The sequence below is a fragment of the Oncorhynchus mykiss genome, chromosome 25 (assembly GCF_057628025.1).
Source record: "Oncorhynchus mykiss isolate SJ-2025 chromosome 25, ASM5762802v1, whole genome shotgun sequence".
NCBI classification, from domain to species: Eukaryota; Metazoa; Chordata; class Actinopteri; order Salmoniformes; family Salmonidae; genus Oncorhynchus; species Oncorhynchus mykiss.
The window spans coordinates 12,511,005-12,655,183 of NC_143046.1; the positions used below are offsets into that span (position 1 = coordinate 12,511,005).

Below are 144,179 nucleotides of genomic sequence, written 5' to 3' on the forward strand. Positions count from 1 at the left end.
AGCAGGTAGAATGTCTGTCTGTCTGAGTACTGAGCAGGTGGAATGTCTGTCTGTCTGAGTACTGAGCAGGTAGAATGTCTGTCTGTCTCACCTGTCTGTCTGAGTGCTGAGCAGGTAGAATGTCTGTCTGTCTAAGTACTGAGCAGGTAGAATGTCTATCTGTCTGAGTACTGAGCAGGTAGAATGTCTGTCTGTCTCACCTGTCTGTCTGAGTACTGAGCAGGTATAATGTCTGTCTGTCTGAGTACTGAGCAGGTAGAATGTATGTCTGTCTGAGTACTGAGCAGGTAGAATGTCTGTCTGTCTGTCTGTCTGTCTGTCTGTCTGTCTGTCTGTCTGTCTGTCTGTCTGTCTGTCTGTCTGTCTGTCTGTCTGTCTGTCTGAGTACTGAGCTGGTAGAATGTCTGTCTGTCTGAGTACTGAGCAGGTAGAATATCTGTCTGTCTGAGTACTGAGCTGGTAGAATGTCTGTCTGTCTCACCTGTCTGTCTGAGTACTGAGCAGGTAGACAGGTAGAATGTCTGAGTACTGAGCAGGTAGAATGTCTGTCTGTCTGAGTACTGAGCTGTAGACAGGTAGAATGTCTGTCTGTCTCACCTGTCTGTCTGAGTACTGAGCAGGTAGACAGGTAGAATGTCTGTCTGTCTCACCTGTCTGTCTGAGTACTGAGCTGTAGACAGGTAGAATGTCTGTCTGTCTCACCTGTCTGTCTGAGTACTGAGCAGGTAGACAGGTAGAATGTCTGTCTGTCTCACCTGTCTGTCTGAGTACTGAGCTGTAGACAGGTAGAATGTCTGTCTGTCTCACCTGTCTGTCTGAGTATTAAGCTGTAGACAGGTAGAATGTCTGTCTGTCTCACCTGTCTGTCTGAGTACTGAGCTGTAGACAGGTAGAATGTCTGTCTGTCTCACCTGTCTGTCTGAGTATTAAGCTGTAGACAGGTAGAATGTCTGTCTGTCTCACCTGTCTGTCTGAGTACTGAGCTGTAGACAGGTAGAATGTCTGTCTGTCTCACCTGTCTGTCTGAATACTGAGCTGTAGACAGGTAGAATGTCTGTCTGTCTCACCTGTCTGTCTGAGTACTGAGCAGGTAGACAGTTAGAATGTCTGTCTGTCTCACCTGTCTGTCTGATTGGACCAACACCTGTCATTTGATTCCTTGACTAAAATGACAAAAATCACAACTTTATATGACAGATTCAACATGTCTTTCATTTGGTTCAGCTGTAAAGTAATTAACATTCACAATGAACCAAATGTGTTTTTTATAGCTTTGTTTAATCTCCATATGTTGAGAAAAGCACAGCCAACCATTCCCTTGTTTTAACTAAGAATACTGCACTAACAGGGAGGCCATCAAACTGCTGTCAGCTTTCAGTTCACATTCTGAAGTGTTTAGCAGGGGGAGAATGTTGTACACTAGAGAGAAATAACCACTAGATGTCTACGTTTATAGGACTATGTTTTGTTCTTTTAAAGTTAGAATTTTGAGTGCATAAAATCTCTCATATTAATTATTTTTCAAAAGAAAGTGCCAACTTGTGCAATGTGATATATCGTTGTATCTCCAATACTCACAATGTGATATAAAACAATTATTAGAGTTATATTATAGTTTTATGTCATTTTGTTTGCCTTATAGGCCCTATATGAATTAATTATTAAAAAATGGTGTGTAATTTATGTTTTTATTTCAGTAAAAAAAAGTGAATAAAAGGATGATGTGATTTCTGGTATCTCTAGAAAGTGTTCCTAGAATAATTGCTTTAGATCAGTGGTGTCCAACCCTCCTCCTGGAGAGATTCCCTCCTCCTAGAGAGATACCTTCCTCCTGGAGAGATACCTTCCTCCTGGAGAGATACCCTCCTCCTAGAGAGATACCCTGCTGCAGGATTTTATTCCAACCCTGCTCCTACACACCAGACTACTAACCAGCTGGTCCCCAACACCTTGATTATCTTGAATCAGGTGTGTTAGAGCAGGGCTGGAACAAAAGCCTGCAGGAGGTTTTACTACTTTACCAGCCAGGTTGCCAGATTGCTTTGTACTCCGTCTGCTATTATAACACAGAGGGGTTAGCTGAAACAGAACAGATCTGGCAACATGGCTAGTCGATAACCTCATGTCCAACAGAAAATATCCCTCCCCTCCCCCAGTCCAGCCCCACCAGAGCCCTAATGCACAGTAGTAGATTTACCATATGTTACATAGACGATGATACAGTACTTGGAAAAGCCAAGAATCCATCGTACTAGTAAATGTTGGGTAAGATATCTTCACATAGCCCCGAGCCAGTTTCCACTGTAGAATCAGAAACAGTGACAGACATCTAACTGTGCCCTAACAAAGATGCTTTCTAAGGATGCATCCCAAATGGCACCGTATACCCTATAGAGTACACTACTTTTGACCAGTCCCCTAGGGCTCTGTTCAAAAGTAGGGAATAGGGTGCCATGCCAAAATTGCTATATAACAGAGATGCTATCTAACCGAGATGCTATCTAACAGAGATGCTATCTAACAGAAATGCTATCTAACAGTGATGCCCTAACAGAGATACTATCTAACAGAGATGCTATCTAACAGAGATGCCCTAACAGAGATGCTATCTAACAGAGATGCCCTAACAGAGATGCTATCTAGCAGAGATGCTATCTAGCAGAGATGCCTAACAGAGATGCTATCTACGAGATATGCTATCTAACAGAGATGCTATCTAACAGAGATGCTATCTAACAGAGATGCTATCTAACAGTGATGTCCTAACAGAGATGCCCTAACAGAGATACTATCAAACAGAGATGCCAAACAGAGATGCTATCTAACAGAGATGCTATCTAACAGAGATGCTATCTAACAGAGATGCCCTAACAGAGATACTATCAAACAGAGATGCCCAAAAAGAGATGCTATCTAACAGAGATGCTATCTAACAGAGATGCTATCTAACAGAGATGCTATCTAACAGTGATGCTATCTAACAGAGATGCTATCTAACAGAGATGCCCTAACATAGATGCTATCTAACAGAGATGTCCTAACATAGATGCTATCTAACAGAGATGCACTAACAGAGATGCCCTAACATAGATGCTATCTGACAGAGATGCCCTAACAGAGATGCCCTAACATAGATGCTATCTAACAGAGATGCTATCTAACAGAGATGCCCTAACAGAGATGCCCTAACAGAGATGCTATCTAACAGAGATGCTATCTAACAGAGATGCCCTAACAGTGATGCTATCTAACAGAGATGCTATCTAACAGAGATGCTATCTAACAGAGATGCCCTAACAGAGATGCTATCTAATAGAGATGCTATCTAACATAGATGCTATCTAACAGAGATGCTATCTAACAGAGATGCCCTAACATAGATGCTATCTAACAGAGATGCTATCTAACAGAGATGCCCTAACATAGATGCTATCTAACAGAGATGTCCTAACAGAGATGCTATCTAACAGAGATGCCCTAACAGAGATGCTATCTAACAGAGATGCCCTAACATAGATGCTATCTAACAGAGATGCTATCTAACAGAGATGCTCTAACAGAGATGCTATCTAACAGAGATGCCCTAACAGGAATGCTATCTAATAGAGATGCTATCTAACAGAGATGCTATCTAACAGAGATGCCCTAACATAGATGCTATCTAACAGAGATGCTATCTAACAGAGATGCCCTAACATAGATGCTATCTAACAGAGATGCTATCTAACAGAGATGTCCTAACAGAGATGCTATCTAACAGAGATGCTATCTAACAGAGATGCTATCTAACAGAGATGCCCTAACATAGATGCTATCTAACAGAGATGCTATCTAACAGAGATCTCCTAACATAGATGCTATCTAACAGAGATGCTAGCTAACAGAGATGCCCTAACATAGATGCTATCTAACAGAGATGCTATCTAACAGAGATGTCCTAACAGAGATGCTATCTAACAGAGATGCCCTAACAGTGTCTTCCAGCGTCCCACTAGTCTCATGCAGCAGTGATGAATCAGGCATGTATTCTCTTTCCTCCTCCAGTGTGTGACTTCTCATCTCTCTGGGCCCATCCCAAATGGCACCCAATTCCCTATAGGGCTCTGGTCAAAAGTAGCGCACTATATAGGGATTAGGATACCATTGGGGATGCAGACTCTTTGCCTGTGAGTGGGGATTCCCAGTGTTAGAGAAACCGGCAAGACAGAAACATGACGGGCGGTAGCCTGGGAGCCAAACTGAATATTGTTCTGAATATTGCTCTGAATATCACTGTGAATATCACTGTGAATATCACTGTGAATATCACTGTGAACATCACTCTAAATATCACTGTGAATATCACTCTAAATATCACTGTGAATATCACTCTAAATATCACTGAATATCACTGAATATCATTGAATATCACTGAATATCACTGAATATCACTGAATATCACTTTGAATATCACTGTGAATATCACTGTGAATATCACTCTGAATATCACTCTGAATATCACTCTGAATATCACTGAATATCACTTTGAATATCACTGAATATCACTTTGAATATCACTGTGAATATCACTGTGAATATCACTGAATATCACTTTGAATATCACTGTGAATATCACTGAATATCACTGAATATCACTTTGAATATCACTGTGAATATCACTGAATATCACTGTGAATATCACTGAATATCACTGTGAATATCACTGAATAGCACTGTGAATATCACTGAATATCACTGTGAATATCACTGAATATCACTTTGAATATCACTGTGAATATCACTGTGAATATCACTGTGAATATCACTGAATATCACTGTGAATATCACTGAATATCACTGTGAATATCACTGAATATCACTGTGAATATCACTGAATATCACTGAATATCACTTTGAATATCACTGTGAATATCACTTTGAATATCACTGTGAATATCACTGAATATCACTGTGAATATCACTGAATATCACTGTGAATATCACTGAATATCACTGTGAATATCACTGAATATCACTGTGAATATCACTGAATATCACTGTGAATATCACTGAATATCACTGTGAATATCACTGAATATCACTGTGAATATCACTGAATATCACTTTGAATATCACTGTGAATATCACTGTGAATATCACTGAATATCACTTTGAATATCACTGTGAATATCACTGAATATCACTGAATATCACTTTGAATATCACTGTGAATATCACTGTGAATATCACTGAATATCACTCTGAATATCACTCTGAATATCACTGAATATCACTGAATATCACTGAATATCACTTTGAATATCACTGTGAATATCACTGTGAATATCACTCTGATTATCACTCTGAATATCACTGAATATCACTCTGAATATCACTGAATATCACTGAATATTACTGTGAATATCACTGTGAATATCACAGGGAAACAGAGATATATATCCAGTGTATTTTCCAGGCTGTTATTGTAATACCACACCATTGCACTGGGGATGTGGATCTGTTGAATGTGAGGGACATTTCACTGTTATTGTCTGACAAACTCTAAGATTATTTACATAACATTTAGATGAAATAATTTCATTTAGATTTGAATCAGTTGTTCTATTGATGTCCTGCGTGTGTTATTGAAAGACGTAGAGGGTTTGACAGAACGACATCATGGTGGGAGAAGACTGTATAGTTAGTCAGCATTTGGTTTATTTACATTTATTTTCCAATTCAACATCCACAGTTTTGAGAAGATAATTGACATAAAATGGTGAGGAAACAGACAGAACAGTCAAACTACCTGTGACTAGCAGCTAGCTACATGAAATGGTGAGGAAACAGACAGAACAGTCATACTACCTGTGACTAGCAGCTAGCTACATGTGCATACTGTATAAACAACAGATCATATATGATATTACAATATTGGTATTTTGCGTTGGAGACAGCCAACAGTGTTGTTTCAGTTTTAGGTTTGCATCTCAAATGGCACCCTATTCCCTATATAGTGCACTACTTTGACCAGTGCTCCATGGGTCCTGTTCAAAAGTAGGGCACTATAAAGGTAATAGGGTGCCATTTGAGATCCAGTTCCAGCCTCAGTACCAGAGACCCAGTTCTATCCTCAGTACCAGAGACCCAGTTATATCCTCAATACCAGAGACCCAGTTCTATCCTCAGTACCAGAGACCCAGTTCTATCCTCAGTACCAGAGACCCAGTTCTATCCCCAGTACCAGAGACCCAGTTCTATCCTCAGTACCAGAGACCCAGTTCTATCCTCAGTACCAGAGACCCAGTTCTAGCCTCAGTACCAGAGACCCAGTTCTATCCTCAGTACCAGAGACCCAGTTCTAGCCTCAGTACCAGAGACCCAGTTCTAGCCTCGGTACCAGAGACCCAGTTCTAGCCTCAGTACCAGAGACCCAGTTCTATCCCCAGTACCAGAGACCCAGTTCTATCCCCAGTACCAGAGACCCAGTTCTAGCCTCAGTACCAGAGACCCAGTTCTATCCTCAGTACCAGAGACCCAGTTCTAGCCTCGGTACCAGAGACCCAGTTCTAGCCTCAGTACCAGAGACCCAGTTCTATCCCCAGTACCAGAGACCCAGTTCTATCCTCAGTACCAGAGACCCAGTTCTATCCCCAGTACCAGAGACCCAGTTCTATCCTCAGTACCAGAGACCCAGTTCTATCCTCAGTTCCAGAGACCCAGTTCTATCCCCAGTACCAGAGACCCAGTTCTATCCCCAGTACCAGAGACCCAGTTCTATCCCCAGTACCAGAGACCCAGTTCTATCCCCAGTACCAGAGACCCAGTTCTATCCTCAGTACCAGAGACCCAGTTCTATCCTCAGTACCAGAGACCCAGTTCTATCCTCAGTACCAGAGACCCAGTTCTATCCTCAGTACCAGAGACCCAGTTCTATCCTCAGTACCAGAGACCCAGTTCTATCCTCAGTACCAGAGACCCAGTTCTAGTCTCAGTACCAGAGACCCAGTTCTATCCTCAGTACCAGAGACCCAGTTCTATCCTCAGTACCAGAGACCCAGTTCTATCCTCAGTACCAGAGACCCAGTTCTAGCCTCAGTACCAGAGACCCAGTTCTAGCATCAGTACCAGAGACCCAGTTCTATCCTCAGTACCAGAGACTCAGTTCTATCCTCAGTACCAGAGACCCAGTTCTATCCTCAGTACCAGAGACCCAGTTCTATCCTCAGTACCAGAGACCCAGTTCTAGCCTCGGTACCAGAGACCCAGTTCTATCCTCAGTACCAGAGACCCAGTTCTATCCCCAGTACCAGAGACCCAGTTCTATCCTCAGTACCAGAGACCCAGTTCTAGCCTCGGTACCAGAGACCCAGTTCTAGCCTCAGTACCAGAGACCCAGTTCTATCCTCAGTACCAGAGACCCAGTTCTATCCTCAGTACCAGAGACCCAGTTCTATCCTCAGTACCAGAGACCCAGTTCTATCCTCAGTACCAGAGACCCAGTTCTATCCTCAGTACCAGAGACCCAGTTCTAGCCTCAGTACCAGAGACCCAGTTCTATCCTCAGTACCAGAGACCCAGTTCTATCCTCAGTACCAGAGACCCAGTTCTATCCTCAGTACCAGAGACCCAGTTCTATCCTCAGTACCAGAGACCCAGTTCTAGTCTCAGTACCAGATGCATGGTGTTTTATGGCATCCAGAGTTCTGCATGACACATGAGATGAACTCTTTGAAAGTTTTGTTTTCTCTTTTAACAACCAACCTGCTTGTCATTATTTTACAACCTTCCACTGTTTCATTCCATGTAATGATATGATATGAGAAATCTGTAGCAGACATTATACATACTGTGCACTGGTTTTGTCCCAAATGGCATCCTATTCTCTAGTATAGTCCCTATAGGCCCTGATCAAAAGGAGTACACTATGCGGGGAATAGGTTGCCACTGGGATGTACACACAGTCATCATTACAAATCCTTGTTGCTTTTCTCTAGTTGGTTTCAGAACAGTCAGGGTACTAATGTATGGACACTGAAACAGATAACAAGACAAGTAACAAGTTTAGTTGGAGCTACTAGGCTGTTCACTGTACATTCACATTGCCATCTAGAATGGGGGGAGGGTTGGACTCTGGTATGACTTCTATTTTATCTGTCAGTCTGAAATGTCATCACCATGTTTGTACAGTACAAATAGCAGGAACATATGTTTTCTCTCTGACCTTAGATTGTTTGTTTTGATTGGTTGTGGGAAAAGCCAACTCTGAAACTGTGAAGGGGGAGGGGCCGTTGAAAAGTCTATATGTTTTGATGTAATCAAAGAGCACTGGGAATTATTACGTTGTATTTCTCTGTAAAAACCAAACCACTTCTGATATAACTGTACTTCTGTTGAAATTAAAAACTCTATATACTGAACTGTGTCGTAAGGTCAATGGGGACGTTAGACAGGATATGATCATCCTGCAATGTGATGTCATATCCTGTGTGTGTACAAATTATTCTGTTAAAATAAGGCAATGTCTTCTTCCTGTTTGTTTGCTGCTCCTCTGACTGACTGGGTTTAAACAAGTTTTTTTTATTTGGGTATTTGGTATTTTATTAGGGTCCCCATTAGCTGTTGCAAAAGCAGCAGCCAGTCTTCCTGGGGTTCCACACAAAACATGAAACATGACATGATACAGAACATTAATAGACAAGAACAGCTCAAGGACAGAACTACATCCATTTTTTAAAAAGGCACACGTAGCCTACATATGAATACATACACGCAAACTATCTGGATCAAGTAGGGGACAGGCGTTGTGCCGTTGCTTATTTGTTTTTTGAAACCAGGTTTGAACTTGGGATTGAATAATTGGGTTTGAACCTGGGTCTTTCTCAATCCACAAGACTATGTCATTGAGCTAAAGCCTCAGAATTAACTCAGGGAACTTACTTCAGTCTTCAGCAAGGTCACTCATAATGTGAGAGAGATTCCACAAATTACATTTTTTTTTTTTAGCTTGACTAAAGATTACTTTCAAACGGTGAGCAGTGATTTCAGAGACGGAGAATACATTTACTGTGGTAGTGTGACACCTAGTGGTTACTTATGGCTTTACACTTACAAAATGTTTCTCCTGAAGCTCTGTGCACTTATATAACTGTCCAGAAGAGGGCAGTGTCTTCACCATGGTTTCAGTAGACTTCAACCAATTTCCAATGATTACATTTACGCACGATGTGCTGAATTCAATCACAGAGATTAAGTTAAGTAAATGTGTTTCTTCTAATTAAACCTCTACAACTATTCAAAGGCAAACTTGGCATAATTATTATTCACACTTCCAATAAAAACAGAACAAAACTGGGCTTTGCAGCCCATGACGCACTCAGTAGAGACAGTAGAAGACAGTATGAAATTATCACACTTTTTGTTTACATTTTGCAGAAATCCTCCTCCATATTGCTTTCACCTACAATGTGTTTTCAGAACAGTGGAGATGAAGCAGAGGAATCCCATATTGAGACACAGCCATATAGGGTATCCATTTGTGACATCGTCTTCATCATACAGAGTTCAGAGGTCAGGAGATAAAGGTCAGGGGAGATGTTTCAGGTAGTTCCTCAGTATCTGGGGAATGTCCAAGCAGTCTATGGACGTCATTTTATTAACCACGGGGAGGTAGCTCCGTATCGCGAGCCGTGTCAGTGACATCAGAGTATTGGGATAAACTGGAAACAAAACACAGGGGATGTTCTAGTTAATTCAGGGGAGGTTCTAGTTAATTCAGGGGAGGTTCTAGTTAATTCAGTGGAGGTTCTAGTTAATTCAGGGGAGGTTCTAGTTAATTCAGGGGAGGTTCTAGTTAATTCAGGGGATGTTCTAGTTAATTCAGTGGAGGTTCTAGTTAATTCAGGGGAGGTTCTAGTTAATTCAGGGGATGTTCTAGTTAATTCAGGGGAGGTTCTAGTTAATTCAGTGGAGGTTCTAGTTAATTCAGGGGAGGTTCTAGTTAATTCAGGGGAGGTTCTAGTTCATTCAGGGAAGGTTCTAGTTAATTCAGGGGAGGTTCTAGTTAATTCAGGGGAGGTTCTAGTTAATTCAGGGGAGGTTCTAGTTAATTCAGGGGAGGTTCTAGTTAATTCAGGGGATGTTCTAGTTAATTCAGGGGAGGTTCTAGTTAATTCAGTGGAGGTTCTAGTTAATTCAGGGGAGGTTCTAGTTAATTCAGGGGAGGTTCTAGTTAATTCAGGGGAGGTTCTAGTTAATTCAGGGGAGGTTCTAGTTAATTCAGGGGATGTTCTAGTTAATTCAGGGGAGGTTCTAGTTAATTCAGTGGAGGTTCTAGTTAATTCAGGGGAGGTTCTAGTTAATTCAGGGGAGGTTCTAGTTCATTCAGGGGAGGTTCTAGTTAATTCAGGGGAGGTTCTAGTTAATTCAGGGGAGGTTCTAGTTAATTCAGGGGAGGTTCTAGTTAATTCAGGGGAGGTTCTAGTTAATTCAGGGGAGGTTCTAGTTAATTCAGTGGAGGTTCTAGTTAATTCAGGGGAGGTTCTAGTTAATTCAGGGGATGTTCTAGTTAATTCAGTGGAGGTTCTAGTTAATTCAGGGGAGGTTCTAGTTAATTCAGTTGAGGTTCTAGTTAATTCAGGGGATGTTCTAGTTAATTCAGGGGAGGTTCTAGTTAATTCAGGGGAGGTTCTAGTTAATTCAGTGGAGGTTCTAGTTAATTCAGTGGAGGTTCTAGTTAATTCAGGGGAGGTTCTAGTTAATTCAGGGGAGGTTCTAGTTAATTCAGGGGAGGTTCTAGTTAATTCAGTGGAGGTTCTAGTTAATTCAGGGGATGTTCTAGTTAATTCAGGGGATGTTCTAGTTAATTCAGGGGAGGTTCTAGTTAATTCAGGGGAGGTTCTAGTTAATTCAGGGGAGGTTCTAGTTAATTCAGTGGAGGTTCTAGTTAATTCAGGGGATGTTCTAGTTAATTCAGGGGAGGTTCTAGTTAATTCAGGGGAGGTTCTAGTTAATTCAGGGGAGGTTCTAGTTAATTCAGTGAAAATCGAGAAAGTCTCCAGTGTTCTCATCATTAACAACCGTCAATCAGTTAGAGATACAGAACAGACTAAATGTGTGAAGGTCAAATATGTAACAAATGTAACGAATCTGTAATAACTGTTTAACAAGTGTGTGTGATGTTCTCACCTCTCTCCTTGAGCAGCAGCGCCACCGCCTCGTTCTGCTTGGTGGTCTTGTCAATAATCAACGTGGGCAGATACACAACTGCCCCAAAGTCTATGAGCAGCTGTATGTATTCCACTCCACAGTCATACCTCAGACACATCTCCAGCACTGTCTTGTGCTGCTTGATCCTGGCCAGCATCTTCTCTGACTTACAGTTATAGTTAGGATTAGCCCCGTGGAGCAGCAGCAGCTTAAAACAGTCCAGGTGTCCATATACAGCGGATATGTACAGGGGTCCCCTGCAGGCTGTGGCGTTGGAGGCCCACTCAGGGACTTTGGGCCAGACGTCGACCTCGGCTCCGAACTGAAGCAGCTCCCTGAGGACCTCCACGTCTCCCTCGCGGGCGGCGGTCAGCACCGGGGAACAGTTGTTGTACGGGCTGCCGTTGGGGTCGGCTCCAGCCTTCAGTAACACCACAACACAGTCCAGGTGTTTACCACTGACCGCTGTAAACAGAGGGGTCTGGGCCTTCACATCTAGACTGTCCACCTGTAAAACCAATCAATCACCAAACAATAATTAATCAATAGGTTAAAACACATTTATTTAGAAAGCCCTTTTTTTTACGTCAGCAGTTGTCACAACGGGCTTTTACAGTAACATAGAGTAAAGGACCGTTGTTTGAATCAACCGTATAATAAACCATGTCAGCAGTTGTCACAACGTGCTTTTACAGTAACATAGAGTAAAGGACCGTTGTTTGAATCAACCGTATAATAAACCATGTCAGCAGTTGTCACAACGTGCTTTTACAGTAACATAGAGTAAAGGACCGTTGTTTGAATCAACCATATAATAAACCATGTCAGCAGTTGTCACAACGTGCTTTTACAGTAACATAGAGTAATGGACCGTTGTTTGAATCAACCCTATAATAAACCATGTCAGGTGTCTGGGTTGGAGAAGCTAGCCCAAAGAATTTTATCGGTATATCTCACCTCCGCTCCGTGCTCCAGCAGGAGTTCCAGACACCTCAGGTTTCCGTGTGCTGCGGAGGTCCGTAGAGGGGTAACAGGGATCCCCCAGCCGCTTCTGCTGTTGATAGACTTTCTGTAGCTCTCCTGGGACAACAGCTCAGCTAACACCTCCACGTCATCACTGCTCACTGCCTGGTTCAGAGCCTGGGGAACAGAGCAGTATTATACCTCCACTTACCATACACACTGTGTTATTGGGTTGCACTGCTGGGTGGTATTCACTACACTCAAAACAAAACAATGCTATCTGAACTTGTTCAATAAGATATTTTTTATTTAACTAGGCATGTCAGTTAGGAACAAATTCTTATTGTCAATGACAGGCTAGGAACAGTGCCTTGTTAATGGGCAGAATAACAGATTGTTACTTTATCAACTCAGGGATTCGATCTTGTTGGACTAGCAACCTTTTGGTTACTAGTCCAACACTCTAACCACTAGGCTACCTGCCGCCCCATCAATAAGATATGTTGGTTGACATTTTCTGTTGGACATAATTTTGAAACTCTTTGCTACGGAGTCTCCAAATGAATACGACCCTAGTTAGGTCACACCCATGTCGACTTGGGAAGTCACCCCAGTGGGTCTGATGCTGTGTAAGTCTACCGATGCTGTCCCAGTGATAGGTTGCTAAGTTACAAAGCACTGCAAGCTCATTGGTTGTACCTGGCCATGCTCATTGTCCTCCTCATCCTCTTCCTTGGGCTGAAGCAGAGAGAAGATCTTGGAGACATCCATTAGACTCATCTTGAGAGGGTTGGTGGCTGTGTTGATACTGTCTAGGACCATACTGTTACTATAGATATAACAGTTGCAACTCATCCATCTGATGAGAGAGAGAGAGAGAGAGAGAGAGAGAGAGAGGCAAAAAGAAAGAGAACGAGAGAGAACGGTTGAAAGAGTGAGAGACAAAAAGAAAGAGAACGAGAGAGACAAAAAGAAAGAATGAGAGAGAATGGTAGAGAGAGAGACAAAAAGAAAGAGAACGAGAGAGACAAAAAGAAAGAGAACGAGAGAATGGTAGAGAGAGAGACAAAAAGAAAGAGAGAGAGAGAGAGGGGAGGGGAATATAAATAATTGAATGAATAAACTTTATAGATCCTCGTAGGGAAGATTGGTATTGTCACCAGCATTAGAAACAGAGAATACAGACACATAGCTAAACTGACTGGGTTTGTACCAGCTCTCTTTTTTTTACCATTTAACTAGGCAAGTCAGTTAAGAACAAATTCTTATTTTCAATGACGGCCTAGGAACAGTGGGTTAACTGCCTTGTTCAGGGGTAGAATAACAGATTTGTACCTTGTCAGCTTGGAGGGTTGCAAACTTGCAACCTTCCGGTTACTAGTCCAACACTCTAACCTCTAGGCTACCCTGCCACCCCTCATCTGTGCTTCAGGACAGGAATAGATCAAAGATAATAGACCGGGAATAGATTGAGACAGGGAATAGATAATAGACAGGAAATAGATAATAGACAGGAAATAGATAGAGACAGGAATATACAGAGACGGAATAGATCATAGACAGGGAATAGATAGAGACAGGGATAGAGAATAAACAGGAATAGATAGAGACAGGGAATAGATAGAGACAGGGATAGAGAATAAACAGGAATAGATAGAGACAGGGATAGATAGAGACAGGGATAGAGAATAAACAGGAATAGAGAGAGACAGTGATAGATAGAGACAGGAATAGAGAATAAACAGGGATAGATAGAGACAGGGATAGAGAATAAACAGGAATAGATAGAGACAGCGATAGATAGAGACAGGGATAGAGAATAAACAGGAATAGATAGAGACAGGGATAGATAGAGACAGGGATAGAGAATAAACAGGAATAGATAGAGACAGGGATAGAGATTAAACAGGAATAGATAGAGACAGGGATAGAGAATAAACAGGAATAGATAGAGACAGGGATAGATAGAGACAGGGATAGATAGAGACAGGGATAGGGAATAAACAGGAATAGATAGAGACAGGGATAGATAGAGACAGGGATAGGGAATAAACAGGAATAGGTAGAGACAGGGATAGATAGAGACAGGGATAGGGAATAAACAGGAATAGATAGAGACAGTGATAGATAGAGACAGGGATAGAGAATAAACAGGGATAGATAGAGACAGTGATAGATAGAGACAGGGATAGAGAATAAACAGGGATAGATAGAGACAGGGATAGATAGAGACAGGGATAGATAGAGACAGGGATAGGGAATAAACAGGAATAGATAGAGACAGGGATAGATAGAGACAGGGATAGGGAATAAACAGGAATAGATAGAGACAGGGATAGATAGAGACAGGGATAGAGATTAAACAGGAATAGATAGAGACAGGGATAGAGAATAAACAGGAATATATAGAGACAGGGATAGATAGAGACAGGGATAGAGAATAAACAGGAATAGAAAGAGACAGGGATAGATAAAGACAGGGATAGAGAATAAACAAGAATAGATAGAGACAGGGATAGAGAATAAACAGGAATAGATAGAGACAGGGATAGATAGAGACAGGGATAGAGAATAAACAGGAATAGATAGAGACAGGGATAGAGAATAAACAGGAATAGATAGAGACAGGGATAGATAGAGACAGGGATAGAGAATAAACAGGAATAGATAGAGACAGGGATAGATAGAGACAGGGATAGATAGAGACAGGGATAGAGAATAAACAGGAATAGATAGAGACAGGGATAGATAGAGACAGGGATAGAGAATAAACAGGAATAGATAGAGACAGGGATAGATAGAGACAGGGATAGATAGAGAACACATAGAACTCAATGCACAGTATTACATTATAAACCTTTTTTCTAATTCAGTTCATTTAGTCTCAGACATCGGCAAATGTTTTTTTAGGAGCCAAGTGGGATGAACACTTGTTGAAATAGACATTTCTATAAAAGGGTTAAATTAGTGAAAGTCTTCATCTTATGAGTTTGCACTAGTTTTCAGAAAGGGCATAATGTTGAGATTGATTGAGAAAATGAAATGTTTCTGAATATTTTTCTCTATTTGCGTAAACAACTGTTAAAACCATCCATCCCAGACACAATCCCATTCCCCATTTAACTCCTGCTATAGCTACCATGATCCAAAGACCCCAGAGCCACACAGCAAATGGTGGTTAACAATGCTTTCCACTTACCTCACCCACAGGGTCACCAACCAGTGATCTCTCTGCCAACAATGTTACTCAGGACGTTGGTAGTAAAAGTTTCCTCTCTTTAATAACTCCATGGTCCATCGCTCACGTGGAAGAAGAGGAGAAGACGCCAAGAGGAATGTGTTGCTGTATCCACACAGGGACTGGGGTCTGAGAGCTGAGACGGGTGTGTTACTTTCTAACACAGCAGACCAGAGAGGGGGTCTGGCTGGCTGGGTGTTGCTGGGGGGGCTAATTTTAGGCCCACGGATAGACCTACCTAAACTTCCATTCTTGGAGAACTGTGAGAGTTATAATTAGATGGATGATAAGACTGGTGACACTGACACTCAGGCTGTGAGTTGGATTGGTGGGCAGGGGCCTTGGTACTCCCTGGTGTTTCACTGTCCTGAGTAAAGATCACATGATATGGCAGCACTTCTGTAACAGCAGTAGAAATACATGGCTAGACTACTGTAACTTTAACTCTTTAGGTTTCTCAGATCTTTAATAAAGTGTCAGTGTGTATTTGAATCCTATAAGAGAATCATGATCAGCTGTTCACCCAGCCCTGCCCTCAGAATCATGATCAGCTGTTCACCCAGCCCTGCCCTCAGAATCATGATCAGCTGTTCACCCAGCCCTGCCCTCAGAATCATGATCAGCTGTTCACCCAGCCCTGCCCTGCCTTCAGAACCATGATCAGCTGTTCACACAGCCCTGCCCTGCCCTCAGAACCATGATCAGCTGTTCACACAGCCCTGCCCTGCCTTCAGAACCATGATCAGCTGTTCACCCAGCCCTGCCCTCAGAATCATGATCAGCTGTTCACCCAGCCCTGCCCTCAGAATCATGATCAGCTGTTCACCAGCCCTGCCCTGCCTTCAGAACCATGATCAGCTGTTCACACAGCCCTGCCCTGCCCTCAGAACCATGATCAGCTGTTCACACAGCCCTGCCCTCAGAATCATGATCAGCTGTTCACCCAGCCCTGCCCTCAGAATCATGATCAGCTGTTCACACAGCCCTGCCCTGCCTTCAGAACCATGATCAGCTGTTCACCCAGCCCTGCCCTCAGAATCATGATCAGCTGTTCACCCAGCCCTGCCCTCAGAATCATGATCAGCTGTTCACACAGCCCTGCCCTGCCTTCAGAACCATGATCAGCTGTTCACACAGCCCTGCCCTGCCCTCAGAACCATGATCAGCTGTTCACACAGCCCTGCCCTACCCTCAGAACCATGATCAGCTGTTCACACAGCCCTGCCCTCAGAACCATGATCAGCTGTTCACACAGCCCTGCCCTGCCCTCAGGACCATGATCAGCTGTTCACACAGCCCTGCCCTGCCCTCAGAACCATGATCAGCTGTTCACACAGCCCTGCCCTGCCCTCAGAACCATGATCAGCTGTTCACACAGCCCTGCCCTGCCCTCAGAACCATGATCAGCTGTTCACACAGCCCTGCCTAGCTAGCATCAATCCGACTTTTGTCACCGCCTCTTGTTAAGTCATTCAGTTGTACGTCAGTCGATCAGAAAATCCTGAAAGTAATATCACATAGTGGCCACTGTTTTTGATATGAGGTCGGTTTGTTCAACCTTTGAAAGCCAAATGTACGTTAAAGAACTCGTACTGTTAAACAAATGTGGCGCCATGTTGCCGGAAGTTGTGTTCGCTAGACTAGAAGTGGCATTTCCGGCGACGTGAAAAGGGTATTTTTCTTGGCCCTAGGCACGGAGGAGAACTAGGCACAGGAGATCTACTGCAGGAGAATGACACAGGTCAACAATCAACTGAACCCAGAAACTGGAGGAGAGAGAGGCAGGGGGAGAGCAGCCCTCAGGGGAGAGCAGCCCTCAGGGGGAGAGCAGCCCTCAGGGGAGAGCAGCCCTCAGGGGGAGAGCAGCCCTCAGTGGGAGAGCAGCCCTCAGTGGGAGAGCAGTCCTCAGGGGAGAGCAGCCCTCAGGGGGAGAGCAGCCCTCAGGGGGAGAGCAGCCCTCAGTGGGAGAGCAGTCCTCAGGGGAGAGCAGCCCTCAGGGGGAGAGCAGCCCTCAGGGGGAGAGCAGCCCTCAGTTGGAGAGCAGCCCTCGGGGGGAGAGCAGCCCTCAGGGGGAGAGCAGCCCTCAGGGGGAGGCCGGAGGTAGAAGGAAAAGAGGGAGTGTGAGGACCTTGCAAGAGAGTCCCAGCCTGCAGCCCAGCCCCAAATTCAACCAGAGCATGTCAGTTTACAGCTCACTTCTGCCCTGAAGATGAATACTTTCACAGAGGAGATGAGACACGTGAGACAGACACTTTGTCTGGGTATAGGAACTATATATGTTCTGTTGGGTCTACTCTGGCTTAGTCTCCTTGTATTTATCAGCTGTATCGCTCTATGGGGCTCTAGGTACAACACACACCTCTACAACAGGGTACAACACACACCAATACAACAGGAAACAACACACAGCTCTACAACAGGGTACAACACAACACACACCTCTACAACAGGGTACAACACAACACACACCTCTACAACAGGGTACAACACACACCTCTGCAACAGGGTACAACACACACCTCTACAACAGGGTACAACACACACCTCTGCAACAGGGTACAACACACACCTCTACAACAGGGTACAACACACACCTCTGCAACAGGGTACAACACACACACACCCCTCTGCAACAGAGTACAACACACACACACACACCTCTACAACAGGGTATAACACACACACATACACACACACCTCTACAACAGGGTACAACACACCTCCATAGCAGGGTATAACACAACACCTCTATAACAGGGTACAACACAACACACACCTCTACAACAGGGTACAACACAACACACACCTCTACAACAGGGTACAACACACCTCTACAACAGGGTACAACACCTCTACAACAGGATACAACACAACACACACCTCTACAACAGGGTACAACACACCTCTTCAACAGGGTACAACACACCTCTACAACAGGGTACAACACACCTCTACAACAGGGTACAACACACCTCTACAACAGGGTACAACACACCTCTACAACAGGGTACAACACACCTCTTCAACAGGGTACAACACACCTCTACAACAGGGTACAACACACCTCTACAACAGGGTACAACACACCTCTTCAACAGGGTACAACACAACACCTCTACAACAGGGTACAACACAACACACACCTCTACAACAGAGTACAACACCACACCTCTACAACAGGATACAACACACCTCTACAACAGGGTACAACACACCTCTACAACAGGGTACAACACACCTCTACAACAGGGTACAACACACCTCTACAACAGGGTACAACACCTCTACAACAGGGTACAACACACCTCTACAACAGGGTACAACACACCTCTACAACAGGGTACAACACACCTCTACAACAGGGTACAACACACCTCTACAACAGGGTACAACACACCTCTACAACAGGGTACAACACACCTCTACAACAGGGTACAACACACCTCTTCAACAGGGTACAACACAACACCTCTACAACAGGGTACAACACACCTCTACAACAGGGTACAACACACCTCTACAACAGGGTACAACACACCTCTACAACAGGGTACAACACACCTCTTCAACAGGGTACAACACAACACCTCTACAACAGAGTACAACACCACACCTCTACAACAGGATACAACACACCTCTACAACAGGGTACAACACACCTCTACAACAGGGTACAACACACCTCTACAACAGGGTACAACACACCTCTACAACAGGGTACCACACCTCTACAACAGGGTACAACACACCTCTACAACAGGGTACAACAGAGGAAGACAGACTGCACATAGAGTAAAGGCTCTTCATATTCAATTTTCCTTCATGCTTCTGTCTTGTCAATTCATTCCCATCTTAGCTATGTTATTATTTTCAGTTTCTACCGTTTCAGGACAATCTAAACTACCAGCAGTCCCTGAAAAAAAATATGGTTTGAAGTAACCTGTGTTCTCATGTGTTGTCAAACGCTGTGTGTCTGTTCAGAGAGTTGCTAAAGGGCCTCCCCAAGCCCTCTGACGCTCCAAGTAGGATATGGTAACAACTGCATGCCAGGGGGAGAGCACAAAGCAACCCGGGGTTACCTTGGCAACAAAACAGGAATCTGGGGTTACCCTGACGACAGTACAATAACTGAGCTAAAGGTACCCTCATGCTTGTCGTGTGACTGAGCATATCAGAAATAGCACCCACGTGTAATGAACTTGGTTTGCATCGAGACAGCCCGATGAGGAAGTGGATTGCAACCTGTGACCTACAGTGAGTGTCACTGATCATCTGTATTATAATGAGATTCATCTTCGTCTAGAAGAAAATACAATTCCAACTACAGTACAAAACAGACATTTATTTTTCAATTCTTGTATTAAAGTTTCACATTACAACACTGTTAAAAGCAAATAAGCGTCATGGTTTTCTCAGTCCGTGACCGTCCCTTATGTGTTCAGTAAACATTAGAACAACTTCCTGGGTTATACACTGCAACAATAAAACCCACTTTCATATCATCACAAACAGTTACAACACAGTCATTATAGCTCAGCCATGGAAAGTGTTCATGCAATGTAAACATACTAAATACAGAGTAACAAGTACATTCAGTCAGTTTTACATGTATAATGCCTGAACCAATCACAACATGGGTACAGCTACAGCACGGCTATTTTTAGATCTCTCCAGAGATGTTCGATTGGGTTCAAGTCCGGGCCACTCAAGGACATTCAGAGACTCCTGTTTTGTCCTGGCTGTATGCTTAGGATCGTTGTCCTGTTGGAAGGTGTACCTTCACCCCAATCTGAGGTCCTGACTGCTCTGGAGCAGGTGTTCATTAAGGATCTCTCTGTACTTTGCTCTCTTCATCTTTCCCTCGATCCTGACTAGTCTCCCAGTTCCTTCCGCTGAAAACATCCCCACAGCATGATGCAGCCACCACCATGGTGCCAGGTTCCCTCCAGACATGATGCTTGGCATTCAGGCCAAAGAGTTCTATCTTGGTTTCATCAGACCAGAGAATCTTGTTTCTCATGGCCTGAGAGTCCTTTAGGTGCCTTTCGGAAAACTCAAAGTGGGCTGTCATATGCCTTTTACTGAGGAGTGGCATCCATCTAGCCACTCTACCATAAAGGCTTGATTGGTGGAGTGCTGCAGAGATGGTTGTCCTTCTGGAAGGTGTTATGGGATTTTTATGAATAATGACTAAATGATGTATACATTTAACGTAGAACTATAACTAAACAGAATACTACCCTGTCACTGTATGGATGAATGAATCGTATTATAATCAAAACACTGAATATAATGTGTGTAGTTTTAGTCAAGAATTAGAACAAGGACTTTCTGTTCCTTGTTAGAAACGAATGGAGCTATCGTCAGACCGGCTGGAATACTGTGTTCCTTACAGGACATTCTGTCCCCACCCAGGGAGGGGCTAGTAGTAGGTTGTTTAACAGGTGGCAGACAATGTGAGAAGGCTTGTGAACTATATTGCCATTGTATCTGAGAGGAGGAGGGACATTTATGATGTAATGTGAGGTATATAAACCAATGTACATGGTATTATGAGCAGAGCTCTCGAGAATAAATGCTATTGGTTATTGTTGATAACTGGTCTCTGTCTATTTTATGTAAATGAGAACCTTACAAATTCTTAGTGTTTTAATTGAATTGGTTAATGAACACATAGGAAATCAATTCCTCTAATAATTGGTCCTTCGAGCAGGATCTAAATATCTGTCCCTGACGTCTGAAGGTAACAAGCCGAGAACCGTGCACGGGCGGGCCGTGGTCCCGTAAAATAAAGCCCTGTCCCCTGACATTGGGGCTCTATAACAGGCCCCATACACCCCAGGTTGACAGGAACGGTGACTAGATCCAACCGACATTGCTTTTCCCAGTCTGCGAGACCAGGTCAGTAGTCTTTATTCTCGAATTTGGGGGGATGATTTAAGATATCTTTGCTTTGATGTTCTAAGTTTTAGAATTTATCAATAATAGGAACTTAACTTTTTATGGCTGCAGGGGCAGTATTGATTAGCTTGGATGAAAGGTGCCCATTTCAAACGGCCTGCTCCTCAGTCATAGTTGCTAATATTTGCATATTATTAGTAGTATTGGATAGAAAACACTCTGACGTTTCTAAAACTGTTTGAATGATGTCTGTGAGTATAACAGAACTCATATTGGCAGGCAAAATCCTGAGTTGAAATCAAAACAGGAAGTCAGAAATCTGAGCTTGTATGTATTCACCAGAGTCCCCAATGAAATCCCCTTGAGATATGAATGATGTTGCACTGCCTAGGGGTTCCACTAGATGTCAACCATCAATAGAAATTATAATGAGGCTTCTATGTTGTTGTGGGAGTGAATGAGAGCCGAATATATCAGATGTCCATCAAGCAGCCATTTTGTTATCGCGCTTTTTCCTCATGGTAGTCACTTGCGTTCCATTGCTCACGAAGACAAGAATGAATACTCCGGTTGGAACTTTATTGAAGCTATATGTTAAAAACATCCTAATGATTGATTCTGTACTTAGTTTGAAATGTTTCTTCAACCGGTAAAATCACTTTTTGAAGTTTTTGTCCGCTGACCAGAATTAGCATTTGGATATGTATACCAAACGCTCTAACAAAAGAAGGTATTTGTACATAAATAACGGACATTTTCGAACAAAACAAACATTTATTGTGGACCTGGGATTCCTGGAGTGCTTTCTGATGTAGATCATCAAAGGTAAGGGAATATTTATCATGTAATTTATTGTTTATGTTGACGCCATCTTTGCGGCTCTGGTGTTTTTACTTTTGAGCGCCTGCGTTTCTTTTTCCGTAAAGTTTTTTTGAAATCTGACACAGCGGTTGCATTAAGGAGAGGTATATCTATAATTCCATGTGTATAACTTGCATTATCATCTACATTTATGATGAGTATTTCTGTTGAATGATGTCGCTATGCAAAATCACTTGATGTTTTTGGAACTAGTGAATCTAACACGCCAATGTAAACTCAGATTTTTTTAATATAAATATGAACTTTATCAAACAAAACATACATGTATTGTGTAACATGAAGTCCTATGAGTGTCATCTGATGAATATAATTCAAGGTTAGTGATTAATTTGATCTTTATTTTGCTGGAAAATGGCTGTGCTTATTGTGGTTTGGTGGAGACCTAACATAATCGTTTGTAGTGCTTTCGCTGAAAAGCCTATTTGAAATCGGACACTTTGGTGGGATTAACAACGAGAATAGCTTTAAAATTATATAAGACACATGTATGTTTTGGGAATTGTAATTATGAGATTTCTGTGGTTTGAATTTGGCGCCCTCTATTTTCACTGGTAGTTGTCATATCGATCCCGGTATCGGAACATAACAGGTTACCGGTATTCCAAACAGATTCATGCGACGTTTTGTAAACCATAAATACACCGGGTTTTACCAATATCGATAACGCGGCAGGTCCGAAATGACCTGAGTTAAGGTGCACTACCATAAATAAAAAATATCTTAATAGTGCCTTTGGAGGCCAACGGGGTTATTAAGGCGGGATATAGTAGGTGTTGTTAGATAGGGCGGTAGTTTGGAACAAATAGGATAACTTATGGTTAATTAACATGCGCTAAATTAGCCATAGTCCAAATTCAAAAGACATACCTAAATAAAGTCTTACGTCCTGTCTATCTGTATAAAACAGGTGTGGATATGAACTAGGCTTGGTGAGAAAGGAAGGTAATTCTATGCGAACAGGATAACGCACCTATTCAATACTGAAAGAAAGTGATGTCCACAAAAGGAGGAGAGGGAAGCCTAATGTAGCGGAGAGAGATACGAGATATTGGTGTACTTTAAAAGCCCTCCGACACAACCTGAAATAAGGTTAACTAGGGATTTTCGACCCCTGGGTAATAGTTTATAGTTGTATAGGTAAGACCGATTGACAGTCAACGCTATAGATAAAGTTTCCATAAAGGAGAAATACACATCAAACACGACATATACATAAATTGGGAGCATTAACTTCTTCGGGATAGGGGGCAGCATATTCACTTTTGGATAAATAGCGTGCCCAATTTCAACTTCCTGCTACTCATCCCCAGAATATAAGATATGCATACTATTATTGATTTGGATAGAAAACACTCTGACGTTTCTAAAACCGTTTGAATCATGTCTGTGAGTATAACAGAACTTATGTAGCAGGCAAAACCACGAGGACAAATCATTCAGATTTTTTTTTTTTAGGTCACTGTCTATTTAATGAGGTTTCATTGGGAAACTAGATTTCTAAGGGACTTGTTTGCTGTTCCTACCGCTTCCACTGGATGTCACCAGTCTTTAGAAATTGGTTGAGGTTATTCCTTTGTGTAATGAAGAAGTACGGCCATCTTGAATGAAAGTTGTATTACAAAAGTAGTTTGAAATGTTTTAGCAAAGTTTACAGGTAACTTTTGAGATATTTTGTAGTGACGTTGCGCAAGTTGGAAGCTGTGTTTTTCTGGATCAAACGCACCAAATAAATGGACATTTTGGATATATATCGACTGAATTAATCGAACAAAAGGACCATTTGTGATGTTTATGGGAAATATTGGAGTGCCAACAAAAGAAGCTCGTCAAAGGTAAGTCATGATTTATATTTTATTTCTGCGTTTTGTATAGCGCCTGCAGGTTGGAATTCTCTCTTTGTTTACTGTTGTGCTATCATCAGATAATAGCATCTTATGCTTTCGCCGAAAGTTGGCTGGATTCACAACGAGTGTAGATTTAATTTGGTATCTTACATGTGCGATTTAATGAAAGTACGATTTTATAGTATTTTATTTGAATTTGGCCCTCTACATTTTCCCTGGCTATTGGCCAAGAGAGACGCAAGCATCCCCCCTATCCCAGAGAGGTTAAAGAAACACACGCATAGTTAGACAGGAGAGCAACTATATTAACTAGGTAACGGTAAAGAGCACATACATAGATCATAGAAATATATACACCTAGATTGTGAGAATATACTGTAAAGCACATACACATAGAAGAAGATGAGACGAGAAGATGAGAAGATGAAAAAGGATTGAGTGGCTGTAAAAGGAAAAGGGGAACCCCAGGACAGGGGGCAGCGGTGGTTTTACAGTGGGCTGTAGATGGAGAGGAGAGCAGAGAGATAGAGAGGAGAGCAGAGAGATAGAGAGAGAGCAGAGAGAGAGAGAGAGAAATCAAATAATTATAGCTACTCTAGGGAAATTCAGGAAAGCTTTAACCGAACTAGGACAGGATTTAGCAAACTTATTGAGAAAGGGAATAGTGGTAGAGAAAGGGAGAAAGTCAAGAGAAGTGTATAGAGACAGTCAAAAGAAAGATGTAGATAGTCAAGGGAAACAGCAGGTCAAGGGTTAAATACCAGGTTACAAGATAAGGGGACATACAGAGAAAACGAGAGAGAGAGAGTAAGGAGAATCCTCGCTGGGGAAAAGATTGGACCTTTAAATTAGGGCTATTTTCAGGGAATTGCCTCGGTGCCGGAGTTTAAGACTTCAGACAATTATAATAATAGGGTTACTGGTGCGAAGGCTCTATCATTCCAATAGTGATGGTGGTCGAGGGGTGGCACTCTTACCTACACCGCGAGAGACTCAGGTTCGTATCTCAGCCTTGGCACTGATAGACTAAAATGTACGGCTATTTAGTGTTTGTTTAGGATTTTATTTATTTTATTTATTTATTTATTTCACCTTTATTTAACCAGGTAGGCAAGTTGAGAACAAGTTCTCATTTACAATTGTGACCTGGCCAAGATAAAGCAAAGCAGTTCGACACATACAACGACACAGAGTTACACATGGAGTAAAACAGACATACAGTCAATAGTACAGTATAAACAAGTCTATGTACGATGTGAGCAAATGAGGTGAGATAAGGGAGGTAAAGGCAAAAAGGCCATGGTGGCAAAGTAAATACAATATAGCAAGTAAAACACTGGAATGGTAGATTTGCAATGGGAGAATGTGCAAAGTAGAAATAAAAATAATGGGGTGCAAAGGAGCAAAATAAATAAATAAATAAAATACAGTAGGGAAAGAGGTAGTTGTTTGGGCTAAATTATAGGTGGGCTATGTACAGGTGCAGTAATCTGTGAGCTGCTCTGACAGTTGGTGCTTAAAGCTAGTGAGGGAGATAAGTGTTTCCAGTTTCAGAGATTTTTGTAGTTTGTTCCAGTCATTGGCAGCAGAGAACTGGAAGGAGAGGCGGCCAAAGAAATAATTGGTTTTGGGGGTGACTAGAGAGATATACCTGCTGGAACGTGTGCTACAGGTGGGAGATGCAATGGTGACCAGCGAGCTGAGATAAGGGGGGACTTTACCTAGCAGGGTTTTTCTTGTAGATGACATGGAGCCAGTGGGTTTGGCGACGAGTATGAAGCGAGGGCCAGCCAACGAGAGCGTACAGGTCGCAATGGTGGGTAGTATATGGGGCTTTGGTGACAAAACGGATTGCACTGTGATAGACTGCATCCAATTTGTTGAGTAGAGTATTGGAGGCTATTTTGTAAATGACATCGCCAAAGTCGAGGATTGGTAGGATGGTCAGTTTTACAAGGGTATGTTTGGCAGCATGAGTAGGATAGAAACTGAATGTTTTAATAGCTTGTTTAGGTTCAATTGAAAGACCAATCCATTCTAAATAATAGCGGGGTGATGACGTTGGAATACGCTGTCTTGCCTAAATAGCCCCCCTAGAATAACGTATTGGGAATGGAGTCATATTCAAAATGCTGAATCATAGAAGAAACAGTTACCTAAATCTAATGAATTCTAAATAATAACGAAGAGATAATTACGATAGGAGTTGCGCCCATCTAAATGTTATTATTCTTATGGATTGACTGACATGCGTTATAAATTTAGCGAAGTACATGGTACGTTTAAATTTTGGAGTAGAGAAAGTTGGAACGTTTGATTTTACTTTTACGATAGAATTAAAGCAGAACTCAATCCGAGTAGAGGGTATATCTTTGCCTAGAGGTAGGTTGAATTGTTGCGTGATAATGTAAAACTGCGTCATTACGTTGAATACACAATAACGTTTCTCAAATTGATTTGACAGTTGTTCAGGTACACTCTTTTCTGTACTTTTGGCAGTACAATTTTGATTGAGAGAAGTTGACTGATGTAAGTTATGTTCAAGATCAAACGTTTGTGATTAATTGGGTTTGGCTTGTCGAACCCATACTACTGCTGCTGCAGTCAGCCAATGATTTGCAGTTCGCTGAAGTTGCTGCTGCCTGGGCACGGGCTGAGTGACGGCACTCACAATGCACTTTTGCAGCCAGGCAATGATGTGGTGACTGAGGGTGACAGAGACAATTGTTTTTGTCATTTAGAGAGAAAATGCGTTCATTATAGCTTTGAGTCACTAATCAAAAAGTTGTTAAAAGTTCCAAATATGATTATTTTTAAAGTAGCTAAATTCGTCATGGTAGTCTGAAAAGATGCTAAAACTAGCAACCAAATTGCTAGGTGGGCATCACTGGTTGGTGGAGCTCACTGGGCTGCATTTGGCTATAAGAGAGGGAGGTCTGAATAGTTGAATTGTAGAAGTTTTATGAATAGCGAATAGTTCCCGGTTATTGATTTTTGGTTTGATTGTTTAGGTAACACCAGTGAAATTTAACAGGAATTTAAGGTATACTAACACTATAATCTGTTTCCATTATGTGGAACCATGACAGGTCAGCAAAGTGGATTGCAGGTTGAGTTAATTTTATTTTAAAGGGACAGTGCACGTTTATCACAGTTGTGTGTCTAATGGCAGGGTATTCCTATCAAGCATTTGGGGGAGACTATTTGAAGAGAGACTGAATGGTTTTTAGATATAACCATTGAGGAAATGTAAAACTAATGATTTGAGGGAGTACAATAGAATTATCATTATTATTAGGTTTTATTTGTTGTAAACATTAGGGATTAGGGAGATTTTCCATTTTCCTAGAGACACGATATCTTAAAGGGGTACACACATAGAATATTAGAGGTTTTGTTTTCTGAGTTTTAATTAAACACGTGAATTCTTTAGATAAAGGGTTCTTTAATATGTCTAATATAGAATGGAACACGGCTGTAAAAGGGTGGTATGACCTTTGACCTCTATCATGGCATTCCCTTGTGGTCTGATCAGCCTCAGGGGAGGGCCATTTGGATAATGAATGTGTGGTCATTTGTGATACTGATTTTAAGGTAAATTAATTATGACGGACTTTATAGCTCTTTGACATAAGTGTAATTCGAACCAATGAAAATAAAGAAATGGCATAGCCCTGGATTAATGGTAGACTTCTGTTAAGTATTTAGAACCTAATCAAGGCCAACAGGACAGGAATATATGACATCTGCGGTGATTCCGGATTATTGATAGGATCGAGATAACCTTAATTAACCTACGTAAGGACTTTAGAAATCACCACCATAGACATGTTTTTTTTCAAGAAATCCGTGAGTTCAGATAAAGCCAAACAGTGAGACACTTAGTTCATATTTGGAAACAACACATAGTTGTTACAGACTGTTATGAGAGAGAGCGACAGACAGAGAGGAGGAAGGGCAGATGGAGGAGTCCTCCCCGCACTGCTGAGACCTTGAGGGATTGAGAGCAGAGAGGAGGAAGGGCAGATGGAGGAGTCCTCCTCGCACTGCTGAGACCTTGAGGGATTGAGAGCAGAGAGGAGGAAGGGCAGATGGAGGAGCTCTCCCCGCACTGCTGAGACCTTGAGGGTTTGAGAGCAGTGAAATTTAACAGGAGGAAGGGCAGATGGAGGAGCCCTCCCCGCACTGCTGAGACCTTGAGGGTTTGAGAGCAGAGAGGAGGAAGGGCAGATGGAGGAGCCCTCCCCGCACTGCTGAGACCTTGAGGGTTTGAGAGCAGATAGGAGGAAGGGCAGATGGAGGAGCCCCTCCCCGCACTGCTAAGACCTTGAGGGTTTGAGAGCAGAGAGGAGAAGGTGGAGAAGGGTGGTCAGGAAATGAGCAAGATAGGAGTGACACAGAATGGGTAGATAACAGTTACTGAGTGGAGTAAAACTTAGTTGGTTTCAGGAACTAAGGTGTTAACACGGAAACATTTCCCAGAAATTATTCTGCACAATCAGGTCGAAATAGTAGCATTGACTAGTGTCTGTGAAATAAGAAAGGAGAGAAAGATTACTGTTTAAATAGACAAGAACATATATAGTGGGGAGAACAAGTATTTGATACACTGCCGATTTTGCAGGTTTTCCTACTTACAAAGCATGTAGAGGTCTGTAATTTTTATCATAGGTACACTTCAACTGTGAGAGACGGAATCTAAAAATTCAGGAAAATCACATTGTATGATTTTTAAGTAATTCATTTGCATATTATTGCATGACATAAGTATTTTATCACCTACCAACCAGTAATAATTCCAGCTCTCACGGACCTGAATGGCCTGTATGGTAAAGCTGTTCATGAGGGCAGGGAAGCCAGACAGTGACAGTTGCATTGATCTGCATTATCTATTTCCCCATATGCCCATTACATTCAGACTTCCCCCTTCCACAGTTACAGGAGGACATTATTATTGTATGGCTCGCTACATCACACACGGATGGGACGTAAGGGAAGTAAGAACATGCAATAGGACAGAGAATGTTACAACCGACAAGACAATAAGGGACTTGACTGACAGATGAAAGGCATGGAGTGGATGTCTGGTAGTTTGTGGAGGTGTGAGACTGTGACCTAACCTGCCTACCAATTGGACCGGTAGTTGTGCACTAGTGCAGCTAGGCCTGCTCTTCACCCTTACCCAGAGCCAGGTAGGAGAGAGAAGGAGTGCTCGGTTAGGATCTTTTGACCCTAGAGTTTACATTGATAGCATTGGAGTTACAAGGGGTTTACCTGATGGGTTCTGGATTGGAATCAAGCATCTTATGGTGATAACGGCTGTAACTAGGTTGATGGGATGTCAGAATAGAAAAGCCTTGGACATGTTAATGGTTGAAAAGGCTGGGGGTGTATGAGATTCAGAGCAGAATGTTGTACTTTCATCCCAAAATGACACAGCTCCTGACGGAGCAGTGACCAAGGCTCTGGCAGAGAACTCGGTGGTAGATAATGCTCTAACAAATTGGTTTGATAGTGTGTTTGGGAAATGAATAAATGTCATGATCACTGTGTTGTGGGCAACCTTCACCTGTGTGACTGTGTTAGTTTTGTGTGGATGTGCGTGAAAGGTCTCATTTCCAGGACTCTGGAGAAATCGATGAGACAACAGAAGGTGAGATAGGGACCGATTCCGAGCTCTGACCAGTAGAATGATGAATACATGACTCCAGATCTAGTAGATGGACCCGGCTCATTCACATACGAGGAGCCTATGTTGGAGGAGACCATTTTTGATGTTTAGACTGTTTCTTTGATGAAGATTATAAAGAAAATCCTGATAAGAAGAGTTATGATTCTGATGTAGGCCTAGAACAGTCAATGTAAATACATATATTGGTCTTTGTTGGTTGAATTTGGATAACTAGAGATATATCTAATAAAAATAGGTGTGATTTTTAATTTTTAGTCAAAGTGTGGATTGTTATCTAATAAAAATAGATGTGATTTTTAATTTTTAGTCAAAGTGTGGATTGTTATCTAATAAAAATAGATGTGTGCTTGAGTGTATAATATTTAGTCAAAGTGTGGATTGTTATGGGATTTTTATGAATAATGACTAAATGATGTATACATTTAAAGTAGAACTATAACTAAACAGAATACTACCCTGTCACTGTATGAATGAATGAATCGTATTATAATCAAAACACTGAATATAATGTGTGTAGTTTTAGTCAAGAATTAGAACAAGGACTTTCTGTTCCTTGTTAGAAACGAATGGAGCTATCGTCAGACCGGCTGGAATACTGTGTTCCTTACAGGACATTCTGTCCCCACCCAGGGAGGGCATTGTAGTAGGTTGTTGTTTAACAGGTGGCAGACAATGTGAGAAGGCTTGTGAACTATATTGCCATTGTATCTGAGAGGAGGAGGGACATTTATGATGTAATGTGAGGTATATAAACCAATGTACATGGTATTATGAGCAGAGCTCTCGAGAATAAACACTATTGGTTAATGTTGATGACTGGTCTCTGTCTATTTTATGTAAATAAGAACCTTACAAATTCTTATAAACGGACAGAGTGTTTTAATTGAATTGGTTAATGAACACATAGGAACTAAATTCCTCTAACAAAGGTTCTCCCATCTCCACAGGGAAACTCTGGAGCTCTGTCAGAGTGACCATTGGGTTCTTGGTCACCTCCCTGACCAAGGCCCTTCTCCCCCGATTTCTCAGTTTGGCTGTGAGGCTAGCTCTAGGAAGAGTCTTGGTGGTTCCAAATGTGATCTTGTTTTTGCACAGTCAACTGTGGGACCTTATATAGACAGGTGTGTGTGTCTTTCCAAATCATGTCCACTCAATTGAATTTGCCACAGGTGGACTCCAATCAAGTTGTAGAAACATCTCAAGGATGATCAATGGAAACAGGATACACCTGAGCTCAATTTCAAGTCTCATAGCAAAGGGTCTGAATACTTACTGTTATTATTTTTTAAATACATTTAGCAACATTTTTGAAAAACCTGTTTTCGCTTTGTCACTATGGGGTATTGTGTGTAGATTGATGAGGGGGAAATCTTTCCCTCTACAGGAGAAAGACCTGCAGAGGGAAGCCCCCCAACCCTGAAGGACAGAGGGAGACACAGAAGAAAGCCCTGCAGAGGGAAGCCCCCCAACTTTGAAGGACAGAGAGAGACACAGGAGAAAGACCTGCAGAGGGAAGCCCCGCAACCCTAAACGACAGAGGGAGAGACAGGAGAAAGCCCTGCAGAGGGGCTTTCTCCCCAACCCTGAAGGACAGAGGGAGAGACAGGAGAAAGCCCTGCAGAGGGAAGCCACCCAACCCTAAATTGACAGCGGGAGAGACAGGAGAAAGCCCTGCAGAGGGAAGCCCCCCAACCCTAAAGGACAGAGGGAGAGACAGGAGAAAGACCTGCAGAGGGAAGCCCCCCAACCCTGAAGGACAGAGGGAGACACAGAAGAAAGCCCTGCAGAGGGAAGCCCCCCAACCTTGAAGGACAGAGAGAGACACAGGAGAAAGACCTGCAGAGGGAAGCCCCGCAACCCTGAAGGACAGAGGGAGAGACAGGAGAAAGCCCTGCAGAGGGAAGCCACCCAACCCTAAAGGACAGAGGGAGAGACAGGAGAAAGCCCTGCAGAGGGAAAACCCCCCAACCCTAAAGGACAGAGGGAGAGACAGGAGAAAGACCTGCAGAGGGAAGCCCCCCAACCCTGAAGGACAGGGGGAGACACAGGAGAAAGACCTGCAGAGGGAAGCCCCCAACCCTAAAGGACAGAGGGAGAGACAGGAGAAAGCCCTGCAGAGGGAAGCCCCCCAACCCTGAAGGACAGAGGGAGAGACATGAGAAAGCCTTGCAGAGGGAAGCCCCCCAACCCTGAAGGACAGAGGGAGAGACAGGAGAAAGCCCTGCAGAGGGAAGCCCCCCAACCCTGAAGGACAGAGGGAGACACAGGAGAAAGACCTGCAGAGGGAAGCCCCCCAAACCTAAAGGACAGAGGGAGAGACAGGAGAAAGCCCTGCAGAGGGAAGCCCCCCAACCCTGAAGGACAGAGGGATAGACAGGAGAAAGCCCTGCATAGGGAAGCCCCCCAACCCTAAAGGACAGAGGGAGACACAGGAGAAAGACCTGCAGAAGAGTATGCAGTGTAGACTGAGAAAGTCTTTGGACCCTGCAAGAGCGAGGACAGAACCAACCCAGCTGGTCCCCCTACAGCTCATCTCTGCCCTGAAGCTCCAGACTGGGCCCAGCTGGTCCCCCTACAGCTCATCTCTGCACTGAAGCTCCAGACTGGGACCCAGCTGGTCCCCCTACAGCTCATCTCTGCCCTGAAGCCCCAGACTGGGACCCAGCTGGTCCACCTACAGCTCATCTCTGCCCTGAAGCCCCCGACTGGGACCCAGCTGGTCCCCCTACAGCTCATCTCTGTCCTGAAGCCCCAGACATTCACAGAGGAGATGAGACAGGTAAAATAATCTTTCTCGTCACATGACTGTCTCTTATCTTTTGAGCTGCATGTCTCTACTGGCTGAGTAATTTACTGACACATGCTCTGTGTGTGTGTGTGTGTGTGTGTGTGTAGCAGCAGGCAGCCCTGAACATCTTCATCAGGAAGAAGGCTACTCAACTGGACGTTAACACACTGGAGGATAAACTACACACCTCTACAACAGGGTACAACACACACCTCTACAACAGGGTACAACACCACATCTCTACAACAGGGTACAACACTACACACACCTCTACAACAGGGTACAACACACCTCTGCAACAGGGTACAACACACCTCTACAACAGGGTACAACACACCTCTACAACAGGGTACAACACACCTCTACAACAGGATACAACACACCTCTACAACAGGATACAACACACCTCTACAACAGGATACAACACACCTCTACAACAGGGTACAACACACCTCTACAACAGGGTACAACACACCTCTACAACAGGGTACAACACACCTCTACAACAGGGTACAACACACCTCTACAACAGGGTACAACACACCTCTACAACAGGGTACAACACACCTCTGCAACAGGGTACAACACACCTCTACAACAGGATACAACACACCTATACAACAAGGTACAACACCACACCTCTACAACAGGGTACAACACCACACCTCTACAACAGGGTACAACACAACACACACCTCTACAACAGGGTACAACACACCTCTGCAACAGGGTACAACACACCTCTGCAACAGGGTACAACACACCTCTACAACAGGGTACAACACACCTCTACAACAGGGTACAACACACCTCTACAACAGGATACAACACACCTCTACAACAGGATACAACACACCTCTACAACAGGATACAACACACCTCTACAACAGGGTACAACACACCTCTACAACAGGGTACAACACACCTCTACAACAGGGTACAACACACCTCTACAACAGGGTACAACACACCTCTACAACAGGGTACAACACACCTCTACAACAGGGTACAACACACCTCTGCAACAGGGTACAACACACCTCTACAACAGGATACAACACACCTATACAACAAGGTACAACACCACACCTCTACAACAGGGTACAACACCACACCTCTACAACAGGGTACAACACAACACACACCTCTACAACAGGGTACAACACACCTCTGCAACAGGGTACAACACACCTCTGCAACAGGGTACAACACACCTCTACAACAGGGTACAACACACCTCTACAACAGGGTACAACACACCTCTACAACAGGGTACAACACACCTCTACAACAGGATACAACACACCTCTACAACAGGGTACAACACACCTCTACAACAGGGTACAACACACCTCTACAACAGGGTACAACACACCTCTACAACAGGGTACAACACACCTCTGCAACAGGGTACAACACACCTCTGCAACAGGATACAACACACCTATACAACAAGGTACAACACCACACCTCTACAACAGGGTACAACACCACACCTCTACAACAGGGTACAACACAACACACACCTCTACAACAGGGTACAACACACCTCTGCAACAGGGTACAACACACCTCTGCAACAGGGTACAACACACCTCTACAACAGGGTACAACACACCTCTACAACAGGGTACAACACACCTCTACAACAGGATACAACACACCTCTACAACAGGATACAACACACCTCTACAACAGGATACAACACACCTCTACAACAGGGTACAACACACCTCTACAACAGGGTACAACACACCTCTACAACAGGGTACAACACACCTCTACAACAGGGTACAACACACCTCTACAACAGGGTACAACACACCTCTACAACAGGGTACAACACACCTCTGCAACAGGGTACAACACACCTCTACAACAGGATACAACACACCTATACAACAAGGTACAACACCACACCTCTACAACAGGGTACAACACCACACCTCTACAACAGGGTACAACACAACACACACCTCTACAACAGGGTACAACACACCTCTGCAACAGGGTACAACACACCTCTGCAACAGGGTACAACACACCTCTACAACAGGGTACAACACACCTCTACAACAGGGTACAACACACCTCTACAACAGGGTACAACACACCTCTACAACAGGATACAACACACCTCTACAACAGGGTACAACACACCTCTACAACAGGGTACAACACACCTCTACAACAGGGTACAACACACCTCTACAACAGGGTACAACACACCTCTGCAACAGGGTACAACACACCTCTGCAACAGGATACAACACACCTATACAACAAGGTACAACACCACACCTCTACAACAGGGTACAACACCACACCTCTACAACAGGGTACAACACCACACCTCTACAACAGGGTACAACACCACACCTCTACCACAGGGTACAACACCACACCTCTACAACTGGGTACAACTCCACACCTCTACAACAGGGTACAACACACCTCTACAACAGGGTACAACACACCTCTACAACAGGGTACAACACACCTCTACAACAGGGTACAACACCACACCTCTACAACAGGGTACAACAAACCTCTGCAACAGGGTACAACACACCTCTACAACAGGGTACAACACCACACCTCTCCAACAGGATACAACACACACCTCTCCAACAGGACACACACCTCTACAACAGGGTACAACACCACACCTCTACAACAGGGTACAACACCACACCTCTACCACAGGGTACAACACCACACCTCCACAACAGGGTACAACTCCACACCTCTACAACAGGGTACAACACACCTCTACAACAGGGTACAACACACCTCTACAACAGGATACAACACACACCTCTACAACAGGGTACAACACCACACCTCTACAACAGGGTACAACACCACACCTCTACAACAGGGTACAACACCACACCTCTACAACAGGGTACAACACCACACCTCTACAACAGGGTACAACACACCTCTACAACAGGATACAACACACCTCTACAACAGGGTACAACACCACAGCTCTACAACAGGGTACAACACCACACCTCTACAACAGGGTACAACACCACACCTCTACAACAGGATACAACACCACACCTCTACAACAGGGTACAACACACACGGTACCGTCCAGACTGCTCATAGTGTTTGTGTTCTTTTCTGTTTTGGTTCTGTAGCTGCTGCCATGTTCAGTGGACTGCAAACAATCCCAAGAAGCAGAAGCCCTGTGGGAACAGAATGTCCCTCATTTAGGTAAATCAATCTGTGTTCTGGTGTTGGGAGGACGCCGTGGGAGAATCTCATTTACATACTCCTCACGTCCTCTCTACTTCTCTAAACCGATTGGAGGAGGTCAGAGGGGATGGACCTCTGGCTTTCTCATCCAATGGGCTTTGAGGAGGCAAGGAGAGAGGATGCCAGGAGTATGTAAATGAGATTCTCCCAGTGTGCAATTTGGGTGAGCTGCTGAGGAGCCTCCACAAGACCTCTGACCCCCAGCAGGCCATAGGGAGTCACAGCAACCTGGGGTTACCTTGGAGACGGAACAGGAATCTGGATGTAACCTGCCAACAGAATGTCAATAAAGAATTACCCTGAAGGCCCAGAATGTTAACCTGACGACTTCTTGACGACAGTACAAGAATTGAGCTGAAGGTACCTTCATACTGGCACTATCACCATGCGGACCTATCTGAAATATTCCCCATATAGTGCACTACTTCTGATCAGAGCCCTGTGTGTGACCCTGTATTATAATGAGATTCATCTTCGTCTAGAAGAAAATACAATTCCAACTACAGTACAAAACAGACATTTATTTTTCAATTCTTGTATTAAAGTTTCACATTACAACACTGTTAAAAGCAAATAAGCGTCATGGTTTTCTCAGTCCGTGACCGTCCCTTATGTGTTCAGTAAACATTAGAACAACTTCCTGGGTTATACACTGCAACAATAAAACCCACTTTCATATCATCACAAACAGTTACAACACAGTCATTATAGCTCAGCCATGGAAAGTGTTCATGCAATGTAAACATACTAAATACAGAGTAACAAGTACATTCAGTCAGTTTTACATGTATAATGCCTGAACCAATCACAACATGGGTACAGCTACAGTATAATGGTTTGTATTATTGCATATAACATGGTTACGGTCTATTAAACCTTAACCAATTACATTTCAACACTTTAGCACCATTAAAAAACACTTAGGATAATGAAGTTAATACTAAATGCAGGTTCCATGGCATGGAGAAGGTTATGAAGATATGTTTGTGTGTGTGTGTCTACTGTGTGTCTACTCGTCAGGCTTCCTCTTGGGTTTCTTGGGGTTGCGGGAGCGACTCTTGGCCTTACACAGTGGACAGATGGGAGCGTTACGATGGATCTGCTGGTGGCATGACAGACAGGCCTGGAGAGAGGACAGAGATGTTATAGTGTGTCATTACTATGTCCATACAGAAGTCAGTACAGTGTCGTCATTGTGTAGGTACAGATGGGGGAGGAGGTTGTGTACCTACATAGGAGGGTGTGTACCTTCATAGGAGGGTGTGTACCTTCATAGGAGGGTGTGTACCTTCATAGGAGGGTGTGTACCTTCATAGGAGGGTGTGTACCTTCATAGGAGGGTGTGTACCTTCATAGGAGGGTGTGTACCTTCATAGGAGGGTGTGTACCTACATAGGAGGGTGTGTACCTACATAGGAGGGTGTGTACCTTCATAAGAGGGTGTGTACCTTCATAGGGGGGTGTGTACCTTCATAGGAGGGTGTGTACTGTGGACCTTCATAGGAGGGTGTGTACCTTCATAGGAGGGTGTGTACCTTCATAGGGGGGTATGTACCTTCATAGGGGGGTGTGTACCTTCATAGGAGGGTGTGTACTATGGACCTTCATAGGAGGGTGTGTATTGTGTACCTTCATGGGAGGGTGTGTATTGTGTACCTTCATGGGAGGGTGTGTATTGTGTACCTTCATGGGAGGGTGTGTATTGTGTACCTTCATGGGAGGGTGTGTATTGTGTACCTTCATGGGAGGGGGCTGTTGTCTGAAAGTGGCAGTCTGGCGGGCGTCTTGTTTCCGGGAGACCTGGAGTTGTTGGGCTGCAGCAGCCGCTGCTGCAAGGGATTCTGGGATTGTGGGCTCATGAGGCTCCTTCTGCCACTCAGCCTTCTGTTTCTCAAAGTAACTATGGCAACAGATAGAAGATAGCACAGAGAACAAGTTGATGTGTGTGTGAGGGCCTGTGCCACCGTGTGTGTGTGTATAGTATGTGTACTGACTCCAGGGAGAGTTTCTCCTCCTCTTCGTTGAGGTTGGGCAGTCTGTGAAGGCCCAGGGTCATCCTCAGTGCGTCTACATGTTCCTTCAGGGGTTTGTAGTCATCATGGAGCCTCCGCGTCGTCTCCAGCAGCTTGTTCAGGTCGTTCTCTGACTGCTTTATAGTGCTCTCCATCTGGGGAGGAGAAGGAGAGAGGTGGAAGGGGAGAAGAGAAGGAGATAATGGGAGAGAGAATGAAGAAGAGGAGGAGACGGAGGGAGGAGAAAGAACCTTAAATAGTTTGTTATTTTTCTGTAAATCTCAACCCCATTTCAGCCTTTGCCCAATCCCTTCACATTTTCCAAAAATGCTTTCAGGTGAGAAGTTGTGGGTGAGGGAGTTGTTCATGAATATTAATTTTGGGATTGGGTAAATGTAGTTGTACCTGATCCCAACACTTTCTCACTAAAGTGTAATTGCCAGAAGTCCACTGAAGCAATCTGAGAATAAAATGTTGTGCATTGTGAGCAAACACAACTCTGGACAGTTATCTAACAGTGTTGAGGTGCAGAGTTACTGACATCTATTACCAAACACAACTCTGGACAGTTATCTGACAGTGTTGAGGTGCAGAGTTGCTGACATCTATTACCAAACACAACTCTGGACAGTTATCTGACAGTGTTGAGGTGCAGAGTTGCTGACATATATTACCAAACACAACTCTGGACAGTTATCTGACAGTGTTGAGGTGCAGAGTTACTGACATCTATTACCAAACACAACTCTGGACAGTTATCTGACAGTGTTGAGGTGCAGAGTTACTGACATATATTACCAAACACAACTCTGGACAGTTATCTGACAGTGTTGAGGTGCAGAGTTACTGACATCTATTACCAAACACAACTCTGGACAGTTATCTGACAGTGTTGAGGTGCAGAGTTACTGACATCTATTACCAAACACAACTCTGGACAGTTATCTAACAGTGTTGAGGTGCAGAGTTACTGACATCTATTACCAAACACAACTCTGGACAGTTATCTAACAGTGTTGAGGTGCAGAGTTCCTGACATCTATTACCAAACACAACTCTGGACAGTTATCTAACAGTGTTGAGGTGCAGAGTTACTGACATCTATTACCAAACACAACTCTGGACAGTTATCTGACAGTGTTGAGGTGCAGAGTTACTGACATCTATTACCAAACACAACTCTGGACAGTTATCTGACAGTGTTGAGGTGCAGAGTTACTGACATCTATTACCACTTGCAGTGTAAATTTGAATTCCCCATTGGGTGAAAAATAAGTAATTGAAATGTGGACTCACATGTATTGTGGTGTTGGGGAGAAAAGTGCATCATCTTGAAAATGAAGATTAGAGGCTCAATTCAATCAAACCCGTATTGCGGTATTTACCCATTAGCGCTTTTTCCAATGGTCAAATGAACTCACAAATTGGTTTTGAGTACTGTATAAAATCCAAAAACTACTACCAGGGTGACCCCTCTCACAGGTAGGCTTTCATTTTTCAGAATTGGAAGTGTGTGGGCATGGGATGACTATTGTAAATAACAACAAATCTGCCCCATGTGAGATTACTGCTCACACCATTGAACTATGAGCCACCTGTTTTAGCAGACTGCAACGCCAATCAGCCGTAGCAGTTGGGGAAAAACACAATGAGTTGATTTGACCATCATTGTCATCTATTTCTTGTTACGATGGCTGTAGCTACGAATATTAACGTGATTTTCAGAACTTACAGTGGCAAGAGAAAGTTTGTGAACCCTTTGGAAATACCTGAATTTCTGCATAAATTGGTAATAAAATTGTATCTGATCTTTATCTAAGTCACAACAACAGACAAACACAGTCTGCTTCAACTAATAACACAAACAATTATATGTTTTCATGTTTTTTCTGAACACAATGTGTACAAGTACAGGGTGGAAAAACTATGTGCACCTTTTGATTGAATAACTGGTTTGGCAGCAATAACCTCAAACAAATGTTTTCTGTCGTTGTGGATCAGACCTGCACAACGGTCAGGAGGAATTTTGGACCATTCCTCCTGTCTTGTCTTTACTATCATTAACTGAAGACTTATAGTTTTTAATAAGGAGATTCGCTGTAATTAGTTATTACGCGATCAACTGATTAATCGCGTAACTAATTAACTAGGAAGTGGGGGGAACCAAGGAAAAATATTCAGATTACAAAGTTATCATTTCCTAAAACAACTTTTCAGATATTTTATCTGATCAATTAGTCTTCGAATGAATGAATTATTTACTTTACCTCACGTTAGTCTCATTCCAAACGTCGTAAATAGTTGGCTATCTGCACAAACCCAGTCTTCACTATGTTGAGAGAAACATGGTCTGCAACCTTTAGCCATCTCGTAATTGAGGTAAGCCCGGTCTGCTGATCGAAAACCCGAGTGGGGTTTTATTCGGAAGGGCCGAAGAGGGCTGTCCCAGGATGTCTGACCCTAACTGGGCTCAGGGGCGGTCCAGGATGTCTGACCCTAACTGGGCTCAGGGGCGGTCCAGGATGTCTGACCCTAACTGGGCTCAGGGCCGGTCCAGGATGTCTGGCCCTAACTGGGCTCAGGGCCGGTCCAGGATGTCTGACCCTAACTGGGCTCAGGGGCTGTCCCAGGATGTCTGGCCCTAACTGGGCTCAGGGGCTGTCCCAGGATGTCTGACCCTAACTGGGCTCAGGGGCGGTCCCAGGATGTCTGGCCCTAACTGGGCTCATGGGCTGTCCCAGGATGTCTGGCCCTAACTGGGCTCAGGGGCTGTCCCAGGATGTCTGGCCCTAACTGGGCTCAGGGGCTGTCCCAGGATGTCTGACCCTAACTGGGCTCAGGGGCTGTCCCAGGATGTCTGACCCTAACTGGGCTCAGGGGCGGTCCAGGATGTCTGACCCTAACTGGGCTCAGGGGCGGTCCCAGGATGTCTGGCCCTAACTGGGCTCAGGGGCGGTCCAGGATGTCTGGCCCTAACTGGGCTCAGGGGCTGTCCCAGGATGTCTGGCCCTAACTGGGCTCAGGGGCTGTCCCAGGATGTCTGACCCTAACTGGGCTCAGGGGCGGTCCAGGATGTCTGACCCTAACTGGGCTCAGGGGCGGTCCAGGATGTCTGACCCTAACTGGGCTCAGGGGCGGTCCAGGATGTCTGACCCTAACTGGGCTCAGGGGCGGTCCAGGATGTCTGACCCTAACTGGGCTCAGGGGCGGTCCAGGATGTCTGACCCTAACTGGGCTCAGGGGCGGTCCAGGATGTCTGACCCTAACTGGGCTCAGGGGCGGTCCAGGATGTCTGACCCTAACTGGGCTCAGGGGCGGTCCAGGATGTCTGACCCTAACTGGGCTCAGAGGCAGTCCCAGGATGTCTGGCCCTAACTGGGCTCAGGGGCGGTCCAGGAGGCCTGACCCTAACTGGGCTCATGGGCTGTCCCAGGATGTCTGACCCTAACTGGGCTCAGGGGCGGTCCAGGATGTCTGACCCTAACTGGGCTCAGGGGTGGTCCCAGGATGTCTGGCCCTAACTGGCCTCAGGGGCGGTCCAGGATGTCTGGCCCTAACTGGGCTCAGGGGCTGTCCCAGGATGTCTGACCCTAACTGGGCTCAGGGGCGGTCCAGGATGTCTGACCCTAACTGGGCTCAGGGGCGGTCCAGGATGTCTGACCCTAACTGGGCTCAGGGGCGGTCCAGGATGTCTGGCCCTAACTGGGCTCTGGGCTGTCCCAGGATGTCTGACCCTAACTGGGCTCAGGGCCGGTCCAGGATGTCTGACCCTAACTGGGCTCAGGGGCGGTCCAGGATGTCTGACCCTAACTGGGCTCAGGGCCGGTCCAGGATGTCTGACCCTAACTGGGCTCAGGGCCGGTCCAGGAGGCCTGACCCTAACTGGGCTCAGGGCCGGTCCAGGATGTCTGACCCTAACTGGGCTCAGGGGCGGTCCAGGATGTCTGACCCTAACTGGGCTCAGGGCCGGTCCAGGATGTCTGACCCTAACTGGGCTCAGGGCCGGTCCAGGAGGCCTGACCCTAACTGGGCTCAGGGCCGGTCCAGGATGTCTGACCCTAACTGGGCTCAGGGGCTGTCCAGGATGTCTGACCCTAACTGGGCTCAGGGGCTGTCCCAGGATGTCTGACCCTAACTGGGCTCAGGGGCGGTCCAGGATGTCTGACCCTAACTGGGCTCTGGGCGGTCCAGGATGTCTGACCCTAACTGGGCTCAGGGGCGGTCCAGGATGTCTGACCCTAACTGGGCTCAGGGCCGGTCCAGGAGGCCTGACCCTAACTGGGCAAAGGGGCGGTCCAGGATGTCTGACCCTAACTGGGCTCAGGGGCTGTCCAGGATGTCTGACCCTAACTGGGCTCAGGGGCTGTCCCAGGATGTCTGACCCTAACTGGGCTCAGGGGCTGTCCCAGGATGTCTGACCCTAACTGGGCTCAGGGGCGGTCCAGGATGTCTGACCCTAACTGGGCTCTGGGCGGTCCAGGATGTCTGACCCTAACTGGGCTCAGGGGCGGTCCAGGATGTCTGACCCTAACTGGGCTCAGGGGCGGTCCAGGATGTCTGACCCTAACTGGGCAAAGGGGCGGTCCAGGATGTCTGACCCTAACTGGGCTCAGGGGCGGTCCAGGATGTCTGACCCTAACTGGGCTCAGGGGCGGTCCAGGATGTCTGACCCTAACTGGGCTCAGGGGCGGTCCCAGGATGTCTGGCCCTAACTGGGCTCAGGGGCGGTCCAGGATGTCTGACCCTAACTGGGCTCAGGGGCGGTCCAGGATGTCTGACCCTAACTGGGCTCAGGGGCGGTCCAGGATGTCTGACCCTAACTGGGCTCAGGGGCGGTCCAGGATGTCTGACCCTAACTGGGCTCAGGGGCGGTCCAGGATGTCTGACCCTAACTGGGCTCAGGGGCGGTCCAGGATGTCTGACCCTAACTGGGCTCAGGGGCGGTCCCAGGATGTCTGGCCCTAACTGGGCTCAGGGGCGGTCCAGGAGGCCTGACCCTAACTGGGCTCATGGGCTGTCCCAGGATGTCTGACCCTAACTGGGCTCAGGGGCGGTCCAGGATGTCTGACCCTAACTGGGCTCAGGGGTGGTCCCAGGATGTCTGGCCCTAACTGGGCTCAGGGGCGGTCCAGGAGGCCTGACCCTAACTGGGCTCAGGGGCGGTCCAGGATGTCTGACCCTAACTGGGCTCAGGGGTGGTCCCAGGATGTCTGGCCCTAACTGGGCTCAGGGGCGGTCCAGGATGTCTGGCCCTAACTGGGCTCAGGGGCGGTCCAGGATGTCTGGCCCTAACTGGGCTCAGGGGCTGTCCCAGGATGTCTGACCCTAACTGGGCTCAGGGGCTGTCCCAGGATGTCTGACCCTAACTGGGCTCAGGGGCGGTCCAGGATGTCTGGCCCTAACTGGGCTCAGGGGCTGTCCCAGGATGTCTGACCCTAACTGGGCTCAGGGCCGGTCCAGGATGTCTGACCCTAACTGGGCTCAGGGGCGGTCCAGGATGTCTGACCCTAACTGGGCTCAGGGCCGGTCCAGGATGTCTGACCCTAACTGGGCTCAGGGCCGGTCCAGGAGGCCTGACCCTAACTGGGCTCAGGGCCGGTCCAGGATGTCTGACCCTAACTGGGCTCAGGGGCGGTCCAGGATGTCTGACCCTAACTGGGCTCAGGGGCTGTCCCAGGATGTCTGACCCTAACTGGGCTCAGGGGCTGTCCCAGGATGTCTGACCCTAACTGGGCTCAGGGGCGGTCCAGGATGTCTGACCCTAACTGGGCTCTGGGCGGTCCAGGATGTCTGACCCTAACTGGGCTCAGGGCCGGTCCAGGATGTCTGACCCTAACTGGGCTCAGGGCCGGTCCAGGAGGCCTGACCCTAACTGGGCTCAGGGCCGGTCCAGGATGTCTGACCCTAACTGGGCTCAGGGGCGGTCCAGGATGTCTGACCCTAACTGGGCTCAGGGGCGGTCCAGGATGTCTGACCCTAACTGTGCTCAGGGGCGGTCCCAGGATGTCTGACCCTAACTGGGCTCTGGGCGGTCCAGGATGTCTGACCCTAACTGGGCTCAGGGGCGGTCCAGGATGTCTGACCCTAACTGGGCTCAGGGCCGGTCCAGGAGGCCTGACCCTAACTGGGCAAAGGGGCGGTCCAGGATGTCTGACCCTAACTGGGCTCAGGGGCTGTCCAGGATGTCTGACCCTAACTGGGCTCAGGGGCTGTCCCAGGATGTCTGACCCTAACTGGGCTCAGGGGCTGTCCCAGGATGTCTGACCCTAACTGGGCTCAGGGGCGGTCCAGGATGTCTGACCCTAACTGGGCTCTGGGCGGTCCAGGATGTCTGACCCTAACTGGGCTCAGGGGCGGTCCAGGATGTCTGACCCTAACTGGGCTCAGGGGCGGTCCAGGATGTCTGACCCTAACTGGGCAAAGGGGCGGTCCAGGATGTCTGACCCTAACTGGGCTCAGGGGCGGTCCAGGATGTCTGACCCTAACTGGGCTCAGGGGCGGTCCAGGATGTCTGACCCTAACTGGGCTCAGGGGCGGTCCCAGGATGTCTGGCCCTAACTGGGCTCAGGGGCGGTCCAGGATGTCTGACCCTAACTGGGCTCAGGGGCGGTCCAGGATGTCTGACCCTAACTGGGCTCAGGGGCGGTCCAGGATGTGTGACCCTAACTGGGCTCAGGGGCGGTCCAGGATGTCTGACCCTAACTGGGCTCAGGGGCGGTCCAGGATGTCTGACCCTAACTGGGCTCAGGGGCGGTCCAGGATGTCTGACCCTAACTGGGCTCAGGGGCGGTCCCAGGATGTCTGGCCCTAACTGGGCTCAGGGGCGGTCCAGGAGGCCTGACCCTAACTGGGCTCATGGGCTGTCCCAGGATGTCTGACCCTAACTGGGCTCAGGGGCGGTCCAGGATGTCTGACCCTAACTGGGCTCAGGGGTGGTCCCAGGATGTCTGGCCCTAACTGGGCTCAGGGGCGGTCCAGGATGTCTGGCCCTAACTGGGCTCAGGGGCGGTCCAGGATGTCTGGCCCTAACTGGGCTCAGGGGCTGTCCCAGGATGTCTGACCCTAACTGGGCTCAGGGGCTGTCCCAGGATGTCTGACCCTAACTGGGCTCAGGGGCGGTCCAGGATGTCTGGCCCTAACTGGGCTCAGGGGCTGTCCCAGGATGTCTGACCCTAACTGGGCTCAGGGCCGGTCCAGGATGTCTGACCCTAACTGGGCTCAGGGGCGGTCCAGGATGTCTGACCCTAACTGGGCTCAGGGCCGGTCCAGGATGTCTGACCCTAACTGGGCTCAGGGCCGGTCCAGGAGGCCTGACCCTAACTGGGCTCAGGGCCTGTCCAGGATGTCTGACCCTAACTGGGCTCAGGGGCGGTCCAGGATGTCTGACCCTAACTGGGCTCAGGGGCTGTCCCAGGATGTCTGACCCTAACTGGGCTCAGGGCCGGTCCAGGAGGCCTGACCCTAACTGGGCTCAGGGCCGGTCCAGGATGTCTGACCCTAACTGGGCTCAGGGGCGGTCCAGGATGTCTGACCCTAACTGGGCAAAGGGGCGGTCCAGGATGTCTGACCCTAACTGGGCTCAGGGGCGGTCCAGGATGTCTGACCCTAACTGGGCTCAGGGGCGGTCCAGGATGTCTGACCCTAACTGGGCTCAGGGGCGGTCCCAGGATGTCTGGCCCTAACTGGGCTCAGGGGCGGTCCAGGATGTCTGACCCTAACTGGGCTCAGGGGCGGTCCAGGATGTCTGACCCTAACTGGGCTCAGGGGCGGTCCAGGATGTGTGACCCTAACTGGGCTCAGGGGCGGTCCAGGATGTCTGACCCTAACTGGGCTCAGGGGCGGTCCAGGATGTCTGACCCTAACTGGGCTCAGGGGCGGTCCAGGATGTCTGACCCTAACTGGGCTCAGGGGCGGTCCCAGGATGTCTGGCCCTAACTGGGCTCAGGGGCGGTCCAGGAGGCCTGACCCTAACTGGGCTCATGGGCTGTCCCAGGATGTCTGACCCTAACTGGGCTCAGGGGCGGTCCAGGATGTCTGACCCTAACTGGGCTCAGGGGTGGTCCCAGGATGTCTGGCCCTAACTGGGCTCAGGGGCGGTCCAGGATGTCTGGCCCTAACTGGGCTCAGGGGCGGTCCAGGATGTCTGGCCCTAACTGGGCTCAGGGGCTGTCCCAGGATGTCTGACCCTAACTGGGCTCAGGGGCTGTCCCAGGATGTCTGACCCTAACTGGGCTCAGGGGCGGTCCAGGATGTCTGGCCCTAACTGGGCTCAGGGGCTGTCCCAGGATGTCTGACCCTAACTGGGCTCAGGGCCGGTCCAGGATGTCTGACCCTAACTGGGCTCAGGGGCGGTCCAGGATGTCTGACCCTAACTGGGCTCAGGGCCGGTCCAGGATGTCTGACCCTAACTGGGCTCAGGGCCGGTCCAGGAGGCCTGACCCTAACTGGGCTCAGGGCCGGTCCAGGATGTCTGACCCTAACTGGGCTCAGGGGCGGTCCAGGATGTCTGACCCTAACTGGGCTCAGGGGCTGTCCCAGGATGTCTGACCCTAACTGGGCTCAGGGGCTGTCCCAGGATGTCTGACCCTAACTGGGCTCAGGGGCGGTCCAGGATGTCTGACCCTAACTGGGCTCTGGGCGGTCCAGGATGTCTGACCCTAACTGGGCTCAGGGCCGGTCCAGGATGTCTGACCCTAACTGGGCTCAGGGCCGGTCCAGGAGGCCTGACCCTAACTGGGCTCAGGGCCGGTCCAGGATGTCTGACCCTAACTGGGCTCAGGGGCGGTCCAGGATGTCTGACCCTAACTGGGCTCAGGGGCGGTCCAGGATGTCTGACCCTAACTGTGCTCAGGGGCGGTCCCAGGATGTCTGACCCTAACTGGGCTCAGGGCGGTCCTCTGATTTAGTTCAAATCAAAAGGGAATTGTATTTTTCTTCATTAAACAGTCCACAATCATATTACACAATTATACAAACAGTATCATCCTCACTCATTCATCTTATACAACAATTAGATGTAAACCTCATATCTGAGGCTATTATATAAACAGTATCATCCTCACTCACAGTATCACACTCAGGACTCTGACTGGGCCACTCCAGAAGGCGTATTTTCTTCTGTTGAAGCCATTCTGTTGTTGTTTTACTTCTGTGTTTTGGCTCTTTGTCCTGTTGCATCATCCAACTCCTGTTGAGCTTCAACTGGTGGACAGTTAGCCTTACATTCTCCTGCCACAGCATCTCAATAGGGTTGAGGTCAGGACTCTGACTGGGCCACTCCAGAAGGCGTATTTTCTTCTGTTGAAGCCGTTCTGTTGTTGATTTACTTCTGTGTTTTGGCTCTTTGTCCTGTTGCATCACCCAACTTCTGCAAACAACTCAACTGTAGTTTCATCTGTCCACAGAATATTTAGCCAGTAGCGCTGTGGAACATCCAGGTGCTATTTTGCAAACTTCAGATGTGCAGCAATGGTTTTTTTGAACAGCAGTTTGCTTCTTCCGTGGTATCCTCCCATGAAACCATTCTTGTTTAGTGTTTTATGTATTGTAGACTCGGAAACAGAGATTTCTGTAAGTCTTTAGCTGATACGCTAAGATTCTTCTCAATCTCATTGAGCATTCTGCGCTGTGCTCTTGCAGTCATCTTTGCAGGACGGCCACTTTGTTCCGTACCGTGGACTGATGAACATCAAGGCTTCTAGAGATACTTTTGTAACCCTTTCCAGCTTTATGCAAGTCAACCATTCTTAATCTTGTGTCTTCTGAGATCTCTTTTGTTCGAGGTATGGTTCACATCAGGCAATGCTTCTTGTGAATAGCAAACTCAAATTTAGTGAGTGTTTTTTATAGGGCAGGGCAGCTCTAACCAACATCTCCAATCTCGTCTCAATGATTGGACTCCAGGTTAGCTGACTCCTGACTCCAATTAGCTTTTGGAGAAGTCATTAGCCTAGGGGTTCATATATTTTTTCCAACCTACACTGTGAATGATTAAATTATGTATTCAATATAGATAAGAAAAATACAATAATTTGTGTGTTACTAGTTTAATCCCTCTATGTTTGTCTATTGTTGTGACTAAAATGAAGACCAGATCAAATGTGATGACCATTTGATGCAGAAATCCAGGTTTTTCCAAAGGGTTCACATACTTTTCTTCTTGCCTCTGTATATGATTTTTTCCTTCTTCATAAAAGCACATAGATGTGTATGAAATGGTCAACAAAAACGTAGAATTTGTTCATATGGGGAAATGTGCCTTTACTGCTCTTTGAGGAAGCATCACGCTAAACATACTGGCACACTCCACTTACCAAGACCATTACCAAATAAGGCACACTGTCACCTGCTTTTATAGTAAGCCTCGAGGTGGTACCACCCCAGCACATCTAGAAGGGAGTGTATTTCATACCGAACCCCTCCCTTGAGATGTGGTCAAGGTGCCTCTACGTCACGATTCCAGTGGTAGAATTGAAACGCTAGGGGTGAAAACAAACTATATTTACTACAAAAAGACCAAAATACACTGAGTGGACAAAACATTATGAACACCTGCTCCTTCCATGACAGACTCACCAGGTGAATACAGGTGAAAGCTATGATCCCTTATTGATGTCACTTGTTAAATCCACTTCAGTCAGTGTAGATGTAGGGGAGGAGACAGGTTAAAGAAGGATTTTAAGCCTTGAGACAACTGAGACATTCATTGTGAATGTGTGCCATTCAGAGGGTTAGACAAAAGATTGAAATACCTTTGAAAGGGGTATGGTAGTCAAGAAATGCAATGCTGCTGGGTTTTTCACAATCAACAGTTTCCCATGTGTATCAAGAATAGTCCACCACCCAGAGGACAACCAGCCAACTTGACACAACTGTGGGAAGCATTGGAGTCAACATGGGCCAGCATCCCTGTGGAACGCTTTTGATACTTAAAGTCCATGCCAGAAAATGTAAGGCTGTTCTGAGGGCAAAAGTGTGGCGGGGTGCAATTCAACATTAGGAAGGTGTTCTTAATGTTTTGTTCACCCAGGGTATATCACTATTGCAATCAACTTAAAAATGAAAAACTGAATGGATGTGTTTCACTATAACTAAGCCTAACACATCTGGTTTTCCATGAAAAAAACCCAGATCAAATAGTAAAATAGTGGTTTCTGCCTCTTCCTCTCACACACACTCTCTCTCTGTCTCTCTCTCTCTCTACCCACCACATTGATATCAGCGTGTATAAGTCGTAGCTCCTCTACATGGGCCATCTTCTCCTGCATTAGGAGGTCCATCTCCTGTTTGTATTCCTTCAGATGTTTCTCCTCAGACTCTAGGGACTCAAACTCTGACTTCAGACGAGACTTGATCTTCTGCATCTGTACCGTCTTATTCCTGAAATGACAGAAAACACAGTTTAACCAATGCATTACCAGTTAGTTATCACTGTAAAACAGTAGTTACCAACAATACACAGTAGTTATCACTGTAAAACAGTAGTTACCAACAATACACAGTAGTTATCACTGTAAAACAGTAGTTACCAACAATACACAGTAGTTATTACCAATGCATTACTAGTTAGTTATCACTGTAAAACAGTAGTTACCAACAATACACAGTAGTTATTACCAATGCAGTAGTTACCAATTACACAACATTAGGTAGTTACATACCACTGGGCTATTTACTAATGCACTTATTTCTTCTATTGTTTCTGCATTATTTAACCTGGTTAGTGTCTTCAGATAGATATACATTTTTCAAGAGATCTGTTTTCTGTTGCAATCGATTAGTTTATTGTGAAATAAGGAGAGATACTATTTGTCATGGAAATAAGTAATAGAATGCATGCAGAGCCGACATAAAGGTGGACGTGCACCATATGACATTGTTATAACTGGTATAACTATACTTTTTTTCTACTGATGTTACTGACGCGAAGCTATACAGCGGCACATCTGTTCAACAATGTGTACATTTGTAACTGGTTCCAACAGAATGAACCATGGTTAGCCAATTAACAACCTGGCTAATGACAAAAAGCTAGCTAGCTAAGATGCCAGATAGCCGCTAATCTGGCAAAGCACTTCGCATCTGGATTTTTGTTGATGCAAACAGCTGGATTGATTTATATATAATGCACAGCTAGCAAGCTATTCTGTAACATGTTTTTTTGCATGCAGTTCCTCCGCTTGCTAACCTTGCTCGAGGCTATGTCGACACATATAGCTAGCTTCCTCGCACAATAACAAAGCCAAGACGCTAATATCAGCTGGCGAGACAATTCGTCTCCCTGATCTTTTCCTGAGCCATCCAGCTACATTTACCAGATGTGGTTTCTTTGAAGAAGAATATATATACTTTATTTTTTATTTTTACCGTATTTCCATAATGTTTTCTAGTTTGCACATTATGTCTTGTTCGTCCCCCATGGTTTTGTCTTTAGACTGATAAATTAGATCTTAATGGAAGGCAAGGGTGGTCTGCCGACCAGCTAATCAAAACAATACCGTCAGCTGTAACAGTCGCTGGGAAGCACCACGCATGCGCGGAGAAACAGTGGCTGAGTGTATTGTACTTCAGTGACCCCAGCTGGAAACTGTTACATTGTTTCAGACAGACACTGTGATAAAAAACGGTTACATTGTTGTTCTAGCCTTTTAATAGAATCCTCTTTATGATGGTGTAAACTGTCTAAACTCTACATTACTCATAAAGGTGCTTATATATATTATATTTTTTACAAAATAACAACTACATGTTGTAAAGGATCGGACTCTTTTTTTCAATTTTCGCCTAAAATACCCAAATCTAACTGCCTGTAGCTCAGGACCTGAAGCAAGCATGTGCATTTTCTTGACATTATTTGAAAGGAAACACTTTGAAGTTTGTGGAAAAGTGAAATTAGATCTCGTAAAATATGGTAAAAGATAATGCAATGACAAAAACATTCGTTTTCCCCAAAAAATAATCTCCATCTTTAAAATGCAAGAGAAAGGCCATTATATATGTCACGACTTCTGCCGAAGTCGTTGCCTCTCGGGCGGTGCTCGGCGGTCGACGTCACCGGTCTTCTAGCCATCATTGATCCATTTTTCATTTTCCATTGGTTTTGTCTTGTCTTCCCACACACCTGTTTTCAATCCCATACATTACCTGTTGTGTATTTAACCCTCTGTCTCCCCTCATGTCTTTGTCAGAGATTGTATATTGTCAGTGTTGTGTTTATTGTATAGGTGAGCGACGGGTCCTCGTACCCATGTTTGTTTCTATTCTATTCTTATCAGTGTTATGGAGCATGTTACGTGGACATTCATTAAAAGACTCCATTTTACACTCCGTTTGACTCTCCTGCGCCTGACTTCCCTTCCACCTATACACACGACTCTGACAATATAATTTAGGAGTCTAGGCGCAGTTTAGATTTTGCAGTGTATGTGCAACGTTTTAGACTGATCCGATGAACCATCCAATGAACCACAGCATTTCTGTTCAAAATGTTGTATCAAGTCTGCCCAAATGTGCCAAATTGGTAAATTGATACATTTTCAAGTACGTAACTATAGAGAACATACATTTTTATAGTTTACACACTCCCAGGAATGTCAGAAAGGATGGATAATTAGCTTCCATATGGAAAAGACACTACCCTTCACACATCTAGAGACACAGCAGGGGTTCAAACTGTAGAACCCAGTTCCTACATTTGAATATGAAAATGGATTTTATCAGACAAAAAACTATGCTACACATCTCTGCGACCCTCAGGATGACAAATCAGAGCAAGATTACTGAAGTACCTTATTTTACCTTCAGATGGGAATGTATCAAACCAGTTACTGTGATAAAAGTTTTTGTTGTTGTTGTGCACTCTCCTCAAACAATAGCATGTCATTTTTTCACTAATAGCTACTGTAAATTGGACAGTGCAGTTAGATTAACAAGAATTTAAGCTCTCTGCCCCTATGTCCTGGGGAAATGTTCTTGTTACTTACAGCGTCATGCAAATCACATTAGCTCTAGTTAGTTCAACCGATCCTGTAGAGTTTAAAAAATAATGAGAGACATATAGTTGAAGTCAGAAGGTTACGTACACCTTAGCGAAATACATTTAAACTCAGTTTTTCACAATTCCTGACATTTAATCCTAGTAAAAATTCCCTGTTCTAAATCAGGATCACCACTTTATTTTAAGAATGTGAAATGTCAGAATAATAGTAGAGAAAATTATTTATTTCAGCTTTTATTTCTTTCATCACATTCCTAGTGGGTCAGAAGTGTCACATCTGCTTCTGCCACATACCCTAGTGGATCCGGTGTCTCCTTGACCTGCAGCCACTCCTCCAGTACACTCTCTCTCTCCCCCTCCCTTTCTGTTTGTTTGTAATTGTGTTGTTGGAGACAGGTGTGCTGGAGTCCGAGCGGATCCTCACCAGCTGCAACCCGTTCCATAATCAATACCTCTACAAATACTCAGTCCTGCCACTTCCACTCTGCCAGATCGTAATCTCTGCTCAGTCAGTTTATGATTCTAGCTATTTGTGATTCTTCAAGATCCTGTTACCCTGCTGCGTCTGTTTCCCTGCTTGACGCTGTTTATCCTCTCCTCTGTTTATCCTGCTCTGACTGGTACCAGTCTCCTGTTCCACATCTCACCACCCTGCTACCCTGTTCTGGATTCACCACACCACCACTCCATTGGATTCCTCTCCGTACCTGTTTACCCTGTTCCAACCCAGCTCACTTCAACCTCAGCCTCCACATCTAGTTTCCTACCACTCATCTGAGCTTCCCCGGATCTGCACTCCATATCTCCTGCTTCTTCGAAAAGAAAGCACAGGGGCGGAGTTTCGGTGGCGTACCTGAGCGCTGTGAGAGCATGGCTCCAATCCCAGCCTCGGACACGTCCACCTCCACTATGAATGTCAAAGAGGGATCCGGATGGGCCAGCACGGGAGCCGAAGTAAACAGAGCTCTTAGCTGCCCAAAAGCCCTGTCCGCCTCAGCCGACCACTGCAACCGTACAGGACCCCTCTTCAGCAGTGAGGTAATGGGAGCAGCAACCTGGCCAAAACCCCGGATAAATCTCTCCGGTAGTAATTGGAAAACCCTAAAAGGCCTGCACCTCCTTTACCGTGGTGGGAGTCGGCCAATTACGCACGGCTGCAATGCGGTCGCTCTCCATCTCCACCCCTGATGAGGAAATGCGATACCCATGGAAGGAGACAGACTGCTGAAAGAACAGGCATTTCTCAGCCTTGACATACAGGTCATGCTCCAACAGTCGTCCAAGTACCTTGCGCACCAAGGACACATGCTCGGCGCGTGTAGCGGAGTTAATCAGAATGTCATTGATATACACCACTACACCCTGCCCGTGCAGGTCCCTGAAAATCTTGTCTACAAAGGAGTGGAAAACTGATGGAGCATTCATCAACCCGTACGGCATGATGAGGTACTCATAATGCTCTGTCTTCCACTCGTCTCACTCCCGGATAGGCACCAGGTTATACGCACTCCTCAGATTCAGTTTTGTGAAGAAGCGCGCCCCATGCATTGACTCAATCGCCATGGCGCTAAGAGGTAGCGGGTAACTGTACCTCACCGTGATTTGATCGAGACCTCTATAGTCAATACATCCTTCTTCTTCACAAAAAAGAAACTCGAGGGGGCGGGTGAAATAGAGGGCCGAATGTAACCTTGACGCAGGTATTCAGAGACATATGTCTCCATAGCCGCTGTCTCCGCTTGTGACAGGGGATACACATGACTCCTGGGAAGCGCAGCGTCTGCCAGGAGATTTATTGCACAATCCCCCCCATCGATGAGGTGGTAATTGAGTCGCCTTCTTTTTACAGAAGGCGAGAGCCAAATCGGCATATTCTGGGGGGATGTGCACGGTGAAGACCTGGTCTGGACTTTCCACCGTGGTAGCACCAACGGCAACCCATACATACCTCCCTGAGCACTCTCGGGACCACCCCGTGAGAGACCTCTGTTGCCAGGAAATAGTGGGGTTATGCAGAGCCAACCAGGGAAGGACTAGTACCACAGGAAACACAGGAGAGTCAATGAGGAAGAGGCTGATTCTCTCCTCATGATCCCCCTGCATAACCGTGGCCAAGGAGATGGTGGCCTCCCTGATTAGCCCGGACCCTAATGGTCGACTATCCAGAGTGTGTACTGGGAAGGGTCTAACTACAGGAAAAATGGGGATTCCTAACCTAATGGCTAATGCTCTGTCGATAGAATTCCCAGCTGTGCCTGAATCGACAAGCGCCTTATGCTGGGAATGTGGAGAAAACTCATGGAAAAAAACAGGCACAAACAGGTGATCAACAGAGGACTCTGGATGAGTGTGGTGCGAACTCACCTGGGGTGACGCCAGAGTGCCCTGCCTGTTGCCTCGACTCCCAGAGGAACCAACACGGCACCGACCAGCAGTGTGTCCTCTGAGGCCACAGATGGCGCACGTAATGGCTCCTCCTCCAGTCTCCCTATGAGCAGGCCTTCCTAACTCCATGGGCACCGGAGCGGGGGTGCTGGAAGATGACACCGACAGAGCCCCCTCTGGACGTCCGCGGGTGACCAGCGGGTTATCCAACCGGATGGACAAATCCACCAGTTGGTCAAAGGAGATGGTGGCATCCCTGCAGGCCAGCTCACGTCAGACGTCCTCTCGTAGGCTGCATCGATAGTGGTCGTTCTGGCATGCTCCGGGGGTCAAGGTCCGGAATTCCAGGGCGAATTCCTTGGTGCTCCTCGTCCCCTGCCTCAAATGGAAGAGCCTCTCCCTTGCCGCTCTACCCTCAGGTGAATGGTTGAAGACGGCCCGGAAGCGACGGGTGAACTCCTCGAAGTGGTCCTTCACTCCACACAGAGTTTTCCCACTCCAGCTCTCTTCCCGTGAGGCAGGAGACGAGGGCAGCCACTCTCTCCCTTCCCGAGGGAGCTGTGTGCACAGTGGTCAGGTAGAGGTCCAGTTGTAACAAGAATCCCTGGCACTGTACTGCTGTTCCATCATACTCCCTGGGAAGGGAGAGACGCATCCCACTGGGACTGGCTCCGACCTGGGACTGGTAGAGGTAACCCCGGTTGTGCTGGTCGAGGCACTGGTGAGACTCCCTGTCTCTCCCAGCGGTCCATGGTTTGTACAGCGCGATCCATCATGGCACCAAGTTGATTTAACATTGACGAATGTTCCTGGACACGCTCCTCGACTCCTCTAACCAGGGTACCTGCTCCTGCTGACTCTATGGTTCGGTGTGTAATTCTGTTAAGAGTGTGTAGCGGAGGCGAAGTCAGGTGCAGGAGAGCAGAGTGTAGCAAACAGGCGCACTTTAATTCGGTTCCAAATTGACAGCACAATAAAAGTGCCAAAACCACGGAAATAACAAAAGCAGTGCGCATGACAAACCACATAACAATAAACAATTACACACATGTGATTGATGGGAAACAGAGGGCTAAATAAATGTAGATTGATTAGGGAATGAAAACCAGGTGTGTATGGGACAAGACAAAACAAATGGACATATGAAAAATGGAGCGGCAATGGCTAGAAAGCCGGGGACATCGATCGCCGAAACGCCGCCCGAACAAGGACTAACCGACTTGCCAAAACTATAGTTTGTTAACAAGAAATTTGTGGAGTGGTTGAAAAACGAGTTTTAATGACTCCAACCTAAGTGTATGTAAACTTCCGACTTCAACTGTACATAGAACTAGGAAAAAATGCCTTGAGTGTTGGGTTTAGTAAGTGCTTTTACCTTGGCTAGTGGCAATGTGGTCTAATGTTAAGGCAGTACTACAGTATATTATCAACATTGTCTTATCGTATATCTCATTCGAAATGATTGTATTCTAAAGGTGGATGTAAAATCAGTGTCTTGGGTGCTATTTTGCGGTGGGCCTGTGAGGGTCAAGTGTTAGTACACCGCCCTAATCCACCTTGAGTTAGATTCCTGGGCTGCCATTGGATTATTCCTGAGAACACAACAATGGATTTTTTGAATTCAACATAATCCCAGTGAATATTGCAAGCACTTTCATATGACTCTGTGTAGAGGAAGCGAATGCCTAAAGAAGGACCTCTCAGGAACTTAATAACATAGTAGATTAAAGATCTACAAATGTCTTCTGTGAGTATCCATTTATTCTCTTTATCCTACGACATCTGGATTGAAGTTAAGATGTGGCTGTCTGTGTAAGATTAGTGTGAGATTGTGTACATTTAGCATTTGACAGTAAGACAAGGCTAACTTTTTCCCATAGTGACACAGAATAATGGGCTAGAAAAGTTTATTCTAGGATCTGTTCTGGACACAGTGCTTAGTTTCTTGGCTGTTTTTGTTTTTTGATGGATTTGTGATTTTGTGAGTTGTGATTTTCAGCCATTTTAAAGGCTTACCATGTTACCATCCTGAGTTATACCGTGTTTGTTAAAAGTGAAGTGTTTGTTTGTTAACCACTCAAATCAGACACAAATGGTTTTTAGAAGTTTGAGCTTCAACACAACATCGTTCTGTGTGATACTTGTAGTACAGTGATTTCACTCAATTTTGAAACTCAATCTTTTATATCTTAGCTCTTTTGAGTAATATAAACATTTTACTTGTAGAAACATTCCATATTTTTTGTGGTTGAAGTATTCTGGCCAGAGTAGACCGATATGATCAACATTAAACATATGAGAATTGGACTACTTATGGGCCTCCCTAGTTGGCCTGGCCCGCTCTGTTCTCTGCTGTTTTGTAACTTTATTCCAGTTCGCTCCATAATCAGTGTTAAAAACCACTTCAGAAACCCTAGCGGTGGTTACCTGGGGTAGATTAGAATTTATTAGAAAAACGTTATTGTCCACACAATGTGGGAACTTTCACTAACATGATTGACATTAAAACAATGACCGCAACAACAGAAACCTACACTACAGTTCTGTGTGGATCATGGGGTCCTAGAATTAACCTTCCCCTGTTCTGAGAATACTCTCAACTCTATTTTGTTCTGAGAATTCTCCCTAAACAATATTTCACGTTTAAAAATACCTTGTGGGCTTCATGTTTTGACTGTAGTCCCCTACGACCTCTTGCGATTGGATGATCCTGCAGGTTGAACAGAAAAATGTAAGAAACATAATTATATTATATTTTTGGGGCCTTTTACCTCACAAAAAACCTAGCACACCATTTTACAATCATAGTAAGAGACATACAATTCGCTTAGCCCCTTAGTACATTGCATGCCTGTCCCCTATTATAAGCCAAACTACCCATTATACCAACCATTACTCTAGCTATGTGTTTTAACAGGCTATTAGTTCTCTCTCCTCCCATTCATACTCCAGTTTGTGTCTATGTGAATGCCCTCTGGTAGATCAATGTTCGCGTCACCACCATGGACGCTGAGCTGGAGTTCGCCATCCTGCCCAGCACCACTGGCAAACAACTCTTCAACCAGGTACATGGACAGACCGACTGGCGGACAAACCGACTGGCGGACAGACCGACTGGCAGACAGTGAGACTAGCGGACAAACCGACTGGCAGACAGTCAGACTGGCGGACAGACCGACTGGCGGACAGACCGACTGGCAGACTGGCGGGCAGACAGACAGACTGGCGGACACACCGACTGGCGGACAGACAGACTGGCGGACAGACAGACTGGCGGACAGACAGACTGGCGGACAGACTGACTGGCGGACAGACTGACTGGCGGACAGACCGACTGGCGGACAGACCGACTGGCGGACAGACCGACTGGCGGACAGACCGACTGGCGGACAGACCGACTGGCGGACAGACAGACTGGCGGACAGACAGACTGGCGGACAGACTGACTGGCGGACAGACTGACTGGCGGACAGACCGACTGGCGGACAGACCGACTGGCGGACAGACCGACTAGCGGACAGTCAGACTGGCGGAAAGACTGACTGGCGGAAAGACTGACTGGCGGACAGACAGACTGGCGGAAAGACCGACTGGCGGAAAGACCGACTGGCGGACAGACCGACTGGCAGACAGACAGACAGACTGGCGGACAGACAGACTGGCGGACAGACCGACTGGCGGACAGACCGACTGGCGGACAGACAGACTGGCGGAAAGACAGACTGGCGGACAGACCGACTGGCGGACAGACCGACTGGCGGACAGACCGACTGGCGGACAGACCGACTGGCGGAAAGACAGACTGGCGGACAGACAGACTGGCGGACAGACCGCCTGGCGGACAGACAGACTGGCGGAAAAACCGACTGGCGGACAGACAGACTGGCGGACAGACAGACTGGCGGACAGACAGACTGGCGGACAGACAGACTGGCGGACAGACAGACTGGCGGACAGACAGACTGGCGGACAGACAGACTGGCGGACAGACCGACTGGCGGACAGACCGACTGGCGGACAGACAGACTGGCGGACAGACCGACTGGCGGACAGACCGACTGGCGGACAGACCGACTGGCGGACAGACCGACTGGCGGACAGACAGACTGGCGGACAGACCGACTGGCGGACAGACAGACTGGCGGACAGACCGACTGGCGGACAGACAGACTGGCGGACAGACAGACTGGCGGACAGACAGACTGGCGGACAGACAGACTGGCGGACAGACCGATTGGCGGACAGACCGACTGGCGGAAAGACAGACGGACAGACAGACAGACTGGCGGGCAGATAGACAGACTGGCGGGCAGACAGACAGACAGACAGACTGGCGGGCAGACAGACAGACAGACAGACTGGCGGGCAGACAGACAGACAGACAGACTGGCGGGCAGACAGACAGACAGACAGACTGGCGGGCAGACAGACAGACAGACTGGCGGGCAGACAGACAGACAGACTGGCAGGCAGACAGACAGACAGACTGGCGGGCAGACAGACAGACTGGCGGGCAGACAGACAGACAGACAAGCGGACGGACAGATAGACAGAAAAATCTCTGTTTCCTGCACAACAGACAATCTTTTTCTTCATTGTTGTGTAGATAGTGAAAACCATCGGGCTGAGAGAGACCTGGTTCTTTGGCCTACAGTACCAGGACAGCAAAGGCTTCTCTACCTGGCTCAAACTCAACAAGAGGGTGAGTACATCCTAACTACTCTGCTCAGACAGTAACAACATACAGAACTGTCTCACACACTTCCACGTTAATTCATTCACTTATTTACTCACTCATGTTGTTGCAATGTTCCCAGGTGACAGCTCAGGATGTACGCAGGGAGAACCCTCTGTTGATAAAGTTCAGGGCCAAGTTCTACCCTGAAGACGTAGCTGAGGAACTGATCCAAGAGGCCACGCAACGACTTTTCTTCCTGCAGGTCATACACACAAGCGCACACACACATGAGCTGGCCAGATACACACACATACTGTACATCAAATCAAGGTTTATGTGTCACGTGCACAGGAAACAACAGGCGTGAACAGGACAGATAAAATGTTTACTTACAAGCTCTTCCTCAACAATGCAATGTTCAATATCAAAGGTAAAGGAATAGAAACCAAAATAGGCTCTTATAAAGAGCACTGAGTCAATACTAGGTCACTCTCACTCAGATACCATATTAAAAACTGAGTCAACACTAGGTCACTCTCACTCAGATACCATATTAAAAACCGAGTCAACACTAGGTCACTCTCACTCAGATATCATATTAAAAACTGAGTCAATACTAGGTCACTCTCACTCAGATATCATATTAAAAACTGAGTCAACACTAGGTCACTCTCACTCAGATATCATATTAAAAACTGAGTCAATACTAGGTCACTCTCACTCAGATATCATATTAAAAACTGAGTCAACACTAGGTCACTCTCACTCAGATATCATATTAAAAACTGAGTCAATACTAGGTCACTCTCACTCAGATATCATATTAAAAACTGAGTCAATATTAGGTCACTCTCACTCAGATATCATATTAAAAATTGAGTCAACACTAGGTCACTCTCACTCAGATATCATATTAAAAACTGAGTCAATACTAGGTCACTCTCACTCAGATATCATATTAAAAACTGAGTCAATACTAGGTCACTCTCACTCAGATATCATATTAAAAACCGCAAACATTTCTACCCACACTATGGCAAATGTGAAGAAAATTCTCTACACCCCATGACAAAATCAGTAGAATGGCATGGAATTAGTTATGCAAATCAGTAGAATGGCATGGAATTAGTTATGCAAATCAGTAGAATGGCATGGAATTAGTTATGCAAATCAGTAGAATGGCATGGAATTAGTTATGAAAATCAGTAGAATGGCATGGAATTAGTTATGCAAATCAGTAGAATGGCATGGAATTAGTTATACAAATCAGTAGAATGGCATGGAATTAGTTATGCAAATCAGTAGAATGGCATGGAATTAGTTATGCAAATCAGTAGAATGGCATGGAATTAGTTATGCAAATCAGTAGAATGGCATGGAATTAGTTATACAAATCAGTAGAATGGCATGGAATTAGTTATGCAAATCAGTAGAATGGCATGGAATTAGTTATGCAAATCAGTAGAATGGCATGGAATTAGTTATACAAATCAGTAGAATGGCATGGAATTAGTTATAAATCTTCTTTGACGCATGGCAAGATGTGTAGAATTACAGCATTTCTCTACTAAAATGTCCCATTTCCTCTCCGCTGTCAAGAAGGGTCTACACAACATTTCACTTAGGAACATTTAAATCAACAAAATGTAATTTAGGTCCCTCAAAAGGCCAGGGTCGGCTCTCACTGCCAGGGAGATTATGCAGACCTTCGAGCCACTGCAGCCCCTCATGATGAGTTCAGATTTTTGGTGGGAGGGGGGGGGGCAACCCCATCTCTGTTGTAAATAATCAGAATTCATGTAAACATTCGAGCTGATCTCTTGGCACAACTTATGGGGTATGTTGAGCATAGGGACAGGGGAAATTGAGCCGCCTTGGGGGTAAGTCGGTGATGGTGTGGTTGCTGGTAGGTCAAAGTTGATTTCATGGAATGGGGGTGTGGTGTATGGTATATCTTAAATGTATGCCTACATTCATATTGAGGCCCAGAGGCCCAGGTACATGTTCGTTATCTTTTTTGGCAATGTACTGTCGTGGAATTCTAATCAATAATGAGGAGAGACAAGGTCAATCACCAATCAGTATTTTACTTTACTCAAAAGATACTAATAAAACAGCGAGTGAGTCTGGTCGACCCAACACTTTTGAGTAGCTCTGACAGAGAATGAATACAAATATCTCTTATAGCAAAGATACACCTTCTTATTCTACATGACAAACAACAGATGTGTGGAATGGGTCAAAAGGTGAGACTTGATATATGAGAAAGGAGTTTCCCCCAGCCAGATAGCATTTGCTGTGAAGACTGTTCTTATTGTATAGAACCCAGAGTTTGGCCCCTGAGACAAGGTTCCTCATCACTATCCTCTCATACCCGAGCCGTCTCTCCCCGGTACCTTACAAGAACAAACACCAACTCATTCTAGGAAATGCATGCTGTCGGTTCTATCACCAACCCATTAAATCAATTGTCAGCGAATAAGCCTCAAAGGCTCCTCTCAGGTCACACAGACACAGATGAGCAAGTACTAATAGAAGCCTATTCTATTGCACAAAACAACTACTCGATGCAACATAATCTTGTCATTTCTCCAACCTAGTACCTCTTCAATGTCCTTCAGTCTATGTTTTCCTCCCTTTCTGCTGCTCTAATGGACTTCTTCCCTTCTCTCACTTCCTTGGCTGCTCTCTGAAGAACCTCACGGGGGGCTAGAACCCTGCTTGTTTTACTTTTGTTTACACGGAGCATGAGGATGTTTGCTCTAGTATAGTATTACACATTACACAATAATTACGATAAATGAAATGGATGATCAATCAATGGATCAATAAAAAAAGGTACTATCTAGAAACAAGGGTAGCTCCACTTACCCCACTCTCCCCTACACATACAGTACATGTATGTGTATAAGGATGTACACAGGTCAGACACACATACGAGCTGGTCACACACTGTTTGTCACTGCAGGTGAAGGAAGGCATCCTGAATGATGATATCTACTGTCCTCCGGAGACGGCTGTGCTGTTGGCCTCCTACTCTGTTCAGACCAAACATGGAGACTACAAGAAGGACTACCACTTCCCTGGTTACCTCAGCAGGGACAAGCTGCTTCCCCAGAGGTGTGTCGTCTCTCCCCGTCCCCCTGTGTGACATTCCTCAGCCCACAAACAGAAGCTAAACTGGTGAAATGGTCCACTGAATTTGTTGATCTTCTATTCCAAGTCTCCCTGAATGTTCCTCTGATTGTTGTCTCCCATACTTAGATTAGTGTTGGGGTCAATTCCATTTCATTTAGCAGACACTCTTATCCAGAGAGACTTACAGGAGCAATTAGGGTTAAGTGTCTTTCATCAACAGATTTTTTCACCTAGTCGGCTAGGGGATTTGAAACAACAACCTTTTGGTTACTGGCCCAACGTTCTTAACCGCTAGTCTAACGTCCTCTCTCTACCCCTTTAATTGAACCCTTCTCGTGTCCTCTACCCCTAGAGTTCTGGAGCAGCACAAGCTGAACAAGGAGCAGTGGGAGAATAGAATAAAGGTGTGGCATGAGGAGCACAAGGGAGTGCTGAGGTAAGACCACATGTCCTCTCTACTCACAGTCCTCTCAGTCCTCACTCACAGTCCTCACTACTCACAGTCCAACCCAAGTTAACACTGGCTTACTTCTATTGCACTGATTGTCTGTGTGTGTCTGTATCGGTGTCTGTATCTGGTCCTGTACATGTGTTTGTGTCTGTCTGTCTGTCCCCAGGGAGGATGCCATGGTGGAGTATCTGAAGATAGCTCAGGATCTAGAGATGTATGGAGTCAACTACTTCAGCATCAAGAACAAGAAGGGTTCAGAGCTGTGGCTGGGGGTAGACGCTCTGGGCCTCAATATATACCAGAACACTGACAGGTGTTTAACTACATCTGAATTCCCCATATGTTCATCATGATATTAGACGACTTTTGAAGTGTGAAAACATTGGATAAACGTTGATTTTGGAGTGAACTATTCTACAGTGTTTTCTTTATAGGATGACCCCTAAGATCGGCTTCCCATGGAGTGAGATCAGAAACATTTCCTTCAACGACAAGAAGTTTGTTATAAAGCCCATGGACAAGAAAGCCCCGGTACGTCACCTTTGTTTCTTTGTCTGCTGTATATTTGGTTATAATTCAAACCTCTGATAGTACCTGTTTGTTAAGTACAGAATAAAGGTCACGTTATTTTTTCAAGAGGCACTGATAACCACACGAGGCACTGATAACCACACGAGGCACTGATAACCACACGAGGCACTGATACCCACACGAGGCACTGATACCCACACGAGGCACTGATACCCACACGAGGCACTGATAACCACACAATGCACTGATAACTACATTTGTGGTGACTGGGTCTCTTTCAGGATTTTGTGTTCTACGCCCCTCGTCTGCGTATCAACAAACGTATCCTGGCGTTGTGCATGGGGAACCATGACCTGTACATGAGGAGGAGGAAGCCAGACACCATCGAGGTCCAGCAGATGAAGGCCCAGGCCAGAGAGGAGAAGACTAAGAGACAGATGGATAAGTGAGGACAGAGAGAGGGGGAAAGAGAGAGAGAGATAATGTTGTTAGCAGGTGTTTACTCATCCCTCATATCCCTCATTCCAGAGCTCTGCTTGAGAGCGAGAAGAAGAAGAGAGAGAATGCGGAGAAGGAGACAGAGAAGATCGCCAGAGAAACCATGGAGCTGATGGGCAGACTGAAACAGATTGAGGAAGAGACCAAGAAAGCTCAGGAAGGTCAGACTCTTTCTGTCTTCTGACAGTGGGTGTGCGTGTGTGTGTGTGTATAAATATATATATATATATATATATATATATATATATATAGAGCTGGAGGAGCAGACTCGCAGGGCCCTGGAGCTGGAGAAGGAGAGGACATTTGCCCAGGAGGAGGCAGAGCGTCTGGAGAAAGAGGCCAAGGCATCCCTCCTACAGCAGACAGAGAGCCAGATGAAGAACCAGGAGAACCTGGTACACACACACAGAGATACATGCACAGACACCACACACAGACAGACAGCCACCACACACACATAGACACCACACACAGACAGACAGCCACCACACACAGATACATGCATGCACACAGACAGACAGACAGACAGACAGACAGACAGACAGACAGACACATGCACAGACAGCCACCACACACAGATACATGCACAGACAGCCACCACACACAGACACGTGCACAGACAGTCAGATAGACAACCACATACACATTAGCAGGCTCCTGTATTATTCTACGGTTCTCTTTCCAGGCCACTGAGCTGACCTCTAAGATCTCCCTTCAGGAGGACGTAAAGAAGGAGAAGGACAACAATACAAAGAGATGGCAGAAAAGGGTGAGAGAGAATAAATGAATGTGTGTGTGTGTGTGTGTGTGTGTGTTGGCGCAACCCTCTATCTAACCACAGTGCTTCAATGTGAGCGTGTGTGTGTGTGTGTGTGTGTGTGTGTGTGTGTTGGCGCAACCCTCTATCTAACCACAGTGCTTCAATGTGAGCGTGTGTGTGTGTGTATGTGTGTGTGTGTGTGTTGGCGCAGCCCTCTATCTAACCACAGTGCTTCAATGTGAGCGTGTGTGTGTGTGTGTGTGTGGTGTGTGTGTGGTGTATGTGTGATAGCACTATCCACTGTGAGCGGTCATGTGTGTGTTTGTCGTCAGACGGTCATGGTGGAGGTTGATTTGGAGCGGGCCAAAGAAGTTCTGAAGACTAAAGACATCCAGGACTGTGTGCAGGGGGACCACGACGAGACCGACGAGACCAGCGCTGAGGCCAGCGCCGAGCTGACGTCACCAGGCATGGTCAGAGACCGCAGCGAGGAGGAACGCATGACGGAGGCTCAGAAGAACAAACGGCTACAGAAACACCTCAAGGTCAGAAACACCTAGGGGAACTCTAGGAACTTTTTTCCCATTAGTCCCACAAAATGTTTTGCATTGTCAGCATTCAAGTTCTCAAGAAGCAAAGTGTCACTGGGACACATCATCGTGATGACGTGAACACCTCTTCCTGAAAGTCCAATATCTTGAAAATTTGGCTGCTGACATGCTAATCATTTTGGAACTGTATCATCAGTGGACTAATTAAACAAATACCACAAGATAGTTTTTGAGTGGAGTTCCCCTTTAACCCATAAGCCATGAACTTTAACCCTAACCCATGACCCTAATTCATGACCATAACAGAGGCCCAGAAGAATGAATGGCTATACAAAGGTCAGACCCTACCTTAACATTTAACCTATGACCTTAACCTAACAATAACCCTTTATACCTGGTTGGGTTCCATCCTGACTAAATGTAAAAATGTCCTCCCGCTCTGAGCTGAGAGATATAGTTCTGAGACCACATGCGTTACACATGTCCTACACATTCCTTCCAATGTTTTAGTACATTATGTTGATGCTCCACCAGTTTATTTGTGTCCTTGTTCTCCGTTTGTCCTCAGGTCCTGAGTACTGAGTTGGCCAGCGCTCGAGACGACAGTAAGAATACTCCCAACGACCTGATCCACGCGGAGAACGTTAAGGCCGGCCGGGACAAGTACAGGACCCTCCGTCAGATACGACAGGGCAACACCAAGCAACGCATCGACGAGTTTGAGTCCATGTGAGAGAGAGAGAGAACAAGAGTCTGTACTGAATCTATGTATTTGAATGGAAGTCATATAGGCAGGTACCGTGTAATTATAACGTCAACAGGTACAGTGTAATTATATCGTTAACAGGTACAGTGTAATTATAACGTCAACAGGTACAGTGTAATTATAACGTCAACAGGTACAGTGTAATTATAACGTCAACAGGTACAGTGTAATTATAACGTCAACAGGTACAGTGTAATTATAACGTCAACAGGTACAGTGTAATTATAACGTCAACAGGTACAGTGTAATTATAACGTCAACAGGTACAGTGTAATTATAACGTCAACAGGTACAGTGTAATTATAAGGTCAACAGGTACAGTGTAATTATATCGTCAACAGGTACAGTGTAATTATAAGGTCAACAGGTACAGTGTAATTATAACGTCAACAGGTACAGTGTAATTATAACGTCAACAGGTACAGTGTAATTATAACGTCAACAGGTACTGTGTAATTATAACGTCAACAGGTACAGTGTAATTATAACGTCAACAGGTACAGTGTAATTATAACGTCAACAGGTACAGTGTAATTATAACGTCAACAGGTACTGTGTAATTATAACGTCAACAGGTACAGTGTAATTATAACGTCAACAGGTACAGTGTAATTATAAGGTCAACAGGTACAGTGTAATTATAAGGTCAACAGGTACAGTGTAATTATAACGTCAACAGGTACAGTGTAATTATAACGTCAACAGGTACAGTGTAATTATAACGTCAACAGGTACAGTGTAATTATAAGGTCAACAGGTACAGTGTAATTATAACGTCAACAGGTACAGTGTAATTATAAGGTCAACAGGTACAGTGTAATTATAAGGTCAACAGGTACAGTGTAATTATAACGTCAACAGGTACAGTGTAATTATAAGGTCAACAGGTACAGTGTAATTATAAGGTCAACAGGTACAGTGTAATTATAACGTCAACAGGTACAGTGTAATTATAACGTCAACAGGTACAGTGTAATTATAACGTCAACAGGTACAGTGTAATTATATCGTCAACAGGTACAGTGTAATTATAAGGTCAACAGGTACAGTGTAATTATAACGTCAACAGGTACAGTGTAATTATAACGTCAACAGGTACAGTGTAATTATATCGTCAACAGGTACAGTGTAATTATAAGGTCAACAGGTACAGTGTAATTATAACGTCAACAGGTACAGTGTAATTATAACGTCAACAGGTACAGTGTAATTATAAGGTCAACAGGTACAGTGTAATTATAAGGTCAACAGGTACAGTGTAATTATAACGTCAACAGGTACAGTGTAATTATAACGTCAACAGGTACAGTGTAATTATAAGGTCAACAGGTACAGTGTAATTATAAGGTCAACAGGTACAGTGTAATTATAACATCAACAGGTACAGTGTAATTATAACGTCAACAGGTACAGTGTAATTATATCGTCAACAGGTACAGTGTAATTATAACGTCAACAGGTACAGTGTAATTATAACGTCAACAGGTACAGTGTAATTATATCGTCAACAGGTACAGTGTAATTATAAGGTCAACAGGTACAGTGTAATTATAACGTCAACAGGTACAGTGTAATTATAACGTCAACAGGTACAGTGTAATTATATCGTCAACAGGTACAGTGTAATTATAAGGTCAACAGGTACAGTGTAATTATAACGTCAACAGGTACAGTGTAATTATAACGTCAACAGGTACAGTGTAATTATAAGGTCAACAGGTACAGTGTAATTATAAGGTCAACAGGTACAGTGTAATTATAACGTCAACAGGTACAGTGTAATTATAACGTCAACAGGTACAGTGTAATTATAAGGTCAACAGGTACAGTGTAATTATAAGGTCAACAGGTACAGTGTAATTATAACGTCAACAGGTACAGTGTAATTATAACGTCAACAGGTACAGTGTAATTATTGCTTTATTGACTTTGTAAGCACCCACTTTCTCTCCCCAGTAGTGTTTTGTCTACTGTGACTAGAGATTGCCATCTACTGGCTGTAACATACATTCATGTTTGCTAAAGTCACATTCTGTGGACTACAGACTGTAGGCTACTAGTACAACAATCAAAGTGAGTGATGACATTATTGCTACATCATTCCTGTTGCTTTTGGTTTTTGCAATCTTGAAATGCATCTATGCAAAATAATCCTTAGCTGATACACTATAAAAGCCATATTTTTCTGTATGCATAGTTTAGTGAGAGGAACGCTTAGAGGTTATTTACAATATTTACAATGGATGTCATTTCACAGATATAAATGAGCACCAAATTTGTTAAGTGTTTTGCTATGAGTCAAATAAATACCATTAACCAACATTGAATATGTGTTGAGTGCTGTGCATATAGCTACTGTCTCAATCTTTTATGATTGTCACTCTGGTCATCTGTTATAGGCTGTTATGATTGACGTGTGTGTGTATGTGTCTGCAGTGTGTGTGTCATGTGTTTGTCTACAGTGTGTGTGTGTGTGTGTGTGTGTTTGTGTGTCTGCAGTGTGTGTGTGTCATGTGTTTGTCTGCAGTGTGTGTGTGTGTGTTTGTGTGTCTGCAGTGTGTGTGTGTGTGTTTGTGTGTCTGCAGTGTGTGTGTGTGTTTGTTTGTGTGTCTGCAGTGTGTGTGTCATGTGTTTGTCTGCAGTGTGTGTCATGTGTTTGTGTCTGCAGTGTGTGTGTGTGTGTGTGTGTGTGTGTCTGCAGTATGTGTGTGACATTTGTTTGTAAGGAGTGTGTTTTTCAGTAGGCCTGATATGACTGATAGGATACAGTAAGCGCTGTAAAAAATTAAATATATTTTGATTCAAAGTAGAATTGTAAGGAAACCAGCTGCAATAGGATTGTGAGTTTGTTCAACAAAAAATGTTCTTGAACAAAACTCACAATCCTATTGTAGCTGGCTGCCTGACGTTGAAACAACATTGTCTTTTAGTTTTTTAAAGTGTTATGAAATCTGAGGTCTACTACACTGGAAGACAGCATCCCTCTCTAAGAAAAACACAGTTATCTTCTGTGGGAAGTAGGCCATTGAACAGCTCAGTTACAAGAGCAGACTCCCAGTTAGTGAATTCATCTTAAAATAGTTTAATATTTAACCATTATTTAACTAGGCAAGTCAGTTAAGAACAAATTCTTATTTTACAATGACGGCCCAAACCTTCTCCTAACCTGGATGACGCAGGGGGCCAATTGTGCGCCGCACTATGGGACTACCGGATCACGGCCGGTTGTGATACAGCCCGGGATCGAACCAGGATCTGTAGTAACGCCTCGCCTCACTCAAGAGCACATATAGTTAGGTGGGACAAACAGTTTCAGTCATAGTAAGTACATTTTCCGTAAAATAAGTGAAGTTGTAAGATAGGCTACATAAGTTCATAATGCTGTCTTAACAGATGCCATATAATTGCTGACATGTAACACAAACAGAATAAAGGATGTGCCATAGCGCTCAATCGCTGTTTCTAAACAGATTACAGGAGCGTCTGTGGGTCAGAAAAACACGGACAACTCACTAATGTTGTGTTATTGCACTGGAGGAAGAGTGTACACGTCTGTTTTGACTGTGAGATATGACGAACCAGCAACAACACTCAGTCTCTCTACAACTTTATTAAAAATATATTTTAAATATACTTTACAGTCATAATTGTAACGGTCAAATAAGTAACTGATAGATGAAGAACACGGTGTTATAAACAGACGGTAATAACACGGTAGAGAATGCACTTTACCCTACACGAGTCACAACTTGGACACGCGCCAGCCTTTCCCTCCCCGAGGTCACAACGAATGAGCAAAACGCAGAGGCGTAAGAAGGGATTTGTTGTTCATGTACTGTAGTCTCCCGTAGTTCAGCTCGGGGAGGTTATAGGTGGTGGCCCGACATAACGACAAAACAGGAGTCTCTGGTTACACGGTTACGTTAAGATTTAACGTAGTTGCGTCTACTCTCACCACGGGAAAAAAATGTAGTTGCTCCTCGTGCTTTAGGCCTACAGTGAAAACCGGAGACCTCGAGAGCACGTCTTTTTTTGGAACTGTCCGCGCCTGGGAAGAAATCAAAACAACAATGCAGAGTGGCACCAATATATCAGATACAGCCAAGGAGTTATGTGACGCGGTGTCAGTGTCTTTAGGTTTGAGTTCGCAGTTAAACGAGATAGTGGATAATGGACGGAGCGGCCCTGCCTTCTCTGCAGACTGCGGCCCAAATCATGGAAACCATTTTTCAGTCTCGGAGGAGTCATCTCCAGAGTTTGGAGCGGGCGCAAGTATGACCTCAGAGTTAACCACCCAGATGCAGAGGAAAACGACAATTACATCAAATGATCTCGGGCCATCGTTCGAAGTACATCAAGACATTTGTGGACAAAATTATGTCGGTTTTTTACAGACCCTCGAGCGCGAAAGGGACAGCGCGTGGAAGGTGACGAGGCCTATGCACGAGTTGGAAATGGCCCGAGGTCTCCGTAAAAACTCGGACATGTTCGTGAATCTGGATAACGCTATTGCGCTCTCGGTGCCCTCTCAGTTTGACGAGCTGTTACCTTTAAGTTCTCCATTCCGTAAAGACGCCCCAACCCCGTTATTTGGTAGGGAATTTACGGATCAATCGACCGTCAATGGCCTCATCAAAAGCAGCCTTAACAAAACCGAACGAGGACACGAGGGACCCTGTCCGGTGGCGGGTGGATCTTGGTTCTGTAAATATTTGGACAACGGAAATTGCATGTCTTGTGGAGCACGTAAAGCCTGTCCCCCTGGGGTTAACTATCAGGACTATGACCCTGGGATGCCACAAGAGGGTCATGTCCAGGAGCAAAGTTACCAAAGTGTGATGCATGAAAGCGGTTTTCAACAAGTGTATCACTCCGCTATCAAGAAGGAGAGTTCTGGATGGATGAGTGCTGACTCCAGACTGAGGTAGATATACTCTTTATAAGACACATTATTTCAATTGTTTCTTTGTTTGTTTTCACGTAAGACCAAGCGGACCAGAGGCAAATTCATGGAGCTTCTCTAACTATGTAATCATAACAAAACAACAGTAATATCAGATGTTATAATATGTAAAATTCAATGAAGCAAAAAGGCACGAGGGGGTGTGGTATGTTGCCATAGCTGTGGTGTATTGGCCATATCTGGTTAGAGTGTTGGATTTCTAACTGAACGGTTGCAAGATAGAATCCCCGAGCTGACAAGGTAAAAATCTGTCTTTCTGCCCCTTAACGAGGTAGTTAACCCACCGTTCCTTGGCTGTCATTGAAAATAAGAATTTGTTCTTAACGGACATGCCTAGTTAAATAAATATACCACAAACTCCTGAGCAGTAAAAAAATAAACGTTTTGTCATACCCATGGTATACTGTCTGATACCATGCCTGTCAGCCAATCAGCATTCAGAGCTCAGACCACCCAGGTTATAATAGCATTTATGCTATCTGTTATAATGACCTAATTCCCTGCACCAGCTGCCACAGAGACTCACGACAATATCCCCATGCTGGAGAGGACAGACTGCAAGTGATAGGTTATAGCCACTGTCCCTTTCAGCATGGCCAGTCTCGTGACTAGGACCCAGCAGTGTGTCTGGCTCTGACACCACTGTTTACCTTCCTAACTCGTGTTTATTTCATGAGTATTAGAGTAATAGGCTTCCAGCTGACTTTACGCTGGCCTTCAACTAACCAAGGGTAATGTATTTAGTCTCAATCCACAAGGCCCAGTAGGACATAAGGCAACACTCACCACTAATAGATGCACTGTGCAGAAATCGCTCAGACATTTCCTGGTTGCTAAAATTCTAATAGTTAAATTCTAATTTCAGTTAATGTGATAAAACAAGCGAGTATAGCGTAGAAAATCATTGTGTCAAATATTGTATTTTCAGCTGTTTGAAGCTGTTGTACAAAACCGAAAGTAAAACGCACAAAAACGAAACTTAAGCACGGGAAGCATAGAAATAGCGCACATAGAACAGCTTTCAATGAGAATGACAGATCTATAACTCACATTTCAATGTGAATTTGGGCGGGTCGCCCAAAAAGTTGTATATTACAGCTTTCATAATGATATCACACTTATTGCCAAGGCTGTGGTGTGGTGGGTCAGTCAAAGATCCAGTACTGGATACTGATCAAGTTGAATTCATTCACATTCAAGGACCATTTAATTTATAGAAAGGCTATCCAAGGTCAAACCAACTTTGACACTGTCGCACACCAGCTTACTGACAGTAATTGGCCAAATAATTTGTCTACCTCTTTCCACCTGTAAACACACACAAGGTACCCACGTCAAACCACACCTCGAAACCAACTCACGTTTGAATTCAGTCATGGCCCCTAGCATTTATTAATGAACCAAATTTAAAACGAGGCCAATTCAGGAAGCGCAGTCGCCCTTTAAACGGGTAGCTGGCTAATTTAAAATGTAAAGTTTGTCCGACTTGTTATAAAGTAGTGTAATGTTGATCTGAGCGCGTAGTCCACACCGTCTGGTTAACAGATTCTGCTGCTACCTGAATCAGAAAGAATCTGCATGACTCAATCCCACATCAATAGGCAAGTATGTGCAGATCGGCAGGTATAGGCAGGTAGGTGCATTTCAGATGTGAGGGTGTAGCTGTAAGATCTGAAATAGTGTTTGGTGTGTGTTGTGTGATTTCAGGTGAATGTGTGTGTGTGTGTACATCTGTGTGTGTGTGTTTCTGTCTGTGTGTGTGTGTATGTATGTACGTCTGTGTGTGTGTATATGTGTGTACATCTGTGTGTGTGTGTTTCTGTGTGTGTGTGTGTCTGTGTGTGTGTATATGTGTGTACATCTGTGTGTGTGTGTTTCTGTCTGTGTGTATGTATGTACATCTTTGTGTGTGTGTCTGTGTGTGTGTGTGGTTATGAATTGTAGCTGTAAGATCTAAAAGAGTGTTACCCACATGTTATGTGTGTGTGTTTACAGTAGAGGTCGGCCGATTAATCGGAATGGCCGATTAATTAAGGCCGATTTCAAGTTTTCATAACAATTGGAAATCGATATTTTTGGATACCGATTTGGCCGATTTAAAAAAATATATATATTTTTTTACACCTTTATTTAATCTTTATTTAACTAGGCAAGTCAGTTAAGAACACATTCTTATTTTCAATGATGGCCTAGGAACGGTGGGTTAACTGCCTTGTTCTGGGGCAGAACGACAGATTTTTACCTTGTCAGCTCGGGGATTCAATCTTGCAACCTTACAGTTAACTAGTCTAACGCTCTAACCACCTGCCTCTCATTGCACTCCAAGAGGAGCCTGCCTGTTACGCGAATGCAGTAAGCCAAGGTAAGTTGCTAGCTAGCATTAAACTTATCTTATAAAAAACCAATCATAATCACTAGTTAACTACACATGATTGATGATATTATTAGTTTATCTGGCGTGTCCTGCGTTGCATATAATCGATGCGGTGCGCATTCGTGAAAAAGGACTGTTGCTCCAATGTGTACCTAAACATAAACATCAATGCCTTTCTTAAAATCAATACACAGAAGTATATATTTTTTAAACATGCATATTTAGTTAAAAGAAATCCAGGTTAGCAGGCAATATTAACCAGGTGAAATTGTGTCACTTCTCTTGCGTTCATTGCACGCAGAGTCAGTGTATATGCAACATTTACTGCCACCTAATTTGCCAGAATTTTATGTAATTATGACATAACATTGAAGGTTGTGCAATGTAACAGCAATATTTAGACTTAGGGATGCCACCCGTTAGATAAAATACGGAACGGTTCCTTATTTTACTGAAAGAATAAACGTCTTGTTTTCGAGATGATAGCTTCCGGATTCGACCATATCAATGACCTAAGGCTCGTATTTCTGTGTTATTATGTTATAATTAAGTCTATGATTTGATAGAGCAGTCTGACTGAGCAATGGTAGGCACCAGCAGGCTCGTAAGCATTCATTCAATCAGCACTTTTGTGCGTTTGACAGCAGCTCTTCGCTGTGCTTCAAGCATTGAGCTGTTTATGACTTCAAGCCTATCAACTCCCGAGATTAGGCTGGTGTAACCGATGTGAAATGGCTAGCTAGTTAGCGGGGTGCGCGCTAATAGAGTTTCAAACGTCACTCGCTCTGAGACTTGGAGTAGTTGTTCCCCTTGCTCTGCATGGGTAACGCTGCTTCGAGGGTGGCTGTTGTCGTTGTGTTGCTGGTTCGAGCCCAGGTAGCGGCGAGGAGAGGGATCTATACTGTTACACTGGCAATACTAAAGTGCCTATAAGAACATCCAATTGTCAAAGGTATATGAAATACAAATCGTATAGAGAGAAATAGTCCTATAATTCCTATAATAACTACAACCTAAAACTTCTTACTTGGGAATATTGAAGACTCATGATAAAAGGAACCACCAGCTTTCATATGTTCTCATGTTCTGAGCAAGGAACTGAAACGTTAGCTTTCTTACATGGCACATATTGCACTTTTACTTTCTTCTCCAACACTTTGTTTTTGCATTATTTAAACCAAATTGAACATGTTTCATTATTTATTTGAGGCTAAATTGATTTTATTATTTATTATTTTAACTTATATATTAAGTTAAAATAGGTGTTAATTCAGTATTGTTGTAATTGTCATTATTACAAATACATTTAAAAAATCGTCCGATTAATCGGTATCAGCTTTTTTTGTCTTCCAATAATCGGTATCGGCGTTGAAAAATCATAATCAGTCGCCCTCTAATATGTTGCCAGTGAGAGTGTATCTGTAAGATCTGAAAGAGTGTTAGGTGTTTACAGATGTGTGTGTGTTTCAGATGTGAGGATATGTTGCCAGTCTACTTCTCAGACCGGAGGGTGTGTAAGGTATGTGGAGACGAGGCGTCAGGCTGTCACTATGGAGCTGTTACCTGTGGGAGCTGTAAGGTGTTCTTCAAGAGGGCTGCAGAGGGTGAGCCATACACACACATATATCACTTTGTTGACATTCATTTCACTAGGCAAGTCAGTTAATTAAGAAGAAATTCTTAATTATAATGACGGCCTACCCACGGGCAAACCCTCACCATGACCCTGGGCCAATTGTGTGCCGCCTTATGGGACTCCCAATCACAGCATGTTGTGATACAGCCTGGAATCGAACAAGGGTCTTTAGTGACAACTCTGGCACTGAGATGCAGTGCCTTAGACCGCTGCACCACTCGGGAGCCCCACACACGTACAGGAAATGGGATATCCAACTCCCCTGTAGCGGCCTTGTTTGTTTTTGTGTCCCCAGGTAAACAGAATCACCTGTGTGCCAGCCGTAACGACTGCACCATCGACAAGTTGAGGAGGAAGAACTGTCCTTCCTGTCGTCTCAGCAGATGCTTCCGGTCTGGAATGAGCCTCAAAGGTAACAACTTTTACCATAACATACATGACTGTTAAATGGAGAGAGGGAGAGAAAGAGATCATGAAAAAGAAGGGGGAGAAGAGGGGAGCAGAGAATAAGAGGGGAGGAAGGATAGACACACATACTTGTATATTGGTTACAGGGTCTTTGAAGAAGCAGGAATCATGACTAGGTCTTTAGGTAGGTTTTAATTGACCATGTGTTTTACTCCCTATCCAGTGACTTTCATTGGTAAATTCAGCTGCTTCTCAGGCTGCTTTTCAGGCTGCTTTTCAGGCTGCTTTGGGGAGTTTTGACAGCATGCAGCTACTTTTCCCAACTCAATTCTGCCACATACAAGAGTGGGAGAAGCGGTCTGTGCAACAGAAGTCACAGCAATGGGGCATGCACAGGCAGAGAAGCACCAGGGGAGGGGGTGTGCGGTGAGAGAGGAGGGGAAAACGTTATGTCGGGGAGTGCAGCTGTGCAGCAGCAAGTCAAAATGGTGCTGTTATGTCGTCGTGGCAACAGCAAAAACGTCATCTAGAGAGAAATCAAGGGGCCAATAGCAGATATCACTGAACAATAGTTGGCAACACTGTTTGCAACATTGTGTAGTGATTTCAGATGTGGCACCACAGGTCCCAGTGGTGGAGGGGAGTTGTTTTCCTGGGGCTCAGAGTTTTCTTGATCTGGTAGTAGGCTAACCAAAAGGTTACTACACAGAATACTCAAATGGCGGCGACGTAGCATAGTGTCGCAATGTTGTTGTTTGTTATTAAAGGGGAGGCTCCTTGCAGTGCGCACTGACATTCAACGTACCCTTCCCGTGGGGGCAGTGTTGTGTAGGCAATGATGTTTGCTTGATTCCTTCATCTGATCAACAGTATAGGCTATAGGCTATGCATCAAATAAGCCTATTTTGCATTGATAAGCAAATATAATCTGAGCTACTGTTCAAACAATAAACCAAACAACATTGTAGCTATTGTGAAATGGTAGAAAGTGCTGTAGGCTGCTGTGGGAATACATACACAAGCAGCATATTTAACTGGAATAATGTTTTAGGTTATACCGGCGAGTAGAAGAATATTACCTGGGTATATTTTATTTTGTATTATTTATCATATTCAGTTTTTTTATATGCAAAAATAGAATCCTACTCCACCCACGTACACGCCAAAAATAGAATCCTACTCCACCCACGTACACGCCAAAAATAGAATCCTACTCCACCCACGTACACGCCAAAAATAGAATCCTACTCCACCCACGTACACGCCAAAAATAGAATCCTACTCCACCCACGTACACGCCAAAAATAGAATCCTACTCCACCCATGTACACGCCAAAAATAGAATCCTACTCCACCCACGTACACGCCAAAAATAGAATCCTACTCCACCCACGTACACGCCAAAAATAGAATCCTACTCCACCCACGTACACGCCAAAAATAGAATCCTACTCCACCCACGTACACGCCAAAAATAGAATCCTACTCCACCCACGTACACGCCAAAAATAGAATCCTACTCCACCCACGTACACGCCAAAAATAGAATCCTACTCCACCCACGTACACGCCAAAAATAGAATCCTACCTTACCCACGTACACGCCAAAAATAGAATCCTACTCCACCCACGTACACGCAAAAAATAGAATCCTATTCCACCCACGTACACACAAGTAGATGAACAGAGTTTAGCTTGTAGTAACCTTAACCAACTCCCAGATCCCTAGTTGTAGTAATAAATCAGCTGTAAGGTCATTTAAAAAAAACTCCTGGAAAAACTCCTGGCCCTAGGAAGGATGAAAACCCTTTACACATAGAGAACAACTGGGATTGGACAGAGACTAACAGGGCTGAGCTGGCTGTGTATGGTGTTGTGTGGCCTTTACATCTGTAATGGACTAGATACTCATACAGTGTGTTATCACTATTGTGTTAATTGATTAGTTCAAGCCAATCATTTTGGATTAAAAAGGCCTAGGTAGCCTAGCTACACAAAGTTTGATCACATTCACATTTTCTCAGGACACAAATAAATTGGCCTATTTTAGGCTATAAATGCATAGCTTAGGCTATAAAAACATGTACGTTTCCCCTGGCTCAGATGGGATCAGAGCATTTTTCATAATTATCATTATGTTGTTTTAGAAGATATTATGCATTTTACCACAAATTCCACAATTCCATCACTGCAACAATCCCAAAAAAGTAATAAACAAATCAATTGCCAATTGTTCTTACATTGCTTCCCGAATGAAAATGCCTGATTAAAAAAAAAAATGCACTGAAAATAAAAATATACAAAATTAAATGATACAGTTCTAATGAAATTAAATTGGACTTTTTCTAAATTTGAGCTTGTTAACCATTCGAGTAATGAAAAGGCCTAATGGAGTAAAGGGGTTGTTTGAGAATAAGAACCTCATTCTGAAGGCATATAAGTAGATCAATTAAATCCTACTACTCCTCTAGATATGCATCATGGGTGGATGAAACTTTATGAACAAGTGTAATGATTTACACTTAATAAATATTATAGTTTAATGTAAACTTCAACTAGTATAACATGTTTAGGATTTATGGATAGGGTTGCACATTTTGGGGAATATTCAGAGGTGGAAACTTTCCATGGGAATTAACAGGGATATATGGGAATGAATGGAAATATATGCAAATTAATGGTAATACCATTTGAATGTAGATGTTTTTTGCATTGGATATATTTACCATATCATATGGAGACAAACATAAACATTTTACCTCATCATAAGTAGACATACTTGCAAATGATTAAATCCTTCCAATAGAATTTAAAAAAAAACAATTTTGTTTCTCATTGAACTTTAATTAAATGAGTTGACTCTTCACATGGGATGATTTCACTGAACAACAAAATAAAGGGAATAATGAATGATCCCCAATGATTCATTGCATCACACAAAAACATTTTCAACATACATCTAATCTGTAAAATGATTGTCTAGAAACTAAAGTTTTTTTTGTCTTCCTCTCAGCCTTCCATGTCTTCTCCCTGGACCTCCTCAATGTCCACCTCTTGAACATCATACTCTGAGGCCTCATCTTCAGTGTCAGGGAGTGACAGTTATGCTAGCAAAATGCATAGCACTCAGAATTAAAAGGGTTCTACCAGGTATTGTTCATCCTGATCAGACAGGTTTTTTACATGGACGATACAGTGGAGATAATATACGACAACTACTAGAAATAATAGAACATCATGAAACATATAAGAAGCCAGGAATGGTATATATAGTGGATTTTGAAAATTTGATAAAGTAAGACTGGATTTTATTTATAAATGCCTGGATTTTTTTCAATTTCGGTAATTCTCTTATAAAATGGATACAAATAATGTATAGCAACCCCAGGTGTAAAATAGTAAATAGCAGCTACTTCTCAGAGTTTTGAATTGTCAAGAGGAGTTAAACTAGGGTGTCCGCTGTCAACATATCTATTCATTAAGGCCATCTAAATGCTAGCTATTAAAATCAGATCCAATAACAACATTAGAGGACTAGAAATCCAAGGTTTAAAAACAGAGGTGTCCATGCTGATGACTCAAGGTTTATATTAAGTCTGCAAGCTAGATCCCTGCAATGTCTCATTGAAGATCTAGATAACTTTTCTGGACTCTCTGGACTAAAACCTAATTATTATAAGTGTACAATATTACGTATTGGATCCTTAAAAAATACAACTTTTACATGACCCTGCAGTTTACCTATAAAATGGGCTGATGGTGAAGTAGACATACTCTGTATTCACATCACAAAATATATAAATATGCTCTCCACAATGAATTTCAATAGAAAACTTAGAAAAAAAGATCCTGCAACCAGGTAAAATACCTGTCTATTTATGGAAAAATTGCCCTGATTAACTCCTTAGTCATATCTCAGTTTACTCACTTACTTATGGCGCTGCCTACTGCTGATGATTCGTTTTTCAAATCATATGAGCAAAAAATATTTCGCTTTATCTGGGACGCTAAACCAGACAAAATAAAACGAGTCTATCTATATAATGAATATGAATTGGGTGGGTTGAGATGATTAAATATAAAATAACTAAACCTCTCTCTAAAAGCTTCACTTATTCAAAAGTTTTATTTGAACCCTAAATGGTTCTCAAGTAGATTAATAAGAAAAGCTCATCCATTGTCTAAAATGGCCTTTTTGCCTTTGTGCAGATTGCCATGTCTCATTTTCGATTAATTGAAAGTGATACTTTTTTCAAAGTATCTGTCTTTTTCAAACAAGCATTGCAGAGCTGGCTACAATTACAATGTCATCCTCCAGAAAAGATAGAACAAATATTACAACAAATTTTATGGCTGAACTCAAATGTGCTGGTTGATAAAATACCTGTATTTATGGGAAAGATGTTTGAAAAGGGTATTTTGTTCTTAAAGGATATTGTAAATTGTAATGGTAGAGTTATGTCCTTCATGGAGTTATCAGAAGTGTACGGGAAGGTCTGCTCATTCCAAGAGTACAACTAATTGATTACAGCATTGCCCCAAAAATGGAGGAGGCGGGTGGCAGCGGGAGGAGGCAGGGAACTGGTCTGTCTGCCCAATATAAAGGATCAAAACTGGAGGAGGCAGGTGGCAGTGGGAGGAGGCAGGGAACTGGTCTGTCTGCCCAATATAAAGGATCAAAACTGGAGGAGGCAGGGAACTGGTCTGTCTGCCCAATATAAAGGATCAAAACTGGCAGAGGAATAAAAATAGCATAAATAGGAAAGTATACCAGTTTCATTTGAGGACCAGGATGTTGACAACTGTGCCATACAGATTGCAAAATAGTTGGGAAGATATTTTTTTATGTACCGATTCCATGGTACAGGGTGTATGAGTTGATATATAAAACAACGCAAGATTCAAGACTTCGTGCTTTTCAGCTAAAATTATTATATAGAATTCTTACCACCAACAAAATGTTGAATATTTGGGGCATAAAATCATCGAAGCTCTGCAGATTTTGTTGTGAGGATACAGAATCAATAGACCATTTATTTTGGTATTGCCCTCAGGTAGCCTGTCTCTGGTCTGAGGTTCAGGAATGGCTGAAAATGAATAGCATTGATCTAAAATTGACCCTTACAAATAGTACTGTTAGGAGATCTGGAGAGACTGGGTCAGTCAATTACTAATATACTAATACTCTTAGTAAAACTATTTATCTTCAACTCACAATCTGTAGATTCTATTCAATTAGATAGATTGAAATTGTACATTAACTATCACAGCATAGTTGAAAGATATGTGTTGCGTAGAAATCTGAAGAGGTTGGCCAGCAGAGATAGATGGGATGAGCTGAGGGAAGCTGAGGGTTGGGATGTGGAATTGGAGACAAGTGGGAGTGGAGTTGCTGTGTGTGAGAGAGAATCATGGTCAAAGATAAAGGGGGGGGGGGTCTAAATAAAACATAATAAAAGTACATTTGAACGACACTAAGTGGCAGTGTTTTTCCAACGAATGCCGGTTTGTCAGAGGCTGATGCCGTGCAGGTGTTTGTACACATGCATATACACACACTCTCATTCAAATAAACACATATAATAACACACACATACATGTAATAGTGCCAGACATGCACAAACATATACAGTTGGCATTGCTGTTATGATTTCAGTTGTCCTTGATGTCCTTTGTTTTAAATGTATTATTTTGTTATATTTTTTTGCATTGTTGTTTGCTGTTTTCTTCTGTCTTTTCCTTTTTTCTCTTTAGTTGATTCTCTTGGTTGTTGGTGCATTGGGGGGTTCTTGGGGGTGGGGGTTCATTCTCTTGGTTGTTGGTGCATTGGGGGGTTCTTGGGGGTGGGGGTTCATTCTCTTGGTTGTTGATGCATTGGGGGGTTCTTGGGGGTGGGGGTTCATTCTCTTGGTTGTTGGTGCATTGGGGGGTTCTTGGGGGTGGGGGTTCATTCTCTTGGTTGTTGGTGCATTGGGGGGGTCTTGGGGGTGGGGGTTCATTCTCTTGGTTGTTGGTGCATTGGGGGGTCTTGGGGGTGGGGGTTCATTCTCTTGGTTGTTGGTGCATTGGGGGGTTCTTGGGGGTGGGGGTTCATTCTCTTGGTTGTTGGTGCATTTGGGGGGTTCTTGGGGGTGGGGGTTCATTCTCTTGGTTGTTGGTGCATTGGGGGGTTCTTGGGGGTGGGGGTTCATTCTCTTGGTTGTTGGTGCATTTGGGGGTTCTTGGGGGTGGGGGTTCATTCTCTTGGTTGTTGGTGCATTGGGGGGTTCTTGGGGGTGGGGGTTCATTCTCTTGGTTGTTGGTGCATTGGGGGGTTCTTGGGGGTGGGGGTTCATTCTCTTGGTTGTTGGTGCATTGGGGGGTTCTTGGGGGTGGGGAATGGAATTAGTTGTATTTTTATTTGTTTTTTTCTGGGGGAGACTGTGGGAGGGGTCTTGAATGGTTGAGGGACAGCTATTGGGGAACTGTGGGGAGATCTTGGAGGGTTCGGGTTTCACAAGATTTTGATCATGAAAAAGGAAACTATGACATATATTTTATATCACTCATGCACACACACCCTCACACGTAATACTTTAGTGTTACCCCTTGTGTTTTTTTGTAATAAATAATAATAAATAAAAAAATAAGGACAACAGTTTTCAGCTGTGCAAACATAATTGCAAAAGGGTTTTCTAATGATCAATTTGCCTTTTAAAATGATAAACTTGGATTAGCTAACACAACGTGCCATTGGAACACAGGAGGAATGGTTGCTGATAATGGGCCTCTGTGCGCCTATGTAGATTTTCCATAAAGAATCTGCCGTTTCCAGCTACAATACTAATTTACAACATTAACAATGTCTAAACTGTATTTTTGATCAATTTTATGTTATTTTAATGGACAAAAAAATGAGCTTTTCTATAAAAAACATGGACATTTCTAAGTGACCCCAAACTATTGAAAGGTAGTGTATATTCACCCCACCCAGTATTGTAATCTAAATTTACCAGAAAGCATGTAGTCCTTGGCTCAGACAGTGTAGTAGTGTGGGCTCAATATCATCTCATTAGTGTGCAAGATATTGAGAATCAGCTGTACATGTGATGGAAGCATGCACTGTGCATGCAGAGGGTTGCAATTCCATTGAATTGGGGATAGTTTAACCAAAATATGCCACAAGACCTAGATTTGCCTTATGTGTATCCCACAAAAAAGGTTCACTGTTATAAGCTAACTTTTTTGATGAATTTAAGCAAAATTCCCGGGCTTAACTTCCCATGGAACATTTCTGGAAATTTACCGGGAAGTTTCCAACCCTTTGCAACTCTATTTATGGACAAACTGCAGTGACATATTTTGTGTTTTATTCAAATCAGTTAGGTTTTTCAAAAGTACAATTTTATAAAATGACCCAATAATTTAATCCAGACGCATTGCGGTAATGAGAATATGGAAAAATGTACAAAATTCAGGCAAAAATGTATTAAAAACTAGACATCTTAGTCCTCAGAATGATAGTTGAGTTTTGCAGATGCTTCATGGTTTTATAATTCAATTAGCTACAGACATGTTTAAAAGTGATTTCATGACAATCACCCACCTGCAGCTGTGGTTGTTATCAGTAGGCTAAAGTTGATCAGATTAATTGTGCATGTTGACAAATCAAATGTTATTTTGGGGTGGCAGGTATGGGCTTCCATATAAAACAGCTCATTGCAGTGGAGTCACTGATACCCATGTTTTCAGTCACAATTTGCCTTTGCCACATGTAATGGTTTGCATGATATTGATACAAATGAAGCCTGGTTAGTTGTAAAGTAGGCCTTTGTACTTTTATATTTGTATGAGAGGGTTAATCCTTCATTTTTTACATGTTTACAGTAGTTAATAAAAACATGCTGTTATAGCAACTCTGGACTTTAGTCTTGAAGCTAAAATGTAATGAGTGTAGCCTACAGACAAGAAAATAAACCTTTTAATTGTCTGAACATACAGTGCATTCGGAAAGTATTCAGACCCCTTGAATTTTTCCACATTTTGCTGCGTTACCGCCTTATTCTAAAATTGATGTATTGTGTTTCCTCCTCATCAATCTACACACAATACCCCGTAATGACATCACAATACCCCGTAATGACATCACAATACCCCGTAATGACAAAGCAAAAATGTGTCATGTCAAAATGTGTCTGTCATGTGCCTTTTACTAAAGAGTGGTTTCCGTCTGGCCACTCTACCATAAAGGCCTGATTGGTGGAGTGCTGCAGAGATAGTTGTCCTTCAAGGAAGGTTCTCCCATCTCCACAGAGGAACTCGGGAGCTCTGTCAGAGTGACCATCAGGTTCTTGGTCACCTCCCTGACCAAAAACCTTCACCCCCGATTGCTCAGTTTGGCCGGGCGGCCAGCTCTAGGAAGAGTCTTGGTGGTTCCAAACTTTTTGCATTTAAGAATGATGGAGGCCACTGTGTTCTTGGGGACCGTCAATGCTGCAGAAATGTTTTGGTACCCTTCCCCAGGTCTGTGCCTCGACACAATCCTGTCTCTGAGCTCTATGGACAATTCCTTTGACCTCATGACTTGGTTTTTTACTCTGACATGCACTGTCAACTGTAGGACCTTATATAGACAGGTGTGTGCTTTTCCAAATCATGTCCAATCAATTACATTTACCACAGGTGGACTCCAATTAAGTTGTAGAAAGATCTCAAGGATGATCAATGGAAACAGGATGAGCACCTGAGCAGAATTTCGAGTCTCATAGCAAAGGGTCTGAATACTCATGTAAATAAGGTATTTCAGCTTTTCTTTAATTTTTAATACATTTGCAAATATTTCTAAAAACCCGTTTTCACTTTGTCATGATGGGGTATTGTGTGTAGAATGTTGAGGGAATAAAGATATTTAATCCATTTTAGAAAAAGTAGCGTCTGAATGCTGTCTGGTTGTGTTGTACATGCTTGTGAATTGTTGCATTATCTAGTAGTGTAATATTTCAGAAGAAAAGTCTCTGTCATTGTTAAATAGTTTGTGTCTTCTCGCTGTGATATTTACGGTCAATTTGAGCTACGGACCAAGAATGTCACATGGCCAGCAGCCACGGCAATGATGTAATGTGAATGGAAAAATAGCTTTCTTTATCTCCACCCCGCTCCTCAGACTCCTTCATATCTCCTAGTGGTAATGGGGCCTTTCTCTCTGTCCTACTTCTGTGTGTGGTGCATTTCAGGCCGGAAGCTGAGGGGAGCTGGCCCGCTGAAAGGAGGAGTGGAGGGGGGAACACAGGCACCCGGCAAAGAGAGGACTGGAGAGAGGGGAGGAGAGAGGACTGGAGAGAGGGGAGGAGAGAGGCCTGGAGAGAGGACTGGGGGATTACAGTTGTCCACCATTTCCCCACAGGCTAAATGTGAGGATCAATATTACCATATGTAAAATATTTTTCTTAACCAGAATGCTATTTTTTCAAGTGAGCCCTGACTAAGAAAGCAGTTACAACTCAATTCAGAATTCACCCCAACCCTGGATGAAAGGCAGCACATATCCAGTCTCAACTGGTTTCATTTTGTCTCTCATCTCATGTCTCAATTCACCTTGCCTTGTTTCATCTCATATCCCTCTCTGCAGGCTGTGCTGCGTGGCAGGCTCCCGCTCTTGGCCCCTCCCCCAGTCTACGCCCCTCCCTCCTCAACATTCTGAGTTCCATTGAGCCAGGAATGGTCAACGCAGGCCATGACACCTCCCAGCCAGACTGTTTCGCCTCTCTACTGTCCAGCCTCAACGAGCTGGGAGAGAGACAACTGGTGTCTGTGGTGAACTGGGCTAAAGCCATGCCAGGTAAACCATTCTTCATGTATTCTACTGTTACCTAACCACTACATGTTACCATTCCTGTATCCTACTGTTACCTAACCACTACATGGTACCAACCCTGTATCCTACTGTTACCTAACCACTACATGTTACCAACCCTGTATCCTACTGTTACCTAACCACTACATGGTACCAACCCTGTATCCTACTGTTACCTAACCACTACATGGTACCAACCCACTAACCCTGTATCCTACTGTTACCTAACCACTACATGTTACCATTCCTGTATCCTACTGTTACCTAACCACTACATGTTACCATTCCTGTATCCTACTGTTACCTAACCACTACATGGTACCAACCCACTAACCCTGTATCCTACTGTTACCTAACCACTACATGTTACTAACCCTGTATCCTACTGTTACCTAACCACTACATGGTACCAACCCACTAACCCTGTATCCTACTGTTACCTAACCACTACATGGTACCAACCCTGTATCCTACTGTTACCTAACCACTACATGTTACCAACCCTGTATCCTACTGTTACCTAACCACTACATGGTACCAACCCTGTATCCTACTGTTACCTAACCACTACATGGTACCAACCCACTAACCCTGTATCCTACTGTTACCTAACCACTACATGTTACCATTCCTGTATCCTACTGTTACCTAACCACTACATGTTACCATTCCTGTATCCTACTGTTACCTAACCACTACATGGTACCAACCCACTAACCCTGTATCCTACTGTTACCTAACCACTACATGTTACTAACCCTGTATCCTACTGTTACCTAACCACTACATGGTACCAACCCACTAACCCTGTATCCTACTGTTACCTAACCACTACATGGTACCAACCCTGTATCCTACTGTTACCTAACCACTACATGTTACCAACCCTGTATCCTACTGTTACCTAACCACTACATGGTACCAACCCTGTATCCTACTGTTACCTAACCACTACATGGTACCAACCCTGTATCCTACTGTTACCTAACCACTACATGGTACCAACCCTGTATCCTACTGTTACCTAACCACTACATGGTACCAACCCTGTATCCTACTGTTACCTGACCACTACATGTTACCAACCCTGTATCCTACTGTTACCTAACCACTACATGTTACCAACCCTGTATCCTACTGTTACCTAACCACTACATGGTACCAACCCTGTATCCTACTGTTACCTAACCACTATATGTTACCAACCCTGTATCCTACTGTTACCTAACCACTACATGTTACCAACCCTGTATCCTACTGTTACCTAACCACTACATGGTACCAACCCTGTATCCTACTGTTACCTAACCACTACATGGTACCATTCCTGTATCTTACTGTTACCTAACCACTACATGTTACCAACCCTGTATCCTACTGTTACCTAACCACTACATGTTACTAACCCTGTATCCTACTGTTACCTAACCACTACAAGTTACCAACCCACTAACCCTGTATCCTACTGTTACCTAACCACTACATGTTACTAACCCTGTATCCTACTGTTACCTAACCACTACATGTTACCAACCCTGTATCCTACTGTTACCTAACCACTACATGGTACCAACCCTGTATCCTACTGTTACCTAACCACTACATGGTACCAACCCACTAACCCTGTATCCTACTGTTACCTAACCACTACATGTTACTAACCCTGTATCCTACTGTTACCTGACCACTACATGGTACCAACCCTGTATCCTGCTGTTACCTAACCACTACATGGTACCAACCCACTAACCCAGGTGTGATAGAGAGAGCTGGGGGACAGACAGCTGGTCTGTGTATGACTGATACCATTGCTGTAGCCTGTCCTTCCCACCAGAGGGGGCTCTACTCGTCACGTATTTTATTCTCCCTGCACTGTGTGTTTCAGACAGCTGCATGTAGAAGACCGGATGTCAGTGATCCAGTCTTCATGGCTGGGGTTGATGATGTTCTCTGTAGGTTTCAGACAGCTGCATGTAGAAGACCAGACGTCAGTGATCCAGTCTTCATGGCTGGGGTTGATGATGTTCTCTGTAGGTTTCAGACAGCTGCATGTAGAAGACCAGACGTCAGTGATCCAGTCTTCATGGCTGGGGTTGATGATGTTCTCTGTAGGTTTCAGACAGCTGCATGTGGAAGACCGGATGTCAGTGATCCAGTCTTCATGGCTGGGGTTGATGATGTTCTCTGTTTAGGTTTCAGACAGCTGCATGTAGAAGACCAGATGTCAGTGATCCAGTCTTCATGGCTGGGGTTGATGATGTTCTCTGTTTAGGTTTCAGACAGCTGCATGTAGAAGACCAGATGTCAGTGATCCAGTCTTCATTGCTGTGGTTGATGATGTTCTCTGTGTAGGTTACAGACAGCTGCATGTAGAAGACCAGATGTCAGTGATCCAGTCTTCATGGCTGGGGTTGATGATGTTCTCTGTGTAGGTTTCAGACAGCTGCATGTAGAAGACCAGATGTCAGTGATCCAGTCTTCATGGCTGGGGTTGGTGATGTTCTCTCTGTGTAGGTTTCAGACAGCTGCATGTAGAAGACCAGATGTCAGTGATCCAGTCTTCATGGCTGGGGTTGATGATGTTCTCTCTGTGTAGGTTTCAGACAGCTGCATGTAGAAGACCAGATGTCAGTGATCCAGTCTTCATGGCTGGGGTTGATGGTGTTCGCTCTGGGCTGGAGGTCTTACACTAACACAGATGCTAGAGAGCTCTACTTCGCTCCTGACCTCATCTTTAACGAGTGAGTACTATTGTCTTGCTGAATACAATATTGATGACAATCTCTCTCTGTCTCTAGACAATAGACAAGGGAAATGTTTGAAATTTGAAATGTTATATTATTGGTTATATAACAACACTCTCAATCAATTTCACTCCCTCTCATCCTAACTCCCTCTCATCCTAACTCCCCCTCTCTCTCCCTCGCAATTCAATTTATTAGCATGGGAAACACATGTTACCAAATGGAATAGACAATAAAAAAATGGGAATAGAAATAAACAAACATTACACTCTCTCTCCTCACCCTCTTTCTCTCCGTCCGTCCGTCTGTCTGTCTCTCTCTCTTCTCTCCACCCCCCCCCCCCCACCCCAGTCAGAGGATGCGTGTGTCCAGTATGTACGAACACTGTGTCCAGTTCCGTCTGCTGTCCCAGAGGTTCTGTATGCTCAGAGTCACCCAGGAAGAGTTCCTCTGTATGAAGGCTCTGCTCCTCTTCAGCATCAGTGAGTCACATCACTGACACACTGAAACTAAGTGACTGTATCATTATCTGGTTCAATATTTGCTTATTTCTTTGTGTCTTTTAGTCCCTGTGGAGGGTCTGAGGAATCAGAAGTGTTTTGACGAGCTGAGGATCTCTTACATCAAGGAGCTGGTTTGTCTGGCCAGCCAACATGGAGAAAAACACCATACACAACGCCTGTTCCAGCTAACACAGCTACTGGACTTCCTACACCCGGTAATATTACCTAACCCCGACCTCTGACCCCTAACCAACGCCTGTTCCAGCTAACACAGCTACTGGACTTCCTACACCCGGTAATATTACCTAACCCTGACCTCTAACCCCTAACCCATACACAACGTCTGTTCCAGCTAACACAGCTACTGGACTTCCTACACCCGGTAATATTACCTAACCCTGACCTCTAACCCCTAACCCATACACAACGTCTGTTCCAGCTAACACAGCTACTGGACTTCCTACACCCGGTAATATTACCTAACCCTGACCTCTAACCCCTAACCCATACACAACGTCTGTTCCAGCTAACACAGCTACTGGACTTCCTACACCCGGTACTATTACCTAACCCTGACCTCTAACCCCTAACCCATACACAATGTCTGTTCCAGCTAACACAGCTACTGGACTTCCTACACTCGGTAATATACACTAACCCTGACCTCTGACCCCTAACCAACGCCTGTTCCAGCTAACACAGCTACTGGACTTCCTACACCCGGTAATATTACCTAACACTGACCTCTAACCCCTAACCCATACACAACGCCTGTTCCAGCCTATTCCAGCTAACACAACTCTGTCTGGTAATTTAATGATAATAATAATGATACTAGATTGAATTAGTATAGCGCTTTTCATTACAGCAAGAATCTCAATGACGCTCTTAAAACAGCCTAATCTTTCAGTTAGCCTATTGACAGTTCTAGCTGGAAGGTCTTTCACAGTCATCCACAGTCTTTCACAGTCATCCACAGAGGCAGGTGCCAGTTCAACAGGTCACATCCTGTGTCCAATCCACTCTACATGTCCACTTACCTGACCCGTCCACGTCTCTACCGACCGAGGCCCAGATGATAAAAAAATGTATTTAAAAAAATGTAACCTTTATTTCCAGTTAAGAACAAATTCTTATTTACAAGGACAGCCTAAACCCAGAGGACCAATTGGTGTCTGTAGTGACACCTCAAGCACTGAGCTTGAAGCTCACTGCGCCATTCGGGAGCCCAAGGGTTGAGGCCCAGATGAAGACTGGGGCCCAGATGTAGTTTTATTTTATTTATTTAACTAGGCAAGTCAGTTAAGAACAAATTCTTATTTTCAATGACAGTGGAACTGCCTGTTCAGGGGCAGAACGACAGATTTGTACCTTGTCAACTCGGGGATTTGAACTTGCAACCTTCCGGTTACTAGTCCAACGCTCTAACCACTAGGCTACCCTGCCGCCCCAGGGTTGAAGCCCAGATGAAGGTTGAAGCCCAGATGAAGGTTGAAGCCCAGATGAAGGGTTGAAGCCCAGATGAAGGGTTGAGGCCCAGATGAAGGGTTGAAGCCCAGATGAAGGTTGAAGCCCAGATGAAGGTTGAAGCCCAGATGAAGGGTTGAAGCCCAGATGAAGGTTGAAGCCCAGATGAAGGTTGATGCCCAGATGAAGGTTGAAGCCCAGATGAAGGGTTGAAGCCCAGATGAAGGTTGAAGCCCAGATGAAGGTTGAAGCCCAGATGAAGGGTTGAAGCCCAGATGAAGGTTGAAGCCCAGATGAAGGTTGAAGCCCAGATGAAGGGTTGAAGCCCAGATGAAGGTTGAAGCCCAGATGAAGGGTTGAAGCCCAGATGAAGGTTGAAGCCCAGATGAAGGGTTGAAGCCCAGATGAAGGTTGAAGCCCAGATGAAGGGTTGAAGCCCAGATGAAGGGTTGAAGCCCAGATGAAGGTTGAAGCCCAGATGAAGGTTGAAGCCCAGATGAAGGTTGAAGCCCAGATGAAGGTTGAAGCCCAGATGAAGGGTTGAAGCCCAGATGAAGGGTTGAAGCCCAGATGAAGGTTGAAGCCCAGATGAAGGTTGAAGCCCAGATGAAGGGTTGAAGCCCAGATGAAGGTTGAAGCCCAGATGAAGGGTTGAAGCCCAGATGAAGGTTGAAGCCCAGATGAAGGACGGGCCGAGATGTGGGTTGAGCAGGGGTGAAACGATGCTTAGATACAGGGGGGAAACAAGTTAGAAGTCAGGTAACCTCTTCCCTTGGTAAACTCCTCTGAAAAACATGTAGCACCAACCTGGGTGAAGTAATGCAGCTGCTAAGCTTTATGGCATGAAGCTCACTACAGTCAAAAGCGATAGTCCACCTTGAAATAAACTACTGGGGAAAACCTCTGCCATCTTCAAAATTCTCCAAGCCTCTGCCATCTCGTTTCAAATAAAGTTGGTAGCTAAATAGCTAGCTTCTCAGTTCAGTTGGTAAAATAACTGACTTGCCGATCTTGCACTGCCGTGGATCAATATATTGTAATGAATCAGGCAGGAAGTGCGGCTCGAACCCTCAACCTTCTGGCCCGAAGCCCAGAGCGCAACAACAGTCGATATCCGCACTTATAAACCCAGGGTTGCTACCATATATACAATCAAAACTTACTTAGCTAACAAAATAAAAAGTTGATCAAAAAAGAAAACAACTAAAACTTCAAATATGTACAATATTTACAGAGCTCTCTGCGCCATGGCAGCCACAGAACTGCCCTATCCTTGACCTTTAACACCTGTTCTAGCTAACCCAGCCAGTGGACTACCTTCTGCAGGTAATATAGACCTACTACCAAGGGCCAGCCTAGCTTTTTGTGGGCCTGTCATGGCAAATAATGTCCCCTGGCCAAATAGTGTCCCCTTCTGCGTCACAATGGAATTCGATAAATTATTAGCGTCCGTTGCTATATCAACGGTGGGATTATCTAATTACAGCCTAAATGACGTTCTTTTCATCATCGCTATGCAAACAAGGCGGATTTCCGCAGCAATTTCGCTGTTTAAACAAGTTTTATTTAGCTGACAAAATGAAAACATTCATTCAAACTACTATTGGGAACCATGTTAACATTACAACATGAAATCCATGTCTTAAACATTATTACGTTTCGGAAATGTCAAAGAAAACGTGTAATCTGCTTGACACATTAAAGTTACTTACCTTACAGACCAGGAAGTCAGATCAATGTCACTCATATGTATGTCTGTTGGATTCATACACTGGCTTGTCTGGCCGTCATGTTTCAATTTGATCGTGCCCTCCCCTTATCTACGCTGAAATAATATATTTTCACTAGACCTCCTTTAGGATTCATGTTGTTCTATCTCACATAGCTCATTAGTACCCCCTTGTGGTTGAATATATATGTATCTATTGTCGGTCCTAGGATACAACAATGTATAATGTGGAGCAAATAAACACCACCAAAGGATACCTTACAACAATGAACACCTTGTGAAACAGCTGTGAAAAGCAACCTAGCAATATTTCAGATTTTAATACATAAACTTCGATAGTTTTTGGTACAGTTGTGTCATTCATTTTTTGTACACTAACATGGCAATCAATAGACTAAAATACTGAATTCTGGTGTGTGCAATATAGAGGAGGGGGTTGCTGTGTGGGTGGGTGGTTCTGCCTGTCACCTATTCTCAACAGGCAGTCAGTCTCAGAAGGGAGACTTGAAGAGGGAGACTGCAAAGTTCAGGCTCTGATGCTCTCTTTATTCTGAGTGTTTGCAGTGCTAGTGTTTTTAGTTCATCTGTGTATCTCACATATTATGTGCCCAGTATGATAGAGTATGATAGAAAATGATAGAGAATGATTATAGAGTATGATAGAGTAGGATAGAGAATGATATAGTATGATAGAGTAGAATAGAGTAGGATAGAGTAGGATAAAGTATGATAGAGAATAATATAGTATGATAGAGTAGAATAGAGTAGGATAGAGTAGAATAGAGTAGTATAGAGTAGGATATTGGAGAATTACATTTTTATAGGCTTAGCATAACTACTATTTATTGCTTTTCTTATTGTTTCTGTCAACCAAAGCTGAGCATACTTTGTCTATTGGGCTTCACTGAAGTGTAGAGCGTCAGTGGTCGACCGTCCAAGTGCTCCAACTGTAGAAGGGGAACTGAAACTAGCTTCAGGTTATTTTGTGTGCAAATGCAAATAGTTCTTATCTGATATTTTCTATATTCACTTTAACTGATGGTGACCCCAGCTAGGAGTGAAAGAGCAGTGAGGTTTCCCAGGTGTCGTCTTTCTTTCCTCCATCTTCCAAACCTAGTAATTCGCCCTGATGTCGCTGCACTTGGTCCCCTTCTTCATTCTGCTCCGGTAGCTCTCCTTCTGTTTCTCCTGTGCCTCGTCCATGTTCAGTCTCACATTGATTGATAACAGGAATAAATGCTATTCTATTTCTTACATATCTCTTGGAGAAAATAAATTGACAGCGGACAATCATTTTTACCTGGTCAAAAACCTCCACGTCCTCCTCAGTCCGTGCCTGAAGGTACTGTAGTCCTCGAGAGTTCTGATCTGGTTCAACAGCTTCCACGTCCTCCTCAGTCCGTGCCTGAAGGTACTGTAGTCCTCGAGAGTTCTGATCTGGTTCGACAGCCTCCACGTCCTCCTCAGTCCGTGCCTGAAGGTACTGTAGTCCTCGAGAGTTCTGATCTGGTTCGACAGCCTCCACGTCCTTCTCAGTCCGTGCCTGAAGGTACTGTAGTCCTCGAGGGTTCTGAACTGGTTCGACAGCCTCCACGTCCTCCTCAGTCCTGGAGGTACTGTAGTCCTCGAGGGTTCTGATCTGGTTCGACAGCCTCCACGTCCTCCTCAGTCCTGGAGGTACTGTAGTCCTCGAGAGTTCTGATCTGGTTCGACAGCCTCTACGTCCTCCTCAGTCCGTGCCTGGAGGTACTGTAGTCCTCGAGAGTTCTGATCTGGTTCGACAGCCTCCACGTCCTCCTCAGTCCGTGCCTGAAGGTACTGTAGTCCTCGAGAGTTCTGATCTGGTTCGACAGCCTCCACGTCCTCCTCAGTCCGTGCCTGGAGGTACTGTAGTCCTCGAGGGTTCTGATGTGGTTCGACAGCCTCCACGTCCTCCTCAGTCCGTGCCTGGAGGTACTGTAGTCCTCGAGAGTTCTGATCTGGTTCGACAGCCTCCACGTCCTCCTCAGTCCGTGCCTGGAGGTACTGTAGTCCTCGAGGGTTCTGATCTGGTTCGACAGCCTCCACGTCCTCCTCAGTCCGTGCCTGGAGGTACTGTAGTCCTCGAGGGTTCTGATCTGGTTCGACAGCCTCCACGTCCTCCTCAGTCCGTGCCTGAAGGTACTGTAGTCCTCGAGAGTTCTGATCTGGTTCGACAGCCTCCACGTCCTCCTCAGTCCGTGCCTGAAGGTACTGTAGTCCTCGAGAGTTCTGATCTGGTTCGACAGCCTCCACGTCCTCCTCAGTCCGTGCCTGGAGGTACTGTAGTCCTCGAGAGTTCTGATCTGGTTCGACAGCTTCCACGTCCTCCTCAGTCCGTGCCTGAAGGTACTGTAGTCCTCGAGGGTTCTGATCTGGTTCGACAGCCTCCACGTCCTCCTCAGTCCGTGCCTGGAGGTACTGTAGTCCTCGAGGGTTCTGATCTGGTTCGACAGCCTCCACGTCCTCCTCAGTCCGTGCCTGAAGGTACTGTAGTCCTCGAGTGTTCTGATCTGGTTCGACAGCCTCCACGTCCTCCTCAGTCCGTGCCTGGAGGTACTGTAGTCCTCGAGAGTTCTGATCTGGTTCGACAGCCTCCACGTCCTCCTCAGTCCGTGCCTGAAGGTACTGTAGTCCTCGAGAGTTCTGATCTGTTTCGACAGCCTCCACGTCCTCCTCAGTCCGTGCCTGAAGGTACTGTAGTCCTCGAGAGTTCTGATCTGGTTCGACAGCTTCCACGTCCTCCTCAGTCCGTGCCTGAAGGTACTGTAGTCCTTGAGAGTTCTGATCTGGTTCGACAGCTTCCACGTCCTCCTCAGTCCGTGCATGAAGGTACTGTAGTCCTCGAGGGTTCTGATCTGGTTCGACAGCCTCCACGTCCTCCTCAGTCCTGGAGGTACTGTAGTCCTCGAGGGTTCTGATCTGGTTCGACAGCCTCCACGTCCTCCTCAGTCCTGGAGGTACTGTAGTCCTCGAGAGTTCTGATCTGGTTCGACAGCCTCTACGTCCTCCTCAGTCCGTGCCTGGAGGTACTGTAGTCCTTGAGAGTTCTGATCTGGTTCGACAGCCTCCACGTCCTCCTCAGTCCGTGCCTGAAGGTACTGTAGTCCTCGAGAGTTCTGATCTAGTTCGACAGCCTCCACGTCCTCCTCAGTCCGTGCCTGGAGGTACTTTAGTCCTCGAGGGTTCTGATGTGGTTCGACAGCCTCCACGTCCTCCTCAGTCCGTGCCTGGAGGTACTGTAGTCCTCGAGGGTTCTGATCTGGTTCGACAGCCTCCACGTCCTCCTCAGTCCGTGCCTGGAGGTATTGTAGTCCTCGAGAGTTCTGATCTGGTTCGACAGCCTCTACGTCCTCCTCAGTCCGTGCCTGAAGGTACTGTAGTCCTCGAGGGTTCTGATCTGGTTCGACAGCCTCTACGTCCTCCTCAGTCCGTGCCTGGAGGTACTGTAGTCCTCGAGAGTTCTGATCTGGTTCGACAGCCTCCACGTCCTCCTCAGTCCGTGCCTGAAGGTACTGTAGTCCTCGAGAGTTCTGATCTGTTTCGACAGCCTCCACGTCCTCCTCAGTCCGTGCCTGGAGGTACTGTAGTCCTCGAGGGTTCTGATCTGGTTCGACAGCCTCCACGTCCTCCTCAGTCCGTGCCTGGAGGTACTGTAGTCCTCGAGGGTTCTGATCTGGTTCGACAGCCTCCATGTCCTCCTCAGTCCGTGCCTGAAGGTACTGTAGTCCTCGAGAGTTCTGATCTGGTTCGACAGCCTCCACGTCCTCCTCAGTCCGTGCCTGAAGGTACTGTAGTCCTCGAGTGTTCTGATCTGGTTCGACAGCCTCCACGTCCTCCTCAGTCCGTGCCTGGAGGTACTGTAGTCCTCGAGAGTTCTGATCTGGTTCGACAGCCTCCACGTCCTCCTCAGTCCGTGCCTGAAGGTACTGTAGTCCTCGAGAGTTCTGATCTGTTTCGACAGCCTCCACATCCTCCTCAGTCCGTGCCTGGAGGTACTGTAGTCCTCGAGGGTTCTGATCTGGTTCGACAGCCTCCACGTCCTCCTCAGTCCGTGCCTGGAGGTACTGTAGTCCTCGAGGGTTCTGATCTGGTTCGACAGCCTCCACGTCCTCCTCAGTCCGTGCCTGAAGGTACTGTAGTCCTCGAGAGTTCTGATCTGGTTCGACAGCCTCCACGTCCTCCTCAGTCCTCGAGGTACTGTAGTCCTCGAGAGTTCTGATCTGGTTCGACAGCCTCCACGTCCTCCTCAGTCCGTGCCTGAAGGTACTGTAGTCCTCGAGAGTTCTGATCTGGTTCGACAGCCTCCACGTCCTCCTCAGTCCGTGCCTGGAGGTACTGTAGTCCTCGAGAGTTCTGATCTGGTTCGACAGCTTCCACGTCTTCCTCAGTCCGTGCCTGAAGGTACTGTAGTCCTTGAGGGTTCTGATCTGGTTCGACAGCCTCTACGTCCTCCTCAGTCCGTGCCTGGAGGTACTGTAGCCCTCGAGGGTTCTGATCTGGTTCGACAGCCTCCACGTCCTCCTCAGTCCGTGCCTGAAGGTACTGTAGTCCTCGAGAGTTCTGATCTGGTTCGACAGCTTCCACGTCCTCCTCAGTCCGTGCCTGAAGGTACTGTAGTCCTCGAGGGTTCTGATCTGGTTCGACAGCCTCCACGTCCTCCTCAGTCCGTGCCTGAAGGTACTGTAGTCCTTGAGAGTTCTGATCTGGTTCGACAGCTTCCACCACATCAGGTGGGGTTTCAGTGATCTGAAAGTACCTTATATAAAAATAGCAATAGACAAACAACATCAGTATATGCAATAATTCTATATACAATTGCATTGTTTTACCTCAGTCAACAGCTGCGACTCCTGTCTGTACTCGGTGGAGGCCTGGATGCTGCTGTTGTGTGCAAAGAGAATTACCTTCCAGTAGTTCTCCCAACCTTCCTGGTAGCAATCAAGGGACTTGCCCATGACATGTCTGGAGGATTTGGTTGGTCCATTCACCAAACCTGGAGGAGGGGGTAGGAAAGGGATATCTATTGAAATAGGTCTGTTTATGTACCACGGAAAAACAAATTGTAAAAAATAAATAAAACAAACCATTGGTGACAGAATATAACCTATAACATCCGTAACTTGTTCCAGTGTTCATGACCTCGGTCACTCAAGATGACAGTGGGTGTTGAAGATGTCCGTCATTGTCTTGGAGGTGGCCTCGCCAGTCTCGTCCTTGATGGGTATCATACAAAACAAAAATCTATTTTTGGTTTCAGGCACCTTTTTTAATGGGTTACAGAAGGGAATTTAGAGTTAAGCACATTCTCTTCCTGTACTGAGCTTTATGGGTATTGCCTCCACCTACTTGGTAAAGTGATCGGTCGACGTTCGACAGCAGCTGTTGCCATTCCTGGATTTCGTGAAGGGTCCAATGAGGGCCACCTCTAACATTTAAAGTGTTAGAGAGAAGATGACTCTATTCTTACCCGTACCTGTGTCATACAGTATGCAGATTTTCATATTTGTAAGGCTACTGACACACACACACACATTCTATAATACTGTTGTGGTCAAATAAAGCAACCATTACAAAACAACTTATCGGGGCGAAATTTGAATTGGGACACTCACCAATCATGTGCCATGATGAAACAACTTTGATGGGCTTCAACTCCGGCGCCACAGTCTTCGCCCTCTCAAACTTCTGGCAGGCTAGACAGGGTACTGACCTTTAGGCACAACGTGACAAATTGAAACATTGTGTGCTCTCTGATATGATATTCATTGAAATCATAATCATTTCAGATATAATAGAATGTGATTGATAAATAAAAAGTTATTTCCCTTCTGTCCACCTTGACAATTCCCTGTCAGAAGAAGCGTAGGTTGATTTTGGCAATCATGCGCTTCACTCCGAAATGGCCAGCATGCATCTTGGTCAGCACGGCCTCCTCCTTAGTAAAAATCACCCTCCTGTGTGGCTGGCCACCTTCCCCTGTAGGTACATATGATTGCCTAACAAGTTGGAGGAGTAGAGGTGTTGAAATACTCTAGTCTAAGTACATTTACACTGCTGTCTTTCTCTCTCTCTGTTTCTCTCTCTTCGTCTGTCTCTCTGTCTGTCTTCCATTCTTTTCCCACCTCCTCTCACTTTCATCCTTTCTTTCTCACTTTCCTCCTCCCCCCTCTCTATGTCTGTCTAGCGACAATTGCTTACACCTATCCATTTGATTGATCAGGTTGAACTTATAGCTAGACACCCTAATATGATGCATCCTTCTTCCTTCATGACCGCTACGAGGTAAAATAAGAGAACAAACAACCAGCTTTGGTTCGTTACGTAATCCGGTCAGAATTTTGCACGTTCTAGCAACTGCTCTTGGTGTTCTACTATTATAACTCTCAACAGTAAGTTTAGACCCCAACTGAGTTCCTAAAGTATTTTGGGGGGTTGGGGACCGTAGCGGCCAGGGGCCCTAAGCAACAGCTTATGTCGCCTATACCCAGGGCCGGCCCTGCTTCTACCCCTAACCACTAACCCCTGACTTGTTCAACCCCCCCCCGCTTTGGTGTTACTGACAGTTGACTCCCTCTCTCCCCCCCCCCTCTCTCTCTCTCTCACTCTCAGATTGTGAGGAAGCTGCACCAGTTCACCTATGATCTGTTTATCCAGGCCCAGTCTCTGCCCACCAGAGTCAGCTATCCAGAGATGATCTCTGAGATCGTCAGCGTTCACGTGCCCAAGATACTCACAGGCATAGTTCAGCCAATCCTCTTTCACAATGCACCTTGCTAGAGGGTCATCCCATCGCAATGCACCTTGCTAGAGGGTCATCCTATCACAATGCACCTTGTTAGAGGGTCATCCTATCACAAAACACCCTGCAAGTGGTTCAACTTATCACAAAACTTCCTGCTAGAGGTTCAACCCAGGGCAGGCCCTAGGCACAAGGTACTTTTTTGGGGGGGGGGGACTCAGTAATGTTGAGAGTTAAAGTAAAATACACAAGGTGACATTTTTAAATGTGTTAGTGAATCAGCAGTTTCTGTTAGTGCTTCAGCAGTGTCAGCCTCTGAATTAGCCCCTGTCAGCAAACATTTATTTAGATTGGTAAGTTAGCCAGCTGTCTACGCCTTATAGTAATCATGGCCAACTAATGACCAGGCACGCATGTACCCTGACCTCCAGGGGACCTCAATTGATGTTGTCAGTCACTCTCACTCAGATATCATAAGTCATGGCAAAATGTGTAGAATTGTAGGAAATGTGCTTTAAAACTTGATCATTTCTCTCCACCCCCTGGCAGTATTTGTAGAATTGTAGGAAATTTACTTTAAAACTTGATAATTTCTCTCCACCCCTGGCAGTATTTGTAGAATTGTTGGAAATTTGCTTTAAATCTGCAAGATCTTCTGGCTACCCCATTTGAAGAAAAATGTGTAGAATTTGATAAAATGTGATTTAAAACCACAACATTTTCTCTACACCCTATAGCTAAATGCGAATGTGAATTTCAGGAAATGTACTTTAAAACTTAAATTTGCTTTATCTGTGCCGTCAAGAGGGGGCCCACTAAAATGTTTTACCCGCATGGTGTGGGGCCCCAAAACGCTAGGGCCAGCCCTGGTTCAATATATCACAAAAACCTTACTAGAGGACCAACCATTGTCTGTACATGAATGGGCAAAGCCGTCGATGATGTCACACCATTAATTCCTATGTGAAGACTCAATGTCGCATTTGAAGGTTAGGAAGTCGGTTTTAGCTTGCTAAAGTGCCGTCTCATGGGGATTTGTTGCAGGCTAGGTCAGTGCTGCCTGCAACCGAAGGCCGACCAGGGTACTGCAGGCTACCATGGCAACTCAATTATCCTTATAACTTCTTTGTATAATTGTCTTTTTTTTTAATAATCAGTTCAAGGACATACATCTGTTCTAATATAAGCAATTATTGGTAACATGGTTGTGTTTGAATGCTTTTTTTTTCTCTCTCTCTAATATTGACAACAAAGATTGCCATTTTCCCATTCACTATAATGGGAGATCCTGCTTTCTGGAAACAACAGCCTTCAGTACCGCAGTCGGCCTTGAACTTCATGGCTTCAATGAGAGGGGTCCGTTGGTCCCCCCAGGGTTGATTACGTTACAACCCCTGATCTCAAGCTAGGGTTTGATCCTGAATGTACATTTCAGACTGTTGGTTCTCTCTCTTTTCAGTTAACTGTTATATACTCTTTTATAGTTTCAGTAAATGTAGTAGTATTTTTAACACTGTCAAAATAAGTCATAATTCTTCTGAATAACACATCATTCATACTCTACAGACATTCATATATAACACAATATCTGTAAATATCAAATGCATTATACGTTGCATATTCTATCAAAACAAATCATACTTCTTTAAAATTCTAACAAATGAAACAATCTATATTCCACATCACTGGGTCTTTATTTGGCATCATGTGATCTGTATCTTAAGTATTCTATAAGTGACAGGGAAACACATACAGGTTGTATCCAAAATGACATCCAAACCCTTTTAGTGCACTACATTTTGAGTAGGACCCATAGGGCTCTGGTCAAAACTAGTGCACTATATAGGGAATAGGGTGCCAATTTCTGACTCAATTTTCCATAAAAAAAGCTTATATTTCTCCTTCAGGTAAGGTGTTACCATCTATTGGAGTATTGAGCTTCATCAATACTTTATCCTGTCTGAGTTCATGTGTCTACTTACCAAATAAATACCGTACCTCACTGTTCCAAAAGGTGTTGTTCTTTTCAGTGAGGTTATATGTTCAGTTCACGACGTTGCAGAAAGGAAACCAATCCAACACAATTCCCTAATTCTACTTGAGAAACACAATACATTTCTATCTCTTCCTGGGGAAAAAAATTGGCCCCAGTGATCATCTGCTTATGGGTCTTGTAGTTTTTATTTCTCAGCACAAAAAGGCCCCAGTGATCATCTGCTTATGGGTCTTGTAGTTTTTATTTCTCAGCACAAAGAGAGCCCACAGCAAACATGATTACCAAGAAGTTAGTAGAGAAGTTCAGTGTTCAACTACAGCCATCTAGTGGACTGCCCTGTTACTGCAACAAGACCAGCTGGCAGTGATGTCGGACTGGGTTAGACAAACAGTCGCCACATTGATACCAACCACATTAGTCCTACATGCTGGAACAATCTTATATCATCATGAAAAGACGGAAATCATCATGTGCTGGGCAGAGGAATGCGAAATGATGAACTCCTTATAATCAAAGCCGTCTTTTTAGATCTCACGACTTTCTTAATGTATTATTCATGAACATGTCTTTCCCTGTTTTATGTTGAAATCCTCACATGTTGATGAAACCGGATAACAATATGGTTTAAGGGCTGGCTCAACCCCTAAGCTGCATTCCAATGTGCACACTAGTACGACACTTAGTATGAAGCGTGTACTCTAAGTGGTATGGTAGTATGGAGATTGGAACAGGACCGAAATAGTCTAGTTCAACAGCCACTTTGTCTACAATGTGTTGTCCCAAATGAAACCCTTTATAGTGCACTACTTTTTACCAGGCCCCTGGTTAAAGTAGTGCACTATACAGTGAATATGGTCTAATTTGGGACGCAGCCACAGAGCCGCCTACACCAGAACCAATGTCACATTGAATCTCTGTGATTCCTGTGGGTTTAAAAAACAGTCCATCTAGACTATCTGGTTGTATAAAAAAATGAAAAACATCCTGTTAGTGAAATGTTTTAGTACATCTCTCCACAGCGAGGAGGAGTGACATGACTCTGACTGAACGCCACTAGTCTATTTTAGTTCATTGGATTGGATGTCCGAAAGACACGACTGTAAAAAGCCCAGATCTGTCTGAGTAACATCCTGCACTGCGGCCATGTTAAGTGCACACACCCACTGTCACACACACACATTCTCAGTTCCTGCTCTAACCAACTCTCTAACCAACTCTCTGTCTCCTCATAAATGCCGTAGAACTGAGTGATCGAGAGCTGAAATATCACTTCTCTAAATATAGTATTTGCAACATTGCCCTTGTGGTTTGACTTTAAAAGGACTGGAGTCTCCTACATTTGAAATGATCAAAAATACATTTGATTTGTGTGTGTTTGTAATCTTCCAGCCATTTGTACATGAATATATTTCCACTGTAGTGGAAGTACTGGGGAGTAGAGACAAGACTTGTGACATCATAGTCACAAATATCCCTCGTCATTTACATTCCTACCGGATGTATATTTCTCCCCAGTGCACACCAGAGTAGAACATACAGTAGAAACAGAATCAATGTCCAAATGTATATCCGAGGAGTAGTTCTGACTGCTTATGCGTTAGTTTGCAACATGGTCTCATGAGGTACATGTTCCATTTCAATGTACAGCAGTTGTATATATATATATATATATTTTTGTTGCAGTAAAACGATTGTTATGTAAGATTGTCACAAGTCACATTCCTGTGAGATTTCCTGTACGGTTGGGCTAGTGTAGGCGTTGTGCTAACAGAATGTTCCACAACATAATTGATTAGGGGAATGCTTAGGATAGTAAATCTCACTAGACAACGTGGTCAACCAATGGGCCACTTGACTTGGGGCACAAAAAATAACAATTCTAAACCAAAGCAGCAGCACATAAAACAATACTAAGATTAACATCTACACTCTGAATTCCACAACATATTGGCTGTGTCAGAAATAGCAGCCTATTCACTATACAGTGCACCAATGGGCCCTGGTCAAAAGTAGTGCACTATATGGTGAACAGGGAGCCATTTGGGACGTTGGTCCTGGTTTATCAGCCAGTTGTAGAGGTGTAACCCTACACTATGTGGCCAGGGCTCACAGGGCTATGGTGGAATGGTAATAAACAGGACTATTGGGACTATTAACACAACCCAGTCCATTAGCAAACAATTAACAGACTATTACTATTTTACCAGACAGACCTTCTCATCTCACTCTATGTTTACAGGAGGATGTCCCAGGAGAGAGAGAGAGGGAGTGTGTGTGGTTTAAAGGAGAATGTCCTAGCAGTGAGAGAGAGGGAGAGTGTGTGTGGTTTACAGGAAGATGTCCTAGGAGTGAGAGAGAGAGGGAGAGAGGGGCAGTGTGTGTGGTTTAAAGGAGGATGTTCTAGGAGTGAGATAGAGAGAGGGAGTGTGTGTGTGGTTTAAAGGAGGATGTCCTAGGGGTGTTTGAACATGAGCTGCTTTCAGCTGTAGCATAGCCGGTGTAATGGTCTGGATGGAGGGAAGAGGAGAGGACTGATGTAATGGTCTGGATGGAGGGAGGAGGAGAGAGAACTGGTGTAATGGTCTGGATGGAGGGAAGAGGAGGAGGAGGAGAGAGGACTGGTGTAATGGTCTGGATGGAGGGAAGAGGAGGAGAGAGGACTGGTGTAATGGTCTGGATGGAGGGAAGAGGAGGAGGACGAGAGAGGACTGGTGTAATGGTCTGGATGGAGGGAAGAGGAGGAGGAGGAGAGGACTGGTGTAATGGTCTGGATGGAGGGAAGAGGAGGAGAGGACTGGTGTAATGGTCTGGATGGAGGGAAGAGGAGGGGAGGAGGAGGAGAGGACTGGTGTAATGGTCTGGATGGAGGGAAGAGGAGGAGAGAGGACTGGTGTAATGGTCTGGATGGAGGGAAGAGGAGGAGGAGGAGAGAGGACTGGTGTAATGGTCTGGATGGGGGGAAGAGGAGGAGGAGGAGAGAGGACTGGTGTAATGGTCTGGATGGAGGGAAGAGGAGGAGGAGGAGAGGACTGGTGTAATGGTCTGGATGGAGGGAAGAGGAGGAGAGGACTGGTGTAATGGTCTGGATGGAGGGAAGAGGAGGGGAGGAGGAGGAGAGGACTGGTGTAATGGTCTGGATGGAGGGAAGAGGAGGGGAGGAGGAGGAGAGGACTGGTGTAATGGTCTGGATGGAGGGAAGGGGAGGGGAGGAGGAGAGGACTGGTGTAATGGTCTGGATGGAGGGAAGGGGAGGAGGAGGAGAGAGGACTGGTGTAATGGTCTGGATGGAGGGAAGAGGAGGAGAGAGGATTGGTGTAATGGTCTGGATGGAGGGAAGAGGAGGAGAGAGGATTGGTGTAATGGTCTGGATGGAGGGAAGAGGAGAAGGAGGAGAGGACTGGTGTAATGGTCTGGATGGAGGGAGGAGGAGGAGGAGGAGAGAGGACTGGTGTAATGGTCTGGATGGAGGGAAGAGGAGGAGAGAGGACTGGTGTAATGGTCTGGATGGAGGGAAGAGGAGGAGGAGGAGAGGACTGGTAATGGTCTGGATGGAGGGAAGAGGAGGAGGAGGAGAGGACTGGTGTAATGGTCTGGATGGAGGGAAGAGGAGGAGGAGGAGAGGACTGGTGTAATGGTCTGGATGGAGGGAAGAGGAGGAGGAGGAGATAACTGGTGTAATGGTCTGGATGGAGGGAGGAGGAGGAGGAGAGAGGACTGGTGTAATGGTCTGGATGGAGGGAGGAGGAGGAGGAGGAGAGAGGACTGGTGTAATGGTCTGGATGGAGGGAGGAGGAGGAGAGGACTGGTGTAATGGTCTGGATGGAGGGAAGAGGAGGAGGAGGAGAGAGGACTGGTGTAATGGTCTGGATGGAGGGAGGAGGAGGAGGAGAGAGGACTTGTGTAATGGTCTGGATGGAGGGAAGAGGAGGAGGAGGAGAGAACTGGTGTAATGGTCTGGATGGAGGGAAGAGGATGAGGAGGAGAGAGGACTGGTGTAATGGTCTGGATGGAGGGAAGAGGAGGAGGAGCAGAGAACTGGTGTAATGGTCTGGATGGAGGGAAGAGGATGAGGAGGAGAGAGGACTGGTGTAATGGTCTGGATGGAGGGAAGAGGAGGAGAGAGGACTGGTGTAATGGTCTGGATGGAGGGAAGGGGAGGAGGAGAGAGGACTGGTGTAATGGTCTGGATGGAGGGAAGAGGAGGAGAGAGGACTGGTGTAATGGTCTGGATGGAGGGAAGAGGAGGAGGAGGAGAGAGGACTGGTGTAATGGTCTGGATGGGGGGAAGAGGAGGAGGAGGAGAGAGGACTGGTGTAATGGTCTGGATGGAGGGAAGAGGAGGAGGAGGAGAGGACTGGTGTAATGGTCTGGATGGAGGGAAGAGGAGGAGAGGACTGGTGTAATGGTCTGGATGGAGGGAAGAGGAGGAGAGAGGAGAGGACTGGTATAATGGTCTGGATGGAGGGAAGAGGAGGGGAGGAGGAGGAGAGGACTGGTGTAATGGTCTGGATGGAGGGAAGGGGAGGGGAGGAGGAGGAGAGGACTGGTGTAATGGTCTGGATGGAGGGAAGGGGAGGAGGAGGAGAGAGGACTGGTGTAATGGTCTGGATGGAGGGAAGAGGAGGAGAGAGGATTGGTGTAATGGTCTGGATGGAGGGAAGAGGAGGAGAGAGGATTGGTGTAATGGTCTGGATGGAGGGAAGAGGAGAAGGAGGAGAGGACTGGTGTAATGGTCTGGATGGAGGGATGAGGAGGAGGAGGAGAGAGGACTGGTGTAATGGTCTGGATGGAGGGAAGAGGAGGAGAGAGGACTGGTGTAATGGTCTGGATGGAGGGAAGAGGAGGAGGAGGAGAGGACTGGTAATGGTCTGGATGGAGGGAAGAGGAGGAGGAGGAGAGGACTGGTGTAATGGTCTGGATGGAGGGAAGAGGAGGAGGAGGAGAGGACTGGTGTAATGGTCTGGATGGAGGGAAGAGGAGGAGAAGGAGATAACTGGTGTAATGGTCTAGATGGAGGGAGGAGGAGGAGGAGAGAGGACTGGTGTAATGGTCTGGATGGAGGGAGGAGGAGGAGGAGGAGAGAGGACTGGTGTAATGGTCTGGATGGAGGGAGGAGGAGGAGGAGGAGAGGACTGGTGTAATGGTCTGGATGGAGGGAAGAGGAGGAGGAGGAGAGAGGACTGGTGTAATGGTCTGGATGGAGGGAAGAGGAGGAGGAGGAGAGAGGACTGGTGTAATGGTCTGGATGGAGGGAAGAGGAGGAGGAGGAGAGGACTGGTGTAATGGTCTGGATGGAGGGAAGAGGAGGAGAAGGAGATAACTGGTGTAATGGTCTAGATGGAGGGAGGAGGAGGAGGAGAGAGGACTGGTGTAATGGTCTGGATGGAGGGAGGAGGAGGAGGAGGAGAGAGGACTGGTGTAATGGTCTGGATGGAGGGAGGAGGAGGAGGAGGAGAGGACTGGTGTAATGGTCTGGATGGAGGGAAGAGGAGGAGGAGGAGAGAGGACTGGTGTAATGGTCTGGATGGAGGGAAGAGGAGGAGGAGGAGAGAGGACTGGTGTAATGGTCTGGATGGAGGGAAGAGGAGGAGGAGGAGAGAGGACTGGTGTAATGGTCTGGATGGAGGGAAGAGGATGAGGAGGAGAGAGGACTGGTGTAATGGTCTGGATGGAGGGAAGAGGAGGAGGAGGAGAGAACTGGTGTAATGGTCTGGATGGAGGGAAGAGTATGAGGAGGAGAGAGGACTGGTGTACTGGTCTGGATGGAGGGAAGAGGAGGAGAGAGGACTGGTGTAATGGTCTGGATGGAGGGAAGAGGAGGGGAGGAGGAGGAGAGGACTGGTGTAATGGTCTGGATGGAGGGAAGAGGAGGGGAGGAGGAGGAGAGGACTGGTGTAATGGTCTGGATGGAGGGAAGGGGAGGGGAGGAGGAGAGGACTGGTGTAATGGTCTGGATGGAGGGAAGGGGAGGAGGAGGAGAGAGGACTGGTGTAATGGTCTGGATGGAGGGAAGAGGAGGAGAGAGGATTGGTGTAATGGTCTGGATGGAGGGAAGAGGAGGAGAGAGGATTGGTGTAATGGTCTGGATGGAGGGAAGAGGAGAAGGAGGAGAGGACTGGTGTAATGGTCTGGATGGAGGGAGGAGGAGGAGGAGGAGAGAGGACTGGTGTAATGGTCTGGATGGAGGGAAGAGGAGGAGAGAGGACTGGTGTAATGGTCTGGATGGAGGGAAGAGGAGGAGGAGGAGAGGACTGGTAATGGTCTGGATGGAGGGAAGAGGAGGAGGAGGAGAGGACTGGTGTAATGGTCTGGATGGAGGGAAGAGGAGGAGGAGGAGAGGACTGGTGTAATGGTCTGGATGGAGGGAAGAGGAGGAGGAGGAGATAACTGGTGTAATGGTCTGGATGGAGGGAGGAGGAGGAGGAGAGAGGACTGGTGTAATGGTCTGGATGGAGGGAGGAGGAGGAGGAGGAGAGAGGACTGGTGTAATGGTCTGGATGGAGGGAGGAGGAGGAGAGGACTGGTGTAATGGTCTGGATGGAGGGAAGAGGAGGAGGAGGAGAGAGGACTGGTGTAATGGTCTGGATGGAGGGAGGAGGAGGAGGAGAGAGGACTTGTGTAATGGTCTGGATGGAGGGAAGAGGAGGAGGAGGAGAGAACTGGTGTAATGGTCTGGATGGAGGGAAGAGGATGAGGAGGAGAGAGGACTGGTGTAATGGTCTGGATGGAGGGAAGAGGAGGAGGAGCAGAGAACTGGTGTAATGGTCTGGATGGAGGGAAGAGGATGAGGAGGAGAGAGGACTGGTGTAATGGTCTGGATGGAGGGAAGAGGAGGAGAGAGGACTGGTGTAATGGTCTGGATGGAGGGAAGGGGAGGAGGAGAGAGGACTGGTGTAATGGTCTGGATGGAGGGAAGAGGAGGAGAGAGGACTGGTGTAATGGTCTGGATGGAGGGAAGAGGAGGAGGAGGAGAGAGGACTGGTGTAATGGTCTGGATGGGGGGAAGAGGAGGAGGAGGAGAGAGGACTGGTGTAATGGTCTGGATGGAGGGAAGAGGAGGAGGAGGAGAGGACTGGTGTAATGGTCTGGATGGAGGGAAGAGGAGGAGAGGACTGGTGTAATGGTCTGGATGGAGGGAAGAGGAGGAGAGAGGAGAGGACTGGTATAATGGTCTGGATGGAGGGAAGAGGAGGGGAGGAGGAGGAGAGGACTGGTGTAATGGTCTGGATGGAGGGAAGGGGAGGGGAGGAGGAGGAGAGGACTGGTGTAATGGTCTGGATGGAGGGAAGGGGAGGAGGAGGAGAGAGGACTGGTGTAATGGTCTGGATGGAGGGAAGAGGAGGAGAGAGGATTGGTGTAATGGTCTGGATGGAGGGAAGAGGAGGAGAGAGGATTGGTGTAATGGTCTGGATGGAGGGAAGAGGAGAAGGAGGAGAGGACTGGTGTAATGGTCTGGATGGAGGGATGAGGAGGAGGAGGAGAGAGGACTGGTGTAATGGTCTGGATGGAGGGAAGAGGAGGAGAGAGGACTGGTGTAATGGTCTGGATGGAGGGAAGAGGAGGAGGAGGAGAGGACTGGTAATGGTCTGGATGGAGGGAAGAGGAGGAGGAGGAGAGGACTGGTGTAATGGTCTGGATGGAGGGAAGAGGAGGAGGAGGAGAGGACTGGTGTAATGGTCTGGATGGAGGGAAGAGGAGGAGAAGGAGATAACTGGTGTAATGGTCTAGATGGAGGGAGGAGGAGGAGGAGAGAGGACTGGTGTAATGGTCTGGATGGAGGGAGGAGGAGGAGGAGGAGAGAGGACTGGTGTAATGGTCTGGATGGAGGGAGGAGGAGGAGGAGGAGAGGACTGGTGTAATGGTCTGGATGGAGGGAAGAGGAGGAGGAGGAGAGAGGACTGGTGTAATGGTCTGGATGGAGGGAAGAGGAGGAGGAGGAGAGAGGACTGGTGTAATGGTCTGGATGGAGGGAAGAGGAGGAGGAGGAGAGGACTGGTGTAATGGTCTGGATGGAGGGAAGAGGAGGAGAAGGAGATAACTGGTGTAATGGTCTAGATGGAGGGAGGAGGAGGAGGAGAGAGGACTGGTGTAATGGTCTGGATGGAGGGAGGAGGAGGAGGAGGAGAGAGGACTGGTGTAATGGTCTGGATGGAGGGAGGAGGAGGAGGAGGAGAGGACTGGTGTAATGGTCTGGATGGAGGGAAGAGGAGGAGGAGGAGAGAGGACTGGTGTAATGGTCTGGATGGAGGGAAGAGGAGGAGGAGGAGAGAGGACTGGTGTAATGGTCTGGATGGAGGGAAGAGGAGGAGGAGGAGAGAGGACTGGTGTAATGGTCTGGATGGAGGGAAGAGGATGAGGAGGAGAGAGGACTGGTGTAATGGTCTGGATGGAGGGAAGAGGAGGAGGAGGAGAGAACTGGTGTAATGGTCTGGATGGAGGGAAGAGTATGAGGAGGAGAGAGGACTGGTGTACTGGTCTGGATGGAGGGAAGAGGAGGAGAGAGGACTGGTGTAATGGTCTGGATGGAGGGAAGGGGAGGAGGAGAAAGGACTGGTGTAATGGTCTGGATGGAGGGAAGAGGAGGAGGAGAGGACTGGTGTAATGGTCTGGATGGAGGGAAGAGGAGGAGAGAGGACTGGTGTAATGGTCTGGATGGAGGGAAGGGGAGGAGAGAGGACTGGTGTAATGGTCTGGATGGAGGGAAGAGGAGGAGAGAGGACTGGTGTAATGGTCTGGATGGAGGGAAGAGGAAGAGGAGGAGAGAGGACTGGTGTAATGATCTGGATGGAGGGAAGGGGACGAGGAGGAGAGGACTGGTGTAATGGTCTGGATGGAGGGAAGAGGAGGAGAGAGGACTGGTGTAATGGTCTGGATGGAGGGAAGAGGAGGAGAGAGGACTGGTGTAATGGTCTGGATGGAGGGAAGAGGAGGAGGAGGAGGAGAGAGGACTGGTGTAATTGTCTGGATGGAGGGAAGAGGAGGAGGAGGAGAGAGGACTGGTGTAATGGTCTGGATGGAGGGAAGAGGAGGAGAGAGGACTGGTGTAATGGTCTGGATGGAGGGAAGAGGAAGGAGAGAGGACTGGTGTAATGGTCTGGATGGAGGGAAGGGGAGGAGGAGGAGAGAGGACTGGTGTAATGGTCTGGATGGAGGGAAGAGGAGGAGAGGACTTGTGTAATGGTCTGGATGGAGGGAAGAGGAGGAGGAGGAGAGAGGACTGGTGTAATGGTCTGGATGGAGGGAAGAGGAGGAGGAGGAGAGAGGACTGGTGTAATGGTCTGGATGGAGGGAAGAGGAGGAGGAGGAGAGGACTGGTAATGGTCTGGATGGAGGGAAGAGGAGGAGGAGGAGAGGACTGGTGTAATGGTCTGGATGGAGGGAAGAGGAGGAGGAGGAGAGGACTGGTGTAATGGTCTGGATGGAGGGAAGAGGAGGAGGAGGAGATAACTGGTGTAATGGTCTGGATGGAGGGAGGAGGAGGAGGAGAGAGGACTGGTGTAATGGTCTGGATGGAGGGAGGAGGAGGAGGAGGAGAGAGGACTGGTGTAATGGTCTGGATGGAGGGAGGAGGAGGAGGAGAGGACTGGTGTAATGGTCTGGATGGAGGGAAGAGGAGGAGGAGGAGAGAGGACTGGTGTAATGGTCTGGATGGAGGGAAGAGGAGGAGGAGGAGAGAGAACTGGTGTAATGGTCTGGATGGAGGGAAGAGGAGGAGGAGGAGAGAGGACTGGTGTAATGGTCTGGATGGAGGGAAGAGGATGAGGAGGAGAGAGGACTGGTGTAATGGTCTGGATGGAGGGAAGAGGAGGAGGAGGAGAGAACTGGTGTAATGGTCTGGATGGAGGGAAGAGGATGAGGAGGAGAGAGGACTGGTGTAATGGTCTGGATGGAGGGAAGAGGAGGAGAGAGGACTGGTGTAATGGTCTGGATGGAGGGAAGGGGAGGAGGAGAAAGGACTGGTGTAATGGTCTGGATGGAGGGAAGAGGAGGAGGAGAGGACTGGTGTAATGGTCTGGATGGAGGGAAGAGGAGGAGAGAGGACTGGTGTAATGGTCTGGATGGAGGGAAGGGGAGGAGAGAGGACTGGTGTAATGGTCTGGATGGAGGGAAGAGGAGGAGAGAGGACTGGTGTAATGGTCTGGATGGAGGGAAGAGGAAGAGGAGGAGAGAGGACTGGTGTAATGATCTGGATGGAGGGAAGGGGACGAGGAGGAGAGGACTGGTGTAATGGTCTGGATGGAGGGAAGAGGAGGAGGAGGAGAGAGGACTGGTGTAATGGTCTGGATGGAGGGAAGAGGAGGAGAGAGGACTGGTGTAATGGTCTGGATGGAGGGAAGAGGAGGAGGAGGAGGAGAGAGGACTGGTGTAATTGTCTGGATGGAGGGAAGAGGAGGAGGAGGAGAGAGGACTGGTGTAATGGTCTGGATGGAGGGAAGAGGAGGAGAGAGGACTGGTGTAATGGTCTGGATGGAGGGAAGAGGAAGGAGAGAGGACTGGTGTAATGGTCTGGATGGAGGGAAGGGGAGGAGGAGGAGAGAGGACTGGTGTAATGGTCTGGATGGAGGGAAGAGGAGGAGAGGACTTGTGTAATGGTCTGGATGGAGGGAAGAGGAGGAGATGGAGAGAGGACTGGTGTAATGGTCTGGATGGAGGGAAGAGGAGGAGGAGGAGAGAGGACTGGTGTAATGGTCTGGATGGAGGGAAGAGGAGGAGGAGGAGAGAGGACTGGTGTAATGGTCTGGATGGAGGAGGAGGAGGAGAGAGGACTGGTGTAATGGTCTGGATGGAGGGAAGAGGAGGAGGAGATGGAGAGACAAAACGGGGAGGTGGAGAGGAAAGGGAGAGAAGGAAAGGACAGGGAGAGAAGGAAAGGACAGGGAGAGAAGGAAAGGAAAGGGAGAGAAGGAAAGGACAGGGAGAGAAGGAAAGGACAGGGAGAGAAGGAAAGGACAGGGAGAGAAGGAAAGGAAAGGGAGAGAAGGAAAGGACAGGGAGAGAAGGAAAGGACAGGGAGAGAAGGAAAGGAAAGGGAGAGAAGGAAAGGACAGGGAGAGAAGGAAAGGACAGGGAGAGAAGGAAAGGACAGGGAGAGAAGGAAAGGACAGGGAGAGAAGGAAAGGAAAGGGAGAGAAGGAAAGGACAGGGAGAGAAGGAAAGGACAAGGAGAGAAGGAAAGGACAGGGAGAGAAGGAAAGCACAGGGAGAGAAGGAAAGGAAAGGGAGAGAAGGAAAGGACAGGGACAGAAGGAAAGGACAGGGAGAGAAGGAAAGGACAGGGAGAGAAGGAAAGGACAGGGAGAGAGGGAAAGGACTGGGAGAGAAGGAAAGGACAGGGAGAGAAGGAAAGGACAGGGAGAGAAGGAAAGGACAGGGAGAGAAGGAAAGGACTGGAAGATGGACAGAAGGTGTAGAGGGTTGGTAAAAAAGGGAGAAATCAAATAAAATTGTATTTGTCACATACACATGGTTAGCAGATGTTAATGCGAGCGTAGCGAAATGCTTGTGCTTCTAGTTCCGACCATGCAGTAATATCTAACACGTAATCTAACCTAACAATTTCACAACAACTACCTTATACACACAAGTGTAAAGGAATGAATAAGAATATGTACATACAAATATATGGATGAGCGATGGCCGAACGGCATAGACAAGATGCAGTAGATGGTATAGAGTACAGTATATACATATGAGATGAGTAATGTAGTGTATGTAAACATTATATTAAGTGGCATTGTTTGAAGTGGCTAGTGATACATTTATTACATCAATTTTTCATTAGCCATTAGTGGCTAGAGATGAGTCTGTTGGCAGCAGCCACTCAATGTTAGTCATGGCTGTTTAACAGTCTGATGGCCCCCGGTGATGTGTTGTGCAGACCTCACTACCCTCTGGAGAGCCTTACGGTTGTGGGCGGAGCAGTTGCCGTACCAGGCGGTGATACAGCCTGACAGGATGCTCTTGATTGTGCGTCTGTAAAAGTTTGTGTGTTTTTGGAGACAAGCTGAATTTCTTCAGCCTCCTGAGGTTGAAGAGGCAAGGCGCTGCTGCGCCTTCTTCGCCACGCTGTCTGTGTGGGTGGACCAATTCAGTTTGTCCGTGATGTGTACGCCGAGGAACATAAAACTTTCTACCTTCTCCACTACTGTCCTGGGGGGAGGAGGAGGTAGAAAGGAAGAGAGGACTGGGGAAATGGTCTGGAGAAGGTGGAAAGGGAATAGAGATGTCACACCCTGACCATAGTTTGCTTTGTATGTTTCTATGTTTTGTTTGGCCAGGGTGTGATCTGAGTGGGCATTCTATGTTGTGTGTCTAGTTTGTCTGTTTCTGTGTTTGGCCTGATATGGTTCTCAATCAGAGGCAGGTGTTAGTCATTGTCTCTGATTGGGAACCATATTTAGGTAGCCTGTTTGGTGTTGGGTTTTGTGGGTGATTGTCTCCTGTGTCAGTGTTTGTTCCACACGGGACTGTTTCAGGTTTACACGTTTGTTGTTTTTGTAGTTTATTCATGTATAGTTTTCTTATTAAAAACAAACATGAATTTCAACCACGCTGCATTTTGGTCCTCCTCTCCTTCGACGGAAGAATCCCGTTACAAGAGAGGATTAGATGGAGAGCAGGGTTGGGGAATAACAGATTACATGTAATCTGATTACAAAAAATGTCATCAGTTGTGTCCTAATAAAAAATATCGTAGTCAGATTACAGATTGTTTTCAAAAACGACAAGATTACTTCTTGGATTACTTTTAAATTCAGAAACAATGTTTGCAACAAAAAAAAAACATGATGACACCTTTCTGTTTTCTCAAAAAGGCGCAAGTTTAAGTTTGTCCCACTTTAGCAAGTCAGAGACCACTATGATGACACACCAAATGATGACCACTAATCAGAGACCACTATGATGACACACCAAATGATGACCACCAATCAGAGACCACTATGATGACACACCAAATTATGACCACCAATCAGAGACCACTATGATGACACACCAATCAGAGACCACTATGATGACACACCAATCAGAGACCACTATGATGACACACCAAATGATGACCACCAATCAGAGACCACTATGATGACACACCAAATTATGACCACCAATCAGAGACCACTATGATGACACACCAATCAGAGACCACTATGATGACACACCAAATGATGACCACCAATCAGAGACCACTATGATGACACACCAAATGATGACCACCAATCAGAGACCACTATGATGACACACCAATCAGAGACCACTATGATGACACACCAAATGATGACCACCAATCAGAGACCACTATGATGACACACCAAATGATGACCACCAACCAGAGACCACTATGATGACACACCAAATGATGACCACCAATCAGAGACCACTACGATGACACACAAAATGTGTTTGATGGATGCTTTATGTCATCTAACGCTTCTTAATTAAGGAGCAAATAATCAGATTATGTTACTGATTACAATTTTGGACAGGTAACTAGTAACTGTAACGGATTACATTTAGAAAGTAACCTACCCAACCCTGGAGAGACAACCTGATTGCAACATGAGGAGAAAGACAGCTTTCTGCAGCTGGTCTCAGTCTGGGGCATTTTGAGACAGAGTTAGGATGTGGGCAAAGGCACGAGGCCCTACGAACTCATTCACACTAGAATGTCTGCTTAATGGTTCCTATTCTATGATCTGGGATCAGGGTGGACAGTAGGACTATATAGCTCAGGGAAACTCCCAGTCTCAGAGAGAGAGAGAGAGAGGGGGAGGAGAGGTAGGGAGATAGAGAGGAAGGGAGGGAGAAAGAGGGGGATAGAGAGAGGGATAGATGGAGAGAGAGAGGGAGGGAGGCGATGGAGAAGGAGGGAGAGCGGGAAGAGATAGAGAGGGAGGAGAGGGAGATGGAGAAGGAGGGAGAGCGGGAAGAGAGAGGGAGGGAGAGTGGGAAGAGATAGAGAGGGAGGAGAGGGAGATGGAGAAGGAGGGAGAGCGGGAAGAGATAGAGAGGGAGGAGAGGGAGATGCAGAAGGTGGGAGAGCGGGAAGTGAGGGAGATGGAGAAGGAGGGAGAGCGGGAAGAGGGAGGGAGGAGAGGGAGATGGAGAAGGAGGGAGAGCGGGAAGAGAGAGGGAGGAGAGGGAGATGGAGAAGGAGGGAGAGCGGGAAGAGAGAGAGGGAGATGGAGAAGGAGTGAGAGCGGGAAGAGGGAGGGAGGAGAGGGAGATGGAGAAGGAGGGAGAGTGGGAAGAGAGAGGGAGGAGAGGGAGATGGAGAAGGAGGGAGAGCGGGAAGAGAGAGGGAGGGAGGAGATGGAGAAGGAGGGAGAGCGGGAAGAGAGAGGGAGGGAGGAGATGGAGAAGGAGGGAGAGCGGGAAGAGAGAGAGAGGGAGGAGAGGGAGATGGAGAGCGGGAAGAGGGAGGGAGGAGAGGGAGAGCGGGAAGAGAGAGAGAAGGCCCATTATGACCTCAGTAAGTCCCAGTGGAACATGTATTTGTCTTTGCTTGAAAGTAGGATTTATTTTCCTAGCTGTAAGAGTAGGGTTATGTTTGGCACGGAAACATGTTTGGAAGAATAGCAGAAAAAAGAAACGTTTTAAGGCTTGAGGTTTTTTAATGTTCGATGTTTGCCTGGAGACTGAATAAGGAGTTATCATTCTCTCTTGATGAGTTTCGTTACTTACATTTGAAATAATTGCATTATATCTGAATCACCACATCGTTATCCAAGAGTAAGAGAGATGGAGAGAGAGTCAGAGGGATTGAGGAAGATAAGAGAGGAAGTGAAATAGAGCAAAAGGGAGGGAAAGAGAGAGATGGAATGAAAAGAGAGATGGAAAGAAAGGGAGAGAGAGAGGGATTGAGGAAGAGATGGAAAGAGAGAGAGGGATTGAGGAAGAGATGGAGAAGAGAGGGAAAGAGAGAGAGGGATTGAGGAAGAGATGGAGAAGAGAGAGAGGGATTGAGGAAGAGATGGAGAAGAGAGGGAGAGAGAGAGAGATTGAGGAAGAGATGGAGAGGGATTGAGGAAGAGATGGAGAAGAGAGAGAGAGGGATTGAGGAAGAGATGGAGAAGAGAGGGAAAGAGAGAGAGAGGGAGAAAAGAGGGCCGCGGTTGTATCAGATTTCCTCCACTGGGTGTAGATGTGGTCTTAGATTTCTCTCTGGGCTGCTGATTAACGTCTGTGTGTGTGTGTGTGAATGAGTGTGTGTGTTTGCGTGTGTGTCTGTGTGTGTGTTTGTGCCCGAGCAGAGGCGAGGAACTTCAGATTTAATTTCCCCCAGCACCAGATATTACACCCCTTCTCCCTCCCCCTCCTCCCTCCCCCTCCTCCCTCTCATTGTGGTTTATTGGAATGGGGTGTTTGTGATGCAATAAAACATGGGGGATGTGTTAGTGTGGAATTGTTCATCTATACATTTGTCTCTCTCTCTCCATCTATCCCTCTCTCTCTCTCCATATATCCCTCTCTCTCTCCATCTATCCCCCTCTCTCTCCATCCCTATCCCTCTCTCTCCGTCTATCCCTCTCTCTCTCTCTCTCTCTCTCTCTCTCCATCTATCACTCTCTCTCTCTCTATCTCTCTCTCTCTCTCCATCTATCCCTCTCTCTCTCCATCCCTATCCCTCTCTCTCCGTCTATCCATCTCTCTCTCTCTCTCTCTCTCTCTCTCTCTCTCTCTCATCCCTCTATCCCTCTCTCTCTCTATCTCTCTCTCTCTCTCCATTTATCCCTCTCTCTCTCTCTCTCTCTCTCTCCATCTATCCCTCTCTCTCCATCTATCCCTCTCTCTCTCCATTTATCCCTCTTTCTTTCTCTCTCTCTCTCGCTCCTCTCTGTGTCTCTTTCCGCCTGTTTCAGAGCTTTGATTAATCACTTCAGGGGAGTCCTGATGATGATGGTAACACACTGTAAAATCATGTTTGTCATCACATTGGCGAGAGAATGTCCTCTGGGGCTACAGTTACTGGGAAGGTTGGGAAGGGAAGGGAGATGAGGAAGAGATGGATGGAGAGAGCCAAAGAAAGTTAAGTGGGAGAGGGAGTAGGTTGTTGGCTCAATAAAACATATTGAATATGTAGAATTTATTTGTATATATCTTAACTTTACAAAGTCACTTTAGATAAGTGTTAGATTATGTTATTATTGTTATTGTAGTACTTTATCACACCTCCTAAATCCATATATTGAACAATAGAAGTCTTTGTCCTATAGCTTCAGTGTGTTATCGGAGAGCTATAACAGTAATGATCCACATGGTGAAGAATAACTTTTCTAAAGACAACACATCCTGTCATGTGGTCGGCGTCCTGCGACTGGAGCCGCGTGTCGGGGAGAGGGGACTGTCACGTGCTCCCTCTCCAGCCTCTAGGTTGCCAGGCTGCTCGTTATGGCGCACACCTGTCACCAGCGTTACGCGCATAATGACACTCACCTGGACTCCATCACCTCCTTGATTGCCTTCCCTTAATGTGTCTCTCCCTTTGGTTCCTTCTCTATATATGTCTCTGCCTTTGGTTCCTTCTCTTAATATGTCTCTCCCTTTGGTTCCTTCTCTTAATATGTCTCTCCCTTTGGTTCCTTCTCTTTATATGTCTCTCCCTTTGGTTCCTTCTCTATATATGTCTCTCCCTTTGGTTCCTTCTCTATATATGTCTCTCCCTTTGGTTCCTTCTCTTTATATGTCTCTCCCTTTGGTTCCTTCTCTATATATGTCTCTCCCTTTGGTTCCTTCTCTATATATGTCTCTCCCTTTGGTTCCTTCTCTTTATATGTCTCTCCCTTTGGTTCCTTCTCTTAATATGTCTCTCCCTTTGGTTCCTTCTCTTTATATGTCTCTCCCTTTGGTTCCTTCTCTATATATGTCTCTCCCTTTGGTTCCTTCTCTATATATGTCTCTCCCTTTGGTTCCTTCTCTTAATATGTCTCTCCCTTTGGTTCCTTCTCTTTATATGTCTCTCCCTTTGGTTCCTTCTCTTTATATGTCTCTCCCTTTGGTTCCTTCTCTATATATGTCTCTCCCTTTGGTTCCTTCTCTTTATATGTCTCTCCCTTTGGATCCTTCCCTTAATGTGTCTCTCCCTTTGGTTCCTTCCCTTAATGTGTCTCTCCCTTTGGTTCCTTCTCTATATATGTCTCTCCCTTTGGTTCCTTCTCTATATATGTCTCTCCCTTTGGTTCCTTCTCTATATATGTCTATCCCTTTGGATCCTTCCCTTAATGTGTCTCTCCCTTTGGTTCCTTCCCTTAATGTGTCTCTCCCTTTGGTTCCTTCTCTATATATGTCTCTCCCTTTGGTTCCTTCTCTATATATGTCTCTCCCTTTGGTTCCTTCTCTATATATGTCTCTCCCTTTGGTTCCTTCCCTTAATGTGTCTCTCCCTTTGGTTCCTTCTCTATATATGTCTCTCCCTTTGGTTCCTTCTCTATATATGTCTCTCCCTTTGGTTCCTTCTCTATATATGTCTATCCCTTTGGATCCTTCCCTTAATGTGTCTCTCCCTTTGGTTCCTTCCCTTAATGTGTCTCTCCCTTTGGTTCCTTCTCTTTATATGTCTCTGCCTTTGGTTCCTTCTCTTAATATGTCTCTCCCTTTGGTTCCTTCTCTTAATATGTCTCCCCCTTTGGTTCCTTCCCTTAATATGTCTCTCCCTTTGGATCCTTCTCTTAATATGTCTCTCCCTTTGGTTCCTTCCCTTAATATGTCTCTCCCTTTGGTTCCTTCTCTATATATGTCTCTCCCTTTGGTTCCGTCTCTATATATGTCTCTCCCTTTGGTTCCGTCTCTATATATGTCTCTCCCTTTGGTTCCTTCTCTATATATGTCTCTCCCTTTGGTTCCTTCCCTTAATATGTCTCTCCCTTTGGTTCCTTCTCTATATATGTCTCTCCCTTTGGTTCCTTCTCTTAATATGTCTCTCCCTTTGGTTCCTTCTCTATATATGTCTCTCCCTTTGGTTCCTTCTCTATATATGTCTCTCCCTTTGGTTCCGTCTCTATATATGTCTCTCCCTTTGGTTCCGTCTCTATATATGTCTCTCCCTTTGGTTCCTTCTCTATATATGTCTCTCCCTTTGGTTCCGTCTCTATATATGTCTCTCCCTTTGGTTCCTTCTCTTTATATGTCTCTCCCTTTGGTTCCTTCTCTATATATGTCTCTCCCTTTGGTTCCTTCTCTTAATATGTCTCCCCCTTTGGTTCCTTCTCTTTATATGTCTCTCCCTTTGGTTCCTTCTCTTTATATGTCTCTCCCTTTGGTTCCTTCTCTATATATGTCTCTCCCTTTGGTTCCTTCTCTTAATATGTCTCCCCCTTTGGTTCCTTCTCTTTATATGTCTCCCCCTTTGGTTCCTTCTCTTTATATGTCTCTCCCTTTGGTTCCTTCTCTTTATATGTCTATCCCTTTGGTTCCTTCTCTTAATATGTCTCTCCCTTTGGTTCCTTCTCTTTATATGTCTCTTCCTTTGGTTCCGTCTCTATATATGTCTCTCCCTTTGGTTCCGTCTCTATATATGTCTCTCCCTTTGGTTCCTTCTCTTTATATGTCTCTCCCTTTGGTTCCTTCCCTTAATATGTCTCTCCCTTTGGTTCCTTCTCTTTATATGTCTCTTCCTTTGGTTCCGTCTCTATATATGTCTCTCCCTTTGGTTCCGTCTCTATATATGTCTCTCCCTTTGGTTCCTTCTCTTTATATGTCTATCCCTTTGGTTCCTTCCCTTAATATGTCTCTCCCTTTGGTTCCTTCCCTTAATATGTCTCTCCCTTTGGTTCCTTCTCTTTATATGTCTCCCCCTTTGGTTCCTTCTCTTAATATGTCTCTCCCTTTGGTTCCTTCTCTTTATATGTCTCCCCCCTTTGGTTCCTTCTCTATATATGTCTCTCCCTTTGGTTCCTTCTCTTTATATGTCTCTCTCTTTGGTTCCTTCTCTTTATATGTCTCTCCCTTTGGTTCCTTCCCTTAATATGTCTCTCCCTTTGGTTCCTTCCCTTAATATGTCTCTCCCTTTGGTTCCTTCTCTTTATATGTCTCTCCCTTTGGTTCCTTCTCTTTATATGTCTCTCCCTTTGGTTCCTTCTCTATATATGTCTCTCCCTTTGGTTCCTTCTCTATATATGTCTCTCCCTTTGGTTCCTTCTCTTTATATGTCTCTCTCTTTGGTTCCTTCTCTTTATATGTCTCTCCCTTTGGTTCCTTCCCTTAATATGTCTCTCCCTTTGGTTCCTTCCCTTAATATGTCTCTCCCTTTGGTTCCTTCTCTTTATATGTCTCTCCCTTTGGTTCCTTCTCTATATATGTCTCTCCCTTTGGTTCCTTCCCTTAATGTGTCTCTCCCTTTGGTTCCTTCTCTTTATATGTCTCTCCCTTTGGTTCCTTCCCTTAATATGTCTCTCCCTTTGGTTCCTTCTCTTTATATGTCTCTCCCTTTGGTTCCTTCTCTTAATATGTCTCTCCCTTTGGTTCCGTCTCTATATATGTCTCTCCCTTTGGTTCCTTCTCTTTATATGTCTCCCCCTTTGGTTCCTTCTCTTTATATGTCTATCCCTTTGGTTCCTTCTCTTAATATGTCTCTCCCTTTGGTTCCGTCTCTATATATGTCTCTCCCTTTGGTTCCTTCTCTTTATATGTCTATCCCTTTGGTTCCTTCTCTTAATATGTCTCCCCCTTTGGTTCCTTCTCTTTATATGTCTCTCCCTTTGGTTCCTTCTCTTAATATGTCTCTCCCTTTGGTTCCTTCTCTATATATGTCTCTGCCTTTGGTTCCTTCTCTTTATATGTCTCCCCCTTTGGTTCCTTCTCTTTATATGTCTCTGCCTTTGGTTCCTTCTCTTAATATGTCTCCCCCTTTGGTTCCTCCCGGAAGGTTACAAGTTCAAATCCCCGAGCTGACAAGGTACAAATCTGTCATTCTGCCCCTGAACAGACAGTTAACCCACTAGGGTTATTGAAAATAAGAATGTGTTCTTAACTGACTTGTCTAGTTAAGTAAAAAGGTTTGGGATAGGTTTAAAACAAAAATATAAAAAACAACTTTCTATCACTGGATTCAATCTTTTGCCCTTTGGAATCAGAAGCAGATGCCTATCCACCATCCCTGTGGACAGGCAGACCACCATAGTGCCTGTGCCCAAGAACACTAAGGTAACCTGCCTAAATGACTACCGACCCGTAGCACTCACGTCTGTAGCCATGAAGTGCTTTGAAAGGCTGGTCATGGCTCACGTCAACATCATTATCCCAGAAACCCTAGACTCACTCTCTATTCTCTATCTCTATTGCACTCAACACTGCCCTTTCCCACCTGGACAAAAGGAACACCTATGTGAGAATGCTATTCAAGTTCCTTGGTGTCCACATCACCAACAAACTAACATGGTCCAAGCACACAAGACAGTCTCGAAGAGGGCACAACAAAACCCCTCAGGAGAAAATATTTGGCATTGGTCCTCAGATCCTCAAAAGGTTCTACAGCTGCACCATCGAGAGCATCACTGGCAAATGCTCAGCCTCCGACTGCAAGGCAATACAGAGAGTAGTGAGAACGGCCCAGTACATCACTGGGGCCAAGCTTCCTGCCATCAGGACCTCTATACCAGGCAGTGTCAGAAGAAGGCCCTAAGAATTGTCAAAGACTCCAGCCACCCAAGTCATAGACTGTTCTCTCTGCTACCGCACGGCAAGCAGTACCGGAGCGCCAAGTCTAGGTCCAAGAGGCTTCTAAACAGCTTCTACCCCCAAGCCATAAGACTCCAGAACACCTAATCAAATGGCTTCCCAGACTATTTGCATTGCCCCCCTCCCCCTCTTTTAAACCGCTGCTACTCTCTGTTGTTATCATCTATATTGCATAGTCACTGTAATTACTCTACATACTGTACATGTACATATTACCTCAACTAACCGGTGCCCCCACACATTGACTCTGTACCGGTACCCCCTGTATATAGTCTCCACATTGACTCTGTACCGCTACCCCTGTATATAGCCTCCACATTGAATCTGTACCGGTACCCCCTGTATATAGTCTCCACATTGACTCTGTACCGGTACCCCCTGTATATAGTCTCCACATTGACTCTGTACCGGTACTCCTGTATATAGCCTCCACATTGAATCTGTACCGGTTCGCCCTGTATATAGTCTCCACATTGACTCTGTACCGGTACCCCTGTATATAGCCTCCACATTGAATCTGTACCGGTTTGCCCTGTATATAGTCTCCACATTGACTCTGTACCGATACCCCTGTATATAGTCTCCACATTGACTCTGTACCGGTACTCCCTGTATATAGTCTCCACATTGAATCTGTACCGGTACCCCCTGTATATAGTCTCCACATTGAATATGTACTGGTACCCCCTGTATATAGTCTCCACATTGACTCTGTACCGGTACCCCCTGTATATAGTCTCCACATTGACTCTGTACCGGTACCCCCTGTATATAGTCTCCACATTGAATCTGTACCGGTACCCCCTGTATGTAGTCTCCACATTGAATCTGTACCGGTACCCCCTGTATGTAGTCTCCACATTGAATCTGTACCGGTACCCCCTGTATGTAGCCTCCACATTGACTCTGTACCAGTACCCCCTGTATATAGCTTCCACATTGACTCTGTACCGGTACCCCCTGTATGTAGTCTCCACATTGAATCTGTACCGGTACCCCCTGTATATAGTCTCCACATTGAATCTGTACCGGTACCCCCTGTATGTAGTCTCCACATTGAATCTGTACCGTACCCCCCTGTATATAGTCTCCACATTGAATCTGTACCGGTACCCCCTGTATGTAGTCTCCACATTGAATCTGTACCGTACCCCCCTGTATATAGCCTCCACATTGACTCTGTACCGTACCCCCCTGTATATAGTCTCCACATTGAATATGTACCAGTACCCCCTGTATATAGCCTCCACATTGACTCTGTACCATACCCCCCTGTATATAGTCTCCACATTGAATATGTACCAGTACCCCCTGTATATAGTCTTGCTGTTGTTATTTTACTGCTGCTCTTTAATTACTTGTTACTTTTATTTCTTATTCTTATCCGTATTTTTTAACTGCATTGTTGGTTAGGGGCTCGTAAGTAAACATTTCACTGTAAGGTCTACTACACCTGTTGTATTCAGCATTTCACTGTAAGGTCTACTACACCTGTTGTATTCGGCATTTCACTGTAAGGTCTACTACACCTGTTGTATTCAGAATTTCACTGTAAGGTCTACTACACCTGTTGTATTCGACATTTCACTGTAAGGTCTACTACACCTGTTGTATTCGGCATTTCACTGTAAGGTCTACTACACCTGTTGTATTCAGAATTTCACTGTAAGGTCTACTACACCTGTTGTATTCAGCATTTCACTGTGAGGTCTACTACACCTGTTGTATTCAGCATTTCACTGTGAGGTCTACTACACCTGTTGTATTCAGCATTTCACTGTAAGGTCTACTACACCTGTTGTATTCAGCATTTCACTGTAAGGTCTACTACACCTGTTGTATTCAGCATTTCACTGTAAGGTCTACTACACCTGTTGTATTCAGCATTTCACTGTAAGGTCTACTACACCTGTTGTATTCAGCATTTCACTGTAAGGTCTACTACACCTGTTGTATTCAACATTTCACTGTAAGGTCTACTACACCTGTTGTATTCAGCATTTCACTGTAAGGTCTACTACACCTGTTGTATTCAGCATTTCACTGTAAGGTCTACTACACCTGTTGTATTCAGCATTTCACTGTAATGTCTACTACACCTGTTGTATTCAGCATTTCACTGTAAGGTCTACTACACCTGTTGTATTCAACATTTCACTGTAAGGTCTACTACACCTGTTGTATTCAACATTTCACTGTAAGGTCTACTACACCTGTTGTATTCGGCGCATGTGACAAATTGTATTTTATTTTATTTGTTCACAACACCCTAGCAAAACCGAAACCTTCTTAAAGGTAACAGCACTCTCTGTTGCCACTAGTGACCTGTTTCCACGTCATCTCCCGACGTCCTCAGACATGGATGGACGTCGAATAAGGACTTGTACCACTAGTGACCTGTTTCCACGTCATCTCCCGACGTCCTCAGACATGGATGGACGTCGAATACGGACTTGTACCACGGGTGACCTGTTTCCACGTCATCTCCCGACGTCCTCAGACATGGATGGACGTCGAATACGGACTTGTACCACGGGTGACCTGTTTCCACGTCATCTCCCGACGTCCTCAGACATGGATGGACGTCGAATACGGACTTGTACCACGGGTGACCTGTTTCCACGTCATCTCCCAACGTCCTCAGACATGGATGGACGTCGAATAAGGACTTGTACCACGGGTGACCTGGCTGTATATTCTCCTTCTACAGAATTACTAATGCAAGCTGATGCACGGCTGATCATTACAATACTATGTGTATGCTTGGGGGTCAACACACATTTCAATTTTAACAGAGGCAGAATATGCTTACCTTTGTCTGAGGTCTAGGCTCCCTTTTGAACAGGGAAGATCAGAACACACATAGGCTATGTTTACACAGGCACTCCAGTTTAGACCTTTTTTTCCACTTATTTGTATTTTTATCAATCAAATCAGATATTTTCACATCAGATCTTTTCCAGGGCTGATCTGATCGGTCAAAATATAAATTATTGAACAAAAAAAAAAGATCCGAATTGGGTTGCCTGTCTAAACGCAGCTATTCACACACACATTTTCACACACACACACACACATTTTCACACACACACACACACACACACACACACACACATACACATACACACAGACACACACACACACACACACACACATACACACACACACACACATTTTCACACACCTAGTTGGATCCGGTCTATCTCTCTGAGGATCATATTGTTTTACGGGTCAAATGATTGAATTATTAATGCGACTGCAAAAAATCAATCGTCTCTTGTCAGCTGTGATTCCGACAGGATCCTCACACGTCTGCCCTCGAACACACACACACACACACAGACACACACACATACACACACGCACGCGCGCACACACACACACACACACAGACAATACAATTTGATACCATCCTCCTAAGATCCTCATACTAATCCAATAATGCAGGATCTGCAGAAGAATGAGCTTCTTTTATTGTGTGATATTGAGAATATTGAGTCAACAACAGGACAATAGAGAGTTATAGTGGAGTATATTGAGTTAACAACAGGACAATAGAGAGTTATAGTGGAGTATATTGAGTTAACAACAGGACAATAGAGAGTTATAGTGGAGTATATTGAGTTAACAACAGGACAATAGAGAGTTATAGTGGAGTATATTGAGTTAACAACAGGAGGGAGTTATAGTGGAGTATATTGAGTTAACAACAGGACAATAGAGAGTTATAGTGGAGTATATTGAGTTAACAACAGGACAATAGAGAGTTATAGTGGAGTATATTGAGTTAACATCAGGACAATAGAGAGTTATAGTGGAGTATATTGAGTTAACAACAGGAGGGAGTTATAGTGGAGTATATTGAGTTAACAACAGGAGGGAGTTATAGTGGAGTATATTGAGTTAACAACAGGACAATAGAGAGTTATAGTGGAGTATATTGAGTTAACAGCAGGACAATAGAGAGTTATAGTGGAGTATATTGAGTTAACAACAGGACAATAGAGAGTTATAGTGGAGTATATTGAGTTAACAGCAGGACAATAGAGAGTTATAGTGGAGTATATTGAGTTAACAACAGGACAATAGAGAGTTATAGTGGAGTATATTGAGTTAACAACAGGACAATAGAGAGTTATAGTGGAGTATATTGAGTTAACAACAGGACAATAGAGAGTTATAGTGGAGTATATTGAGTTAACAGCAGGACAATAGAGAGTTATAGTGGAGTATATTGAGTTAACAACAGGACAATAGAGAGTTATAGTGGAGTATATTGAGTTAACAACAGGAGGGAGTTATAGTGGAGTATATTGAGTTAACAACAGGACAATAGAGAGTTATAGTGGAGTATATTGAGTTAACAACAGGACAATAGAGAGTTATAGTGGAGTATATTGAGTTAACAGCAGGACAATAGAGAGTTATAGTGGAGTATATTGAGTTAACAACAGGACAATAGAGAGTTATAGTGGAGTATATTGAGTTAACAGCAGGACAATAGAGAGTTATAGTGGAGTATATTGAGTTAACAACAGGAGGGAGTTATAGTGGAGTATATTGAGTTAACAACAGGACAATAGGGAGTTATAGTGGAGTATATTGAGTTAACAACAGGACAATAGAGAGTTATAGTGGAGTATATTGAGTTAACAACAGGACAATAGAGAGTTATAGTGGAGTATATTGAGTTAACAGCAGGACAATAGAGAGTTATAGTGGAGTATATTGAGTTAACAACAGGACAATAGAGATATATAGGGGAGTATATTGAGTTAACAACAGGACAATAGAGGGAGTTATGAGAAAGAGAGAGCTGTATGTTCACCAGTTATGGTCCCAATGAAGTCATTATAATCTAACTCATATGACCATTATGTTTATATTGCATCGTCTTGTGTGTGTGTGTGTGTGTGTGTGTACGTGCCTGTGTGCGTGTGTGCGAGCGTGTCATCAAATGTGATTTGCAATTATGACATGTCATAATCAGATAGCATATTAATATGATAATGTTACATATCTTGCAGAAGCTAGCAGTCTCTAGATAACAAGGTAGATGCAATTAGGGTCAGGGTTGCTTTCCAGAGAGACATCAGGGATTGTAACATACTGTTTCATGGAAACATGGCTCTCTCGGTATATACTGTCGGAGTCGGTACAGCCACTGGGAGTCTTTGTGCGTCGCGCCAACAGAAATAAACATCTCTCTTGGAAGTTGAAAGGCGGAGGTATATGTTTCATTATTAACAAATCATGGTGTAATTGAAACAACATACAGCAACTCAAGTCCTTTTGTTCACCTGACCTAGAATTCCTCACAATCAAATGCCAACCATATTATCTCCCAAGAGAATTCTTGTCGGTTATTGTCACAGACGTGTACAGTATATCCCCCCTCAAGCCGATGCCAAGATGGCCCTCAAAGAACTTCCCTGTACTTTATGCAAACTGGAAACCATATATCCTGAGGCTGCATTTATTGTAGCTGGGGATTTTAACAAGGCTACCTAACTTCTATCAGCATATTGATTGTAGCACTCTCATTGGATCACTGGATCTCGCTGGCAAAACACTGGATCACTGGATCTCGCTGGCAAAACACTGGATCACTGGATCACTGCATCTCGCTGGCAAAACACTGGATCACTGGATCTCGCTGGCAAAACACTGGATCACTGCGTACAAGGCCCTGCCCCAACCTCCTTTCGGCAAATCTGACCACGACTCCATTTTGCTCCTCCCTTCCTATAGGCAGAAACTCAAACAGGATGTACCTGCAAAGAGGACGATTCAATGCTAGTTTGACCAGCCTGCTACCAAGGACTGTGAGCTCTCCTTCTCTGTGGCCGACGTGAGTAAAACGTGTTAACCCTCGCAAGGCTGCCGGCCAGACAACATCCTTAGCCATGTCTTCAGAGCATGCGCAGACCAGCTGGCGGGTGTGTTTACGGACATATTCAATCTCTCCCTATCCCAGTCTGCTGCACATTCTGCAAGATGGCCACCATTGATCCTGTACCCAAAAAGGTTAAGGTAACTGAACTAAATGACTTTCGCCCCTTAGCAATCACTTCTGTCATCATGAAGTGTTTTGAGAGACTAGTCAAGGATCAGATCACCTCCACCCTACCTGATATCCTAGAACCATTTCAATTTGCATACCGCCCCAATAGGTCCACAGATGATGCAATCGCCATCACACTGTACACTGCCCTATCCCATCTGGACAAGAGGAATACCTATGTAAGAATGCTGTTCATTGACTACAGCTCAGCATTCAACACCATAGTACCCTCAAAGCTTATCATTAAGCTTGAGGCCCTGGGTCTCAACCCCGCCTTGTGCAATTGGGTCCTGGACTTTCTGACGGGCCGCCCCCAGGTGGTGAAGGTAGGAAACAACATCTCCACATCGCTGATCCTCAACACTGGGTCCCCACAAGGGTGCGTGCTCAGCCCCCTCCTGTACTCCCTGTCCACCCATGACTGCGTAGCCATGCACGCCTCCAACTCAATCATCAAGTTTGCAGACAACACAACAGTAGTACCTAGGCTTGATTACCAACAATGACGAGACCACCTACAGGGAGGAGGTGAAGGCACTCGGAGTGTGGTGTCAGGAAAACAACCTCTCACTCAACGTCAGCAAAACAAAGGAGATGATCGTGGACTTCAGGAAACAGCAGAGGGAGCACCCCCCTATTCACATCGACCGGACAGCAGTGGTGAAGGTGGAAAGTTCCTCAGCGTACACATCACAGACAAACTGAAATGGTCCAGTCATACAGACAATGTGGTGAAAAAGGCGCAACACCGCCTCTTCAACCTCAGGAGGCTGAAGAAATTTGTCCTGTTGCCTAAAACACTAACAAACCTTTACAGATGCACAATTGAGAGGAACCTGTTGGGCTGTATAACAGCCAGGTACGGCAGCTGCTCCGCCCACAACCGTAAGCTCTCCAGAGGGTAGTGAGGTCTGCACAACGCATCACAGAGGGCGAACTAACCGCCCTCCAGGACACCTACAGCAACCGTTGTCACAGGAAGGCCATAAAGATCATCAAGGACAACAACCACTCTAGCCACTGCCTGTTCACCCCGCTATCATCCAGAAGGCGAGATCAGTACAGGTGCATCAAAGCTGGAACCGAGAGACTGAAAAACAGCTTCTATCTCAAGGCCATCAGACTGTTAAACAGCCATCACTAGCACAGAGAGGCTGCTGGCTACATACAGACTTGAAATCATTGGCCACTTTAATAAATGGATCACTAGTCACTTTAATAATGTTTACATATCTTGCATTGCTCATCTCATATGTATATACTGTATTTTATACCATCTCTTGCCTCTGCCGCTTGGTCATTGCTCATCTCATATGTATATACTGTATTTTATACCATCTCTTGCCTCTGCCGCTTGGTCATTACTCATCTCATATGTATATACTGTATTTTATACCATCTCTTGCCTCTGCCGCTTGGTCATTGCTCATCTCATATGTATATACTGTATTTTCTACCATCTCTTGCCTCTGCTGCTTGGTCATTACTCATCTAATATGTATATACTGTATTTTCTACCATCTCTTGCCTCTGCCGCTTGGTCATTACTCATCTCATATGTATATACTGGATTTTATACCATCTCTTGCCTCTGCCGCTTGGTCATTGCTCATCTCATATGTATATACTGTATTTTATACCATCTCTTGCAACTTGCCTATGCCGCTCTGTCATTGCTCTTCCAAATATGCATATGTATATATTCTTATTCCATTCCTTTACTTAGATTTGTGTATAAGGTAGTTGTTGTGGAATTGTTATATTACGTGTTAGATATTGCTGCACTGTCAGAACTCGAAACACAAGCATTTCACTACACTCACAATAACATCTGCTAACCATGTGTATGTGACCAATAACATTTGATTGGATTTGATTTCATCAACGGCTACAAAGCTAGCTGGCTAGCTAGCTAACTACTCTGTAAGTTAGTTTGACGTGCTGGAAAGTACTAGAAACAAGTTGAGAAGAAAGTAACTAAAATAAACATTTTTTTTATTATCTTCAGAATCAATTTGTTTCTCCTGTTTTGAATGTAGAATTTCTATTTTGCGATCTCCCAAAATAAATTCTCTTTGACAAGACTAGTCAGTGAATCAGGTCATCTCCATGGTAACCAGAAACACTTTCTGTAATATATGCCTTCAAACTACCTTAAAACACCTTAAGTATGCCCTTACCTAGGGAACACGTTGAGGGACTCTATGCACTCCATTAAACAATTCCCTGAGGTACGGGGAAATGATTCCTCCAGGTAAATCTTTAAGAGAAACACTTAAGATGTTATATGCAACCGGGCCCAGTCCAAATGGCACAACAACAGATAGGTAACAGTGAGAGTCCCTGCTTGAGCAGTTTTCAGCAGCTGCTTGAACAACATTTGTTTTGCATCCCACAGGATTCTGTAGTGCACTATGTAGTGGATAGGGTTCCGATTGGGGCCACAGGCCATGTTTAATTTCATGTTTCCGTCTCCATAAAGAAGCCATCGACCTTATGTTAGTGATGTAGAAAATGAGGGGTGTGTGTTTTACCATTTGCACGTTCCTTGTCATGGTCTTTCCTCAGAGCACACCAACGGTACTTTAAAGGGAAAAGGAACATGCTGATTGCTAGAGCTAACATAGACATGTTCAACAAAGAATTTCCAGAAAAGGATATTACACAGGAATAGATATTGGGAAAGAACAACATTTAAATGGTTTTCACACTGAGTTCCTGACTAAAGATCCTTCAATCCAACATGCTTACGTCATCCTGTTCGTTGTGGATTACACAAGTTTTCCATCTTGAGCAAGAATGCCCAATATACAATATATTAATCTCCTCTCCCTTCTCATCATCCTCTTCCTCCTCCCTTCATTTTTTCTAATTTTCTCTACTCCTACCCTCACTCATCTCCTCTCCCCATTCTCCCTCCTCCTCATCTCTTATTTTCTCTACTCCTACCCTCACTTATCTCCTCTCCCCATTCTCCCTCCTCCTCATCTCTTATTTTCTCTACTCCTACCCTCACTTATCTCCTCTCCCCATTCTCCCTCCTCCTCATCTCTTATTTTCTCTACTCCTACCCTCACTTATCTCCTCTCCCCATTCTCCCTCCTCCTCATCTCTTATTTTCTCTACTCCTACCCTCACTCATCTCCTCTCCCCATTCTCCCTCCTCCTCATCTCTTATTTTCTCTACTCCTACCCTCACTTATCTCCTCTCCCCATTCTCCCTCCTCCTCATCTCTTATTTTCTCTACTCCTACCCTCACTCATCTCCTCTCCCCATTCTCCCTCCTCCTCATCTCTTATTTTCTCTACTCCTACCCTCACTTATCTCCTCTCCCCATTCTCCCTCCTCCTCATCTCTTATTTTCTCTACTCCTACCCTCACTCATCTCCTCTCCCCATTCTCCCTCCTCCTCATCTCTAATTTTCTCTACTCCTACCCTCACTTATCTCCTCTCCCATTCTCCCTCCTCCTCATCTCTTATTTTCTCTACTCCTACTCTCACTTATCTCCTCTCCCATTCTACCTCCTCCTCATCTCTTATTTTCTCTACTCTTACCCTCACTTATCTCCTCTCCCCATTCTCCCTCCTCCTCATCTCTTATTTTCTCTACTCCTACCCTCACTTATCTCCTCTCCCCATTCTCCCTCCTCCTCATCTCTTATTTTTTCTACTCCTACCCTCACTTATCTCCTCTCCCCATTCTCCATTCTCCCTCCTCCTCATTTCTTATTTTCTCTCCTTCCTTTTATCTCTCCTCTTCTCCCTCCTCTCCTTCTCTCCCCCCTGTCCTCTCCTCCCTCCTGTCCTCTCCTCCTCCTCTCTTCTTCTCCCTCCTCTCCTTCTGTCCTCCCTCCTGTCCTCTCCTCCTTCCTGTCCTCTCCTCCTGTCCTCCCTCCTGTCCTCTCCTCCTTCTGTTCTCCCTCCTGTCCTCTCCTCCCTCCTGTCCTCTCCTCCTCTCCTCTCCTCCCTCCTGTCCTCCCTCCTGTCCTCCCTCCTCTCCTCTCCTCCTGTCCTCCTCTCCTCCTTCGCTCCCTCCGGTCCTCTCCTCCTACTGTCCTCCCTCCTCTCCTCCTGTCCTCCTCTCCTCCTCCTCTCCTCCTTCGCTCCCTCCGGTCCTCTCCTCCTACTGTCCTCCCTCCTCTCCTCCCTCCTGTCCTCTCCTCCTCCTTTCATCTCCTCCTCCTCTGCTACTCCACTCCTCATCCCATCTTACATACATTAGTGCTTGTGAATAAATGAGCATGGAAACAAAGTTTTATGTTTTGTTTTAGTTTTCCTCTAAGTTATTATGTTTTAGGCTTTATTGGAAAACAACCCAAAACTAAAACTGAGAAATTGAATGATTTTCTGTTTGACTGTCTGTCTGCATCCCAAATGGCACCTTATTCCCCGCATAGTGTGCTAGTCTTGGGCCCACAGGGCTCTGGTCAGAAGTAGTGCACTATATAGGGAATAGGGTGCCATTTTGGAGTAAACACATCTATAGGACAACGAGGCAATACTTTCAGCGTCAAGATAATTGTACTTTTCAGTGCATTATGCAATATAGCTTAGAGTCACACACACACACACACACACACACACACACACACACACACAGCATTATTTAGAGTTTATTACATAAAGACGAATGTGTCTGAGACAGTGAGGTGGGCTGTTATTGCTTTTATTCATACATGACTAATGGCAGTTTAGTAAGAATTAATTTCTGTCTTCAGTTTGGTAATCATGCCAAAGCAACATTTGCAGTTCCCCTTGTGTATGTAGAGTGAGTTGAAGCACCATGGAGAAGCACTGAGGTTAGGTGTGGGCGTTTCTATAGGTCACCTATAGAGAGAGAGCATCGTGCTGAGACAGACAGAAGGATAGTGGCATAGGAAGAAGAATACCTTTGAACTGTAGGGTTAGGGTTAGGGTTAGGGTTAGTGTTAGTGTTAGGGTTAGGGTTAGGGTTAGGGTTAAGGACAGAAGGATAGTGGCATAGGAACGTGCATCACAACTGAAAACAATGTTTTGGCCAGTCCCCCAGACACGGCCTACGTCCCAAATGGCACCCTATTGCCTATATATAGTGCACTACTTCTGTCCAGGGCCCATAGTGCTCTGTGTAGGGAATAGGGTGCTATTTTGGACAAATACACTGTGTTTTTTTCCACTAGCGGTCTGGCTACAGAAAAGCTGTTAGGTATTAACCACTACAACACTCTCTCAGTACATAATATTGAACACACAGATATATTTAAGATATAACCAGCCCAGCTCTCTGAGCTCTATAACACACACATATATACACACACACATACACATACGAGCAGGCAAACACACATCCCCACGCATTCCCAGAGCATTCCCAAGTCTCACACCCAGCATAGAAGATACATCCATCCGTACAGTAATAGAGTTGCACTGTATATTTAATTCCTCCTACATTCCTAACACTGCAGTAAGCAGCCTCTGGGGTGAGAGAAACCATGTCATTCCTAACACTGCAGTAAGCAGCCTCTGGGGTGAGAGAAACCATGTCATTCCTAACACTGCAGTAAGCAGCCTCTGGGGTGAGAGAAACCATGTCATTCCTAACACTGCAGTAAGCAGCCTCTGGGGTGAGAGAAACCATGTCATTCCTAACACTGCAGTAAGCAGCCTCTGGGGTGAGAGAAACCATGTCATTCCTAACACTGCAGTAAGCAGCCTCTGGGGTGAGAGAAACCATGTCATTCCTAACACTGCAGTAAGCAGCCTCTGGGGTGAGAGAAACCATGTCATTCCTAACACTGCAGTAAGCAGCCTCTGGGGTGAGAGAAACCATGTCATTCCTAACACTGCAGTAAGCAGCCTCTGGGGTGAGAGAAACCATGTCATTCCTAACACTGCAGTAAGCAGCCTCTGGGGTGAGAGAAACCATGTCATTCCTAACACTGCAGTAAGCAGCCTCTGGGGTGAGAGAAACCATGTCATTCCTAACACTGCAGTAAGCAGCCTCTGGGGTGAGAGAAACCATGTCATTCATAACACTGCAGTAAGCAGCCTCTGGGGTGAGAGATACCATGTCATTCCTAACACTGCAGTAAGCAGCCTCTGGGGTGAGAGAAACCATGTCATTCCTAACACTGCAGTAAGCAGCCTCTGGGGTGAGAGAAACCATGTCATTCCTAACACTGCAGTAAGCAGCCTCTGGGGTGAGAGAAACCATGTCATTCCTAACACTGCAGTAAGCAGCCTCTGGGGTGAGAGAAACCATGTCATTCCTAACACTGCAGTAAGCAGCCTCTGGGGTGGGAGATACCATGTCATTCCTAACACTGCTGTAAGCAGCCTCTGGAGTGAGAGAAACCATGTCATTCCTAACACTGCAGTAAGCAGCCTCTGGGGTGGGAGATACCATGTCATTCCTAACACTGCTGTAAGCAGCCTCTGGGGTGAGAGAAACCATGTCATTCCTAACACTGCTGTAAGCAGCCTCTGGGGTGAGAGAAACCATGTCATTCCTAACACTGCAGTAAGCAGCCTCTGGGGTGGGAGATACCATGTCATTCCTAACACTGCAGTAAGCAGCCTCTGGGGTGAGAGAAACCATGTCATTCCTAACACTGCAGTAAGCAGCCTCTGGGGTGAGAGAAACCATGTCATTCCTAACACTGCAGTAAGCAGCCTCTGGGGTGAGAGATACCATGTCATTCCTAACACTGCAGTAAGCAGCCTCTGGGGTGAGAGATACCATGTCATTCCTAACACTGCTGTAAGCAGCCTCTGGGGTGAGAGAAACCATGTCATTCCTAACACTGCAGTAAGCAGCCTCTGGGGTGGGAGATACCATGTCATTCCTAACACTGCAGTAAGCAGCCTCTGGGGTGAGAGAAACCTTGTCTAGGGACTCGATAGGTTTAAATGGATCAGGGGGAGAAACCATAGTTGTGTCCCAAATAACACCCTATATGGTGCACTAGGGAATAGGGTTCCGTTTGGGATGCAGACATGTCTAGGTACCCAATAGGCTTAAACAGCCAGATGTGAACTAGTTACAGTGAACTAGGTTTAAACATCCAGATGTGAACTAGTTACAGTGAACTAGTAGGTTTAAACAGCCAGATGTGAACTAGTTACAGTGAACTAGTAGGTTTAAACAGCCAGATGTGAACTAGTTACAGTGAACTAGTAGGTTTAAACAGCCAGATGTGAACTAGTTACAGTGAACTAGTAGGTTTAAACAGCCAGATGTGAACTAGTTACAGTGAACTAGTAGGTTTAAACAGCCAGATGTGAACTAGTTACAGTGAACTAGGTTTAAACATCCAGATGTGAACTAGTTACAGTGAACTAGGTTTAAACATCCAGATGTGAACTAGTTACAGTGAACTAGGTTTAAACATCCAGATGTGAACTAGTTACAGTGAACTAGGTTTAAACATCCAGATGTGAACTAGTTACAGTGAACTAGTAGGTTTAAACATCCAGATGTGAACTAGTTACAGTGAACTAGGTTTAAACATCCAGATGTGAACTAGTTACAGTGAACTAGTAGGTTTAAACATCCAGATGTGAACTAGTTACAGTGAACTAGTAGGTTTAAACATCCAGATGTGAACTAGTTACAGTGAACTAGTAGGTTTAAACATCCAGATGTGAGCTAGTTACAGTGAACTAGGTTTAAACATCCAGATGTGAACTAGTTACAGTGAACTAGGTTTAAACATCCAGATGTGAACTAGTTACAGTGAACTAGTAGGTTTAAACATCCAGATGTGAACTAGTTACAGTGAACTAGTAGGTTTAAACATCCAGATGTGAACTAGTTACAGTGAACTAGTAGGTTTAAACATCCAGATGTGAACTAGTTACAGTGAACTAGGTTTAAACATCCAGATGTGAACTAGTTACAGTGAACTAGTAGGTTTAAACAGCCAGATGTGAACTAGTCACAGTGAACTAGTAGGTTTAAACATCCAGATGTGAACTAGTTACAGTGAACTAGTAGGTTTAAACATCCAGATGTGAACTAGTAGGTTTAAACATCCAGATGTGAACTAGTTACAGTGAACTAGTAGGTTTAAACATCCAGATGTGAACTAGTTACAGTGAACTAGTAGGTTTAAACATCCAGATGTGAACTAGTTACAGTGAACTAGTAGGTTTAAACATCCAGATGTGAACTAGTAGGTTTAAACAGCCAGATGTGAACTAGTTACAGTGAACTAGTAGGTTTAAACATCCAGATGTGAACTAGTTACAGTGAACTAGGTTTAAACATCCAGATGTGAACTAGTTACAGTGAACTAGGTTTAAACATCCAGATGTGAACTAGTTACAGTGAACTAGTAGGTTTAAACATCCAGATGAGAACTAGTTACAGTGAATTAGGTTTAAACATCCAGATGTGAACTAGTTACAGTGAACTAGGTTTAAACATCCAGATGTGAACTAGTTACAGTGAACTAGTAGGTTTAAACATCCAGATGTGAACTAGTTACAGTGAACTAGCAGGTTTAAACATCCAGATGTGAACTAGTTACAGTGAACTAGTAGGTTTAAACAGCCAGATGTGAACTAGTTACAGTGAACTAGGTTTAAACATCCAGATGTGAACTAGTTACAGTGAACTAGGTTTAAACATCCAGATGTGAACTAGTTACAGTGAACTAGGTTTAAACATCCAGATGTGAACTAGTTACAGTGAACTAGTAGGTTTAAACAGCCAGATGTGAACTAGTTACAGTGAACTAGTAGGTTTAAACATCCAGATGTGAACTAGTTCCAGTGAACTAGTAGGTTTAAACATCCAGATGTGAACTAGTTACAGTGAACTAGTAGGTTTAAACATCCAGATGTGAACTAGTTACAGTGAACTAGGTTTAAACATCCAGATGTGAACTAGCTACAGTGAACTAGGTTTGTATCAAAGCTGAATTTTAACAGAGAGGAGCATTATATGCCGTGCTTGGTGTTAGTCATATAGCCCCTATACTGTAGGGTCCTATACAGTATGTTATTAAAGGACAGGTGAATATTGCATACAGGTGAATTCGCTTCTTAGATCATAATTCAAGCAGCCTGCTTCTGTCAGTGGACTGGACCAGGGTCCCCTGAGGATAGGAGACAGATAGTCTGCTGGGTAGTCTCAAACCAGACCCTAAGCCAGAGCATTTGAAAATTGTGCGAGGTAGTCTACAGAGACGCATGTAGGCTCGGCCCTAATTTATGTCCTCTCTGATACCTCTTGCCTAATTTATGTCCTCTCTGATACCTCTTGATGCATGGCAAATGGCCCAGCAGCAGAGGACAATGCCCAAGGACTAGTCAGTCCTTCCCCCGTCAAGGGGCCAAAATGTGTCTCTCTCTCACACAGTATCCAGATAACGTATTACTGGAATGTGTGATGGAATAATAGTATTGCAAGTCTGGTATATATAACTACATCTTGTCCTCTGAGGAAAGCTTTGATTGTCTCTAGGAATTCTGTCTTATTTACATTGGTCTCATCTCTCACACAATCCTTTAGATGCTGTCACACCCTGTGGAGATTGGGTCTGGGTGCTCAGGTGTCTGTAAACTTGGTATATGATCATTTTTCTTCTCCTAGGCTTCTAGGCCTCTGACCTAGTAGGCATCTCTTTGTTCATGTTTTGTCTTCTAAGTTAACCTGATAATATATATGTCTAGAAGTATGCCTTGTTAATGTCAGTATTGCTTTGTAACGTCAGTATTGCCTTGTAACGTCAGTATTGCCTTGTTAACGTCAGTATTGCCTTGTTAACGCCAGTATTGCCTTGTTAACGCCAGTATTGCCTTGTTAACGTCAGTATTGCCTTGCAACGTCACTATTGCCTTGTAATGTCAGTACTGCCTTGTTAACGTCAGTATTGCCTTGTCATGTCAGTATTGCCTTGTTAACGTCAGTATTGCCTTGTTAATTAACGTCAGTATTGCCTTGTTAATGTCAGTATTGCCTTGTTAACGTCAGTACTGCCTTGTTAATGTCAGTATTGCCTTGTTAACGTCAGTATTGCCTTGTTAATGTCAGTATTGCCTTGTCATGTCAGTACTACCTTGTTAATGTCAGTATTGCCTTGTTAACGTCAGTATTGCCTTGTCATGTCAGTATTGCCTTGTTTACGTCAGTATTGCCTTGTTAATTAACGTCAGTATTGCCTTGTTAATGTCAGTATTGCCTTGTTAATGTCAGTATTGCCTTGTTAACATCAGTATTGCCTTGTCATGTCAGTATTGCCTTGTTTACGTCAGTATTATGCCTTGTTAACGTCAGTCTTGCCTTGTTAATTAACGGCAGTATTGCCTTGTTAATGTCAGTATTGCCTTGTAACGTCAGTATTGCCTTGTTAACGCCAGTATTGCCTTGTAGCATCAGTATTGCCTTGTTAACGTCAGTACTGCCTTGTTAATGTCAGTATTGCTTTGTTAACGTCAGTATTGCCTTGTCATGTCAGTATTGCCTTGTTTACGTCAGTACTGCCTTGTTAATGTCAGTATTGCCTTGTTAATGTCAGTATTGCCTTGTTAATGTCAGTATTGCCTTGTTAACGTCAGTATTGCCTTGTTAATGTCAGTACTGCCTTGTTAACGTCAGTATTGCCTTGTTAATGTCAGTATTGCCTTGTAACGTCAGTATTGCCTTGTTAACGTCAGTACTGCCTTGTTAATGTCAGTATTGCCTTGTTAATGTCAGTATTGCCTTGTTAATGTCAGTATTGCCTTCTTAACGTCAGTATTGCCTTGTCATGTCAGTATTGCCTTGTTTACGTCAGTATTGCCTTGTTAATTAACGTCAGTATTGCCTTGTTAATGTCAGTATTGCCTTGTTAACGTCAGTACTGCCTTGTTAATGTCAGTATTGCCTTGTAACGTCAGTATTGCCTTGTTAACGTCAGTACTGCCTTGTTAATGTCAGTATTGCCTTGTTAATGTCAGTATTGCCTTGTTAACATCAGTATTGCCTTGTAACGTCAGTATTGCCTTGTAACATCAGTATTGCCTTGTAACATCAGTATTATGCCTTGTTAACGTCAGTCTTGCCTTGTTAATTAACGGCAGTATTGCCTTGTTAATGTCAGTATTGCCTTGTCATGTCAGTACTACCTTGTTAATGTCAGTATTGCCTTGTTAACGTCAGTATTGCCTTGTCATGTCAGTATTGCCTTGTTTACGTCAGTATTGCCTTGTTAATTAACGTCAGTATTGCCTTGTTAATGTCAGTATTGCCTTGTTATTGTCAGTATTGCCTTGTTAACATCAGTATTGCCTTGTCATGTCAGTATTGCCTTGTTTACGTCAGTATTATGCCTTGTTAACGTCAGTCTTACCTTGTTAATTAACGGCAGTATTGCCTTGTTAATGTCAGTATTGCCTTGTAACGTCAGTATTGCCTTGTTAACGCCAGTATTGCCTTGTAGCATCAGTATTGCCTTGTTAACGTCAGTACTGCCTTGTTAATGTCAGTATTGCTTTGTTAACGTCAGTATTGCCTTGTCATGTCAGTATTGCCTTGTTTACGTCAGTACTGCCTTGTTAATGTCAGTATTGCCTTGTTAATGTCAGTATTGCCTTGTTAATGTCAGTATTGCCTTGTTAACGTCAGTATTGCCTTGTTAATGTCAGTACTGCCTTGTTAACGTCAGTATTGCCTTGTTAATGTCAGTATTGCCTTGTAACGTCAGTATTGCCTTGTTAACGTCAGTACTGCCTTGTTAATGTCAGTATTGCCTTGTTAATGTCAGTATTGCCTTGTTAATGTCAGTATTGCCTTCTTAACGTCAGTATTGCCTTGTCATGTCAGTATTGCCTTGTTTACGTCAGTATTGCCTTGTTAATTAACGTCAGTATTGCCTTGTTAATGTCAGTATTGCCTTGTTAACGTCAGTACTGCCTTGTTAATGTCAGTATTGCCTTGTAACGTCAGTATTGCCTTGTTAACGTCAGTACTGCCTTGTTAATGTCAGTATTGCCTTGTTAATGTCAGTATTGCCTTGTTAACATCAGTATTGCCTTGTAACGTCAGTATTGCCTTGTAACATCAGTATTGCCTTGTAACATCAGTATTATGCCTTGTTAACGTCAGTCTTGCCTTGTTAATTAACGGCAGTATTGCCTTGTTAATGTCAGTATTGCCTTGTAACATCAGTATTGCCTTGTTAATGTCAGTATTGCCTTGTAACGTCAGTATTGCCTTGTAGCATCAGTACTGCCTTGTTAATGTCAGTATTGCCTTGTAACGTCAGTATTGCCTTGTTAACGTCAGTACTGCCTTGTTAATGTCAGTATTGCCTTGTTAATGTCAGTATTGCCTTGTTAACATCAGTATTGCCTTGTAACGTCAGTATTGCCTTGTAACATCAGTATTGCCTTGTAACATCAGTATTATGCCTTGTTAACGTCAGTCTTGCCTTGTTATTTAACGGCAGTATTGCCTTGTTAATGTCAGTATTGCCTTGTAACATCAGTATTGCCTTGTTAATGTCAGTATTGCCTTGTTAATGTCAGTATTGCCTTGTAACGTCAGTATTGCCTTGTCATGTCAGTATTGCCTTGTTAATGTCAGTATTGCCTTGTCATGTCAGTATTGCCTTGTTAATGTCAGTATTGCCTTGTTAATGTCAGTATTGCCTTGTTAATGTCAGTATTGCCTTGTAACGTCAGTATTGCCTTGTCATGTCAGTATTGCCTTGTTAATGTCAGTATTGCCTTGTCATGTCAGTATTGCCTTGTAACGTCAGTACTGCTTGTAACGTCAGTATTGCCTTGTTAATGTCAGTATTGCCTTGTTAATGTCAGTATTGCCTTGTAACGTCAGTATTGCCTTGTCATGTCAGTATTGCCTTGTTAATGTCAGTATTGCCTTGTCATGTCAGTATTGCCTTGTAACGTCAGTACTGCCTTGTAACGTCAGTATTGCCTTGTAACGTCAGTATTGCCTTGTAAAGTCAGTATTGCCTTGTCATGTCAGTATTGCCTTGTTAATGTCAGTATTGCCTTGTTAACGTCAGTATTGCCTTGTTAATGTCAGTATTGCCTTGTAACGTCAGTATTGCCTTGTTAACGTCAGTACTGCCTTGTTAATGTCAGTATTGCCTTGTTAATGTCAGTATTGCCTTGTTAATGTCAGTATTGCCTTGTTAACGTCAGTATTGCCTTGTCATGTCAGTATTGCTTTGTTTACGTCAGTATTGCCTTGTTAATTAACGTCAGTATTGCCTTGTTAATGTCAGTATTGCCTTGTTAACGTCAGTACTGCCTTGTTAATGTCAGTATTGCCTTGTAACGTCAGTATTGCCTTGTTAACGTCAGTACTGCCTTGTTAATGTCAGTATTGCCTTGTTAATGTCAGTATTGCCTTGTTAATGTCAGTATTGCCTTGTTAACATCAGTATTGCCTTGTAACGTCAGTATTGCCTTGTAACATCAGTATTGCCTTGTAACATCAGTATTATGCCTTGTTAACGTCAGTCTTGCCTTGTTAATTAACGGCAGTATTGCCTTGTTAATGTCAGTATTGCCTTGTAACATCAGTATTGCCTTGTTAATGTCAGTATTGCCTTGTAACGTCAGTATTGCCTTGTAGCATCAGTACTGCCTTGTTAATGTCAGTATTGCCTTGTAACGTCAGTATTGCCTTGTTAACGTCAGTACTGCCTTGTTAATGTCAGTATTGCCTTGTTAATGTCAGTATTGCCTTGTTAACATCAGTATTGCCTTGTAACGTCAGTATTGCCTTGTAACATCAGTATTATGCCTTGTTAACGTCAGTCTTGCCTTGTTAATTAACGGCAGTATTGCCTTGTTAATGTCAGTATTGCCTTGTAACATCAGTATTGCCTTGTTAATGTCAGTATTGCCTTGTTAATGTCAGTATTGCCTTGTAACGTCAGTATTGCCTTGTCATGTCAGTATTGCCTTGTTAATGTCAGTATTGCCTTGTCATGTCAGTATTGCCTTGTTAATGTCAGTATTGCCTTGTTAATGTCAGTATTGCCTTGTTAATGTCAGTATTGCCTTGTAACGTCAGTATTGCCTTGTCATGTCAGTATTGCCTTGTTAATGTCAGTATTGCCTTGTCATGTCAGTATTGCCTTGTAACGTCAGTACTGCCTTGTAACGTCAGTATTGCCTTGTTAATGTCAGTATTGCCTTGTTAATGTCAGTATTGCCTTGTAACGTCAGTATTGCCTTGTCATGTCAGTATTGCCTTGTTAATGTCAGTATTGCCTTGTCATGTCAGTATTGCCTTGTAACGTCAGTACTGCCTTGTAACGTCAGTATTGCCTTGTAACGTCAGTATTGCCTTGTAAAGTCAGTATTGCCTTGTCATGTCAGTATTGCCTTGTTAATGTCAGTATTGCCTTGTTAACGTCAGTATTGCCTTGTTAATGTCAGTATTGCCTTGTAACGTCAGTATTGCCTTGTTAACGTCAGTACTGCCTTGTTAATGTCAGTATTGCCTTGTTAATGTCAGTATTGCCTTGTTAATGTCAGTATTGCCTTGTAACGTCAGTATTGCCTTGTCATGTCAGTATTGCCTTGTTAATGTCAGTATTGCCTTGTCATGTCAGTATTGCCTTGTTAATGTCAGTATTGCCTTGTTAATGTCAGTATTGCCTTGTTAATGTCAGTATTGCCTTGTAACGTCAGTATTGCCTTGTCATGTCAGTATTGCCTTGTTAATGTCAGTATTGCCTTGTCATGTCAGTATTGCCTTGTAACGTCAGTACTGCCTTGTAACGTCAGTATTGCCTTGTTAATGTCAGTATTGCCTTGTTAATGTCAGTATTGCCTTGTAACGTCAGTATTGCCTTGTCATGTCAGTATTGCCTTGTTAATGTCAGTATTGCCTTGTCATGTCAGTATTGCCTTGTAACGTCAGTACTGCCTTGTAACGTCAGTATTGCCTTGTAACGTCAGTATTGCCTTGTAAAGTCAGTATTGCCTTGTCATGTCAGTATTGCCTTGTTAATGTCAGTATTGCCTTGTTAACGTCAGTATTGCCTTGTTAATGTCAGTATTGCCTTGTAACGTCAGTATTGCCTTGTTAACGTCAGTACTGCCTTGTTAATGTCAGTATTGCCTTGTTAATTTCAGTATTGCCTTGTTAATGTCAGTATTGCCTTGTTAACGTCAGTATTGCCTTATCATGTCAGTATTGCCTTGTTTACGTCAGTATTGCCTTGTTAATTAACGTCAGTATTGCCTTGTTAATGTCAGTATTGCCTTGTTAACGTCAGTACTGCCTTGTTAATGTCAGTATTGCCTTGTAACGTCAGTATTGCCTTGTTAACGTCAGTACTGCCTTGTTAATGTCAGTATTGCCTTGTTAATGTCAGTATTGCCTTGTTAATGTCAGTATTGCCTTGTTAACATCAGTATTGCCTTGTAACGTCAGTATTGCCTTGTAACATCAGTATTGCCTTGTAACATCAGTATTATGCCTTGTTAACGTCAGTCTTGCCTTGTTAATTAACGGCAGTATTGCCTTGTTAATGTCAGTATTGCCTTGTAACATCAGTATTGCCTTGTTAATGTCAGTATTGCCTTGTAACGTCAGTATTGCCTTGTAGCATCAGTACTGCCTTGTTAATGTCAGTATTGCCTTGTAACATCAGTATTGCCTTGTTAACGTCAGTACTGCCTTGTTAATGTCAGTATTGCCTTGTTAATGTCAGTATTGCCTTGTTAACATCAGTATTGCCTTGTAACGTCAGTATTGCCTTGTAACATCAGTATTATGCCTTGTTAACGTCAGTCTTGTCTTGTTAATTAACGGCAGTATTGCCTTGTTAATGTCAGTATTGCCTTGTAACATCAGTATTGCCTTGTTAATGTCAGTATTGCCTTGTTAATGTCAGTATTGCCTTGTAACGTCAGTATTGCCTTGTTATGTCAGTATTGCCTTGTTAATGTCAGTATTGCCTTGTCATGTCAGTATTGCCTTGTTAATGTCAGTATTGTCTTGTTAATGTCAGTATTGCCTTGTTAATGTCAGTATTGCCTTGTAACGTCAGCATTGCCTTGTCATGTCAGTATTGCCTTGTTAATGTCAGTATTGCCTTGTCGTGTCAGTATTGCCTTGTAACGTCAGTACTGCCTTGTAACGTCAGTATTGCCTTGTTAATGTCAGTATTGCCTTGTTAATGTCAGTATTGCCTTGTAACGTCAGCATTGCCTTGTCATGTCAGTATTGCCTTGTTAATGTCAGTATTGCCTTGTCGTGTCAGTATTGCCTTGTAACGTCAGTACTGCCTTGTAACGTCAGTATTGCCTTGTTAATGTCAGTATTGCCTTGTTAATGTCAGTATTGCCTTGTAACGTCAGTATTGCCTTGTCATGTCAGTATTGCCTTGTTAATGTCAGTATTGCCTTGTCATGTCAGTATTGCCTTGTAACGTCAGTACTGCCTTGTAACGTCAGTATTGCCTTGTAACGTCAGCATTGCCTTGTAACGTCAGTATTGCCTTGTCATGTCAGTATTGCCTTGTTAATGTCAGTATTGCCTTGTCATGTCAGTATTGCCTTGTTAATGTCAGTATTGCCTTGTAACGTCAGTATTGCCTTGTCATGTCAGTATTGCCTTGTAACATCAGTATTGCCTTGTAACATCAGTATTGCCTTGTAATGTCAGTATTGCCTTGTAATGTCAGTATTGCCTTGTAACGTCAGTATTGCCTTGTCATGTCAGTATTGCCTTGTATGTGAATCAATTCATTTTACAAAGTTATTAAATACAATTGTATTTGGAATTCCATTCTCAGACATGTATTGATTGCCTGTAACTCAACTGTAGTCTATTACATATTTAACCATCTCATGGAATATACTGTATAAATCAAATATTACCCCACTACTCACGGATGCACACACACACACACACACACACACACACACACACACACACACAGTGAGGATACAGCTAATGTTAATGCAACAATCAGCACATTGGGGGGTTGCTGGGGTGCACTCTAATTACAGGGAGACCTACAGTAGTGTCAAGAATATACTCAAGAATATACACAAACACTGCCTTCGGGCTACCCCTCCTTAATGTAGGTCATCCCTGTTATTGCTCTCCTCCTCCTCCTCCTCCACCTTTCCTCCTTCTTCTCCTCATCTCCTCCTCCTCCTCCTTCTGTCATCCTTCTCTCCTCCCCCTCCTTCTCTTCTCTCCTCCTCTCCTCCACACCCTCCTCCACATCCTCCTTCTCCCTTTCTCCTCCTCCTCTACTCCTCCCCTCCTCCTCTCCTCTCCTCTCCTCTCCTCTCCTCTCCTCCTCCTTCTCTCCTGCTCATCCTTGCCTCCTTCTTATATCCTCCCCCCTCCTCCCCCTCCTCCTCTTCCCATTCTCTCCTCCTCTCCTCTCCTCCTTCTCTCCTCTTCCTCCACGCATCTTCCTTCTCTCCTCCTCCTCCTTCTCTCCTCCTCCTTCTCTTTCTCCGCTTCTCTCCTCCTCCCCCTCCTCCCCTTCCTCCTCTTTCCATTCTCTCCTCCTCTCCTCTCCCCTGG

General features: G+C 45.0%; 4 protein-coding genes across 7 annotated transcripts; 2 read left to right on the top strand and 2 right to left on the bottom strand.

Annotated features, from left to right (window-relative positions):
- Positions 1-5,675: 5,675 nt before the first annotated feature.
- LOC110504578 (ankyrin repeat and SOCS box protein 12) lies at positions 5,676-15,588 on the bottom strand. 3 transcript variants are annotated; one of them, XM_090220139.1, is made up of 6 exons: positions 15,350-15,552; positions 13,486-13,576; positions 12,850-13,009; positions 12,145-12,327; positions 11,167-11,695; positions 5,676-9,698 (listed from the first exon to the last, which is right to left on the bottom strand). In XM_090220139.1, exons 3-6 carry the CDS (start codon positions 13,003-13,005, stop codon positions 9,565-9,567), a joined length of 1,002 nt encoding a protein of 333 aa, XP_090076265.1. In that variant the 5' UTR covers positions 13,006-13,009; positions 13,486-13,576; positions 15,350-15,552; the 3' UTR covers positions 5,676-9,564. The 3 variants fall into 3 exon arrangements, with proteins under 3 accessions (XP_090076265.1, XP_090076266.1, XP_021439019.3); XM_090220140.1 differs by having other exon boundaries at positions 13,486-13,571; positions 15,350-15,547; XM_021583344.3 differs by lacking the exon at positions 13,486-13,576 and having other exon boundaries at positions 15,350-15,588.
- Positions 15,589-36,266: 20,678 nt separating this feature from the next.
- Positions 36,267-50,317, bottom strand: LOC110504289 (zinc finger C4H2 domain-containing protein). The gene is made up of 5 exons (XM_036970102.2): positions 50,144-50,317; positions 48,985-49,156; positions 37,760-37,932; positions 37,503-37,665; positions 36,267-36,888 (listed from the first exon to the last, which is right to left on the bottom strand). The coding sequence occupies exons 1-5, from the start codon at positions 50,194-50,196 to the stop codon at positions 36,775-36,777; spliced, it is 675 nt and encodes a 224-aa protein (XP_036825997.1). The 5' UTR covers positions 50,197-50,317; the 3' UTR covers positions 36,267-36,774.
- Positions 50,318-57,038: 6,721 nt separating this feature from the next.
- On the top strand, positions 57,039-67,852 carry LOC110504575 (moesin a). The gene is made up of 13 exons (XM_036970101.2): positions 57,039-57,223; positions 58,765-58,860; positions 58,976-59,098; positions 61,805-61,956; positions 62,327-62,410; positions 62,592-62,738; positions 62,860-62,956; positions 63,238-63,401; positions 63,485-63,615; positions 63,707-63,849; positions 64,173-64,223; positions 64,547-64,759; positions 65,334-67,852. Exons 1-13 carry the CDS (start codon positions 57,161-57,163, stop codon positions 65,496-65,498), a joined length of 1,629 nt encoding a protein of 542 aa, XP_036825996.2. The 5' UTR covers positions 57,039-57,160; the 3' UTR covers positions 65,499-67,852.
- An 868-nt stretch (positions 67,853-68,720) lies between these two features.
- LOC110504580 (progesterone receptor) lies at positions 68,721-99,960 on the top strand. 2 transcript variants are annotated; one of them, XM_036970098.2, is made up of 9 exons: positions 68,721-70,455; positions 74,339-74,472; positions 74,800-74,916; positions 84,125-84,301; positions 84,520-84,729; positions 87,341-87,485; positions 87,840-87,970; positions 88,055-88,206; positions 97,818-99,960. In XM_036970098.2, exons 1-9 carry the CDS (start codon positions 69,602-69,604, stop codon positions 97,983-97,985), a joined length of 2,088 nt encoding a protein of 695 aa, XP_036825993.1. In that variant the 5' UTR covers positions 68,721-69,601; the 3' UTR covers positions 97,986-99,960. The 2 variants fall into 2 exon arrangements, with proteins under 2 accessions (XP_036825993.1, XP_090076263.1); XM_090220137.1 differs by lacking the exons at positions 87,341-87,485; positions 87,840-87,970; positions 88,055-88,206; positions 97,818-99,960 and adding an exon at positions 86,937-87,031.
- Positions 99,961-144,179: the final 44,219 nt, after the last annotated feature.

Bases quoted from the DNA above. Each gene is read 5' to 3' on its own strand.
- LOC110504289 (XM_036970102.2), bottom strand. From the start codon at position 50,196: ATGGGGGACGAACAAGACATAATGTGCAAACTAGAAAACATTATGGAA. The intron at 49,157-50,143 runs GTAAAAATAAAA...CTGTCATTTCAG, and splicing joins GAAAACATTATGGAAATACG to GAATAAGACGGTACAGATGC. The intron at 37,933-48,984 runs GTGGGTAGAGAG...TCTCCTCCCCAG, and splicing joins TACACGCTGATATCAATGTG to ATGGAGAGCACTATAAAGCA.
- LOC110504575 (XM_036970101.2), top strand. From the start codon at position 57,161: ATGGACGCTGAGCTGGAGTTCGCCATCCTGCCCAGCACCACTGGCAAA. The intron at 63,616-63,706 runs GTCAGACTCTTT...ATATATATATAG, and splicing joins GACCAAGAAAGCTCAGGAAG to AGCTGGAGGAGCAGACTCGC. The intron at 63,850-64,172 runs GTACACACACAC...ATCTCCCTTCAG, and splicing joins TGAAGAACCAGGAGAACCTG to GAGGACGTAAAGAAGGAGAA.
- LOC110504580 (XM_036970098.2), top strand. From the start codon at position 69,602: ATGCAGAGTGGCACCAATATATCAGATACAGCCAAGGAGTTATGTGAC. The intron at 74,917-84,124 runs GTAACAACTTTT...GGTGCATTTCAG, and splicing joins GTCTGGAATGAGCCTCAAAG to GCCGGAAGCTGAGGGGAGCT. The intron at 87,486-87,839 runs GTGAGTACTATT...CCCCCACCCCAG, and splicing joins CCTGACCTCATCTTTAACGA to TCAGAGGATGCGTGTGTCCA.
- LOC110504578 (XM_021583344.3), bottom strand. From the start codon at position 13,005: ATGAGTTGCAACTGTTATATCTATAGTAACAGTATGGTCCTAGACAGT. The intron at 12,328-12,849 runs GTACAACCAATG...TCTGTTCCCCAG, and splicing joins AGGACAATGAGCATGGCCAG to GCTCTGAACCAGGCAGTGAG. The intron at 9,699-11,166 runs GTGAGAACATCA...TTTTGTTTCCAG, and splicing joins GCTGCTGCTCAAGGAGAGAG to TTTATCCCAATACTCTGATG.